This window comes from Podarcis raffonei, chromosome 7, assembly GCF_027172205.1.
Source record: "Podarcis raffonei isolate rPodRaf1 chromosome 7, rPodRaf1.pri, whole genome shotgun sequence".
Lineage (NCBI taxonomy): Eukaryota > Metazoa > Chordata > Lepidosauria > Squamata > Lacertidae > Podarcis > Podarcis raffonei.
In genome coordinates this window covers 24,765,959-24,899,554 of record NC_070608.1, presented here as the reverse complement: position 1 = coordinate 24,899,554, position 133,596 = coordinate 24,765,959, and the positions used below count along the sequence as shown (strand labels likewise).

Genomic DNA, 133,596 nt, shown 5'->3' with positions numbered 1-133,596 from the left:
ACTATTTCTAGGTTACCGGAGTCTGTAACCTGAAGCGTCTGTAACCTGAGGTACCACTGTATGTGGTTGTTCCCACCTACACCCACCTGTTTTGCACAACCCTGTTAGGTAGGTTAGGCCGAGAGATAATGATGTCTAACTAGTCTAAATCAAACCTCTCCATTCTTAAGGAAATCAGCCCTGAGTGCTCACTGGAAGGACAGATCACGAAGCTGAGGCTCCAATACTTTGGCCACCTCATGAGAAGAGAAGACTCCCTGGAAAAGACCCTGATGTTGGGAAAGATGGAGGGCGAAAGGAGAAGGGGACGACAGAGGACGAGATGGTTGGACAATGTTCTCGAAGCTACCAGCATGAGTTTGACCAAACTGCGGGAGGCAGTGGAAGACAGGAGTGCCTGGCGTGCTCTGGTCCATGGGGTCACAAAGAGTCGGACACGGCTAAACGACTAAACAACAACAACAAGTCCAAGGCCACCTAGTGAGCGGTTGAACCTGTCCAATCTTGGGTTTAGTCCATCACTCTCTTGTTACAACCACATCTACAGTGCACTGAGTGGCCCTCAGACTATGAGTTTATTTATATGCTGCTTTTCCACAGTGGGCTGTGCCCAAAGCACCTTATGACATCCCCTTCTCATCCAATGCAAAATACTGTTCCCTGCGAAGAGGGATTCCTTGTTAAACTTCTCTGGGAATTGCAGCTCCGAGAGGGGAATAAAGGTATCCTAGCAACTCTTGGCATCCCTGAACAAACTACAGCTCCCAGAATTGGGGGGGGGGGGAGAGGAGAGCCTCAGCTCTTTGAAGTGGCATCATAGTGCTTTAAATTTATGGTATAAAGGTAAAGGTACAGGGACCCCTGACCATTAGGTCCAGTCGTGGCCGACTCTGGGGTTGCAGCGCTCATCTCGCTTTATTGGCCGAGGGAGCCAGCGTACAGCTTCTGGGTCATGTGGCCAGCATGACTAAGCCGCTTCTGGAGAACCAGAGCAGCGCACGGAAACGCCGTTTACCTTCCAGCCGGAGCAGTACCTATTTATCTACTTGCACTTTGACATGCTTTCGAACTGCTAGGTTGGCAGGAGCAGGGACAGGGCAACGGGAGCTCACCTCGTCGCGGGGATTCAAACCTCCGACTTTCTGATTGGCAAGTCCTAGGCTCTGTGGTTTAATCCACAGCGCCACCCGCGTCCCATAAATTTATGGTATGGATGCGGCCTAATAACAGCTGTAGGGCAATGCTGAGGAGGGCAATGGGGATGAACCCTCTTCTGCAGCCAGAAGCTTCCAGAATTCCCGTCTGCTAGTTCACAGGTCTTCTGAGCTCCATGCTTGCCTGTGAATGGACAGCAGGAGGGGTGTACTGTGTGAATTACAGGTGCACCTGTGAGCATATTCCTGCAGTAGCAAAACTGTTCAGTGGCGCTAGTTGGTGTTAGGGCTGCAGGCCACACAATAACTTCCCCATCTGGCACGAACACTGTGGCCTGTGCTTGAACTGTCCTTAAGTTCGTCAATGCTCCCTTTGTACTATCTATGTTATGATTTGGGTGTTTTCTTTCTGCTGCATGTGCTGTAAAAGCAGGCGTCGTCAGAAGGTGCAGAAACTGTGCCAGGGAAGGAAACATTGTAGGTTCATAATTCATACTTGCACATCGGAGTTTGTTTTGCCACATCTGGAATGTGCTGGGACCAGCGCATTCCCTTAGACCGCGTGTGCAATAATCCCCACTCCCACCCCTCTCTAAAGTATCGGGAAAAGGAAGGGAGCGACGGGAAAAGGGATGGAAATATTGTGAAAGTGTCCAAAGTGTCCAGGTAACTTTGTGGTTTAGAGCAGACACTGCTGCAGTCTATGGCTGCATATCTACCAAGAATCCTGGGAGCTGTAGTTTTAAGGGCACTGGGAACTGTAGCTTTGTAAAATGTAAATATCTTTGCAGGCGCAACAACAAAACCTTCCTGTCTCCTGTGTCTTTGAAATAAGGTCCTTTTTGCATCTCCAGCAAATTTCAGCCACCCTGAAATGTCCTGCATTTCATCAGCACACCAGACACTGGAATGAAGGGAAAAGGAGCCTTGCTTTCCAGTTAGAATCTCATGGGTTTTCTGGACAGTCCCATTGTGCTATAATGAAATAACATTTTAAAGCACACTTCACTGGGCACTTTCACTGAAGGATCTTAAAGCACTTCTGCAAACGATGAATTACGTTGCGTAGACTGGCACCATTTGGCAAGCCAGCTTTGGAGGTCTGCCTTGAAAACGAACATGCATTAGGTTTGGGATGAGCGCAAAGCCATGCAGAGCATAAAAACAGAATCCAAAGGTAAACGCTAATGTGATTTGTTTTCCCTGCTGCAGCTGCACCAATCTCCTCCGTCTTGCCCTGCTGACATGAAAGAAGACTCAGCTGGACTAATAGACCGGCCTTGGCTCCCCCAGAGCTAAAATTCCCAGCACTCTTCACAAACTACAACCCCCAGGATTCTTTGTGTGTGGAGGGGGTGCTTTTAAATGCAGGGTTTGCACACAGTCCCTGTGTCCACTTCCCAATAGAGAATCCACAGCTTAAATCCTGGAGAACTACTGCTGGTTAGTGTTAGACAAACCTCCTGCAACCTGGCACCCTCCAGATGTTTTGAACTACAGTTCCCATTAGCCCCAGCCAACACAGGAACTGGAGCTAATACTAAGGTGAACCAGCAAGGCCTAAGCCTGACAGCAAATAGGCTGTGTAGGTTCTGAGAGCTGGCATTTGTCCATGGCCAATTGGAAGTGGCCATTTACAATACTGGGGCGGTTTAAGGGTAGCATGACCCTTGCAGTCGCACTGGGTGCCAAGCAGCAGAGGGTGCCAAAACAATGCTTTAGAACGGAGTGTGAGAGACAGGAGGGTGCAGAATATCAGCGTCACACAGGGCGCAGCTGAAATTTGAGAACCCAAAGTCTGCCACTGGGTTGCATGCTTATCATGGTGGTGGTAGCTGATTTGGTTTCCTGAGGTCCCCACTTCTCTTTCCCTTCCTTTTCTTTTTTCTTTTAATATATTTTTATTAAAGATTTCTTGGTTTACAAAAGTATGTGCAGTGTCCCTTTATTCAAGTTACATTTTCTCTGTGTTTTTTTTTCTTTCAAAAAAAATGTTTAGGGGTACCTTGTTTTGCAGCTGGGATCCGTTCTGGAGCCCTGACCGCTAGCCGAAAAGGATGCAGGGCAAAGCGCCACGTCTGTGCACGTGCGCAGAGTGGTTTGCACTTCTGCGCATGAGCGAAGCGCGATTTAGCACTTCTGCACATGTGCAAGCAGAAAACCCGGAAGTAACCTTTTCTGTTACTTCTGGGTTTGCTGTGGACGTTCGCTGGAATGGATGCTAGACAAGGTGGACATTCGCGGAGGTATTACTGTACTCTCATTTTCCTACTCATATTGAAATACTGCCCCTCAATGAGGCCAAACTTAGATTCACAAAATGTTTAGGGGTATGCGTACCCCTGCGTCTCCCCCAGAAAAAAGCACTGCATTTTCTACAGATCAGTTTCATTTCTTGTGAGACATTAGGGTTACACTAGAAAGAAAAGGGGGAAAGAGGTGGAGGGGGAATGGTGAGTGGGGTGGGGTCGGGTGGCAATGCTTCTTTTCTACTTAGTGTATGTGTGGGGTTTTGTGTCAGTGTCACTTGTGTGGGTTCTCTTTACTATTCCCTTGTATTCATTTGGTGGTGAGAGAGGTTGTGGGCCTAGGGTGTGGTTGATTGTCTTTGATTGGCTGTAGTGAACTTTCCTTTTCTTTTTGAGCAACAAGACTGTGGCTGCGTGTTGTGAAGTGTTTCCTGTCATCACACAAAATCTGTGTACATACATTTAAAGCACAATTACCTTTGCCCCGCCAAGAAATCCTAGGAACTTCAGTTTGTTAAGAGTGCTGGGAACTAGAGTTCTGCAATGGGTCAAGTACAGTTTCTAGGATTCTCTGTGTGTGCACTTTAAATGTACGGTACATGTGCTGCCTGGCTCTTTGAAATGACTCTAGCATTGGGAGGTAAGGCAAGAAGGGAACAGCTCCCATCTTGGCAGAGAGCAACCCAGTACTCCCTGCCTTTAGGCTGGAAAAGTTTCCTTAGCCTGAAGTAGAATAGAATTATGCCACTTTTGGATTATAACAGAGCTCCTGGGTATTCTTTCTCAGCTCCGTAGCTTCCAAGCTGAGCTGATTCCCATTTTTGCAAAGAATGCAAGATCTCAGATTATTTTTACCCTCTCAATGAAAAGAAAATGAGCACAGGAGGAGAGAAGGAAGAAGAAGAAGCCCATCCGATTGAGTACCAGAAACAATCAGCTGTATTGTCAAGTTGCGTCAGCTTTCTTTCCCTCACTAGCTACAGCATACGGAGGATGAGCTGCTGGTTAGAATTAATAAATATTTTTCTTGAAGTTCATTGCCAGCTTGAATTCCGAAGCAGGGAGCGAGGTATTGGGCTCTGTAGGAAAAGGGTGGGGAACATCCAGCTAGGGCCTGAATGTGGCCCTCGAGGCTTCTTTACTTGGCCCTTGGGACTCTGCACAGGTCACACACCCTCATTGGCTCTGCTGTATGCCCTCTTCAAGTGCATTTCCTGGATTGGAATGTGCTACTGAACTTGATGGTGCTTCTTGCTTGGCTGAATGGCTTGTATGCAGTTGGACTGTACAAATGCAGGAGTCACACCTGTTGCCCCGCCCTCTTTTTCCTCTGTCCCCGCCCCTTTTGCTTCTGGTCCCACCCAGCACTCCCATGCAGCCCCTTGAATTTGCCCACGGGATGCAGCCCTTGCCTTGACCTAGGAGAGCAGGGGGGCAGGGAACTGTTGCATCTTCAGTCTAGCTGCCTGCAAGAAGAGGGTGAGGGCAACACTCTGATAGAGTAGGTGTTGCCCATGGGACTTTATGCAAAATTCAGCCCATGTCCCACCCCAGCACGGACCTTCCATGTGCTGCGTTTCTGCAAATGCAACTCTCACCTACCTGCACGAGCCAATCATTGTTGCAGAAGCAGAGAAACCCGCATTCAGCCCATGCATGAGAACACACACAATGCTTCTTCAGCCACCAAACGGATGATTGGCGGCATGTATTCTTCTAATAATGTTCTTTTGTGTGATTACATTATTTAGAACATGAAGCATGAAAGAATTTTAGAGATTTCTGACTTTGTGATTAGAAACCTTTGTGATGCAAATGGTCCTTTGCACAGCTTCTCATTTGGAATGTGATAAGAGCCTCTTTCCTGCTCTGAGCGCCAGTATTTCAGCTGACAGTTCTGGTAGGTCACAGTCATGTGGAGACCACAATTCAAGAATGTGCTGGCCTGTGGCCACTGTACTTTAGCAGCAGCATGAATTATTCCCTTTCTGCAACTAACTTAATACTGTTGCACATAAGTGGCTCTCTCGCAAACTGAATTATCGCTGCTCCTTACAAGCACAGGGCACATTTCCTCTTGGCATCTGCTTACGGTAAACTTTTGCATCTGTCTGCAATTTGCCTGTTGTCCTGCCTTGCCATAGATACAAATAATTCAAGCTCCTCTTGTTTCTGTGTTTTTTTTTAATGTTGGCCAAGCGCTCCTTATGCACACCAGATGATTTCCTCCGGTGTCCTTCTGTTTGAACTGAATTTGCAAGTAAACAAGAACCAAGTGACTTTTCTCCAAGGTCAAAATGTTTACTGGAATGCAGAACAAGAAATTACTTTTTCTTGCAGTGAGGGAACCGCCGGAAGGTCCTCAGAGCTGGACCTCAGTGTCTGGGCGGAGCAATGGGGGTGGAGATGCTCCTTCAGGTATACTGGGCCAAGGCCGTCCTATGCATGTCTACTCAGCAGCAAGACCGACTAAGTTCCTGAGGCTTACTCCCAGGTCAATGTGCACAGAATTGCAGTCTGACAGTACATTCCTATACATGTCTGCTGACAAGTAAGCCATATTGAGTTTAGCAAATTTGCTGCCAGTAATTTTTAGGATAGCAGCCTGAGTCTAGACCTTCCAAGCGCCCCTGTTTTACAGGAGCCATTCCTGTTTCTGATATTATCCCGTAATGTCTTGCTTTTTCTCAGGACATCCCTATTTTCATCAGAGAAATGCTGGAGGGTATGACCAAGTCTGTCAAAAGTTTGAGGTTTGTGCACAGAATGTTATTGGTTTATTGAACCCATGATATCAGCTTTCTGGTTGTAAATGCTACAAGCTGAGTTTCTGCCAAGGACAGTTTAGTAGTGCTGTGTATTTCACCTGTATCTGTTTTGAGAGTTAATTTCCAGCAAAACCAGCAAATAAATGCATATGCTCACTTATTTTCTGAAACCGAAAAGGGGGAAATAATTTGTCTTCATTGGGCTCTTGACAATTTCAGACGAAGAAAAGTGTTAAACCTTCTTGCTCGAAAGCAAAGAACTTTATCACTGCCGAACAGGATTAACGGTAGTATAATCCCTTTACAACAGCTACTAATCTTCTAACTTCAGTGCACATAAATTTTAAAAAAAGAAAGAGAGGAAGGGATCAATGTTTTTTCTTCTAATTCTAGAGCAGCCACATTAACTCATTAAAACGCTCATCTTAAAAGATGCATAGAACAAAGACAAGCGGAAGATGTATAATTAACCAATGTTAACTACATCACCATGCTTATATTTGTTAGTTTCCCCAGAGTGGCTTTCCTAATGCCCTTTGTTTGTTTTTTTTAAATGTTGTTACTGCATAGATAAACCTATGAAAGGAAGCTGAAAGCGAATATTTTGTATATTTCTCCCCATTTATGAATCGCTTCCCATGAAGCATCTCAGAGGAACCAAACAATAAAAACATAAAAAAATCATGTATTAAAAGAATTTAATTTTCAAGACAGTTACAGACTGGGATAAAAATTTCCACAGAAGATGCTTGTTGGACATGAAGGTCTTCAATGAGCACTGAAAATAGACCTATGGTGGCATGAGCCGTCGCCATCTTGAAAATGGCAGAGGGAGAAGACCAAAGCACGTGTCTCTCTCTCTAAAACAGACAACTACAGGATCATAAATATGACCAACAAATAGGAAAGGATCTCATCCAATATGAAAGGAGAACAAAGGTACCGGGAACCAGGAAACCCCGTTTCAAATCTTGCTGAAGCAATGAACTTGCTAGGCTGTCTTTGAGATGCCATTCATCTGGGGTTTGGGGATAATAATACTGGTCTGCCTTACAGGGTTATTTTAAAGACTATAGAGAAAAGCTTATGGAAAGCAGTCCTCTCATAGTCTAGATAAACTATGAGATGATGGTAGTGATTTTGTTGTGTTTCTTTATTTAAAATATTTATATCCCATCTTTCTGCTTCCAAGATGGCTGACAACACATGACAATTAATACACAATAGGCAGTGGTGGGTTGTGATGGCTCTGAGGGGAAACAATGATGGAAAAGCTTTATTCCTCAGGCTTCAGATAGATATGGGGAATCTGTGACCTTCCACTGGCCACAGCCTGCAATGCCCACTGATCCAGGATGATGGGAGTTATATTCCACTAACAACTGGAGGGGCATGGGTCCCTGGTCCCTCAGGGACAACAAGTTCCATTATCCTTGGCTATTGGCCATGCTGGCTGAGACTGGTGGGAGTTGTAGTTCAGCAACAACTAGAGGGTCACAGTTGCCCCATCCCTGGTTTATTCTGGCAGGTAGTAGCTCTGCAAAGTCTCAGACAGAGACCTGGCTAAGCTATAACATCTCTTTCCGATGCTGTATCCACTGAAATCAGGACGGGTGGGTGGAGATTATTAATAATAGACATGGTCAGATGTCTGTCTGTCTTAATCATACAGAACTGTATGTTGTTTCCCATCCAACATCACACCGCCCCCCTTTGAAGGAGTTCTTGAAGGCTGCTGTTAACAAGCTGTTTTGCTGTGTATTTGCTTCTCTCACAGCCAGTAGCTCTGGAAAACCTTTCTTGAGCCTCCTGATCAAACACTACAGCAGAACAAAACAGGCAGGAGTCACGGGGCCGGGTGGGCTCTTTGATTTGTGCCATTTAATAAATAAAATAGTTCCTTATCCGAGAAGGAGCTAACCCAATTGCAGTAGTATAAATAATGATCTGCATTTTTTGGGGAGACCACAACATCCTCAATCAAGTTGTAGTTGCGTGTGCAAGCAGGCTCATGTAGCAGGTAGTCTCTCAAGATGAAGATTGTAAATGATAAACCATAAAATAAATAAATGTTACCAGTGGTCAGTGTTTCGCTCTCCTCTAGCATTGCATAGCAGAGTGACCAAGAGGTGTGAATGCGCTATTGGATAGTAGCAGAAGCCACTGTGATGTAGTAGCAGAGCCAGTCCTTTCATTAGGTAGTTTGAGGTATTCCCCTCTACTAGATGCCTGTTCTGAACCCCTTAAACTAGCCTGCTGTCCTCCAGTTTAGTTCCCACAAGAACTGTGTGAGGTAGGTTAGCCTGAGAGATACTTAATGGTCCCAAACCAAGTGAGGATCTGAACCCGAGTCTTCATCTGACACTAACCACTACATCCCCTCTTTCGTTTCCTCAGAAGGGTGGCTATTTTTTTTCAGAGTGTGCTTTTTTCAGTGTGTGTTTCTTCAGAGTGGTGGTCTTACCGCAGTTTCATTTTTCCCTCCAAAACTAAATGCCTGGCCCATCATAAAGGCAGTGAATGCTCCATTGCCTCTGTCATAGATTTAGCTCAATCTGATCCAGATGCTTATTTCAGCTCGCTTCTTACATACCTTTGAGGTCTTTCTATTTAACTTTCCAAAAACAAATGAATTTGCTTATTGGCTGATATTCCTTCAAGGGGAAGAAATTGCCTCTCTGATCGATAGGGTTTCCTTGCCACAACAAGTTCTATGACCATATTGCCATTCTTTTAAAACTATATTGCTGGACTTCGAAGCTGAGCCAGTTGTTCAAAGAGTTTACCTTGGCTCTTGGCTTAGCACATACATATTAAATTTATCGTGATTATTGGATTTGCAATATGCATGGCTTTTCTCATGACCTTTTGCTTAAACTATAGCTGAATGTTAGTATTATTGAAATGTCAGTATTATTTCTAGTTTTCATCCTCTCATGGGTGATGCATTGAAGGTGGGATAGGATGCATTTGTGGGGAACTGTCTAGTCTAGAGGTGACAAATTGCTGGCCTGAAGGCCTGATCCAGACCTCAAAGCCCTTTTTGTTTTGCCAATGGCAGCAGCAGAAAAAGAACTAATGGCTATAACAGCTTGCTAGTATCAGTGGCAGAGCCAATCCAATGCAGTGGGATCTGGTGGGGATCATGTAGGTGGCAAAGGATTAAAACCCACTTTCCCCGATATCACAATTTTGACCCAGCTTGCTCCTTAAATATCTCGCACACCAGGGCTAAAGAGGTCAAGAACAAAAACATGTTTCGTTTGGCCTAAAGTTGATGCAACTTGGGTTTAATTGCTCACCAGATGACCCAAACTTATCATATTCCCTCAGCCACCCTACCTGATATTGTTCTGAGGTTAAAACAAGGGGTACCTACGCAGCATCTTGAATAAAAGATGGGATAAAAATGTAAAAATAACGATGAATTACAGATGTAGCCTGATGGAAGCAATTTTAATCAACAAGTTGTATGAGCCTTGATGGACTAACTAATCGATTGATTAAATCTGCATATAGTTAAGGGAAACACAATAGTTTGGAAGCAAAAAAACAACATATACATTTTTGTGTTTAGGCAATGTTGTGACGTGGGGTTTGTGATTTCAGCTCTCTTGACATAATATGCTGGAGACAGTTCTGTAGTAACACTTCTTTATTAAAGCAAACAAGACTGAGAACTGAGGAGGGGAGAGCTACATTTTATAGGGACAGGGAACTAGCTAGAAAGGATACATTTTGGAGGAAACCAATAAGACAGAGGATCCAAATACAGCAGCTTAAATGAACCAATAGTAGCTGTACCCTCTGGAACCAAAAGGCAGTTACTTTACCCTAATGCAAATACAGACAATAATAATACAGATATAAAATCCTTTGACTCAATACACAACAGGCAATCCACATGTGTATTCTGGAGGAGACATTTCTTTGTGTCAGGGATTAGGGAGTATGCCTCTTGCAAGAAGTTACTTTCATCTGTAGATTTTAGACTTGTTTGCATTAAAACAATTCCTTTCTTTAAAAAAATACAGTGGTACCTCAGGTTACATACACTTCAGGATGCATACGCTTCAGGTTACAGACTCTGCTAACCCAGAAATAGTACCTCAGGTTAAGAACTTTGCTTCAGGATGAGAACAGAAATCGTGCTCTGACGGCGTGGCAGCAGCAGGAGGCCCCATTAGCTAAAGTGGTGCTTCAGGTTAAGAACAGTTTCAGGTTAAGTACGGACCTCCGGAAGGAATTAAGTACTTAACCTGAGGTACCACTGTTACCTGGGGACACCTTCTCAGGCAACAGGCAAATCAATCTAAGGAGAGGGTGGGAGAGGAAGAATTGAAAGCAGACAACCTGCCTAAGTTTATTCTGTGAACCGCCCTGAGATTTTATGATGAAGGGTTGTATATGAATCTAATTAATCATCATCATCTAAAGTCCTGGTGAGCTTGTTCTAGCAGGATGGACATTTGGGAAGGCACATTATTCCTTTTTTTAACCATCAGTTCTGTATTGCAATTTCCCCTCCCATTGATCCCAAGGGTTATCCAGCAGATCAAAAGCCTTCCCCAATCTTTCTCCGACCCACACCAAAATGCTTCCTCTCTGCCCTTTCCAACGGAGCACTGGCAGTGGAGGATCAATGGCCACAGACGTGCAGCTGGCAAGAGGATGCCTCCATGGGTAGATTTCCTGCTTTCCCATGGATCTCTTTCTCCACCCACAAGAGGGAGAGCCATCATATCCTGTTGCCCCTGGAATGCCCTATCGGGAACCACTTGGCCATGATGCTCTGCAGGTAACCTTGGGGCCAGTAACTGGGTTGTTGTGGGGATTAAATGAGGAGGGGGGAGAATCATCTACACTGCCTTGCGCTCCTTGGAGAAAAGTGTGGATATGAATGAAATAAATAAAATAATTAAAAACTGATGCTGAAATGTGGATAATTGAACTTCAGTCTGGAAAGTAATAAATTAACAGATCCGTCTGTTTCTACTCCACTCAGTGAATAAAATTGGGATTGTAACTTGGCTGGGCTGTTTTCATTCTATATCTCTTTCGCTGGACTGCATTGTTTCCCAATTGTGTAATCAAATTTTCAGAACCTAAGAACTAAGAAAGAGCCTATTAATGTCCTATTAATCCCTTGCCGTCTACCCACACACATCCGTTTCTCAAGACCCGTTTTGTAACTTTCATTTGGTCTTGTTTTCTGAATGGTTCAGAGTGTGGCTTGACTTTTATTTCACTGGGAAGCATGACAAACGAATGGAGTGACCAAAGCCACTTTAATCACAAAATGACCTCACCATACTAGGAAATGTGAGAACAGTACATGACCACTCAGACCCAAACAGTTTGCCTTCGTAAGATAGCATGCTTGCCAATGTGGCAAAGGTAATGTTGTCCTTAGGATCTTTCAGGGCTCGAGTACTTAATGTACTTAATGCAACCGCAGCCCCAGATCATTGGACTAAGCGGAATGCAGCAAACACCTCTAGCAGCAAAGTGATTTTGTTTGTGACTCCAGCAGCGCATGTATAATGTGTTAGCGTTTCAGAAAAGAACAGCAATTTTTCTCAGCCAGCCTGGGCTCTTTCCAACATCTTGCTCAGTGGGGCAGACCAGCAAGAATCACAAGCCAGCAGTGGCATTGCTGCTGCATACAGAGAAGTGGAAGATTTAGGCAACACCACTTCTTGTGCCTGACAGAGATGCTGCTTGTGCCCAGCAGAGATCTTGCTGGGAGGTCCTTGTTCTGGCTCTGCCCACCAGGTGAGCCACTCCTGATTTTACTGTATTTTTCGCTCCATAAGATGCACCTGACCATAAGACGCACCTAGTTTTTAGAGGGGGAATGCAAGAGAAAAAAATTCTTTAAAGGGAGCGCTGAGCAGAGCCTGTATGCATCCCAGGCTCTGCTCAGAGCTCCCTTTCACAAGCCGCGTGGAGTGTGTGTGAGGCACTTGCAGGCTTTTCCCTGAGGAGGAAGAAGGCCAGCCCGTCACACATGCTCTGTGTGGCTCTTGGGGGCTTTTCCGGGAGGTGAGGGAAGGGACAGAGTGCAACTAAGCCAGAAGCTAGAACAGCGAGAGGGAGCGCAGCGATCCCTCTCGCTGTTCTGGCTTCTGGGATAGCTGCAAAGCCTCTTCAGGGCAGCAGGATGAAGGCTCCCCACTGCCCTGAAGAGGCTGCACCCGGCTAAGCCAGAAGCTAGAACAGCGAGAGGGAGCGCTGCACAACAATCCCTCTCGCTGTTCTGGCTTCTGGGATAGCTGCGCAGCCTGCATTCGCTCCATAAGACGCACACACATTTCCCCTTACTTTTTAGGAGGGAAAAGTGCGTCTTATATAGCGAAAAATACAGTACCTCTTGCATGCGCATGTTTTCCAAGAATCTGCTTCTCCCAATCCTTTTTTTAAAAAAATGATATTTATTAAAATTTTCCACCATAATACAATAAAAAAACCAAAAAGGAAGAAAAAAAAGAAACAACAACAACAACAACATTTAAAAAGACATACGGTTCACAATCCTTATTTTCTATGACATATTTCCCTGACTTCCCCACACCTCTCCCTCTTGTATTCCAGGTCAGATTGTTGGTTCAACAGGCTCTTATCCCTATTTTTAAACCTTTTTATATTTAGTTCCTTTTTCTAAAAAACCAATTTTGCCTTATAGACTTCATATTTATACATCATTGCTTATTCTTTAAACCTTTTTCTAAAGTCGGCCTAAATTCCCTTCCACGATTTCCCCAATTTTCATACAAATATCCAAACAAAATAAAAACAGAACAAGTTAGATTATACACCCTTTGGATTCCCAAACTCCACCCCCCCTTTCCCGGTTTCAATCCCCATCAAACATCCATCAGTCCATCTACTATCAGCCTGGAGACCTCACGTCCGAGGCTCTTAATTCTCTCTCCATTCCTCTCTGCCGGTTTTTTTGATAGTCCTTGGTATTAAACACCAAATCTCGGAGGAGCTCTAGTCCAATATGGTCCATGTTTCTTCCAGCCAGACCTCCATACTTAGAAGTGGAGCCTGAATCTTGTTTCTTAATCCTTTCAAGTCCAAATGTCCCCAAAGCTCCACCTTCCACCTTGATCAGATTTGTAATCCTTAGGTCTTCAGATCTCCACATAAGGAGATCCCTCCATTTTTCAGTTTCCGATTCAAACCAGATTTTCTTCATCAAGTTCTTATTTTCCTTTGTAGCTGTAGCCGTCATGTCAGGCCTTTGGTCTTCCTTTATCTTTAACAACATTACAGCTTCTCCTTCCTTTTCCTCAGGAACAGCATATACCTATTTCCCCTCACTCTCAAATCTCTCAAGTTTCTCTTCTTGGCCAGCTGCATAGGCTTCCTGGGTCAAATCCTTATCAAATTCAATGAATTTGTTTACTGTTAAGTCCAGAGTTTCAACATTTGTAGTCAAAACATCCACTTGGCCTTGTAGCTTTCCCAAGAGAACAAAAACTCTGTCCAACTTAGCTTGAATTTCCCTTCCTTCAGCCATTCTTGTAATGTCCCAAACCCCCTCTAGAGGGATTTTGGTTACTTAGTGTTCCTTACAGTTCAAATCCAAAAGTCAAATTAGTTTGTATCAGTTCTTCCTTATTTTCAACAAAGTATAATCAAATTGTTACAGATATAGCCAGCAGAAGCAGTAGAAACAAAGTTCCCTTTTTCCGTCTTGACAGCTAGTTTGACAGCTGTCAAATTCTTCAGTACCTTTCCAACAGGCTTTCTCGCGGATCACTCCCGGGTCTGAGGGGGGGTGGTACCTCAGCTCAAAATTAGCTCTTATCCTCCAGTACAATTACTTGTAGTGCCAAATCGTGAAATTAATGTCTTTTGCCCAATAAAAGAGAAAGAGTTCTCACGACCTTAGTTAGCAGGTCCTTGTTTTAGGTTGTTTACAGGACGGGGAGACGGGCTTCCTGTTTACGCCTTCCCCGATCGTGCCTAATTCAAAAGAAATTTTCTTTACAAATCCAAATTCCGTACTACTTACGGGTTGTTGTTTTTAGGTCCAAATCACAAGAAAAAGTCAGCGCTCTCCGGCCATGGCAGCGCGGCTTCACTCCGCAGGAGAAGCAATAGACTCTCAGCACCGCGCCACTCACCCCGTCCCCCGTTCCGTAGCCTTTAAAAAGGCTCCTTCGCGGGTCGGGGGGCGCTAATGGTGCCCGCCGAGTCACCAGGTTCACAGGCTTCACTGCCTGTGATTTCTGAGGGTCCCCGCGTCGCCGCCGCGGCAAGACCCAACTCCTACGGAGCCGATTGCCTCCGGAGCTCGGAGGGAATCCGCCATTAGCCGATGGCGCTAACCCGGAAGTCCCCAAATCTGCTTCTCCCAGTCCAAGAACTCTGCAGATGTATGAGGTGGAATGCCTCCATTACTGTGTTCTGTGGTGGAGCAGGGCCCCACTTGTTCATTTCTTGCCATTTTTGGCCACTCAACCCCGTAAGCGCAATTCAAAAGCAAAAGGAGCTTGTTTGAGGCATGATACAACTCAGGAACACGAGGAAACTATCCAGAGCACTGTTTGCCTTGTAGTTTGAGGTACGCACAGATCCAATGCACACTCCTAATAACTACCCAAGAGTGAGGCCCGTTGTGTATATGCCGACACCTGAGGGGACACAGCAGAGACTTTGCTAGCTTTTCACTCCTTATCAGAATGACTTAAGAAGCTGCAGGAGCTGCAAGGTAAATCTAAATCTCAGGATGTTTCTGTCTCCCCTACCGCAAGGCAATGTGAATGTATGGAGCTGCCTAATATTGAGCCAGCCCATCCCTCACTCACTATTATCTATTCTGACCGGCAGCAAATCTCCAGGGTGTTGGCCAGAGGTCTCCCCACAACATCTGCTACCTGAACCATTTAACTGGAGATGCTCTGCATGCAAAGTATATATCCTATATCATTGTACTGTGGTCCCTCCCCCTGTGTGTACACTACCTGCATTGTTTGGCTTGGACATGGAAAAAGCCAAGTTCAAGGCCCTGCTAAAATCTGAAGCCAAAGGGAGCCTTGAGTAGCTCCTGCCATTTGGACTAGAAGTGCTATCCTTTATCCACATGACTTTAGAAGACCATTAGACAAATTCATGGTGTAGTAGCAACGATGGCCATTGTCAGGGTCTGCCACAAGGAGCCTGTCATGGGGGTATCTGGTTGTGCCCTTTCAGATTCCTGTGCCCGGGGCAGCTGCCCCGGAGGGCCCCTCCCATGCTACACCACTGTGTTGTGCTCACGTCTAGCTTGCAGGCTTCCCAAAGGCATCTTGTTGGCCAAGTAAAGACCAGGATACGGCCTGGGTGGGACAGCCTGATTCAGCAGGCTTGTCTTATGTACTTAGTTCTGCTTCTGGTGTAACACAGCCTTTGTGACAAATTGTCCCCTCCTAATTCCCCTTTATGAGTCAATTCCTTTCCCTCTGGTGGTGGGCTTTAATTATTCACTTCCTCTTTTTCTTTTTCATGTCTTGTAATATGGTGCTATAAAAATGGGAGGAAACAAGCAATTCAACCCACCCAGAGGGGAACAGAAACTGACTAATTCATTACTAGTGCCACGCCACACTGAACGGGAAGCAATTAGAGGCAGAAGATGCAATGATGATGCTGTTAATTAAATGCGATAGCAACCTATGCGGAACCAGACCTGCTTCTGAGTAAACATTATAAAAGCATCTAGGTCCTAGGAGCAGGCATGCCTACATTAAGTGCAACATGAAACCAGGATTTTAATTCTGTTTAAGCTGATTCTGTTAAAGAAAAGCCTCAGTGACACAACAGAGCCATCATGTGAAGAAAGCAACTTCTCAAGGTGTTGAGTCTAAAGTGTGACTCTAAAGTCCCCAAAGAATCCTAGGAGATATAGGAGAGTTGTTAGAAGGCCACTTAACAAACTATCTATATCTATCGATATCGATATATTTATCAATCTCAATATCGATATCGATATCTACTGTATGTATATTTGGAGGGAGAGCCATAACCGTTAAAGTGACATGAGTACTTCAAATGTATGCTGTGGGTATAAATTAAGTTAGCTATTACAATGTTGCAATTGCAACCTCCTACAAAATGTTCCCTGTTCTAGATGCCTGTCACTGGATTCCATAACAACAACAATAACAACAATTTATTGTTTGTACCCTGCCCATCTGGCTGGGTTTCTCCAGCCACTCTGGGTGGCTTCCAACAAAGATTAAAAATACATTAAAATGTCACACATTAAAAACTTCCCTGAACAGGGCTGCCTTCAGATGCTTTCTAAATGTCAGGTAGTTGTTTATCTCTTTGACATCTGATGGGAGGGCTTTCCACCACTACCGAGAAGGCCCTCTGCCTGGTTCCCTGTAGCTTTGCTTCTTGCAACGAGGGAACCGCCAGAATGCCCTTGGCGCTGGGCCTCAGCATCTGGGCAGAACAATGGAGGTGGAGACGCTCCTTCAGGTATACTGGGCCGAGGCCGTTTAGGGCTTTAAAGGTCAACATTCCATTGCCCCTCTCCTCCAGTTTTCCATTTCTTCCAAGTCACTCAGCGTTTTGTGGCTACTGAGTGCACACTTAAGTCTTCACTGGGCTGTTTTTAAGAGTGTTCCCCCCACTGGGGTAGGATTGCTGATTAAAACATATTTTTTTGGTACTTCTGCAAACCTTGCGGTTCCCTTACACCTCTTAAAACCTCTCCGTTGTGTATGCGTGCTGCCATTTTGGATGCAAAAGGACTGGCACACACAGCCTGAACACTGGAAATAGAAGGAATGACCACTAGCTGTAGCATTCTGCCCCCACCCCAAAAACCCTTTATGCACAAGCAGATAAGTCTTTAGTCCCAACTGATTTAAACTGAAAATTAGCTCAAACTTTCTCCTATTAATATATATATCTTTTGAATGTAGTCTAGGGAGAGAATTGTGCCGCACCCCCGGTAGAATGGTGACAGTTTTGCAGTAGGAATGATTTATGCTAACCACTGAATGCTCTCATCTGTGTCATGCGGAGCACTTGGAATAATAAGTGGCAGACATTAGTATGAAGCTTGATTGCTTCGGAATGTTCAAGTGATTGAAAAGTTGTTTTTGTTGTCTCTGTATGTGTGCTTTTATTCCTGTTACTGATGGCAATGAATTAGAGGTACATTACAAGCCCAGAGTGCAGGTATCTTGTTTGGGGGGGGGGAGAAGTCTGGGAGACCACAGGAGATTGCTTGGTCTAAAATAAATGGAGCTATTATCAAAATCTAAAATCTTCTAAGATGAATTACCTGCTTTCAGAGTGTTTTTCCCTTTCTTCTTCCCACTGCCCTTTTCAAAGAGGGGCTGACGTTCTTTGCCAAGCCTCTAATAACCAAGCCCAGAGGGCTTTGATGGAGCCTATGGACTTTGATAAAAGTTGTGTTGACTTTCTGGAGATCTGCTGCCAAACTGAAGTGGCTGTCCCACACAGCCACCCCCCACCTTTCTAATGCAAAAATGATGGATGTTTTCACGAGTGACACTTAAATAGCTTTTCCTCGTTTAGTTTCTTCCTTTGTCTTTTCTGCTTCTGTAACAGACATCTTCTAGACTGTGTACAGTCAGCCTGAAAAGGAATTTCCCCCACCTTAATTACGGTACACAACACAAGTAGTGCAATAGAAGCTCAGTATTGCATTCCATGGTGTGGATGAAGCTACCCTTTAACATGGCTTACAGCTACTGATTGGATAGTCTTGGATGCATTTGCTTTCTGTTGAGCCAGGCCATTGGTCCATCTAACCCATTACAGTGGAACCTCGGCTTTCAAACGCCAAAAACCCGGAAGGAACTGCTTTGATTTTCGAACGATTTTCAGAAGCCAGACATGCTACATGGCTTCCGTTTTGACTTTCTCTGTTGTATTGAGGCTTCCATATTGAGTTTTCAGTTTTCAAACATTTCGGAAGTCTAACGGTCTTCTGGAACGGATTACGTTCAAAAACCGAGGTTCCACTGTATTTGAAAGCAGTGAATTGACCTAAAACTATCACTTTGCTCCTATATTCCCCCCAGCCGGAACTCAGTTCTGACACCTCTCAGGTGGGCACCATTGCCAAGCGAAGCGTTTGTGGTTAGTTCCGGCACCTCTTTTTCTAGAAAAATAGCATTGAGCACCATAAACACTAACAAATATATTACGGCATAAACATTTGTGCCAGTGCGTTTTCTTGCATCGCTTGCAACTGATGAAGCTTTGCCAAAATAAATTTGTTTCTGTTTCATAAACCACATAGATTCTTTGTTGTTTTTGCTCTGGAAGTTGTTAATTGACCTAATAAACGAAAGCATCAAGGGACTAATTGTCTGGCATTCGTTATTAACAGGTTTCCTACTTTTGAGATCCAGGCACCAGAAAAAATAATCCAACAAAGGGAGACAGTGAATTGCATGATCATTGGGGGTGGGGGGAGAACAGCCCCTAAAGACAACATTGGAGAACAAATTCCTTGGAGACAAAGATAAGAACCTTCTAAGCCTCTCAATTGCTATTTTAAAACCTCTTTTAAAGGAAAAGATTACGCTGCTTTGGAAACAGTACGCTCCATTAAAATGTAAAATGGCTGGGAAGATATGCCATAATATGTTAATTTTTTTTTTGTTTTAAGGCTACAGAGCACCTGCTTTTTCAAAACGAGTGTCAGTTTTTGCTTTCAAAGTGTGAGTTATTCAAATCAGCTAAACAAAAAGGAATCAAAGGCTAATGTGTGATAATTACATTTAATGCTTTCCCACTCTGGTACCTAACAAACATTTACAGCTCTTGGATAGTGTGTGTTTGTGTGTGTTGGGAGATTAGGCATTTAAACTGGCAGATCTCCTTTGTCCATGGCCACAAGAAATCAGATTTCATTCCCAAGTGCCTGGGTTTATCATGCTATGTCTCATGTGTAATATTGAGCTAGTAGTGAGCAGGCTTGCTTGAAACTTCCTGCACTCTTAATGCTAGCCTTGATGCACTCTTGATGTTAGGACGTGGGTGACATTGTGGTCTAAACCACTGAGCCTCTTGGGCTTGCCGATCAGAAGGTCAGCGGTTCAGGTAGCAGAAGGGGTGAGCTCCCGTTGCATTGTCCGAGTTCCTGCCAACCTAGCAGTTTGAAAGCATGCCTGGGCAAGTAGATAAATAGGTACCACTGTGGCGGAAAGGTAAACGATGTTTCCATGCAGTCTGGTTTCCGTCACAGTGTCTCGTTGTGCCAGAAGCGGTTTAGTCATGCCAGTCACATGACCCAGAAAGCTGTCTGCGGACAAACACCAGCTCCCTTGGCCTGAAAGCGAGATGAACGCTGCAACCCCAGCCCTTTGACTGGACTTTACCTTTTACCTTTTATTCAGATGTTCAGGAGGGAGTGTGCTGAAGTTCTCCACTCTGCTCGATTGAGTTTGCACACATATTGGGGAGGGTGCCACACTTTTTTGCATGTGTATTCGATTCCTTGAAAATAGGGATGGAGAACCTCATGTCTTGGGGACTAAATACAGCCCTCCAGACCTACATACCTGGCCCTTTGAAGCCTACACAGGCCACCTCTCACACTGGCCCAACTTTGCACCCCAAAAATTTTTTCCTGGCTGCAGTGTCCCCTTGAACTCTGATCATGCTTCTTGCTCATCAGAATGGAAGGGGTGTGAGAGTCTGCAGAAACCAGCCTACCATATTTTCCTGGGGTTGCCACTGTTCAGGAGGAATTTTAAAACATTCCAGTTTAGCCAGGCATTTGATGGCTGAAAGATGGCTGGCAACCCTGAAATCATTGGCTGAGAGGATGTTTTTAACTGTTTCTTGAATACTTTTAAGATAATAATAATAATAAAAATAAATTATTTTATTTATATCCTGCCCTCCCCAGCCGAAGCCAGGCTCAGGACTGCTAACAACAATAAAATAATACAACATTCTAAAATCATTTCATTATAAAATTAATTCAAATCAAATTGATGGCAACCATTGGGCTAGAGTTCTGTGAAGATTGCCAAAGGAGGGAGTCAGGCTGTGCCCTGGCCAAAGGCCTGGTGGAACAGCTCTGTCTTGCAGGCCCTGCGGAAAGATGTCAAGTCCCGCAGGGCCCTAGTCTCTTGTGACAGAGCGTTACACACACACACACACACACACACACACACACACACACACACACTTGATGTGTTTGCTCCTTTGGGAGGAAGAGCAGGATATAAATTGAATGCATGCATGACTAGAACCTGGTGCCCTCCAGACGTTTGGGAAAAGCCTGGCCATGCCGTCCGGGGCTGCTGGGAGTTGTACTTTGCTGAAGGCTGTTCCAAAGGGAGCTATTTAAAAACTGGGACAAAGAATTCTATGTGCTTTATCAGAAGACAGTTTTAAAAGACCACATCGCTTCGTCTACACATGTAACAATAATCTGATGCGGTGGAAGAAAGTGCTCTTCAGGCAGTTGTTTTTATTTTTGAAAACAAAGGAGAGGGGAGTTGCCAAATGTGTGCTCTCCCAAGCCGGAGAACTTTCAATATGGATATATTTTGGTCATCTTATTCCCATTGTCTCAAAAGGGGAGGACTGTCAGTTTTTGCTCCTTGCATATACAGAGGTTGTGTCAGGAGGAAGTTTGGTAAACAAGTGGGTGGACTTTTTTTTTTTAATTCTTTGTCACATGAAAGATCGGTTTCTCTCTGGGATTCAATAATACTCTCTCAAGTTCTGGAAAAATATATTCTTCCTGGATATCTTGATTAAGTCCCCCGAGTCGGCATCAGCTGTTGTCCAGATGTTGCAACCCTTCCTAAACTGCCCTCTCTCGCTGCAGATGAGATGAGATCGGATTGGGAATAAGGAATGTTACCCTGCCAGCCAGAGAGCTCTGAGTTCCCGGGAACTGTTTGTTTTTGTAGCTTAAATGCATGAATTTCATTAAAAGTAAAACTGGGACAGATGCATTGAAAACCTCTTTTGTGCACAGGGCTGCTTTCATTAGCTCTCCTGACGCTTGAGAGCTGCCAGCACACCCATTATGCAGCTACATGTTTTCAGAGTTTTGCATTTTGGGTATGAAACAGCATATTGGGCCCAAACTTCAGCCTGCACCAAGCGAGGTCGGCAGTGCCCTCAAATAACCTTTCTTGAATAAGGCAGGACTGAGCAAAAGCACTCCAAACCAGTCCTTAATATTACTTAATATTTGCACTGTGTGTTCAGACTGCTTCAGGCGCATTATCTACAATAACCCTGTAAGGTAGGCCAGTGTTATTATTCCCACCCATATTGTTGTGTTATTATTTTACTGATGGGTGAAGAGATGCTGAGAGATGCTGGAGATCATTTCATCTGAGTTCTTGGGAGAGATTCTGAGCAGAGGCTTCCTGGTTCATATCTCTCTTAGTCATCACACTGCACCAGCTCCCTGTCAGTTCATGAGAGAAGCCTTTGATCTGGTCTGGAATGTGGGCAGATTCACAAAAGCTCATATCACCTTCTGGTTCAAGGTGGGATGATTCATCTTTCTTGGAACGAACTGCAGTTTTGATATTGCTGTAGCCAGCACTGATGATGAGCTGCGGTGGTTAGCAATAGGCATACGGTAGCTAGGGATGGGCAAATTTTGATTTCCCCCACCCCAGTTTCTCATGTTTTAGTTCCGGCACCACTCAGATGGGCACCATTGCCATTCTAAGAGAACAAGGAAGGCGTGAGTTCCACCACCTCTTTTTCTAGAAAAATAGCATTGATCACACCAGTTCCTGCCACTGGGTTGTATCCAAAGCTGTGCCAGCAGACTTCTGCTGACACAACAGGACTCCCTCTGTGTATTTCCAAAATCTGCTCCAGAATATCCCCCAACCCTGAGGAACAGATTTTGAGGTTGGAGGGGTCAGGAAAGGAAGTCTGGGACACCAGTGGAGCTTCAGCGTTCAATACATCTGTATGTATGTATGTATGTATGTATGTATGTATGATATTCTTCTAATGAAGCAAGAATGAATGTTGCCTGAAGGAAAATTAATGTTCAGTAGAATATGCAGAACCAGGAGAGACACTTATTTAATTAATATATTTAGATGCAGCTTTTCTCTCAAATTCTACTACATGACAGATATTTGAAGACCACTAGCATGTCCTGTTCCCCCCACCCCACCCCCCACATCTTCTCTTCTCCAGGTTAAAGATATCCACCTCCTTCCTCACAAGACTTGCACTGCATCTGCACCTTACATTTAAAGCACTCTTATACAACTATAGACAGCCATGGCTTCCCCTCAAAGAATCCTGGGAGCTGTAGTTTGTTAAGGGTGCTGAGAGTTGTTAGGAGGCCCCCAATCCCCTCACACAGCTACAACTCCCAGAGTTCCCTGGGAAGAGGCATTGACTGTTAAACCATTCTGTGAGGGAAATCGAGGGTTTTTAACAACTCTCAGTGCCCTTATCAATCTTCAGTTCATAGGATGGAAGCCATGATGGTTAAAAGGGGGCATAATAACACTTTCAATCTTTGGTGCAAATGCGGCCTTGGTTTCTGCCTTCACCATCTTTGTTGTCCCCCTTTGAATATCCTCCAATTTGTCGGTGGTGCCCTGAAGTGGGCACCTGATGTGTATCCTTATCTGGTGCCCTTTTGAGCTTTATTTGTAGTGTCAAAACCAGGTGAGGTTGCTTTTGCCACCCCTCACTTTCAAGCTGTGTCTAGCTAGGGCGAGACCCAGCTCTACCCTGGCAGCAGCTCTCTGTGTCTGCTTGTTACCCTGAAGAATGACCTCTGAGGAGAAATTTTTGCCTTGGAATCCACAGCTATTAGACCTGCAACTTGTACGAAGGGTTGCATGTGTGCTATATTATGGCATCTGCGTTCTATTATAGCTGGAGGGGAACTCCCTTGTGCTTTTTGGCTGGCTTATTAAAGCCTCCTCAGTGTAATTCATTACACTGGTTGGGCATTCCTCCCTTTAGCTGTAAAATTGTTTTTCAAATCAGCATGACGGTTTTATGAAGCGTTTGGTTTTCATACAGAGATGGATTATTTTTATGAGCCAGAGGCCAACTTGGTTAGGTGGCTTATTTTTATTTTATTTTTTGCTTCATGCCAGGCTGGGGGTAAGAGAGGGTTTCGTTCAATGCTTGCTTTGATTTGGGGGAGAACCGTTGCCTCCACACCAAAGCCAGGTGGTATGATAAATCTGTGCTAAGATGGTTTGGGGGCCTCAGGGGGTGTGCTCAGAGAAAAGGATGCGCACCAGATGAAAACAGGCAAGGCTGGATTTAGGGGCAGGTTGAAGGATGCCCAGCTCAGAATCTGTCTTGGACTCATGATGAGACTATCCCTGAAACAAAAAGCACAAATAGTTCAAATGGCAGAAAGAAGGAACACATATTTTCAGATCCAAGCTTGGGAAATGTTTCCCTGGCTTACAGGGTAGAAATCCAGAATACATGCAAATTGAGGGTGGAAATCATGGAAAGGGCTACGAAAGCAATTTTAAAAAGGTATTTATTATTTGTTCATCTGGGAAATGGAATTCCTGCTGCCTATAAAGGAGGTGTATATGGGTGGTAGGCTCGCCTAACAGTTTCAGGGCATATATCTCAGAAGACGTCTAAAGAGACACCACTATATCTGAGCTCACAAAGGTTACCTAGTGCTTGAAGATGGAGTCCTTGAGTCAATAGTGCTCAAAGCTACCCACGATATCTGCTTGTACCATTTGTTTGGGCTCTTGGACCAGGGATCTGAAGAATACGTTCAATACCTGAAATTTAGAGGAAGAAGCCCAGGCCATTCAACAACATATTTCATATCTCTATCTCTTCCTCTTTCACGGGGGACCACCCCCCCAAGAAACAAACAAACAAACAAACAAACAAACAAATAATCTGCAGCCCTGTTTCTCCATACAAGATTGTCAGTCAGCATTTGTAAAAATTGGATCCCTAACTGATTTGTTCGTTGCCTCGTTCACCATATTGGAAACAACAGAGATCTGGCTTGATAAAGGATTGGTCCACACTTCTGCCCATCCTGTGCTCAGAAAGCACGGGTCCTGGGGGTTTCCCCACTTGTCCCATGCTTTCTAGGCATGGGCCCCACCACTTTCCCCAGGAAAACTTGCTCTTTAGCGCTGAATCAGAACAAACATCAATCGGTGGAAAGCCCAGTTAACATTAGCTCCCATTTAGCAGTAAACATTGGGTTTTCCTGGGGGAAAGTAGCAGAACAAACAGAAGTCTGGAGGAGCCCTTAGTCTCTAAAGGCTGTAAAGCCACTGCCCAGTCAGTGGGAAGAGCTCTCCAAATGTTCTCTATATAGTCATGTGATTTCTAGCCACAAAAATTTCAGACATTTGTTTCACACTTTTTTCAGGGCGATGGCTGCCCTTCGCCATGTCAGTGTCAGAGGCCTTTTCTGAAAGCAGTGGCAGACCTGGGGAGCTCAAAGTTCAATGGCAACCTACACAACACCCAAATTCAGTGCCCTTTCACCTCCCATTCTACACCATAGTTACAGCACCCCCAAGGCTCCAGGCCCACTGAGACCAAACTGGTCAAACTCCCCTAAATCTGCCCCTGCTGTCAGCTCTGAATAATCTCCTTCAAGTTTAACCCATAATTCGTATTTGTCAAGCTTGCTTTTTAGGTCACATGATCTCCACAGCATGACCTTTCAGGAGGCAGTCCTTGTAAGAAACACATTCAGAATTTTAACATTCAGTGGGTTTCATTCAGTGTTTGCCAGACTCAGAGCAGACCCACTGAAATCAATGGGCATGACTAATTTAGGTCTGTGAATTTCAACCATTCCACTCTAGGAGAACATAGTTGGATACTTTAGGGTTGCCATATTTCAAAAAGTGAACAAACAAACAAACAAGCAAACACAAAAGTTGTTGAGATCTTTTTTTTGGGGGGGACACACCAAGTTGTTGAGATCTTTTTAGACTTCTGACATGGGTTGTGCTATATGTCCGGATTTTCCTGGACATTTCAGCGTTTTCCACCCGGACACTGCTGGTGATTGCAACCCAATAGGTGCATTCAGTAAATGTTGGCAACATTTCTGAGATCCAGTTGCCATTTTCAAATAAATACACCAAATACAGATATCCAAATACAAGCAAACACTTCCCATGCGCAAACCACACTAACAGCAGTGACAATCTTTGCTTGTTTTAACTGCTTACTGGTAGTAAATCCTAGATAGGACCTCGATACCTTTTGGTGCCAGAAAATCCAAATGGCACCCTTTCAATGCACCAAACAAGGGCATCAAGAATCACAAAGTTCCTGTTCATTTCAGTGGAGCTCACTCAGGAGAACCTCTCAGTCTTTTTTGCCCCAAGAGTTAGCTTAGTCTATCTCTAACCTTATAATCCACGCCAGCGCCATAAATCGGTTGCCCAACAAGGCAGCCATCTCATCTTGGTTCACAGTAAGGCTGTTTCTGGGGGCTGTCATCAGTGACACTACCGTGTAATAAATCCAGTTATTTGGAAATGTTGGCCAAATACTCACAGCCCCTACCAGATCTTTAATTTTTGGAACAGGATTTCGTAATTCCCTTTCTCAATTTGCAGCCCAGTTTAGGCTCTCCTTTCAATCAACAGCTGAAATGCACCAAATCAAATAACAACAATGGCTATCCAGGGCTTTCTATCATAAAACTGCTGCTGTGATGCAGATTAGAGGCATCTACGCCACTAAGAGCTCTCCAGCTGTACCATAACTTCTCATCACTTACACTGGATCCCTCGGGTAGCGTCACACACAAACCATGATAGTAGTTGTTGACGTTAATGCTTAACACAGGTCAAAACAATCTAACCCGACTTTTTTTTTTTGGCCAAAACAGGCTTAATAATTATTAACTGCACTCTGAGTTATGAAGGAACGAACATTAACTAATAACCTTGAGCTACTTTAGCAAACATTTATTTAATATCTCTTTTGTAAATGTCTGTTATGAGTGCTGTTTTATTTGCTTAGGAATCCATCACGGATTCCCAGTTGAGTTGTGCCTACATAGGATAGCAGAAGGGCACAATGGTAAGCTGTATCTAGAGTCTTTCTCCACAACCCCATGGCTTTTGGCTATTTTTGTGCTATATATAGAAATGGACATGCTCTGAGTCATAGAGCAAAGTCTGTATCATGGAGGTCATTCTGTTCCCTAGATGGAGGGGAGGTATGTCTGTGTGGCTATCTAGGTATTGTTGGACTCCAAATCCCATCAGCTCCAGCTAGCATGACCAATGGTCAGGTATGATGGGAGTTGTAGGCCACATTCACACCATATGTCACCACTTTGAGCAGTCACAGCTTTTCCCAAATAATTCTGGGAGCTGTAGTTTGTTAAGGGTGCTGAGACTTGTTAGGAAACCCCCATTCCCCTCACAGAGCTACAATTCCCAGAGTTCCCTGGGAAGAGGGATTGACTGTTGAACCGCTTTTGAGAATAGTTTGACACAATGCCCTCCAGAAGTTGTGGACTGCAGCTCCCATTATCCCTGATCATTGGCCATGCCAGCTGGAGTCCACGGCAGTTGTAGTCCACAATTTCTCAAAGGCACCATGTTGACTATCCCTGAATTTAAAAAAGCCTGCCCAAGGAAAGACATCTTAAGAACTCATTTAAATGTGAGCAAAGAAGGGGCCAGATGGACTTCCCTTGGGAGTTCCGCTACTCATGTCCTCATCAACAGCACCTGGCTGGAAAACAACAAGAAGGACCTCAAGAACAGAGCGAAGATCTCATATAGGTTCATATGGGAGGAGGTGATAGGCTGGCCATGTGTCCAACCTGGCAGAGGACCATCCTCTATTGTAAGGGCTGTCCAGTCCAAGCCCTGTTTATAGATGCAGAACCATCAGATGGGAAAGTAGGAGGAGCCCTGAAGTTGTACCTGTAGCTGCTGGACAGCAGGCTGGGGAAACACCTGGTCACAGTCTTCCCTGCTATGGAATTGCATTTCTCTTCAAATTATACTTATGATTTCTAAAGTTTCATTGATAATATTTGCATATGCAATTTTTATGCAAACCTGCCTCCTCTTTCTTCATCTTTTTGGGGGGTTGGGGAGGTTAATGCATTTGTTACCCTTTTTTTGAGCTATTTGTAAGTGGCCACCCTAGGATGGGGGTGATTTTTCTCAGATGCCCTCAGGAATTTGTTTGCATGCTTTTGCTCTGTTGGTTTTGGTGTTTCCGTTTGGAATCCACGTCAGGGGCTATGCCAAGAAGTGAGACAATACAATAAAACCTGCTGCTCTGAGCTCCTTGGAAGAATGGTGGGCGATACAAATGTGATAGACAGATTACCAAAAGCATGGGCAGTGGCCATCTGGCTGCATCCTTTGCCTTCAAATCTGAAGCATAATGTAAATTACAGCCGTTTCTTCTTGGCACAGAAGATGCGGTTTACAGTTCTAAGTTATGTTTTGTCTGTCTCTAACCAAAGCCAGGCCGTGGAGTGTTCAAAATAAGCAGCAATTACATCAGTGTTCAGGAACAACATGACTTTTGAACAAAGCAAGCATTTGAAATAATATCTTTTAGCCCTTGTAGTTTGTTCTTTATTTGCGTTTGATCCATCTGTTGCTTAAAATAGGTCTGCTGTGAGATGTAAGGAGTTATGAATAGCAAAAATTAAAGAGAGAGCAAGAAGACCCTTTGCTTCTGAGTGCCAGAGTCAACCAAGAACATGAGCTATTCTCCTTTCAAAGGAGAATTCATTTTGCTGATAGTTACTTGTGCAGCCTGGGAACTTCAGGAGTCTTGAGTTAGATAGCTGCCTCAGGGGGCAGATGCTAGAGGGTATTTGGCTCTCTGATGAACATCTATCATACTGCAAAGGAACAATCAATTTGCAGGGGAGAAGCAGCAATGCAGGAACTGCTTCTGAACTGCCATTTTCCCAGGAGCTTTGCTTCCAGCTGTCTTCTTCTTCTTCTTTGGTGATCCCTCATAGCCGAGTAAGATTGTCTTCCATAAACACAGTTTTAACAGTGGGTCTGTAAGTGACTGTGGAGGCCAGTTCTGGATCCACACGTCTTTCCACAGTGAGGACATAGGTTTCTGGGAGGGAGTTGATAATGGTGAGGGTTTGCCAAGCGTGTCTTCCTCTTAGCACATTTCTCCCTTTTGTCCTGAGTTTGAGCATCTTCAAAGCCCATGGCACCTTTGGTAGAGGCTGTTCTCCAACTGGAGCACTCACTGGCCAGTGTTTCCTGGTTGTCGGTGTTTATACTCCATTTTTAAGATTTGGCTTGAGAGAGTCTTTGACCCTCTTTTGTTGACCACCAGCCTTACGGGTACCATTTTTAAGTTTAGAATAGAGTAGTTGCTTTGGAAGGTGATAATCAGGCATCCACACAACATGACCAGTCCAACAAAGTTGATGTTGAAGAATCATTGCCTCGACACTGGTGATCTTTACTTCTTCCAGTACGCTGGCATTAGTTCACCTGACTTCCCAGGTGATGTGTAAATTTTTTCAGAGACACCATTGATGGGATCTTTCGAGGAGTTGGAGATGGCGTTGGAGATGGTCCATGTTTCACAAGTAAGGTTGGTAGCACAATAGCTTTGTAAACAAGCATTTTGGTTTCCCTGCGAATGTCCCAGTCCTCAAATAGTCTGCAATTCAATCAAACAGCTAGGTGCCCTAGCTAGGGAAACTGGGGTGCAGGGAAGAAATGATGGGGATTTAAGGTTGAGGCACTCCATCTACTTCAGCCATCATTTCTCCACTAATTTGATGTTTGAGGGAACCATTTTGACTGTACCCTGCAAAGAAAAAATAAGTCTTGAGCTTTTGGAACTGTCTGGAAAAAGCAAGCTGTTGTTGCTTTGAGGGAACACACAAGTTATAGAAGAAGAAGAAGAAGAAGAAGAAGAAGAAGAAGAAGAAGAAGAAGAAGAAGGAGAAGGAGAATAAGAAGAAGCGTAGGCTGGATGTTTCTTTAGGCTGAGGCTCAACTTGTGCAATAAAAATGTATGACATAAACACCACAAGCTTCCAGTACTTTTTTCCTCACAGGGAAATGGATAATGTAACAGGCTACCTTGGACCTTTTACCACTTAAGAAATCTGGGAACATCAACTGGTAGTTGCCTCATTCTGCTCAAATAGGGCTGTCTAATATTGACCAAGTTCTGCCTATTTAAACAGTGGTGAAGCTGTGAGCCAAAACAGCCATCGCTGGAAATGAAAGTATTACATGTTGTTCCCAGTCTCTAGGCCAAATGACCACAACTACTGTTCCTTCATCACTGAACTCGTGGGCATTGTAGTGCCAAGTGTGTTGTAATTTCCAGCTCCAATGTGAGAGGCAATTGGTCCATGAGTTTGTGGAAAGGGAACTTGGAATAAGGGGACATGATGCTTTCTTCAATTCATCTGTGTGTCACTGTTCAACAGGTGAACCAACTCCACTGAAAAGCATTGCATTGGAGGTGACTTTGGATGATACAAAATCTCTGTCTCTGGTTAAATTTGTGATAGCTTTTTCACACATTCAAGTTAATGCTTGATGTTGCTGTCTTCAAGTGATGACTGTGCTTAGCTGAGTCAGCCCGGTGTCTCTATTAAAAACTGTGCTACATTTAAACAAAGCCAACTTCTCCACCAACAACTATAGCCCCGATCAGTTGCACAAAATTCATTGCTCAAATTGAATTGAAATCAATGAGGTTTAAGTTAGTCACAATCACCTTGCCCCTTGATTTCTGAATGGGACTCAAACGTTACAAACATTCCCAGATCAGGGACATTTTTGTCTTATATTCTTAAGGGAATTTTCACAAGCAGTGCTAAGAGCGTCTTTCGACTTTGGTTTGGCACTCTTGGCAATAGTGCCGAAGAATTGATGCTTTTGAATTCTGGTGCTGGAGGAGACTCTTGAGAGTCCCATGGACTGCAAGAAGATCAAACCTCTCCATTCTTAAGGAAATCAGCCCTGAGTGCTCACTGGAAGGACAGATCCTGAAGCTGAGGCTCTAATACTTTGGCCACCTCATGAGAAGAGAAGACTCCCTAGAAAAGACCCTGAGGGAAAGATTGTTGGGAAAGATTGAGGGCACAAGGAGAAGGGGACAACAGAGGACGAGATGGTTGGACAATGTTCTTGAAGCTACCAACATGAGTTTGACCAAACTGCAGGAGGCAGTGGAAGACAGGAGTGCCTGGTGTGCTCTAGTCCATGGAGTCACGAAGAGTCGGACACGACTAAACAACAACAAGAAATAAGAAAAGAGCCATTTAAAAACCAAATATGCATTCCAGTGGATCTTCATGTTAATGGTGTTTTCATTGCTACAGACTTGTAATAATTTCTATCAAAATTCTGGAATGTGTTATTGATGCCTCTGGCCCCCTTTCCGTCTCAATATTTCTAACCTGCTTTCTGTGGTGATTTTGTTCATGCTTGATTTCGCATTTAATAGCAAAAGAAATGTATTCTAGTCAAGGCAGGTTTCCCCACTTTGCAGATCTGTTAATACTGCAAACATGGTTTAGCAGTCACATGTGAAAATGGAGCTGACCAGATTTCCACTTGCCTTTCCGCATCACCCTCCCACTCTCCAAATGCTCTTTCTTTTCTTAAGTTTTGCTTTCACAAGAGTTCAGTTAAGAGAGGTGAGCAGCTTATTATTCTATTTATTTCCTTGTGCCATTTAGTAGCTGCTTCAAAATTGGTCCTACCCCAACAGAGCTATTTGCAGAAAAGAGCAACATGGACACGCTTCAAGTGTTGACTTCGCGAGGTCAAGTCGTCCTGGACAAGCTCCCATTAGGCAGCAATACCTTTTTCTAGATCTGGACACTTGCTGAGGAAAGGATTCACAGTTCAGAAGTTTCCATGAGGTCTGGCAAAAAAAGAGAGAAGTTGGCACTGTAATCTTAGATAGAATCCCTTAAATCAGGACTCAAGAATCCATTGACCTCCAGATATTGTTGGACTACAGATCCCATCACCCCTGACCATTAGCGATTCTGCTTGGGGCTGATGGGAGTTGGAGTTCAGCAAGTTACATGTGCCCAGTTAGATGCATGTTAGGAGCACCTGATGAGACAATCAAGGCCTGAACTAAACAGGAGTCAAATGTCCAGCTCCTTTATTGAGTTGCTTCATTTCTGAAGCCACAGTTCTCTTCAAGCTACAGATTCCAGCTTAGAGCCATTCCTGAACTGGGGAAGCTGACCCCTAGTTGGCAAAGACCATATGCTCTTGAAATTACAGACATGCAAACAGAGAACCTTTCCAAGCAAACAATTCATCCTGCAGAAAAACTGTTCTTGGCATGTAGCACTTTCAACTACAGGCAGCAACCATTTCATGTGGGGGTTCCACCCTGGCCCCCATGCATGTTGGTAGAGCACGTATAAGTGCACCCCACCCCATTCTGCCCCATTCTGCCTTGCACCCCCATTCTGCCTTCTTCCGGGTCCTAAAGGACCCACACATCAGTGATCATGTGTCAATTGGCCATGTGTAAAATGTCCATCGCTTGTATGTTATCGTGTGTTCCCCCAGGGATGGTGCCAGGGAGAAGAGGGAGAAACATAGAAAAGCAGCAAAGCTAGTCTAGCCCAGAACTCTTTCCCCTTTACACCTGGCTTCCAAAGTGCTGAGAGTATCAGCAGCAGCAGCACCACTGCCACTGGGAGAGTATTACATCCTGAGTTTAAGTGCTGGGAGGACAGTGGAAATGTTGCCTTTTAAGGAGCAGGCAAGGTTTATCTGCAATCTTAGTGTTATGATCACATATAAAAGATCCTCCAGTCTGTGATTTAGACAAATTCAGTTGCAAAACACAATGAATAGAATACTGCATATGGATCAATCTTCAGGTTGGGACAGCCTTGTGCTGCGAAACTATTATGGTACATTAGAAGAAACACCAGACATATTTCTAATTGGGAAGAATTGAGGAGTGTCATGGGTTTAATTCAGACAACAAGTATGTTTCATTTTGGCACCGCACATTCCTATAATCAAATTGTCTGAGGACTGCTGTTCACGGCAGACATATAATGTGAATAAATATTCTTTGTTTCCTTTCAGGGGGATTATGTTGACGGTAATATTCTGCTTTAAACCTGATCATACATTCTCCCTCTTATTATGCAAGCTCTCAAGGGCATCCTAGAGTCATGAATTAAAGCGAGAGGCCTAATTAGATCCTATTGTGGCAACTAAATATTATTTGATCTGCAGCAACAACACAGAGAATGCAACTCTCCAGCTTGTTCTCTCTGGCTCTATTAAATCTTCTTTTTTCCAGAAATAGGCATAGTTTACGCTTAACGTTTTTGAGTTAGCACCTGAATAAAGTAAAAGAAACCAATCTATACTTTCTGGTAGCAAAACTGAAAGGAAAGAACACAGCATAATTACACTATCTCTGTACAGTTAATATTTTCTTCCTTCCGTGTGTAAATCTATCACACATGTCTGCCCGCGATCACATCCAGCTGGTTAAATAGTAAACAAAGGCTATATTTTTTAATAAAAGTACAGAGTTCCATTTGCTGTGAGTGAAGGTTTTGCAAGTGTTTGAACAACTGCATATGACTTGTGGCAGTGTGGGTTTTTATCTGAAGTACATTTCAATTGTTTCTGTAGCAGATGTGAATTTACTGGTTGATAGTGTCTCTGGGCAATTTTCGACTTTAAAATGTTTGTCATCTAATCGGGGGATGACATTATTTAGATAACAGATCCTCTGTGATGCATCCACACAGCCGGCAGCAAAACATAGCTGAGAAAGGAATGTTAGCTGAACATGTCCCATGTGATGGGAAATTATCCACATCTTCCAAGACAGGGCTCACCGTGTTTTAGGAACACAGGAAGCTGCCATATGCCAAGTCAGATTGTTGGTTCTTATAGGCCATTATTGTGTACAATGGCTGGCAGCTGCTTGTCAGGGATGTGCCTGAATTGAACGCCTGGGAAGAGGCTGACTCTGGAGATGAAGGAATGCAAGTACAGAGGGAGCCAGAGTCTGACTCTGGAGATGAGGGATTGCAGCCACAAACAGAGCAGGAGTAGGTTAGTTCGCCCCACCCCCTTCATCAAGAGTTCCCAGACTCAGATAGAGCAGCAGACTCGGGAAGCTCACAGGCAGATGGAGGGGAGGAGATAGATGACATTGAGGGGGTCGCTATGCAACCAGGAGGGAGTCAGTGTTTGGAAGGATCTTTGTTTGATAGCTGGGGGGGAGGGAGTTCACCCACCTTATCTCCAAACCAGAAGAGCTTAAAATGCAATGGAAGTACAAGAGAGGAAGGACTGGACTTTGGCGTCCTTCATTCTGCGAAAGGGGTGCAGACTCAGAGTGACCAACTCGTAGCAAAGTGCGGCAGGCTCAGAGCCACGCGATGGATGTTTATTGTAAATAAACGTACCACAAAAGTGCCAAAGACTCATTCATTCTTATTGGGGCTTGCTTGCCTGCCTGAGATAATTAAACTGCTCCACAGAGTTTCAGACGGGAGTCCTTCCCATTCGTACCTGGAGATGCTGGGAGCTGCACCTGGGCCCTTTTGCATGCTAAGTATGTGCACTGAATTATGCCCTTTCCTCTTTTGACCCTGGAACCTGCTTTTATTACCAGGGGACTCAGCACCAAGCCCATGAATGTAAAAACAGTTTTATGCAGGCCCAAAGTCCAGGTCACCTCTGTTGATATATCCTCAATACGGCTGTAGCAAATGTCTGCTGCATCAACAGAAGTATAGTGTCCTGATCAAGGGAAATAATAGCCCTGTTCTATTCTGCCTTGGTCAGACCACACCTGGAGTCTTGGACCCAGCTCTTGGCACCACGATTTAAGAAGGATATTGGCAAGCTGGAATGTGTGCAGAGGAGGGCAACCAAGACTGTCAAGGGCCTGAAAAGCAAGACTTGTGAGGAACGATTGAAGGAGCTGGGTATGTTTAGAAAAGAGAAGACTGAGAGCAGATATGATGGCCATCTTCAAATAGCTTAAAGGCTGTCACATGGAAGATGGAGCAAGCTTGTTTTCTCCTGCTCTGGAGGCTAGTCCCCAAACCAATGGATTCAAGTTACAATAAAGGCGATCTCAATCCAACACCAGGAAGAACTTTCTGAGAGTAAGAGCTGTTTGACAGGGGAACAGACTCCCACAAGAGGTGGTAGATTCTTCTCCCCTGGAGATTTTAAAGTAGAGGTTGGATGGCCATCTGTCGTGGATGCTTTAGTTGAGATTCCTGCATCGCAGGGGGTTGAGCTGGATGACCCTTGGGTCCCTTCCAACTCCATGATTCTATTAATTAATTTTTTTATTATTTTAAAATCCTGCCTTTTTTCTGGTGCAGGACCCAAGCTGGCTCAAAATTTTAAGCTGATACAAATAAAAATGCACAATAATAGAAATGTTTTTTTAAAACAGATAAATAAGTCACCCCATTAAAAATAGCACTTAAAACACTTGCAAATATTTAAAAGCACACGAAAAAGATGGTGTGGAGAACAACACCCACTCTTAGAAGATTCTGCCGCAACGGCCAGTCGAACTAAAAAGGGCCCACCCCTCCTGACAGCACATAAACTATCCAAAACCAGACAAATGGCAATTTTTCAAGAAACCTATAAATCTATATTGGCCATACTTAGCCCATTCAGATGGAATCTTTGCCATTCTCTCTCATTTCAGGATGCTGTTCTAAGATAATGTCACTGTCGGTAAGCTGTTGGAAGTAATGTTCTTCCTAATTTTAGGCCACAGAGGTAATAATGAATGAATTACTGGATTATTAATATTTGGAGGCCTTGCCTCCTCCTTTAGCTGCATAAGTGAATTCAAGCATAGCCCAATTCCATTTAGTTCCAAAGTATCTCATCCGCCTTTGTTTTCCAGTAACAATGATGATTTATTGGCGCCATGCTCTAGAGCTTTCAAAGCGCAGGTCGCTAACCAAATTTGCCCACTTTGGGCTGATCCAGTCTTCGGTCAGTTTGGCTCACTGGGGGCAGAGTGGTTGGGTGGCACTTTATATGCTACTGGAGTAAGGTGAGTAGCAATCAACACAGGGCCTTTTGAGTAGTGGCACCCCAGTTACGGAATAAATATGTGCAGATAGGGGCTCATTTCATTCAGTTAACTGAATAGGCTGACATCAGAAGTGTGGACAGAGGGGCACACTGAGTTTTGGGGTGTGGACAGCTAGTGCAGCCTTGCTCCCCTTTCATGCATGCAGTGAACACACAAGAAGTGGGGTTGGATTCTGAACAGGGCTTTCTCCTCCTTCAGCTTTTCTGACACTTTGCTTCCTAGAGTGACTGCTCTAAGTAGGAGTTCACTGTATCAGGGGTATCAAGGATCTAAGAACAGAGAAGGTGTCTTGGAAAACAGCATGGGTGTGAATTGTATTGTCCTAGGGGAACTTAAAATATATGTCTAAACATAATACGCTGTTGCACACCACCTCAATCTCTGAGCAGTGTGAAATTCCTGGACTTCTAGGCCCTGGGTCTGTGTTTCCTTTTGGAAATGAGGCACAGGGGAGAGTGTGGCGTCTTTATGATATATGGTTTATTTATGCATATCTACAACCTGAGCCTACAATGGAGGAACTCTCAGCATCAGCACCCCCAAAGGATCTTGTTTCTCCCATAGCTGTAGTCTGAGGTGCCAGCTTCTCAAGTTTATTGAGGGGCCCCGGCTCAACGTTGACAACGTCCTCTGAACATTGAGGGGGCCCGGCCCCCTCAAAAGAAATGTTCAGGGGGTTGGAAGTGTCTCAGGAGTTGGTGCCTATGGCCATCGCCTTGGATTCAAACAGAAACATTGCTCTCTCCAGCTTGCTGCTTTATGTCTAGGTCACATTACTCCCACTTTCAGCTCTAAACTCAGGCTTTGTCCTCCTAACTACCTCTGAGCTGAGGGAGAGCCCCCACCCATTTTTCATCTCACACAGAGCCTCCTTTCCTTTGTTCCCCTTAATGGCCCATCACCCAGGCTATTACCTCCAGACAGGAAGCTAGCGCGGCTTATATTTTAACACTTGCTGGATCCAGGGGTTGGAAGGATCTCACATACAGCCTTCTTCCTCCCCCTCTGCCCCCCCACCCCAACTCATAATAATACATTCCACCTTAGCAAATGAAGGGAGGGTGGGAATGCTACTTTCTCTTGCAAACTCAGCTAAAATAATTTTTCCTAACACTGTTTGAACAAGTGTGATTTTTATAATCTCAATGTTTGCTTTGTACTGCCGTTGTGGTGGTGGTGGGAATGGGGTGAGGGGTTGCGGTTCACATGTATTTTGAATAGCAAAACAGAAGCGAGTTATTTGCTTTTCTGATTAGGTTAACAGCTTTTCGAGGAAAGTGCTTACCAAACCTAAAACTAGTTAACATGAGTGCAGTGCACAGATGGCCAATCATTTGGGGTTCTTGGAAGAGAAGGAGGAGAAGCCGGTGGGTGAACATCCTGTTTTGTTTTTGCCATGAAAGGGGAGAGGGAGGAAATGACAGGCATATAAGGCGTTCAGATATCAAAGATTCTCCTCATCAAATAAATAAATAAACCCACAGAGCAGCCTGCAAGAAACCTTGCGTTTGTACACGCAATGTTTCAAAGTAAGTTGTATATGTTGCTAGGCATGAGGAACTGTTGCAGCAGAGCGCACAGCAAACTGGGAAGAGCAGTACAGTGGTACCTCAGGTTACAGATGCTTCAGTTACAGATGCTTCAGGTTACAGACTCCGTTAACCCAGAAATAGTATCTCGGGTTAAGAATTTTACCTCAGGATGAGAACAGAAATTGTGTGGTAGTGGCGCGTTGGCAACGGGAGGCCCCATTAGCTAAAGTGGTACCTCAGGTTAAGAACAGTTTCAGGTTAAGAACGGACTTCCAGAACAAATTAAGTTATTAACCCGAGGTACCACTGTAGTTGGGGAAGAGGCATGGGCCACACTCAAAGCACTATAATGTCACTTTAGAAGAAGAAGAAGAGTTTGGATTTGATATCCCGCTTTATCACTACCCTAAGGAGTCTCAAGGCGGCTAACAATCTATTTTCCCTTCCTCCCCCACAACAAACACTCTGTGAAGTGAGTGAGGCTGAGAGACTTGTTCAGCCTTGGTTCAACCATTCTAAGAATCATAGCGCTGTGAGGGGAATAATTGTAATAATTTTGGTATATGCAGTTTGATACAACTTCGTTAATATATTCAGAATGGTTTATCTGAACTTTTACTGTTGTTTTATTTTAATTTGATTTTAATTTTTTGTAGCATTAGAGCATGCCCTACGTTAAACATTTGAAAGTATGAAGATGAGTAAGAACTATGTTACATGCCCCCCGCCCAAAAAAAGGTATAAATACGTTCAGGTGTACTGTCTCTCCATGGCATGTTTTATTCTTCAAAGGAAAATTCTTGAGTTGAAATATATAGAACATTTGAAGTATAGTATATTAAATAGTCTGTAGCAGATTCCATCAGGGGAATCATATCATTAAGCATTTTCTTCTTTTTACCATCTCCTTCATCTGGGAAAGTAATCTGTATTTTCATTTTTCTTTCTTTTTTTAAAAAAAATATGGTAATTAAAGTTTGTACTCCCACAGGAGATCCTTTTTAAGCAATAGGACAATGGATTTGAGACATGTAAAGCACCCCATTATAAAAGACCCTGAAATCAACTGGCCTGAAGACAGGTTTTTAAAGCTTCTTTTCCATGTTATTCCCATGCAAAAGGACAACCAGAATTGGGGAGGGGGGACACATGTACATTGCCAAAGAGGAACAAAAGAGGGCACCAACCTGCATAAAAATTGTATATGCTAACTGATATGTGTAGATGTAACTCTGAAAATTATAATTGTGATTTTAATAGAAATAAGCAGCAGCATTCGGGGGGGAGGGATGGAGCAGCACTCGTAATGTTGGCATCACTGCATCGCTGTTTACCTGGATGGCACTAGGGTAGGGTGGAGCAGTGGTGAGGTTGGGGGCTGTATGGATACAGTGGTGGTGCATCAATAGAGTCTCCATCTTCCCTCTACTTTGCTCCATCCAGGTAAACTGCCATGGTACCACTGTTAGAAGGGCTTTTCTGCAGCTCCACCTCACTACAGCAGCCATTACTAGAGACACAGTACATCTCACCATATCAGGGAAGTCTGCAGCCAGGTGACCTGTGTGTCTGCTCTTAACTATTATTTCCGTTTGGGGGAGCTGTGGCTCATCTTCAAAGTGCTAAACCATGGTTTAGTGTTACATGTGAATGCAGCTGTTGTACAGCAGCAGAAAAAGAGAAGAAGCTGACATGAACACTAAGGATATTCTATGAGTCCTAACTTAACTTAACTTTGTGGGTTAAACCACAGAGCCTAGGACTTGCTGATCAGAAGGTCAGCGGTTTGAATCCCCGCGACGGGGTGAGCTCCCGTTGCTCAGTCCCTGCTCCTGCCAACCTAGCAGTTCGAAAGCACGTCAAAGTGCAAGTAGATAAATAGGTACTGCTCCGGCGGGAAGGTAAACGGTGTTTCCGTGCGCTGCTCTGCTTTGCCAGAAGCGGCTTAGTCATGCTGGCCACATGACCCGGAAGCTGTACGCCGGCTCCCTTGGCCAATAAAGTGAGATGAGCACCACAACCCCAGAGTCGGCCATGACAGGACCTAATGGTCAGGGGTCCCTTACCTTTAACTTAAATGTATGAATTAATACAGCCAGTCCGCAACAAGCCCAAATTTGGTATCTAAATGAGATCAACAGCAAGGGCTGACTTTAGTCTGTCAAATTTCAGTAGTGAGTCCAAAATTCGGCACGCACACCCACTTCTTGACTTCTGTTCTGCTCAGTTAACTGCATCATAGTTGTGACGTCCAACAGAGCCTCCTAGACTCGGCACCCAGTACGGCACAACTGGTTGCACTGCCCTAAATCTGCCGCTGTCAACAACTAAAAGCCATGTGTTCAGATGTAGAAAGGACAGTGATTGCCCCCAGACATCATAAGGATGTCACAAAAAAGGGGACAGAATGAGGTGGAGTGGGAACAGAGGGGAACGGGCTTACGCGCACTCTTCATGCGCATGCAGGTGTCCGGGTCGTAAACCCCGCTCACAACTAGGATGGCCTTTATGTGAACAGTGCCCAGTGTGTTTTGATTATAAACATTCCTAAGGAGGATAATGGATCTTCATGTTTCTTCATGTGCATCACTTGAAAGTGTTGTTTTCAGCAGGACGCATGAAGACCCTTCAGGTCTGATGAGGGAATTCTTGTCAAGATTGCAGCACTGGGCAATCTTCATATCACAAACGACTACCTCCAGGCACCAGCTTCAGGCCTGCCTCTTCCTTCGCTCATCCATTGTCTGCTAGGCAACTCATCAGAGAATAAGCTTGTGTGTTTTTCTGCTCAATGCCTTCCTTGCTTCCTTTGTTGACAATCAGCCTGATGCTGTTGTGGCTGTCTGCCAAACCTAACAGTATATACCTATCTCCATGCTGGTTTTATTTCCTAGGCAGGTAAACAGATAGGTCATCACTAGGGAAGGTGTCCTCCTTGACTGCCTTCAACCACCTATATCTTTTGATTGGGCTATGAGACGGTGCTAGGGAGCCTTGGGTACCTAGCCCAAGGTTACCCAGTGAGATTCATGGCCAAGTGTGGATTTGAATCCTTGTCTCCCAGGTCCTAGTCCAACACTCCAACCACTACACCACACTGTCTCACTGTCAGGCCATTGGTTCTTTCGCTGTTCACTTTCCTCCCTTGCTAACGTTGGGAGAGAAAGGGGGATTAGCTGTGCTTTGAAACAGCTCCACAATGGAGTTTGCGCAAATGGCTGGGGTGTTAAGACATGACGTAAGTGCAAAATGGTGCTATTAATGCCCGTACTGCATTTCATTGTCGCTGGGGTAGGAACCTTGGAATGTAGGAAATGCAATTAAATCCCTCACAAACACTAGTTCAGATTTCATTAAAAGATAACAGTTTGCAATGTTATTTTGTAAAGAAGAATAAGAGCCAAGGGAATTTAGCCCAGCCCAACCAGCTCCAATTCTCCAGATCCCCACTTAAGGGGGTGTAAATATCCATATAAAAAGCTATTTATGGGGCAGGTCCGCTGAGAATAACCACAGATGTGGTGCTTTGAGCTAGTTCTGTTCCCAGTACTAGTTTACTGTTTTTTAGAGGTGATAGAATCCTGCAGAGGGCTCTTTGCTGGCTTGCCTTATTTAGAGCTTTATTATTTATGAGGACTTGTAGAAAAAATTACACTTTCTTTGAAGTTATTGCTCCGAAACTGTTTCCCCTTTACTTTTTGAAAAACGTTTCCATTGTTGCCCCAAACACAAGAGATTAGGATTTGAGGAGGTGCAGAAGAGGGCAACCCAAAATTATTTCTTATGGAGGAAAGGCTAAAAAGCTTTGGACTTTGTGTAGGAAAAAAAGAACTCACTGGGCATGGCAGAGATTTATAAAATCATACATTGTGTGGAGCACCTTTGCCTGACCTGATGGCTTCCAGATGTTACGAACGACGTCCCATCAGACCCAGCCAGCTGAAAGGCCATAGCTGAGTTACCACTGAGCAACCACCTTGCATGCAGAAGGTCACAGGTTCAATTCCCAGAATCTCCCCATAACAGAGAGAGGGACCTTGTCTGAAGAGCTGCTGCTGGAGAGCTGTAGACAATGATGAGCCAAATCGAACAATTGTTTGGCACAGTATAACACAGCTTTCCCTGTTTTGAATCTCTTTTCTGTATGTATATGTGTGAATTTTGGTTGTCCCATTCCATGAGATCCATGCACATAAGCAGGTCTTCTGCATGATACGTTGCTGATGTGGAAGTATGTCTGGGTACACATTCCCCATCTGCACTGTGATGCACAATGCGCCAGCATTATCCTCTTTTAAAAATGAAAATAGTGTCGCTGGCTTGTTCCTGTAATCATGGCTGCTCGGAACTGTGCAACGTCACTAGGGCATACACACAAACTGTGAGGTGCACACACAATATCATCATGCCCCCTGGTGTGCGTGTGTGACATCATCACACCCCTCAGTGTGCCAATGTCAGTTGCGCATGTGGCATGGCTACGTCATAATGACATTGTGTGCATGCTCCCCGTGGCATCCATGTGCAGCCACCATGTTGTGGGAGCCATGGCACCCAGGGCCCCTGGGACCTGGTCCCGATGGGAGCGCGCATTTGTACCCAGGTCCACTGATTGTGACTTGTGACTAAATGACCACAGATCGACCTGCATCTTATTTATTTTTTGGTTAAAGGTGGGAAGTAAGAGACTGAAAACCGACTGGAGAGAGAAAAACAACTACCAGACTTTTAGAAGACATCTGAAGGCAGCCCTGTTTAGGGAAGCTTTTAATGTTTAATAGGTTATTGTATTTTAATATTCTGCTGGGAGCTGCCCAGAGTGGCTGGGGAAACCAAGCAGATGGGGAGTATAAATTATGATGATCATGATGATGATGATGATGATGATGATGATGAAAAGCAACACTGACTGATTAAGCAATGCCTTGCCTTTGTAGGCCTAATAAAAGACAGATACACTCAAAATACATACCCTTCAACATTCCTCAGATGAAAATAGGGATATTTCTCACTCCCCTCAACTGATCCTTCTCAACACCCCTCCCCCATTTTTGTGACCCTCCTCCAGCAGAGCATTTCCTATCAGAACAAGGGTGGGTGCCACAGAGCACAAACACCTGTGCTGCCCAGGGCGGGCTGCTCCTGAGGGGGGCGGGATGTGGAGGGGGCCCTCACATGTGCCACATTTCAGGGTAGGAGGGGGCGGGGGACCTGCTGATCACTCTCTTCCTGCTCTCCACAGGCGGGTCAGACATGACCCGGCAACAGAGCTGCTACGGCCGAGTGCGCCTCGCCACTGTGAGGAGGATTGCTCTCTGCCCCCAGGTCAGAAGAGCTGCTGCTGCTGCCGGGCACGAGGTGTGCCATCCACTCACCTGCCATTTTGTCACCCCCCTCAGTCATGACACCCAGGGCGGGCCACACCCACTGCACCCCCCTTCCTACGCCTCTGCCACCACTGTCCCGAGAAAACCCCTTTATCCTGATTTGATTTTATTCTTTATATTTACAAGAAGAAAAATGCACACCAACATATATGTATATGTATATATACAGTGGTACCTTGGGTTAAGAACTTAATTCGTACCGGAGGTCCGTTCTTAACCTGAAACTGTTCTTAACCTGAGGTACCACTTTAGCTAATGGGGCCTCCTTCTGCTGCCGCGTGATTTCTGTTACCGTCTGTAACCTGATGTACCACTGTATATTTAAAGGAGCAAGATTAGACATGGACACGCGTAGCATTTTTGTTTTTAAAAATGAAGGCTCCTTGTATTCCGCTCTGTTCCACCTTTCTTCTCACCCATAGCGACCCTGCCCTCGGCATGCACTTCAGAGCTGGTGCGTCATGGGGCCTTGGTAGCAGGAGTCTCTTCTCCTCCTCACCCACTCTCCAGCAGCTGCCGCAAGCTGCCCAAAGGAGGAGCTGGCAGCGGCAGCCATGGAAAGTTCATGGAGAGGCAACGGGATGCTCCCTCTCAGCTGCCGCTGCCATCGCTGCTCAAAAAAGTGCCAGTTCCTCCTCCCCCCCAAGCTTAGTGCCAGCAGGGGAAATGGGGACTTTCCAGGATCAAATCAGAAGCTGGTGTGGCTTTTGTAATTCCGGGACTGTCCCTGGAACATCGGGACACTTGGAGGGTATGAAAATACCTGTTTTCACCCCATACATTTAAAGCACATAGTTTCCCCTAAGAGCCCTGGGAATTGTAGTTTAACCCTCACGGAGCTATTCCCAACACCCTTAATAAACTACATTTGCAAGAATTCTTTGAGGGAAGCTATGTGCTTTAAATGCGTGGTGCAGTTGTGACCATAGTAATCTTTTTGCTTTTGTAGGTTGCCTTAGAGAAGCCTGTGTTGTTGCCATATTTCCATTTAAAAGCATGGAAGCATGTACACCCCCCCCCAAATATGCAGTGGCGTAGCGTGGGTTGTCAGCACCCGGGGCAAGGCAAGTAATTTGTGCCCCCTAACCCGTGGATTTGCGCCCCCTAACCCTAACCCCCAGATGTTGCGCCCGGTGCGCCCGGCCCCCCCTGCACCCCCCACGCTACGCCACTGTCAATATGCAATGTTTAGATGGATAAGCACTGAGTATCTTAAACCCTAATCCCTTAGAGTGTTAACACTTAATGGAAAACTATTCACAAATTAGCCCAGGGGTGCTCTAACCTAGATAGATAATCACTGGTAAAATTATGTTTTCCTGTACTGAGACAAATGAAATGTACATGGTGGCTCCTTGGAACAAGTAAAAACAAAACAGCAAGATCAAGTCTTGGCATACATTTTTTTTGCTCTTCAAGAAAAGAGATTCTGGAGATAGTAACAATTGGAGATTTGTTCTGCAGGGGAGGATGGGTTGAGGAAAGAGTAGCATCTCTGTTTAGAAAGTGAGAGACTGAGCTGTGACAGATGGTGTTATTCTGGAAAAGAAATTCAGTTTTAATTAAGGTTTTAATAGTGTGAACCAGATGTTCATCCTGTACTTTATCTTTGAAAAGAGTTGGGAGAATGCCAGGAAGATACATGTGTGCATCACAGATCTAGCATCACAGGTTTCGCCTCAACTAGGAACCTCTCCTGTCCTTTGTCATTTATGTGAATGAAAATAAACTCTCCAGCAATGTAAAAGATCAAGTTAGCTGGGCACCTGGATTTTCCGCTGTCAGAAAGTAGACTGGCTTTGTGAGTTAAGATTCTTCTGCAGAGTTTGATGATAAAGCCAAGTCCGCTGGATCCCTCTTAGGGGTGGCAGGTGAATTTCAGGTAGAGACATTAAGAAGGTTTATGATCAGCTAAATTTGACCATTAAGAAACACAGGAAGCTGCCCTATGCTGAATAGCACCTCAGTACTGTCAATACTTGATGGAATTGGCTTTCCAGGATTTCAGAGATCCTGGGACATTCTGCATGCAAGGCAGAAGCTGCACCAAGCAGCTAAGGCATAAAGTGTGAACACTGGTATCAGAGGCACTCTCAAATTGCCATACAGTACTGGAACTCAATGGGTAACTTTGACCCAATCACCTTCTCTTAACCTAGCCCACCTTACAGAGTTATTATGATGCTGAAGTAGAGAAAGGGGAAAAAACATATACTGAGCTCCTTGTAGGGCACTATAAGCAAATAATGAACAGTGTTTGAAACACAGAGCATGGAGCATATGATTTGGATACATATAAGCACACACTAGGGACTGCTGCCCCTACTTGCGCCACTTCTCAACCCCATCTACCCAACAACCCTTTGCCAATCCTCCTTCCCTCACACCTGGCCAACCCCTCTTCTTCTCTTCTCCTGCTCCTCTGCTCCACCTCTCTTCACAACGTGACCCAACACCCTGCTCCACTGCTTGGTTGCTTGCTGGAGGCCATGTGAACTACAGCATGACTGCAGCCTTACAATTTTATTATATAGCAAGATATATTCATACAGCACATTGTTGCCCTATGGAATTTGCTACTGTAAGACGTGGTGATGGCCACCAACATGAATGGCTCTAAATGGGGATTAAACAGCTTTGTAGACGATAAGGCTATCCATTGCTCCCAGATTTTTTTCGATGAGCTTAACTTCAATTCTGTCCACTTTGAACATACTTCTAGGGGGTGGGGGCTTCCATGGTGAGTGAATAACTTAACACACAAGTCCTTTGAACTGTTATTTGTTCCTTCTAGTGTACTGCTATGTTCTGTGAGATAGGCTTGAGGTGAAAAGGACAAGGACCTTGATTTTGGGGAAACCACATCTTTATCTCTGCAATTCCTGAATCATAAATTTACCTTAAAAGAGACTTTCATTGCCTGTGTGAAGTCTGGTTCCCACTTACAGGAAGGTGATAATTAAGTATTTCTGGTAAATATAAAGATTAGCATGCTAATCTTTTCTGCAACTATTAGAATCAGGATGTTAATTATTCTTTCTAGGACATGTCTGAGACAAGAACTTGTGCCATGGTCTCAGGTAGTTCACGAGGGGCATCTTTTATAGTAAATTAAACTTGTGCCAGCTGTGCTGATGCCATGATCCATTGAAATAAATCATGTAAATACCCCAGACACGTAAAAACCATGTAAAAAACCCAGACCATGTAAAAATGCATCATTATGCCCTCTCCTCCTGCATGTGACATAACGTTTGCCATTTTAAAGAGGTTTTTAAAAAGGTGCTTAGTATGTCAACTGCTTATCTGTTCTGCTAGGAATATATCGAAAGCACCGTAAATGAAAATTGTGGCTGCAAGGCTGCTCCCTCTCCTACAACAATTCTCTCCCAATTGAGAACATTGTGTCTGCTTAAAGAGCTCTACTATAAAACAAACAAACAAGCAGTATATATTTTGAGGAAGGGATTCAAGCGCATACTGGGAATTTAGGTTTGCACAGTTCCTCCTCCAGCGTGGTGTAGTGGTTAAGAGCGGTGGACTCGTAATCTGGTGAACTGGGTTCACTTCCCCGCTCCTCCACCTGAAGCTGCTGGGTGACCTTAGGCTAGTCACAGTTGTCTGAAGTCTCTCAGCCTCACTCACCTTACAGAGTGTTTGTTGTGGGGGAGGAAGGGAAAGGAGATTGTTAACCGCTTTGAGACTCCTTAAGGCAGCCTTTCTCAACCTGTGGGTCCCCAGACGTTGTTGAACTACAACTCCCATCAGCCCATCTAGCATGGCCAGAGCTCAGGGATGATGGGAGTTGTAGTCCAACAACATCTGGGGACCCACAAGTTGAGAACCGCTGCCTTAAGGGGAGTGAAAGGCGGGATATCAAATCCAAACGCTGCTGCTGCTGCTGCTGCTGCTGCTGCTGCTTCTTCTTCTTCTTCTTCTTCTTCTTCTTCTTCTTCTTCTTCTTCTTCTTCTTCCTCCTCTTCTTCCTCTTCCTCTTCCTCTTCCTCTTCCTCTTCCTCTTCCTCTCCCTCTCCCTCTCCTCCTCCTCCTTCTCCTCCTCCTCTTTCATAACCTGGTCCTGAGCTGTAGAGGGACTTATATGTTAGTACCAACATCTTGAACTTGGCTCAGATCTACCCGTAAATCCCCATGCAATGTTAACAAAATGCAGGCTCTATTCTCATGTGTATCTCATGCATGGGGTTCTAATGGATGGAGGACAGAGTGGGGTGCACCTTCTGGCCCCTGCCCTCAACATCCTGTGCCCCATGCACAGGTGCTCCAAGCGATTGTGTCCCCCAATTGCACAGGGAGGGGGTTGCCAACCAAGGCTGAGCCTGACCTTTCCCAAAGGGAGTTTAGGAAGAGAACAGGTAGTTGGTCTTCATCTGCTGCTGTAATCAAATTTGTCGTCATTGTTTCCAAAACGCAGGTAGTCTTTTGCTTTATTGTGTATAATTCTGCAAGTGTCTTGGTGTTTATGTGGACAGAAAAGCTGCTGAGAGGGGGAATAAAAAAGTCAAACTAAGAAATGTTTGAGAATGGCTGAAGGGAAAGCTTAGCAAGGAGCTCCATTCTCTCCTATTGAATCTGATTATGTGTTTCCACCACCCCTGCATTTTTAAAGCACATGGTTTCCCCCAAAGATTGCTGGGGAACCATAGTCTAAGGGTGCTGGGAATGGTAGCTCGGGGGGGGGGGAGCTACAGTTTCCAGGATTCTTTAGGGAAAGCCAGGTGCAACAAATAGTATGGATGCGATCTTTGTTAAATGAAGGAAATGAAGCAGCGTTTACCCTACTGAAAAGGAGTCTTATTCGGAGACTTTAGAACTGTTTTGGTTCTATCTTTCAGGGATTCAGTGGAACAAATGATTTGCTTTAAAAACAGCAGAAACAACAAACACAGACACAAGCAATCCTTTCTCACCACTTTGCAGAAACTGTTTTCGGAGGTAGCAGGGGGCAGGGGGAACTGACCAGGAAAGCACAGGAGCCAATGCTCCATGAGTCATCCTGAAGCTTCTGTCCTCCTGCTCCGTTTTCCTTCTGCCAGCCAAAATCAATATATTTAACATTTGCATTTCATTACACGAGGCTGGAAAGGTCAGTGTTTCAGGGTTGAAGGTTTCTTCTATCTTAGAAAAGATCGTGGCTAGTTTGGAATCTGACTTATGGTCCAGGAGAGGGTTCATTGCACTCTCCTTACCTGGGGAGAAATTAGAGAAGGTGGGAGCAAAAGCTTCTTCTCTGCTTCCCACTATCCAATGCAAACAACACACCAGCAGATGATAAGATTCCTGTTCTTTTGTAGCATAGTGACAAGGCACCAGAGATGTACAGTAACATGCAAAATGTTTATGCAGATCCAGCCAAGAAAATCTTAACAAAAGCTTTTAAACAGTATTGTGAGTCCAGGAAAAAGCCAGTGTTTGAACACTATCAGTTTTGGCAACTTCAGTTGGATGAAACCGAAGAAATGGATCGTTTTGTTATGCAATTAAGGTGCAGAGCTCATGAGTGTGAGTTTGGAACATCAGAGGATGTAATGATAAGGTATAAAATTGTTTTCAGTGTCCCTGATTACAAGTCAAAAGAGAATCGTGGAATCGTAGAGTTGGAAGTGATTCACAGAGCAATCTTATCCAACCCCCTACAATGCAGGAATCACAACTAAAGGTTCCCTGACAGATGACCAGCTAAACTCTGTTTAAAAATCTCAGGTGAAGTAGAGGCCACCACCTTCCAAAACTTTAGTACCCTGATATAACACGTGCTCAACCAATAGACATTTGCAGACTTCAGCTCATGCATACCCTGCCCCTTGCAATGGCTCAAGAGTCTCAGTATCTGTCCATAGTCAGCCAAAGGAGCATATGAATTCATCCATTGCATCAGCCAACAAAGTCATCTGCAATGTTAGCAGTTTGGCACCAGTATTAATGGATTAATAGGAGAACCTTTGTTATTGAGAAGACTCAGCGATGACAGTGGGAGGGACTAGTCTGCTAGTGAGGTACAAAAATCCCTGCAGGGCTGTGTCCTGAAAAACAAATGGCATGTGCATGGCAGTTGATTGGTGGTTTTCTAATATGTCTACCACTAGAGAGCTCTTTCTCTGTAGACTTCACTGCAGAGGACCTGCTGTGTTCTGGAGAGATTCTGAGGACATGTGTTAGGGTGCTGGTCCGCTCACACAGGATGTTAGGCAGGGCTTTTGAGCCTCATCATTGTACTGCATGAACTGAGAGCGCACCAGAGGAATACTTCCAAGAACAAAGAAACAGAGGAAGCCTCCATTGGAAGACCATTGGACACCTAGCTCAGTGTTGTCTGCAAAAATCGGGCAGAGACTTCCCAGGGTTTAAGAAAAGGGACCTTTCCAACTCCACCGGGAGATTGAACATTGAACCTTCTGCTCTCCCACTGAGCTATGCTCCCCCCTCCCAAATAGTAGTAAGTGTGGAGGACAAAGTAGGGGAGGTCAGTTGTGCTGGGGAAACTGTCTTGCAGGTAAGCTTGTCCACCAGGGTGAAACTTTTCATTGAGGCACCCTGGACTTCCCCAGAACACAGTGTGAGAACGCCTGGCTTAGACAAAGCTTACGATCAAAAAGAAAGGGAAAAGAGAAGCGTGTCCAGCCCCTCTTTCATGTCTCAGGAGATCTTCCTCACTTCATCCTCAGAGACTGTCATCTTATTTCCCCACCCCCAGAACTGGTGCTTCTTCTTTTATCGTTATCCTCCCATTTCCTTCCGCAATTACAAAGCTCTGCAAAGATCAAAGTCCTTGTGACCCTGAGTTTGCACAGTCTTTCTCTTTTGTCACTGGATGGTGGCCAGCTGGAGCATGTTAAAAAAACCACACATCACTGGAATATGCTCCAAATTCAGACTTTTAATAAAATGCTGGAATAGATGCTGATGCTGATTGGCTGATACCCAGTGATGGAACCCTGCAAAAGGGAAGTCATCCCTTTGATGTTAGCAGCTGCATCGTTTTTGTACATAATCATTCTTTTCTCCCATCTCCCCTGCCCTGTGGTCCATTTATCGAGGATGCAGCATCTAGCCCTGTGCTGAGGGACCTTTGAGAGTTGTCTCCCTCAATTTATTAGCATGTTTGTTGAAACTTGCAGATGTGGGGCCCCCACCCAGCCCAGCATCCTATTCTCACAGTGGCTAACCAAATGCACAATTAATTTCATTTGAAGATCACAGGGTGGTTTACAGCACAAAACTACAAAATGAAAACATGATTGCAGGAATGGGCCAGTGGGCCACTAGTAAGTTTCTTTAGGATTAGAAACTCAAAGGCCAGGTTGCATGCCATCCTTGGATAGGGATAGTCCCATGACAAAATCAACCTTCCAATTTATTGAACATTTTCTTCCCCAGTGAAACAGGCTTCTGTTTTTCCGCCACATTTGCAGAGCACTTTGGAATTTATTTGGAATTCCTTCATTGTTCCAGGAGATGTGGGGTTCAGTTTACTTTATCCTAGGAAACAGCTGAGGGTGGCGTATATGGGTTTTTCTTCCCATTTCTCCAGTGATCTGTAGTTTCTATTCCCTGTGCTTCCTGAGCTGAAAGAAACCAAAACAACCTGTGGAAGAAGTAACCTCATGACATCTTTCCCTCAGTTGCAGGAAGGCTGGCTGCTGAGCGGCTGAGCTTGGTTGTGTTTTTAAAGGAAAACCTTCCTTTTACCTTTAAAAGAGAAGAATAGAAAATCTTCCCACACTGATTTATTTAATAGTTTGGGAGGGAAATGACTGCCACATATCAGCGCAACGGAGCTGGGGGTGGAGACAGAAGATAGAACTTGGGTTATGCTTTGGCACATACCATCACGACATCCAGGTGAGAAGAAACAAAAGAATTTGACAGCTAGCATCATTCATCACAGGTGCCTCTGCTTGGAGACAAAGTTAACGACAAGTGGACTCAGGAAAATAATTGTTACTTGAAAGACTGATTTGTGTTTGTGGGTGTCATGCACTTGAGGGGGGCAGGAGTGCAGACTTTTGCCCCTTACGGGCAAAATTTCTAGATCTGGCACTGCTGTTTTCATCCAAGACTCATGGCTACACAGGACATTATAATAGGCTTCTTTTATCTGTATGCCTTTCATTTCCCCCCAGCTTCACAGAAAAGCCTCACTTTCTTTTCCCGAGATACCCCACTGTTGATAAATATCATCGGCTATTTATCTCTCCTTTGCTGTTTGATTCATTGCATTCGCAAATTTGGAGCTAATTCCTTGTATGACAAGGCAGCTAATGAGTTTGTCTCCAAGACTTGGAATAGAATTTTAAATCCTTTCCATGGACTCTTAAATCCTTTACAGCCATTAATGTCTTATCAGTGAGAGTCTCTTGAACAAAAGGTATAATTCTTAGCTCATGCTGTGTTAACACCAACTGAATTCAGCTCAGTTGCTTCTGCTACACAAAACGCAGGAGAGGGAGCCTGTTCTGCAGGTCATCACTGCTGAATATTACACTTTGAAGTATTTTTTCTTCATTCAATTAAGAACATTGGCTTATAGGGAAATCTGAATCTCAAAAGTCAGCTATCCCTACTGCCTTTTCATCATCAGACTGGATTTAACAGTCATTCATTCTTTGAGGACCCAGGTTGGAATTCAATGTACTGCTAAGTTAAAGTCCCTTGGCAATGTCCTAGTTGCGCTAGTAAAATGGGTTTTGCAAGAGGAGGCACAGGAAGCCAGCATAGTTTTCATGGCTGCTTGTGCAACAGATTTTTGTAGCGCTGATACTTCCTGTTGCACAACCACTAATGCAGCTGTTGCACAGGGCTTCATATTGCACAGCCATTATTCTCACCCTTATGCTTGTGCAACAGTCCTTACCCTGACAATGCAAGCTAAACTATTGCAGATATTAATATTATGCAGCATGAAGCAGTTGGATGCATAAAATCTGACTCCTTTGGAAAAAACCCTGTCCAGACCCATGATTATGATTCAAACCTTTACTAACCAGAACTTCTTCAAAACAGGTATAAAAACATTATTGATACACCCAAATAATTCCATAAAGGATATGCTTATTCAAGCATAGGTTTTTCTTAAATATATAACGTAATTACGATCAGGCTATGCAGCTCCTAGAGAGGCTTCATTATCACACCCTTCTCTCACTGTATCTGGGAACATAAGACAAAGGCAACTCACCTTCAAAATGGCGAATTTGCAATTGAATACCTTAATCATGTGCTATAAGGTTAAACACTCACATATAAGCTAGCAGAGAACACCAACAGTTAATTATCAACTCAGTTAAAAGCTTAGAGAGAGCTTCAGTATAGCCTGGGTTACAATTCTTAAATTATCTTACTGTTGCTCTGTATGCAGCAGCCATTTCTCATTTTGCCACCTGAGGCGAAACAGGATTGTGCCGTGTCACTGCAGCCTCCACTGCAGCATCTGTTGCCCAAGATAGCTGCCTCTTCCTACCTCATGAACAGGCCTAGCCCGGCAGTAGCTGGCAACCACCTCAAGCATTCTGTGCATCTAGGTCAGGGCTCTGTTCCTCCCTGAAATCTATTGAAAGTGTCACAGCTCTTGTGCTTTTGAAGCCTCAGTTTCATTGACTGCTCACTGATACTTTAGAGGTGTCACTCCTAACTCCCTTCCTTGTGTGACAGCTTCACCCTGTGACCGTTGGCAAAACTACTGCCTAATGCCAGAGAGAAAATGAACTTAACAAGGACAGCGAATATTGCAATTCTTTAAAGCAGCGCAGGCAGACAATCTCATCTCAGAGCTTTGAGTCATACTTCAAACTTTTTGATTACTCGCAGGATGCACAATCGGAGGGTAATAAAAATGCATACGGCTATATCGCTGACATATTTATTTATACACATGTGCACACAGAGGAGGCAGATGCAATGCAAATGGATACAGATACAAAAACAACACAAAAAGCTGGAAACCTTGAAAGAGACTAGTGGTCCCTCGATAATGGAAAGCGTGTCTGAGTGGAAGAATCCTGCTAAAGAATATATTTAACTCAAGCAGGGAGAAAATACTCCACCTACACAGTATATACAAAAAAGTTATGAAATGCAAATGCGGTTTATATAGAACATAGCAACCTACATTTTTTCACTTGTAAAAGGAGTACACCAAAGGACACCAGCAGGCCTGCAGGAACAGTCTTTGCAAAAGAAAGTTTTGTCGACTCTGACCACTAACGTTCTAGGAATAGGGGCATGGGCTCTGGCTGCCAATTTGCTACTGGGCCAAGTTAAAGGCATTTCTGTTAGTATATAAACACCTGAACAACTTGGGACCTGGTTATTTGATAAACCACCTTCTCCCATATTGCCCTATTTGGTCACTGAAGTCACTGGAAGAGGCTTTCAAGGTTTGGTACGGGGGATAGAGTGATGATTAATCAAACAAACACTGTCTGATGCTTTTGCTGCTTTCTGCAGGGAACCTTTGGGCTGTGAACCAAATTAAACCCAACAAGGGTCCCAGTTGGACCTGAAAGGCCATTTCCCCCAAACTATGTCTGCCTGTCCCACACCTCCATAGTTCCAGTTACAGATAGGTAGCCGTGTTGGTCTGCCATAGTCAAAACAAAAAAAATTTTTCCCTTCCAGTAGCACCTTAAAGACCAACTAAGTTAGTTCTTGGTATGAGCTTTCGTGTTAGTTCTAGGTATCTGAAGAAGTGTGCATGCACACGAAAGCTCATACCAAGAACTAACTTAGTTGGTCTTTAAGGTGCTACTGGAAGGAAAAAAAAATTTTTGTTTTGTCCCACACCTGACATCATATATGACCTCAGGTGTTGGACAGGTGGAGATGTTACAGGATCAGCTGCATGACCAAGTTCCCTGTGGGGAACTTGATTTCCACAAGCAGAAGATACCAGTCATCAGCTGACGGTTGATGATTCCAAGCCCATTGGATCAGTTGTGTGACCAATTCCCTTTGAGGAACAGAGCTCAACCTCCATGTCCTGCTCTGATGTTTGCTCTCTCTTCCCCCATCATCCCACCCTGGCTTTATGGCATTATGATGAGCTCAGAAGCATTACTTTTGCTTTCAGCAGATGCGTGTCTGCCTCATTTTTTGGGTGCATTGATAATCAAGGTGTCATCAAGTACCTTGTGCCATCTTGTAGAGATCCCAGCTTTCCTCTGACAAGCCCCATGCTTTGCCTTGGGATTTGGAATTCATCCAGATCTGATGCATACCCCTAAAAACTACTCTCTGCAGAGAGTCCCGGGCTTTGGCACCAGCCCGTTTTGCTTTGGGCAGAATCTGCTTCACTCCAAAGTAGGCTGCTCTGTACCAAAAAGCAAGCAAAGCAACTCCGAAACAATGAGCAAACTCTGCAGCAAATCATCTGCTATATAGATAGTGGGTTGTTTTTTTTAAGGCATGTTTAAACTTTCAGTTTTCCAGGATCACCTCTAGCTAATCCTACCTGACTCCAAATTGCCTACAAGAAAATAAATGGAGGAAGCTACTATTTAGAACAATCCCACGAGCAATTTTGTCTTCTCCAGTTAATCCTTTCTTTCCACACCTGCTAATTCAATTTCAAACGCTCACATTTTTGTTCTTTTTAAAGCCCAGAGAACATTGCTGTTCTGGAATATTTTTAGAGTTAAATGTTTGCATGGAACAGACAGGCGGCAGTTGAAATGTTGCAATACAGACGTCTGTTCTAATAATTTTGGGACATTCTAACCTGTTTTCTAATACAGTGTTCCAGTTTCGTCTTGCTGCAGAACTCTCAAAAACCAGTGCATTAATGATAATAATAATAATAATAATAATAATAATAATAATAATAATAATAATTTTTATTATTTATACCTCACCCATCTGGCTGGGTTTCCCAGTAATGCATTTCAGATAATTAATTACCCCATCAGCTAAAAAATTAACCCAGCACTTTGTTCTGTTCCTCTTATTCTTTGCAAAAGTTATGAAAGGAAACTGACAACCTCTTAATTTCTTTTAATGTGGTTCCAACTCCAGCTCTTTTCCATTCCCAGCGGAAGGAAAACCACTGGTGGTTTATACAACAAATGTTGACTAGTGCCAAATACATTTGCACTGCCTCTTTTATTGCTGTTGCAAGGCACTTAGATCTGCTCTTTACACATCTCCAGATGCTGCTTGCCAAGAAATCTCAAGGCTTGTTCATGGATTGAAATAGAAATTTCCTCAGTTGACCGTTTGTTTCCTGTCCTGGCTTAGGGCTTATCCACACTTACCTTTCCTTTGTGCTTTCCAGTCTGCGCTTTAAAGCTCAGCATCCTAGCGCCCCCCACTTTTTTTTGCTCAGGAGCTTTCACTGTGAAAACCCGCTCTTTACAGCTGAATTGGAGCAATCGGCTATTCAGGTTTTCAGCCGATTACTGTTTGCTCCAATTCAACTTTTAAAGAGCAGGTTTTTGCCAGGAAAACTCTGGAGCAAAAAGAAGGGGTGATTGGACATGGAGCTTTAAAGTGTGGGCTTGTGTTTGAGTGAGGCAATAGGTAAGTGTAGGTAAGTCCTTAGATTAGGGTTTCTCAAACTTGGGTATTCTGCTGTTTTTGGACCACAACTCCCATCATCCCTAGCTAGCAGGACCAGTGGTCAGGGATGATGGGAATTATGGTTCAGATACACCTAAATACCCAAGTTTGAGAAAACCTGCCTTAGATATTCCACCTTTCCTTTCCTTTTATATCCCATGCTCCCTTAGAATGTAAATCCTGCAGAGTTGAATGGGGTTTACCCCCAAGTAAATAGGTAGTTATTTACAGTGGACCCATTGCAGTTACAAAGATAGGCCGAGCATCAGTCTGAAGCACCCTCATCCAGAGGCCAGGGCCTCAATATCCCGGGACGGCCCATAGACATACCTTTTAAATTTTATTTTTATTTTTGATGGGTCTGGAAGCTACCATGAACCCTGTGCAGACGTTGTGGAGAGGGTGGTTAGAGGATGATGTGGAATGGAAGAGCATGAGTCCAACCTTGGGAGGTCCTATTGAGTTGGGGTATGGGGATCCAGAACCCTGAGAAGTGCCAGACTCTGGGGAGGATCCCAGCGGCTTAAGAGTGGCAACCTTGGGTCCAGGAGAAAGGGCTGATCAGGTTGTCATTGGAACTTCCATGTCACCAAATAGAAGTGCAATGTCCCCACTTGCCAAGGTGGTGCAGGCAAGGGAAAGCCAGTGTGGTGTAGCGGTTAGAGTGTCAGACTAAGATCTGGGAGACCTAGTGTGGCGTTTGCCCTCCTATGTGTGTGACATCATACTGGGTTCATAGGGAAAGGGTTAACTAATTGTAAAATGACTAACCAACGGGAACCCAGGGGGCAGAGTTAATCATAGAATCATAGAATCATAGAATCATAGAGTTGGAAGAGACCACAAGGGCCATCGAGTCCAACCCCCTGCCAAGCAGGAAACACCATCAGAGCACTCCTGACATATGGTTGTCAAGCCTCTGCTTAAAGACCTCCAAAGAAGGAGACTCCACCACACTCCTTGGCAGCAAATTCCACTGTCGAACAGCTCTTACTGTCAGGAAGTTCTTCCTAATGTTTAGGTGGAATCTTCTTTCTTGTAGCTTGGATCCATTGCTCCGTGTCCGCTTCTCTGGAGCAGCAGAAAACAACCTTTCTCCCTCCTCTATGTGACATCCTTTTATATATTTGAACATGGCTATCATATCACCCCTTAACCTCCTCTTCTCCAGGCTAAACATGCCCAGCTCCCTTAGCCGTTCCTCATAAGGCATCGTTTCCAGGCCTTTGACCATTTTGGTTGCCCTCCTCTGGACACGTTCCAGTTTGTCAATGTCCTTCTTGAACTGTGGTGCCCAGAACTGGACACAGTACTCCAGGTGAGGTCTGACCAGAGCAGAATACAGTGGCACTATTACTTCCCTTGATCTAGATGCTATACTCCTATTGATGCAGCCCAGAATTGCATTGGCTTTTTTAGCTGCCGCGTCACACTGTTGGCTCATGTCAAGTTTGTGGTCAACCAAGACTCCTAGATCCTTTTCACATGTAGTGCTCTCAAGCCAGGTGTCACCCATCTTGTATTTGTGCCTCTCATTTTTTTTGCCCAAGTGCAATACTTTACATTTCTCCCTGTTAAAATTCATCTTGTTTGTTTTGGCCCAGTTCTCTAATCTGTCAAGGTCGTTTTGAAGTGTGATCCTGTCCTCTGGGGTGTTAGCCACCCCTCCCAGTTTGGTGTCATCTGCAAATTTGATCAGGATGCCCTTGAGTCCATCATCCAAGTCGTTGATAAAGATGTTGAATAAGACCGGGCCCAAGACAGAACCCTGTGGCACCCCACTAGTCACTCTTCTCCAGGATGAAGAGGAACCATTGATGAGCACCCTTTGGGTTCGGTCAGTCAGCCAGTTACAAATCCACTGAGTGGTAGCATAGTCAAGACCGCATTTTACCAGCTTCTTTACAAGAATATCATGGGGCACCTTGTCAAATGCCTTGCTGAAATCAAGGTAGGCTACATCCACTGCATTCCCTTCATCTACCAGGCTTGTAATTCTGTCAAAAAACGAGATCAGGTTAGTCTGACATGACTTATTTTTCAGAAATCCATGCTGACTATTGGTGATCACAGCATTCCTTTCTAGGTGCTCACAGACTGTTTGCTTAATGATCTGCTCCAGAATCTTCCCTGGTATTGATGTCAGGCTGACTGGGCGGTAATTATTTGGGTCCTCTCTTTTCCCCTTTTTGAAAATAGGGACAACATTTGCCCTCCTCCAGTCTGCCGGGACTTCGCCTGTTCTCCAGGAGTTCTCAAAGATGACTGCCAGTGGTTCTGAGATCACATCTGCCAGTTCTTTTAATACTCTTGGATGCAGTTCATCTGGCCCTGGAGACTTGAATACATCTAGACTAGCCAAGTATTCTTGTACTATCTCCTTAGTTATTCTGGGCTGTGTTTCCTCTGCTGAATCATTTGCTCCAAATTCTTCAGGTCAGGCATTGTTTTCTTTATCGGAGAAGACTGAGGCAAAGAAGGCATTGAGGAGTTCAGCCCTTTCTGTGTCCCCTGTTTGCATTTCACCATCTTCTCCTCTGAGTGACCCCACTGTTTCTTTGTTCTTCCTTTTGCTACGAACATACCCATAAAAGCCTTTTTTGTTGCTTTTAACCTCTCTAGCAAGCCTGAGTTCATTCTGTGCTTTAGCTTTTCTGACTTTGTGTCTACACGTGCTGGCTATTTGTTTGAATTCCTCTTTGGTGGTTTCCCCCCTTTTCCATTTTTTGTACACATCCTTTTTTAATCTTAACTCAGTTAAAAGTTCTTTAGATAGCCACCCTGGCTTCTTTAGGCACCTTCCATGTTTCCGTCTCATTGGTATTGCCTGAAGTTGTGCTTTTACTATCTCCCTCTTAACAAACTCCCAGCCATCATGAACTCCCTTTCCTTTTAGTATTACTGTCCATGGGATCTCACCAAGCACTTCCCTAAGTTTTATGAAGTCGGCTTTCTTAAAGTCGAGAAATTGAGTCCTAGTATGCTTGGTTGCTCCTTTCCGCTGTATAGTAAACTTCAGAAGAGCATGATCACTCGCGCCTAATGATCCTTCCACTTCTACCCCACTAACCAGGTCATCAACATTGGTTAGGACCAGATCTAAAATGGCTGTTCCTCTTGTTGCTTCTCCCACTTTCTGGACAATGAAGTTGTCTGCAAGGCCAGTGAGGAATCTGTTTGACCTTATGCTCTTGGCTGAGTTTGACATCCAACAAATATCCGGGTAATTGAAGTCCCCCATTACTACTATCTCCCTTCCTTTTGCATGCTTGGCCATCTGTTCCAGGAAGGCATCATCTATGTCCTCCGTTTGGCTTGGGGATCTATAGTAAACTCCCACAATGAGGTCACTGTTATTCTTCTCTCCCTTAATTTTGACCCAAATGCTCTCACTTTGGCTTTGAGGTTCTAAATCTTGGATCTCTTCACAGGTATACACATCCCTGACATATAACGCCACTCCTCCTCCTTTCTTGTCTGGTCTGTTTCTCTGAAATAGATTGTATCCCTCCATTATTACATTCCAATCGTGGGACTTATCCCACCAGGTTTCAGTGATTCCTATTATGTCATATTTAGTTTGCTGTACCAAGAGCTCAAGCTCATCTTGTTTATTTCCCATACTTTGCGCATTAGTGTACAGACATTGAAGTCCATTAATCATTCCCCCGTGTCTCTTATTTAAGGATTTTTTCCTCCCACCACTAGGTCTGCGTGCTGTTTGCTCCATTCGGTCTATGACATTTGGATGATCATCTTCATCAATTGATAGACTCCTACCTTCAGGAGCACTGTCTCCCTCCCCCACATTAGTCAGTTTAAAGCCCTCCTGATGAGGTTTCTGAGATTTTTTGCAAAAACATTCCTCCCAACCGTTGTGAGGTGCAGCCCATCGCTTGCCAGAAGTCCATCTTCAAGAAACTGCATTCCGTGATCTAAGAATCCAAACCGTTCCTGTTTACACCATTTGCGAAGCCAGTTGTTCACTTCCACTATTTTTCCCTCTCTCCCTGGGCCACGTCGTTCAACTGGGAGGACAGATGAGATGACAATTTGTGCATTTAATTGCTTCAATTTCCTGCCCAGAGCCTCGTAATCTCTTTTGATCTTCTGGAGGCTATTGCTTGCAGTGTCATTGGTTCCCACATGAACCAAGAGGAAGGGGTATTTGTCAGTGGGTTTTATGATTCCTTGCAGTCGTTCAGTTACATCTTGGATCTTAGCCCCGGGGAGACAGCACACTTCCCGAGACATCTTGTCAGGCCCACAGATCACTGCTTCTGTTCCCCTCAGTAGGGAATCCCCTATCACCACTACACGCCTCCTCTTAGGTCTGGTCGGGGTTCTTCCGTGAGCTCTCCGTTCCAAGGTCGCCTGCACATTCCCTGAGGACTGCCTTTGCTGCTCGTCTTCATATACCTGATCGACTGTAATGAGGGAGAGATCCTCAAATGGAGTCTGCTCTTCGTCTTCCATACTAGGGGAAAGGACCTCAAAGCGATTGCGTATTTCTAAACAATCAGAGCGAACCCTGGGCCTCCTACTTCTTTGAGTCACGTTTCTCCATATATCTGGCTCCTGTGTTGGTGAACTAGCCTCCTCAGGGGAGTCCCCTGTCTCCTCCTTGGTGGAGACGGTGTGCTCTGTTGCTTCCAAGAAGAGCTCCAGCTCTCTAATTCTTTGGAGCGTAGCTACACGTTCCTCCAGTTGCTGGACTTTGTCTTTTAAGAGGGCAATCAACATGCAATTGCTGCAGGTAAAGCTGCCTGCAACCTTTGGCAAGATGGCAAACATTGCGCAGGAACCACAGGCTAAGGTTAAGGGTGTATAAGTTTGAGCACAGAGTTAAGGGTGTATAAGTTTGAGCACAGAGGTTTTTAGTGAGTTAGAGTTGTTGAGGAGACAGTCTGGAGTTAGGAGAGACAGAGAAGATAAGTCTGTGGGTTGGGCTAGTCTGGTGTGAGAGAGTGAGAGAATTTGTTAAGAGGAGTCAGTCAAACAGTTGAGATAATCAGTCAGAAGGTATTAGGAAGGTATAGGCCGGTAAAGAAACTAAAGTTAAGTTACTGACAGGAATATTATCGGAGAAACCATAAACTTGTTAATGTTTGTAAAATAAACTTGGTTTTTTTGGTTCACTTTTAACAACTGACAGGACTCAGTGTTTTACCAGAGAGTAACTGGTTGGTGGCAGTGGGGAAGCGAGCACAGTGGTGGCACAGGGATCAATAGACCGTTAAACGTCCGGAGACCCTGTTTGATCGCCACACCTAGGTTCAAATCCCTAGGTTGTGGGAATTAATTGGGGGGGGGGGGAGAGAACCATGTGTACCACCTTGAGCTCCTCGGGAGGAAAAGGTGTGGTAGAAATATGATACAATGCAATAACGACCAAGTGCTGCAAATTTTCACACTTGAATGGGTTTGTGCACATAGTAATGTCAAGGCGGGAGTTGTGCGCAGGTTGGCAATAGCTCACAAGATGCCAGTGCAGTTAACTCTTTATTCAAAGAAACAGAACAGTGCAGCCCTAGTGAGCACAGCACCTCTTCCTAGTAGGCCTTGCCCCAATGAAGCAGTTGCAATGACTGAAGGTCTTTCTCACAACTCTCTATTTCCCCCCACCCCTGATCCTTCCCAAACATCCTGGGACTTCTTTGCCTTGTCTGTCTTTGCTTTGCTTTCTTCATACTTCTGTGGGTTCTGGAAGACCAGGGAGAGGGGAGCTGGTTGCAGCAGGAGGGGAAAACTCCCTGGCTTCTTCAGCAGCCTGCCTGATCTCTGCCTCTTGGCCCCGCTCTTCTACAGCCTCTGCTTCTGGACTGCTCTCTGCCACAGCTTCTTCCTGCTCACCAAACCCTGTTGCCTCTTCAGCTTCCAACACTTCCTCAGCACAGTCTGCTCCCTCTGACCACACATCGCCATCCCACCACCACTCCCCTGGCTCTAAGCCTTCTTCCCTTGGGGGTTCCTCAGCTGGTTCCTCCCACCTCTTCTCTATATCCAGCCAGTCCATGACAAGTAAGCACATTTAAACATGACTGGCTGCATGTGTGTAAGGACTTTCACAGGCCCTGTCATGTTTAAATCCATTCTTTGTCTATGCAAAAAAGAAAAAGAAAAGCGAGGACCACAGACTTTGCTCTTTGTGGTGCTTCTAGCTGTGCTTCCTTCCCTGATCCTGCCAGTCTTTTCCCTGGCTTTCTGCCCCTGCCAGTTCTGCTTCCTGCTCCTCTCTGCAAACCCGTCTTTCACCTCTCCAAGCTGCCTCCTGGGAGCTGACCTCGGCCTGCCTCTCTGACCAATGAGTTTGCCTTGCAGTTCAGATTCATGTCTTGCCTGGACCTGCAGGGTAAAAGGGCACAGGATGCCTCTGGTGCATGACAGCAGTTGCCCTGCTGAATTCTCAGCATACACAATATGCTTTAATACAAGAAGCTGCCTTTTGTCTAATTAAATCAGACCACTCTAATCATCCAAACCTGTGATTGCCAAACACTGCAGGGCTGATAAGAGAGACAGAAAGAGATAACAGAGTGAGGAATGAAGGAGTGTTTTTATTTTTAATAAAGACAAGAGCAACACAGTGATTAATGGCTGAGCGTCTGGATCACGAACACCCTAGGCAGACCTCCTGCTTTGTCTTGGCAACACGGCTGTGTCACCAGCCTCTGATTAACCAGCCACTGTTGCTCTTGTTGCACATTTTTGTTTACTCCTTTGTGCTGCATCTTCCCCAGGCCTCCATCCTATAAAACGAAGGCAATGGCAGGAACAAGTGGCGGCAGTTGAGAGCCACCATTTTGATATCCCATAAACTCCAGCCAACATGGCTAATTGTCAGGACTGATGGAAGCTGGAGTCCAGCAACTTCTGAAGGACACAGGTTCACCATCTCTGATGCAGGTTGTCAGTTACAGTTTACACATCTTTACTTGGGACATAAACATTGTTCTACAGTACTCAGCACACATTAAAGACACAAGGGGTTTTTAAAAATTATTTCCTCTACTGTGCACATAGCTCCATTTTCAGTTGGTGTCCTCTTCCCCAAAATCTCTCTCTTTATCTCTTTTACACCAGATTTTGGTGTGACTAAGAAGAACCTAGATGGGGCAGGTTTAGGTTTTAATGTTTGCCAGGGAAGAGATTTAGCCTCAAGTGCACTTCCATAAGAATGAATGGTTGCCACATTCCTATGAAGAAAGCAAAACTGCTGTATTTTGGAGGCTATCTCTTGGGCCGGTTGGTGGGAGAGGTCATAGTGTCTCACTGGCCAGCTTCAGTAGGTGCTTGGAGCTCTGAGTTTCACTCAACAAGTGGACCGATCTACTGCACCAGGCAAAAAAGAAAAGAAATAAACCTTCTTGCATCTAGCAAGCCGGAACATCAGGACCATGTGTCCTGGCTTGTCCACCAAACTGCTAGTCAACGGCTCATGGAATACGACCACTGCTTTTCTTCTGGGGAGACGCAGGGGTATGCATACCCCTAAACATTTTGTGAATCTAAGTTTGGTCTCATTAAGAGGCAGTATTTCAATATGAGTAGGAAAATGAGAGTACCCCTAAACATTTTTTTAAAGGGGAAAAAAAGCACTGAATACGACCATCATTGACCGTGAACTGAAAATGCTGAAAATGGACGTTGCCACTCTACAGGAGACAGGCTCGCTTTGAATGGAAGCTTCCAAGAAAAGAACTACACCTTTTTCTGGCGAGGAGAGCATCCAGAAGGACCACATATTCAAGGCATAGGCTTCGCAGTGAGGAACTCCTGTCTGTGATAGAACTGCTGACTGAGAGCTCAGAACGCTTGCTTTCCCTCTGCATCTCAACCACCTCCAATCTGGTTGACATCTTGAGGGCCTCCAGTCTGGTTAACATCTTGATGATCCCACAAACCAATGACTAGTTCCCCATATCTGCTGTAGACAAACTACAAACCAATCTCCTATGCTTATTTCTACCCCAATCCCTTCCTTGGTTCAGAATTTTAACTGTGGGGCCCATTAGAAAACAAAAATATATTATTTTCTTGATTTTTCTTTGTTGCACTTCCACCAAAGGTAGGAATGATCCAATTTCCAGCAAAGATTGTCTGTAACAAAAACCAGTGTACAATGCCATTAGTGCAGCAATATAATGGATTTTTTTTCATAGATTTAAATACACTGAAAAAGAGGCTTCAGGTATTAAAAATAAAACTCCATTCATCTTATTGTGAATTCCAATGCCTTTACATCTTTCAAATCCTACAAAATTTAATAATACTTTGTAAGTAATCCTTTAATTCTAATAATTTGCCAGTCATTTTTCATCAGAGATTAATGTCCATCATTTGTTGAAGTAAGCTTTATCTTAAATGGAAATATTGGGGGGAAAGGGAGCGAACTTTCCCATTTAAAATGCACACTTCTGATCTGAATAAATAAGAGTTGTTGAAATTCAGAAAAAACTGCAGCAGTGCTCTGCTGGGATTGTACCACTTTAGAATGCAAATGGGTTATCACACGATTCAATGAATGTGCACACACACAGCCTTAAAAAGCCCTATGCATGAGAAAGGAAAGTGGTATGTCAAGGAGAAGTCTAGGAGGAAATAACCATTCCACCTGAGATAGGGATGTGGGTAGCGCTGTGGTCTAAACCACTGATCCTCTAATACTTGCCGATTAGAAGGGTGAGCTCCTGTTGCTCTGTTTCTGCTCCTGCCAACCTAGCTGTTCAAAAGCACACCAGTGCAAGCAGATAAATAGGTACCACTGCAAGGTAAACAGCGTTTCTGTGCACTCTGGCACTCATCACAGTGTCCTGTTGTGCCAGTAACGGTTTAGTCATGCTGGCCACATGACCCGGAAAGCTGTCTGTGGACAAACGCCGGCTCCCTCAGCCTGAAAGCGAGATGAGCGCCACACCCCATAGCTGTCTTTGAGTGGACTTAACCATCCAGGGGTCCTTTACCTTTACCTACCTTTCTACCTGAGAGGTTCTCACAGTGGCAACCAGATGCCTATGGGAAACCAGCAAGCAGGACCTGAGCACAAGACCACAAGTGCTCACCACTGCCTCCTGTGGGAGCAAGTTCCATAGAACAGTGCACAGCGTGAAAAAGGTACTTGGCATCTTTCTGGGGACAGCACGACTCCAAAACAGCCTATCCTGCTCATCGCCTGTTGAAGGTGAGGCTCTCAGAGGAGGACCTTATTAAATGATTATAATCATTGAGCAGGTTTAGCTGGACAGTCCTTCAGGCTGGAACCCTTAGGTAGGAGGAAGCTTCATCCTTTGGGGAAGTCAACTAGGTGTTGCAGCCAGTGGTGGGTGGAGCCAGAACCCTAAGTGGGAGGAGTTTGAAGCAAAGCATGGATCTCCCTCTCACTCCATTAACACAAGTCTGAACTGATCGCTCACGGAGGGCCACATGCAATGGGGCTAAGGGCCAAATGCAGCTGGGAATAAGAACCATTAGACTCAACGGATATACAGTGGTACCTCGGGTTAAGAACTTAATTTGTTCTGGAGGTCCGTTCTTAACCTAAAACTGTTCTTAACCTGAGGTACCACTTTAGCTAATGGGGACTCCCACTGCCGCCATGCCGCCGCTGCTCAATTTCTGTTCTCATCCTGAAGCAAAGTTCTTAACCCAAGGTACTATTTCTGGGTTGTTGTTTAGTCGTTTAGTCATGACCGACTCTTCGTGACCCCATGGACCAGAGCACGCCAGGCACTTCTGTCTTCCACTGCCTCCCGCAGTTTAGTCTGGGTTAGCGGAGTCTTTAACCTAAAGCGTCTGTAACCCGAGGTACCACTGTACATGCAATGGAATGTGCTTTTATACACCCAGTTCCCAACCCCTGTAAGGCCATATAATTATGAATATGCAGTTTGCTTGATTTCTGGTAGATAAATACTGTAGCAACGTGCAAGACACCTTACTGCTTTGCCTCAGGTGGTGAAATGGGCTGGGCTGGTGCTACAGTAAGCTGAGGCTTCCAGGTTCCAGCTATCTTGCAAGATCTCGCCAGAGCCTGGGAGCCACCACCGCCATTTCTCTGGCAGCGAGGTGCGCCCCTCAGATTCTGCCGCCCGAGTCAGCTGCCTCAATCTGCTACATGATAGGCCAGCCCTGTGTAGCCCAAGCAAGTTTCCTGAGACCAGTACTTAAAAGCTGTACAAAATCCCAGGGCCAAGGTAAAAGGTAAAGGGACCCCTGACCATTAGGTCCAGTCATGACCGACTCTGGGGATGCGGCACTCATCTCGCTTTACTGGCCGAGGGAGCCGGCGTACAGCTTCCGGGTCATGTGGCCAGCATGACTAAGCCGCTTCTGGCGAACCAGAGCAGCGCACAGAAATGCCGTTTACCTTCCCACCGGAGCGGTACCTATTTATCTACTTGCACTTTGACGTGCTTTCGAACTGCTAGGTTGGCAGGAAGGGCCAAGGTACCTGTTCATAAATTTCAGGAGTAAGTGGCAACCTGAGGATTTGCACTGCACTGCTTCCTTCTTTCTCTCCAGGGGTGCCAACTTGAATAAAATATTTTTTTGCGGGAGGGGGGCAACCAGGTAAGCCCCATCCAGCATAATCGATCACATGACGTGGCGCGCGCACACTATTTTGAATGGCAATGCCCATCAAATATTTTATTGCTGGGGAGTGGGCTTCTCGCGCGCGCGCGCCTGAGCTCGTTTCTCCCGTCTGCACGACGCTACTCAGCAAAGGAAGACAGGAATCCGAGGCGGGTTGGACGAGGGGAGCTGGAGAGTGTGTGTGCGCGCGCGTGTGTGGAGAGAGCGGTACGTGGTCAGGGGGCGGCGGCTCTGAGGGGGGATTAGCTTGGCTTTGCGAGGGACCAAGCAGCGCCGGGGTTGCCGCCGCGCGTCCCGCGCGCCTCCCCTCCCCTCCTTCCCACTGGTTGCGCGACCTGCCAATCCGCGCCGTAATCCTGCAGGAATTTCCCTCAGGCTTCAACTAGGAGTCGCGCTCGCACAGCCCTGGGAAAGGAAAGCCGAGCGGAAAAACGGCGAGTTAAGAGCGCGGCTTGCGACGACGACCGCCGAGGCTCCGCTCCCTTCTCCCCGCGGACAACTCCGGCGCCTCGGCCAAACTTTGTGGCGTTGCCCTGCGCGCCTCTCTTGGCCGGACCCGGCGCGAGGGAGAGAAAGAGGGACGGGCTTGAGTCCGACGAAGCGGCGAGGAGGCGAAGGCGAGCGAGCGGCGGCGGCAGTCCGGAGCAGCCCACCAGCCCAGCCCCTTCCCCTTCTGCTCCCCACAAGCCAGCCAACTCCTCCCTGAAGCGAGCGAGGAGGAGCGGCGTCTGCAGGAGCAGAGACCAGGGAAGAGGGGGAGCCCGCGAGCCCGTCGCTTCTGCCGGCGAGGAGGGGGGAGGAGGAGGAGGATTACTCGCAGGACCTGCTTGGGAATCTCTCCTCTCCAGCGCGCGCTCTCCTTTTTTTGTGGAGGGGGGGACGGGTCCTTCGAAGCCACCGCTTGCAACCCCGGGAATAATGTGGAACGTGTGGATACTGCTTGCTTTCGCCTCGGCGGCCTGCGTCTCGGCAGAGACGGTACGTCCCTTCTTCTTCTTGCAAAAAGATTTGTTTTTGAGGAGTGGGCGGGAGGGAGAAGCGGAGCAACCGTGGGACGAATCGATACTGGCAGCTTCCTTTCTCTCCCCCCCCCTCGCTTTCAGTCGCATTCCATGCAGCCGGCCACCCCGCAAGCCTTGCAGCCAACCCCGATGCCCCCTAACTGCTGCATTTTGGTCAACTGGTGCGGATAAACAACCCCCCTCCCGCTTCGTGCAGGCAGCGCAGCGCAGCCCCGCTGGCTATTTCAGCGCCTGCAGAAACTTCGCTTTACTTTCCCCGCTGCGCTCGAGGATTCTTTTTCCTGCCCTCCCCGCTCCGCTAGTTAGTGCTGGCAGCCAACAGCACGGAATGTCACGCTGGCCCCATCTGAGATGGGGGGGGGGTGTCTATTTTGGAAAAAGCCCCCACCCTTCTCGATTCTAGAAGCCCAGGGGTCGGCCCCGATTTGGGGAGGGAAAGGGTGGGGGCGACGGCTCAATCGGGAGGAAGGATGAGACGCCCCCGCTGTTCCCACATCTGCTGCGCAGAAGTTTTGCTGAGGTCATTCGCAAAAGATCAAAACTTTTCGAGCAGAAAAGGGGCACTTTGGTCTTTCGGCTCCTCGGTGGTGATATGCGAGACTGGGGTTGGCGGGTGGGAGGAAAGGAGAGAGGGCAGCCCATTGTATGTCACCAAGCAGTGATTTTCCTGGAATTGGGGCCAGGCTGTTGCATTGAAGGATGTTCGTCCTGAAGAGGCATTTGACAAAACCTTGTGCTGCATTTCTGATGCTCTGTTTGGGTGGTGGTGCCTCCTTTGTTTTTTTAATAAAGTACCAAAAAAATTGTCCGAATATAATGGTTTAAACCGAAGTGCAGATATGGGAAAGCTTTATAAATGCACCATAAAAAGGCATCCCTTTTTTTAAAAAGTGGGTGCATAAGACAGGAGTGTGACTGCTTTTTTAGCACTGTAGAAAAAAAGTTTGTAATTGATTCAGACCTCCGATGCTGTGGCTTCAGTTTGTTCACTTTGCCTGGAAGACTCAGGAGAACATGATATGATGGTGATTCAAATTGTGATCATTGTTTTGGGGGGGGGGCAGGGGTGAGAATCCCAGAGACAATCTTTAAGTTCAGCTTGATGGATCGGAACTGAAATGTGGATTTGGTCAGAAGCTCGCTATATGATAGCTTCTCCCCACCCAACAACAACAACAACAAAATTATATGCAGACTTATGAGTTAAATCCATCCCCAGCAAAGCTTTCTGGTTGGACCTGTGGGATTGATACGTTGCATAGATCGTTAGAATGGAATTGGGGAAATGTTTTCCCTCTTGGGGTTTGTTTTGCAGTTGACTAACAGGCTCTCTTTAAGTTTAGAAACCAGTCAGGGATTCCTCTGGGCTTTAGCTATGGTGCTTACCCAGGGTGCTTGGAAAAGGCTGGTTGTGTCCCTTCCTGCCTTCTGCCTCTGACATATAGTGGAGTTTAATTGTTGACGATAATACATTTAAGAATCGAATGCCTTTCTGGCCCTTGTGCAATCAAAAACCCTTCTTTCCACCCCCTTGCATGGAAAAGTGAGGGGAAATCTTTTACACTTTGCAAAATAGCTCAAATCCCTACAGGATTCTCTTGCTGAAAGTGCTTGTATCCCTCGAGAACTGGGAGGTTCAGCTGCAGATCTTGAACAATATATGTTGTGGTCTCTTCCCTCATCACGTCAGCATATCTGAAACTCCTCATGTAAAAAGATCTTGTGCTCTTTTCTGGCTGTATTACATCCTCTTCCCCGCTCCTCTCTTTCTGGTGTTCAAGGTTAGAAGTACTTCAGCATACCTTGAATTTATGGAATTTGCAGTTAGCACAGAGTTTCTCTCTGGAGTAGCTTGTTTGCATTTCCTATTCCCCTTATGCATAATACAGGCTTCAAAACTACTGAATAATAATGGGGAAGCCAAGCTGAAATCTGATAATAATATGAGATTTCCCCCTCGCCTAAGGATTTTGATGTGGCTTTAGTATCTTGCTCTCTGCTCATACAGGGTCTCTGTGTGTGTGTGTGTGTGTGTGTGTGTGTGTGCGCGCGCGCTTGCTTGCTTGCTAGGGTACTGTCAATGGGGGGGGGGGGGGTCCTGTCTCTGCTTGGCTTAGTATCATTGAGAAGCATTCCAGGCAATCCTGTATCCTTTCAGAAGTTGCAGTGAGGATAAAATAAGCACTTCTCTGTGGTTAGAAAGTGTATATAGGAACTAATTGTGGAGTTTGCTGATTTCTCCCTCCTTCCTCTTTAAAATGTTTTGGATGTCTTTGAGCTGCTCGACTTTGCTGTCAGGAGTTTCCAAAACCACTGGCCTGATAATGAATATTCATGTAAGTTTTCTGGAGTTAAATAGGACTTACAGTCAACTCCAAATTAAATGTGCATGGGATTGCAGCCCTAGGAATACTTCCACCAATACATATGACACAGCCTGGACCAACCACATGATGGAGTGAGTGTGCATAGGATTGCAATTGGACAGCATGCCTACTTTGTGGGTTAGCCCAGTAAATTTGGTGGAATTTACATTAAGGAAACTCACTTAAGAGCCGACTAAATGTGTTTATTACTGCATTGCGCCCGTCTCCTGGCCTGAATGCAATGATCTGATCATCTTAATTGGCGACGTCTTTCAGTGTTTGTTTTCTTCATAAAATGGGCATGGTATTAATTGGTAGTAGTTGCTCCTCCCCCCCCCCATTTGATCAATGGCAGTACAGTGGTACCTCAGGTTACATACGCTTCAGGTTACATACGCTTCAGGTTACAGACTCCGCTAACCCAGAAATAGTACCTCCAGTTAAGAACTTTGCTTCAGGAAGAGAACAGAAATCGTGTTCTGGCAGCGTGGCGGCAGCAGGAGGCCCCATTAGCTAAAGTGGTGCTTCAGGTTAAGAACAGTTTCAGGTTAAGAACGGACCTCCGGAACGAATTAAGTACTTAACCCGAGGTACCACTGTATAAGAACAATTGTTTAAATGTTTGAACATTAGGATTTCTTCACCACACTGTTCATATAAAATCTAAACCTTCATAAAACCTTCATTTTCCAGTTAATGCACCTGCTAATGGTGTCATTATCTTGGGTTTCTCTGACAAAAGGTATTCATGAAAGAGCCACTGCAATTGGCAGTACTTTCATATTTTATTTTATTTTTTGCATTAAGTTCTAAGTGGCTGAGCTGGTAGTCGTGCTGCTTTTGTCTGGATGCAGTAAGACTGATAGAGAAGGATGGTGTTGAACCCCATCGTATTGAAAATCTGTGAAGACTATAAAGAAAGGAGGTCCAACCCCACCATTGATAAAGAGGCATAGGCATGCATATATCCACAAAGTGCCTTCATTACATTAATTAGGAAGGATAGCGCAGCAGCACAGCTCAAATCTAGTCTTGGACTTACTGAACTGTGAATGTTAAGGAAGAGTTTGCATTGCCCCTGTCAGTCATCTTGGGGAGTCCTTGGCTAGCTGGTTCTACTTTTCTTGATGAACTAAAGGCTGCACACATTAAGCATATTTACATAGAAGTCTCGTTGAGATGAATGATGCTTCTTCAGAGTAAATGGATGTAGAATTGATGGTGCAAGTGAACAACCCACTCTGCATGGTCTTCTTCTACCCAGCACAAGCACTTTACGATTTTCTCTGGAGCTTTTTAGACTGAAAACAGCACCATGTGGATTTTCTGCAGAGACTACATCTGAGCTGACTGTACACATGCAGCGTTGATTCAGCGATGCTATAGCTGCAGTGTTAGTTCTTGTTTCCAAATGTGTAAATAGATCATACTGTTTCAGTACCATTTCCAGTCAGATGTGTGTTTCCAAATCCATCTGATGCAATGTAATGGCTAGAGTGTTAGACTAGACCAGGGAGACGAGGGTGAAAATTCTCAGCTGGCCATGAATCTTGCTGGTTCCATCACAGTCTCTCAGCCTAACCTACCCTCTCAAAGGGTTGTTGGGGTGATAAATGGAGGTGTGAGGGGATGGACCCATGAGCCATGTATGCCGTCTTGAGCTCCTTGCAGCAATGGAAGGATATAAACGTGATAACAATTCAACAAGTCATAGAATTGTTGAGTTGGGAGCAATCTTGTACATCTCGTACAACCCCCAGCAATGCAGGAAACACAGCTAAGGAATCCCCAGCAGATGGCCACCCAACCTCTGCTTAAAAGTCCCCAATGAAGGAGAGCCCACAGCCTCCTGTGGAAGTCCGTCCCACTGTTGAACAGCTCTTACCACCAGAAAATTATAACTCATGTTTAGTCCTTTCTTGTAACTTGAATCCATTGATTCAGGTCCTACCCTCCAGAGCAGAAGAAAACAAGCTTGCTCCATCTTCCATGTGACATCCCTTTATATATTTCTCTCTCCCCTTTAATTGTTTCTTTTTGGAGAGGTAAGTTCTCATCAACAGTTTCCCGGAAAGAAAAAAAAGGTGGTAGAAGTGGAGATGTTTTATTTTATTTTTGCTGCCCCCCCCCCAAAAAAGAGATGAGGAATTATAGACACTGTGGTATGTTAAATGAAGGGGGCACGTTTCACAAGGAAAATGGCATAAGGTTTTCAGTAAACAACAAAGCCATCAATTGTGGTGACCCAGTTGTGGCTCCTGGCATCCTACCCTTAAACTATGTTTGGATGTCTTGAAAACATTCCACGTTGCCACCACAGATCATTTGCTCTAGTTGCACAGTAGTTCCAGCAGGTAATAAGGTGATTTTGTCAGCCACAAATATATAGTGCAGCGATGATGTAGCTGTTCTACTGATGGATGAAGATTCTTAGAACTTATTCTTAGAACTCTCACCTGGGTAGCAGAGATTATTTTATGTCTCCTCTTTATGGTCAGCGCAGCTGGAATTATGAAGGGCTTAGACTTCCCCCAAATATTCCAGAAGAAGGGCAATAAACAAACATGGAATTACTATTCAGCAAGATCTCATGGATGTTCTTACCTGCAGGACCTTCTTTTTATCTAGTTCTAATAGAGCTTCAGGGATGCGGGTGGCGCTGTGGGTTAAACCACAGAGCCTAGGAGTTGCCAATCAGAAGGTCGGTAGTTCGAATCCCCATGACGGGGTGAGCTCCTGTTGCTCGGTCCCTGCTCCTGCCAACTTAGCAGTTCGAAAGCACGTCAAAGTGCAAGTAGATAAATAGGTACCGCTCCGGTGGGAAGGTAAACGGCATTTCTGTGTGCTGCTCTGGTTCGCCAGAAGCGGCTTAGTCATGCTGGCCACATGACCTGGAAGCTGTACGCTGGCTCCCTCAGCCAATAAAGCGAGATGAGCGCCGCAACCCCCGAGTCGGTCACGACTGGACCTAATGGTCAGGGGTCCCTTTACCTTACCTTTAATAGAGGTTCAGTGCAGATCAGCTATGCGCAAGATTCAGGCTGAAGACAATTGCATCATAGATTCTGACCAAACTAAGCCTCCTGATGTATCTTTTGCTCTAGGAGGCTTAGTTTGGTCAGAATCAAGTATGCACTTTCAGAGTTAACGCTGAATACAGTATTTCTGGTAAGTGAGCCACCATAGCTGCTAGCGGGCTGTGAAAATTTGTGTCCCAGACCTTTTAGATGAGGGACACATTGGTTGCAAAATGTGATTTTGATTTTTCCAGCTCTCCTACCCCATTACAGGAAAATGGGAAGAAGGAATGGACTGGAGTAGCCTAGAAGATGGTACGACTAGCTGCAACCCTGAATAGGAGCACTCTAGGCTGCAACATTTTGTTGCAGGTCCCACTTGAACCAAATGGAGATGCCCTAGCTCTAGATTTCCTTTAACCAATAGGGGTTTGGACTAGGTAGGCAAATAGACCCATCCAACTCTGACTCCTTTTCCTAGCTAAGAGGAGAGGCCTTGTTGGTCTTTAGAAACAGTGATGTGATCTAGTCGTCAGTAAAAATTGTGGTTATTATCTTGGATTGTATATGTAACGTGTGCACTAGCAGCAAAGCACGGAGAAAGACTAGTATTTATGCGGTTCCCATGGTGGTGTATCAGTTGCCTTGAATGTGGTATAATGAAGAATATAAACATTTTAAATAAACAAAGTAAATAGTCTCTAATAGCATTTCTTGCACTTTCTCCCTTTCTTTCTGTGAGAGTTTGCAAAGAACAACCATCACGCTATGCTTATTTTATTTAAGGTTAACTTCACTGCAGCACGTCTATAATGAGTTATTAATTAAATTATTATAATTAAACGGCTATTTAATTACCCTGGAAAATGAGTTAACTTTTCCTGGTCACCAGTTCAAATGTTTTCCTTATGGCGAATAATTATGTTGTTGTGATCCGGAGACTGAATAAAAGAGCACTTGTGTAGCTGCTGAAAAGCACTCTGTCGTCTTATTAGATGTGACTGTTTCTTTTAAACAGGGTTGTGTTGTTCTTTGAAGATGGAGAGGTTGTTTTAAGTCCCCTGTAAGGCACTGCTTGCATGGAAGTCATAAAGAACCCCCTTTTTAAATGTTTGCGTCTCATCTTCAGCCACAGCAAATAATGAGTGAGCAATTTGGGTTTGGTTCAAGACACATTGCTAAAGTGGTATAACATGGTTTCCTGTTGTAGCTAGTATGGGAGAATTACTTCAGGCTGTTCTGCAGACAAAACCTTGCCTAGTTGTGTCCTTAGTTCACAAGGCAAGCCAGGAGTTTGTGTCTGTAGCGCTGGTAATTTATTCCTAGACCTACATTGCACAACATAGTCTTCCTTGTTCACAGTGAAACACATTTTGCACCCCTTTTGAGCAAAGAGAGATTAATCCTTGATGATGTAATGATAGTTACGGTTGTTTTCTGAATTCTATAGTCCTGAGGAACAATAACATAATACAGCAATACTCAAAATGACACAGGTTCTCCGAAGCAACCCTGGGGAGAATGACGGTGCAGAGAGTTAAACCTTAAGGGATCTGCTTCCAACAAGCAGCGTGAATTATTTTTGTCTGGTTCTGAGTTTGCTTGGGGTGAAATAAGATGATGAGCAATATATGCATAATATTGCACAAGCAATCTGTAAGGAACAAATTGCACATCAAATAAATAAAAATAAAAATATGGTTTTCTTAAAACACTCGTAAGCACATTAACCCAATTGTTTCCAACCAAAAGCGAATTAATTTTGGATGGCATTATTAACATTGTGTTGGACTTCCTTGTTGAACACAAATACACAACACTGCATTCTTTTCTTCCTTCCTGCTCAAAACAATTCTGTGGTGTCTTGGAAGATCTGTAATACTGAAGGTGGCTATAAAATGAAAGATTTATTAACATTGCACAGGATGGTTAATATCTTTTCATTTACATCAGGGATGGGGAAACTTGTTCTGAGGGCCGCATAATGTTTTGGGGGCCACATTGCAGTGGTGGGTGGGGCCAGCGGCAAAAGTGGGTGGAGCAACCAAACAAGCGTCATTATCAGAGTTCAGGGACACATCCCAACCAGGCAGAAACTCTCAAGGAGGGTGAGAAGCAACGCTGGTGAGGGGGGTCACCAAGAAATAGTCCCAAGGGCCATATTTCGAGACCCAGAAGGGCAGCATTTGAACCCTGGAGTTGTGTTGCCCCCAATTTACATGAACCTTCACCATGGATCCCTATGGCAGATACTCAAAATATAGAATACTACTTTGCAAAATAAACAGCAGTGTTTAATGATCTAACTGACTTGTGTTCACAGATTCTCATCGGTATGCTTTCTCCTCACACCATCTCACAAACATGTAGGTGCCTAGTTGTCACTGACACCTTTAAAAAACACAATTGGTCCTGGCACTTGGGTTGCTGAAAAGGACAGGAAGCATGTTCTTCATCCTGGGTATGTTGCAGTCTGTGTGTGGGCTTGGCTACCTCTTCCGGCGAAGCATGATACTCAGTCATGTGATTCTCTGGAGAGCTTTTTTTTAAAAAGAAAAAGAAAAAGCCACATGGGTGGCCATATTGGAGAGGGGAGGGTGCTCTTTCTATCAGCTCAAAAACCTTCCTTTCCCACCCTGCCCACAGCAGGTTAAAGTACACGGTTCCCAGTGATCATTATCTGTATGTAGCTGAGTCCTTCCTTTCTCAGTTCTTAATCTCAGCACTGGAGGTAAGGCATCCAAATTGGAGGCAATGATATCAGAGTACAGTGGTACCTTGGTTTAAGAACAGCTTAGTTCAGGCTTCCTCAACCTCTGCCCTCCAAATGTTTTTGGCCTACAACTCCCATGATCCCTAGCTAGCAGGACCAGTGGTCAGGCATGATGGGAATTTTAGTCTGAAAACATCTGGAGGGGCGAGGTTGAGGAAGCCTGGCTTAGTTTATGAACAACTTGGATTAAGAACTCTGCAAACTGGGAAGTAGGTGTTTTGGTTTGTGAACTTTGCATTGGAATAAGAACATGCTTCGCTTCCTGTTGAGTGTGTTCCATTTGTAACTTGAGTTGCTATGGGAAAGCACGCCTTGGTTTAAGAACGGACTTCTGGAACGGATTAAGTTCGCAAACCAAGGTACCACTGTAGTTTGCAGTGCTAGGACTTCACGGTGTTGAGTGTGTGGGCCAGAGGGGTGGGACGAACGAAGAAGCTATTAGCCATCCCTTCCAACTGGTGGATCCTGCTCTCCACCTTCCTAAGTTCTACAGAATCGGAATCAATAACAATATTCTATCTTTACCTGTAATGACTCTTTTTTAATTTCGGTATTCATCATGAAAAGATTGTGTGTCTCACTCTCTGTGTTAATAAGATTCAAAGGCATAATTTCTGAATGGATCTGACATTTAGGGCCATGATGTCCCTGCTGCTATTGGAACCTTTGCTTCTTGAGGCAAACTTTACACAGTACGTTTCTCATACACATATTTTTTGTAAAACGCTTAGAGGTTTTTTCTACAATCAAGCAGTATATAAATTTTAGAAAATACTGTAAATAGGTTTTGGTCATCTCCAGGTATGTGCTCTTCTGATCAGATGTAGGTAGAGTTTATACAAACATAAAAGCAAGAGCCACTCTACTCTGCTGTTGAACACTGTGTTGACTTTTTCATTGGGCTCTACACAGTGAAATTAAGATTTCCTTCTGGTCAATCACTATCAGCTCAGACACCATCCATGTATATGCATAGTTAGGTATTTCAGTCCCAATGTACCGTATTTTACATTTACATTGAACAGCATTTGCCAATTAGTGTCAATTCTTCTGGAGCTCTTTGCAAACCCTTGCATTTTTATTACCCTGAATAAATTGCTTTCCTATACTAACGTTAATAAGTTACCTTATTGCTGATCCTTAACTTTGGATAATTTACATATCTTTTAGAGATAGCAGCGGGGAGAAATTCAGTTTGTTTTGCCCAAATTCACATTTCCCACAACAGTACACAAATTGAAATGCATATTAGGGAAACGTGTACATAAAGTATTGGTGAAAATAATATACAAAATGCTTTGTATCAGGTGAAATTGCATGCAAAAATTTGTATGCTAGGAGAAATGCACACAGTTTAACAAGAATTGTTTTCTTAAAAAAGCAATTGTGACACAGAAAAGTGCTGAACTGAATTTAAGGTTAGAAAAATGAGGAACTAAGAGAAACCAGATTAGACAGATCAGTCCTTTTGGGGATATCCCACTGTTTACATTCTTCCCCTAAATTGTGAGAGTTATCCATTTATTCCTACTCTCTGCTTCCTGTTCTCTAAGCACTTACATAGGGCAGGCCACACAACTTCTAAGTTTGCCTAGAAACCTTTGGTGAGGGACTTTGTCAAATGTCCAAGAACACAACACTTAACGGATCAACTTTATCCACATGCTTGTTGTTGTTGTTGTTGATAATAATAATAATATTTTTATCTATATGCATTTACACACACACTTTACCCCCCAATGTGCATTTATGTACACATTATTTGGCTGGAACACTGCATTACAAAACCCAGAGAAGTGAGGATTTTGAAACATGGCAGCTCTTCAGATTGCGTATTGTTTCCGAAAGTGTGAATTGGTTAGATTTGCCTCTAAATGCAAACTGAATCTTAATTTCTCCCCCACCCCAGTGCGCACACATCACAACTTATTTCTTTGGCTACAGCAGAACACTTACTTCCATCCTATTTTCAGCTGGGGTGGGGACCCTGACGGTGCCAGGGAAGGCCTGCGGGTACCATGTTGGCAACTCCTACTCCATGGTTCCCAGAGCATGCTTATTAGGTTTCTTATTTGGACGTAAAAGTGGAACGGAGCTGTTTTGAAAGCAAAATGTAGCACTGGGTGTTCACCATTTTGGAGAGAAGCACGTTCATGGGCTACAGGACTCTTGCTGTGTATCCTGGATTAGGATTTGGAAACATTTTGTTACTGAGTCCTGATGACAGAACGATGGCTGTGACGGAAACATCTTAATGTCTGTGACAGCATTTTTATCCTGCGTGCTCTTTAAACACTTCTGCGTTGTGAATTCGTGAGGAGAGAATAGAATCACCACCCCGAGGCAGAAAGTTTGAAGTAACATTGCTGCTGCTTTTATTAGCTCAATGAAAATTTCATATGCATCCCCCTGCACTCAAATACTGTACACAGCTTCCAGTCTTTGATGGCTTTGTTTATAATTTCTCCGGCGTAGACTCTTTGATTATTTCTTAGCTGTGAGGCTTGGCATTTCAACTGTAATGTGCCGCTTTTAGAGAAAGGAATCGCGCGAAACATGCTGGAGACTGAATGTCTGTGGAGCCCTTATTTGGCCGAGCATATTACGTTTGCTGAGCTTGGCATTAGCTTTATGTTTACACTCTGGCTTTCATTTCAGGCAGCCTGTGAATCCACAATCCAGTGAAGCTGAGGGATGGGGATTTGAACTGATTGACAATCTGGTCCTGCGCATGTTTCCTTTTGGTGCCCAAGCCCAAAAGTAGAGGACCCTTCTCTGTTGTGGCACCTTGGTGGTGGAACTCTCATTGCTCCCTAGATGGGATTCATTCAGGAGTTTTGCCCATTATGGCATAAGTGTCACGGAATCACAAAATATTATTATATTTCCCAATTCTGGAAACTTGGCCAACCTGGTCCAACATTCCTTAAGGCTCATTAACATTCCTTAAGGCACATCTCACTCTTCTGTGAAAGGGGGTACAGTTTAGGGGTAGCCAATTTAGCAGCCTCCATCAGCCCCAGTCAACATGACCAGTGGTCATGGATGATGGAAGCTGTAGTCTTAACAATATTTGGTTACAGGTCCTCTCTACCCTTCTGTTACGTTCTTACCTGGATTACAGTGCAAACATCTTGTTCCTTGTCACAAAATATTCCACAACACAAATCCTTCCCTCAGTGGTAGTCCAGGTCTAGAAAAAGTGTCCTTGTCTACTGAGCCCTTGTCCAGGACAACTTGACAATCTTCAAATTGAGGAAAGTGTAGGTGAAGCACGAATTTCATCTGGCTTTTGAAAACTTGGTTATGTTTTTGTTGTTGTCCGCTGGTTTTGTGTGTTGGTTTCTTTAGAGACTTTGATTGGGTCAGTAGGCCCAAATGTCTGTATCTAATCCATGGCAGTGAGTTATACAGTGGTACCTCCAGTTGGTGACGGGATCCATTCCAGAGTTCTGGTTGGCTCCTGAAGTTTCGGGACCGGAGGGACTGCTTCTGTGCATGCGCGCAGTGCGGTAGAGTGCTTCTGCGCATGTGCGCGTGGTGAAACACTTCCAGGTTTGCCGTTTTTGCAACCCGAAGTTTACGTTACCCGAGGGTAACATAAGCCGGGGTGCTACTGTATTCAGATTTGTTTTGTCCCAAGGGAGGCTTGGAACGGTAGGGATGAATTGTAGTCGCTTGCTTCTAGTTAGCAATACCTTTTAAAGAGCTAAACTATACTTGGACTATTTAAGTCATACATCTAAATTGAAAGGCAACATTCTCAAGCAAATGTTTGTTTTGTGAGAGTTTAGGCCACAATGCAAAAGTGAGTTCTTAAGGATATTGAAACCTATTACAGCATAAGGCCTTCTCTTTTGGATTTGGGCTGCTTTGCACAATGCATTTTTGCTCAACAAGTGCACTTTTTATAGGCGGGAAATAGTGTTGCGGAGCAGAAAATTCAGCACAATTGAAACTCTGGTGCTTTTCTGCAGCAGGAGCAGCAAAACCATATGCTGGAGTAGTATTTGCCAGTGTTGTAAGCTTGTGAAGTAGGGGGACAAATTTGGTTTGGTGCATGATTGCTTGGGTAGGGTACACTCAGACAGTGACAGGCCCATGATCACCCAGTGAATTGCATGGCTGTTGACAGATGTGAATCCAGGCCTCCAAAAGGCTCACGATTCTGTGACTGCTGAAGTGGTTGGGGGCACTGCTTTACCTGACCTCCCATCACTGCAGAGGTGAGATCAGCATGATACAAAAGCAACAGTAGAGTAGCCTGGCGTTCCTGCTGGTGTGTTTGCACCACACAAACTTCTCTGCTGCTTTGCCCTCTGGGTATGCTACGGTGGTGGCAGGGGGTCAGTTAAGTAGCCCTACCAACTGTGCAATTGTCAGGATGTCCTAATATAATGCTGCTTTTTCAATATTGCAGACTGTGCTATGTACTATAGGTGGTGTTGCATGGAGATTATTTCACCTGTTCAAGCATTTCTGCTTGACTGATGGAATGATTTTGCTTTCATTGTAGAACAATGCATCCCTTATAAGTGGGGAAGGAATGAAAATAGTGGGCATATGCAAAATGGGATGTTCTTATTTGGCTTATTGTAATAGATTTGAGAACATGGACCGTGTATGACTGGTGCAATTATTGTGAAACTTAAGTTATAGGGGTTTTTCCACTGTATCATTAAAATATCAATTTTAAAGTGCTTGCTTTGCCAGAATCTTCTTTGAGGGAAAAATAATAATCAGAAAATTCATGAACAAATACCACAATGATCTGATGCAGGGGTGGGCTAAAATTAGATCAGGATGTGCTGGTACCGGTAAATCTCTGGGTTATTTGCAGTAGGTTAGCAAGGGTTTCTGAGCCCAAAACATTTTAATAAACCAGCATACATGGCTTTTCCACCTAAACCAAGCTGCTAAAATGAAGAAAGGTAACCAGCAGTCAACTTGGATGCGAAGGAACAGTGAGTTCAGTTCAGTTCTGTACTGCAAAGAAATTCCTGGACTCAGAATGTGTTCAGAGACACCCTGTTCAATTCAAATTGGTTGTCGTTTGCACCTGACTCTGGTTGATAGATCAAAGAAGCCCTGACAAGCCCAAAGACTGCTCACGCCTAATCTAAAGAATACAAAGCTGGACTCATTTAAAAGCATATTCTATACCTTTCCTGAGCAAGCCTTCATGGAATGGGTGGAAGTTTGCAAAAACAATGCAGAACTCCCATTCATTTTTCTGGGCCTTGCTTATGAGGTGTGCCTGGAGGCAGTGTTAGAAGCTCAGATATTTAAGCCAGGGGCCAAATGGCTCCTTAAACCAAGGTTTCAGTCATCAAAACAGAATGCCTAGTTGCCATTTTGGGGCAAGATGGCTCTAAAGTCTTAATTTTCAAATGATACACTGACTGACTGATACTCAGTTAAAGATCTGGCTAGTTCAGAGGACAACCTTGAGCTAGGTTAAAAACTTACGAGAGCTTGAAGAAAAGTGACTAGATCCAGGGACAGTCCATATATCTATTGGCCCTATTCCTACCTCTTTTTCTTAATGGTGGCATGCACCATTCATAAAATTAAGAATATTATTCAGGGCAGTGGGGTGCGGTAAATGTGGACAAGCTACAACAGTTAACTATAGCGTTGTTCACTGCTCCTGCTCAGTCTGCACAGAAAAAGCATTTTGGTTCTTGAATTTCATTCTGATTATGCAGATAAAATATAACTGATAGAATTCTACAGGATGGGGTATTAGTGTGTGAAAACAGTCAAGATCCGCAGACATGCACCTCTAGATGGTGGAGATGTCAGGTGCTATCCTGGCCCCCAAGCATCTTCACTTGGTGGCAAGTGGCTGATAGCCGGGTGCAAAATGCTCCTGGCTAATTTCAAACACTGCCTAAAGGGTTATGCCCAATTAGTACAAAAACATTTTTCTGTTTGTATTTTTTGAAAGAAAGAAAGAAAGAATTAGCACTTAAATGAAAGAATGCTTACCATCAGCTGTGTTCACATGGCAGTTTATTCCGTTTTCGTGGCTTTCCCCTAACAATTCATGTTGTGCAAGTCTAGGGCTCATTTCTGTGTTCGCTTCCTTGCTTTGCATTTGTAAGAAATCAATATTTTATTGTGGTGGCACTCACACTGTGGAACTCGCTGCTTGTTTACATAAGGAAGCTGTGTTTGCTGTATTCTTGTGTGTGTGTCTGCTTACAACATTTTTGCTTAGGCAAGCCCATCCAGACATGTAGAATGATGACAAGTGTTTTAACCTGGTTTTTAGTTTATAGTTGATTTTAATTATAATTTTTTTAATGATTTCAGTAGGGGTTTTTTATTTTAAAAACTTTTTAAAAAAACAGATATTATTGTTTTTCTTGTAAATCGCTTCAATGTTTCGTTACCGTCAAGTAGTGTATAAATCTTGCAAAATAAATAAATAGGGTGGAAGCAACATCAAGCTTCCAGCCTCTTACTTTGAGGGATGGAGAGGTTCTGCGTGCCATTTAAGAAGCAAAGCACAATCTCTTGTTCTGGTGATAATTAGTACTATATGAATTTACCTCTTAATGCTGTTGCTTCTAATCCAATGAAAGGCATTTGATCTGCATTCTGGGCACAGCCTTCCAATGGAGCCATTCAGGGAAGTCCTGACCTACTTTCTCTGAGGAAAGTGGGCAAGTCGGCCTTGCCCTTCTAATTTGTCGGGGAAGGTTTTGAGGTAAATTCTTCCCGGCTTAAACGCTCACGCACAGAAAAACTTTGCTGTAGAGCATCATTCACAGGCGGCAGCCCCTTGCTAGGCTAAGCGTTAAATATAGCATGAAGCTTAACAGAACTTACCTGCAATTAAGTAGTGGCAGTCTCTCATTTGGCGCTCCACAGTTGTCAATTAGCCTTTATTACGAGAGATTTGTTTGCTAGAGGCTTTTGTGAATGGAGGCTGTGCCCTAACTGTGGTTCTTGCTCACAACCTGATCTTTTTTTAAGGATGTAAATTTGTGTGTGCCATTGCAGGGGTGCTTATTTTAAAGTTGCACTCTTTCTTTCTTTTTCTTTTTCAAAAAAAGACCCCCCCCCCCACATCCCTGCAAGACAGTGACTAGATTCTAAATTCCTCTCCCCTGTATTAGTAAAGTGGATGTCCCTCATTCAGATCATAGAATCATAGAGTTGTAAGGGAACCGCCGCCTGCAATGCAGGAATCTCAGCTAAAGCATCCATGACAGATGGCCAACTTCTGCAATCCAACCAGATGTGCTGGTCTAAGTAGGCAGAAGAAGAGAGAGGGAATGAGTCCCATGTGGTGGTTGGATCTAGGGGCAGTGGTGCCTGGTTCATAGAGGTAAATGGGGTACTGCTTCACCACCAACCCCATTCTGCCTCCAGCCAGTCCCCACCCATCTACCTTCTTCCTTACATCCAGGCCAGGGACTGTCACTGGCTATTAGCTTTCTTCTGCTAATAGTCTCAGTGCTGCCCCATGTAGAACTTAGCAGGGAGGAGGGAGAAGTAGAGTTGGTTGACTCCACTTGTTGTGGCTCCCCCTATCACTGTCTCTAGCTCCACCTCCTTTTGGCATCCCTGTCTTCTGCCCCACTAGTCTCAGTAGACGCTGGTCATCATTGCCTGGGGGCACTGAAAATTTTGGAAAGGAAAAAGCCCTGCATCACTTTAAAAAACCAAGAATAGAAGACATTGTGGAATTGTAGGCTTTGGAGAATGAGCTGCAGCAGTTGAGGGCAGAACACTTCACAGATAAGGATGGGTACACACACTAAGTGGAATGGGAGTGAAGTGAGCTACATGTCTCACCACATGTCAGAGAAGGATAAGCTTGTATTGCTCCTCAGACAAACCCTGCCTCTTTTTGTCTTGTCCTTCAGTCTTGGCTTGTCCTTCGGTTTTGACTTCTGGGTTGTTCCATGGCTTCTGATTCCCAGCTCCTGGTTCAGTTCAACCTGCTGCCCATGGCCCAGCTCTGGAAGGCAATGACTCTTCAAGGATGGGGAGCTTGTGGCCCTCCAGATCTTATTGGACTCTCAACTCCCATCAGCTCCAGTTAGCATGGGCAGTGGTGATTGGGATGATGAGTATTATAGTTGAACAATATCTGAAGGGCCACAGATTCTCTATCCCTGCTACCCGAGATGCCATGGATTGGACCTGGGACCTCATCTCTCTTATACAGCCTGCTACAGTGTATGTTTATGCCCTCTGAGCACTGAGATGTGTCACCTGCATATGGTTTAGATATGCACCTTTCATTTTCAAGTTTGGAAAAGCTGCATATTGGCTAGCATGGGATTGAAGTGGAAAACATATGCTTCTACTTGTTTAAATATTGGTATGGATTTTGGGCAACTTGAGTCTGCTTGATGAGTAATAGCAATAAAGAGTACTTAAAATAACAAGCTTAAAGTCATCATCTGGAAGCCGTATGCAGCAGATGACCCCAAACCTTTTGAACTCAACTGGTAATCATCATCATCACCACCACATTGTTATTCACATTCTTGAGTGTGACTCAGCCATATGTTTCTCTGTGTTACTGATTGAACATATTCATATTGTATTTATGTGGATTGGTATTGTCCATTACTCAGATATTTTTAGGATTGAGTTGTACATAAGTTTCTAAGTAAATTAATAAATATGGTGGACTCAAGCTGTATAGGGATTTATAAGTTAAAACAAGCGTTTTGATTTGTGATGCTTAGTCATGCAGAATAGATTGCTGCTTCCATGTCTCCAACTGAAAAGCAAATTGCATCATTCTAGACCAGGTGGAAATTCCAGAAGTCTTCAAAAGCAGTTCTACATTGAGGACAGGTGGGCAGTGCACTCAAAGTTACAAAGGCACCCATTGATTTCAGCTGTTTTGTTAGTTAACCTCTCTCCTTAAGACAAAACAACTTGCCAAGTGGTCAGATTTTCCTGCATCTTTCCCATGTTTTTATTAAGAAACAACAAAGACCCTAACCTATCCAAGCATTCTATTCAAAAATGCTGGTGTATAAGCTGGGTATAAAAGTAAGGTGGCAATATTGAGAAATCAAAAGTTGTGCATTCATCCTGAAGACCAGATTAGAAGGAAGCTCTGTTGGGACCAAACTACATGTTTCACATTACTGAAATGTGGGTTCCTATTTGCTTGCTGCGGTGGCACTGGGATTCCAGTTAGGAAAGTGGCATGGCAGAGAAGAAGTTCATTGTGAATGAAGCACTTTCATTCACAAATGCAATGAAAATAAATGCCGGTTCCACCTGCTTGCTTTATCCTCTTGTCAGATGTTTGACTTTTTAATATCTCAATCAAGGTACATTGGGTTGTCCTAATAGCACTGTGGTATCTGCCATTCAACACTGAAAGGTATAAAAGAATGCTGTGTGTGTGTGTGTGTGTGTGTGTGTGTGTGTGGCGCACGCTATATGCAGTAGAACAAACCACCCAAATCCTGGCTTCTGCTGAGTCAGTTGCACACCAGTCACAGGCACGTAATGTGTCTGGAACATACGGTCCAACCAACTCGGGCCTCCTGCCAAGCTGTCTCGCTAGGCAAGGGAGAAGAGAGTCTCCGTGGCACAACTCTTGACGGATTATCTCCAGATCAGCAGCTGCTGTCTGAGAGCTTGCTTATGCACACCCTGCATCATGAACAACTTATTAACCCTCTGGACCCACTGAAGGCATTGACACTTACCTATAAATAGTCTTCCTTGCTTTTCCCCCTTGCCTTTCAGTAGACGAATTAGAGCAAATAAAAAGGTTGCAATTCAAGGATTTCTCCAAGGCAGGATTGACCTACATATTCAGTGCTCCTGATTTTCTTTTCCTTAAAGAAGTTTATATGTTTGCAAGGTCCACAAGTAAGTTTGAATAAATATGTCAACTTACTGTGAGTCAGACTTCACTTTATAGGCATGAGCTACACAGAGTTGTGCAAAACTGTCAGTTGAGTGAAAGAGAACTGAACATATAGTCCGTTGAATCAGGAACCGCAAAGGAAAATTGGATGCACACCTGAGTGTTAATGCCATCTATCTGCACTGAGTTGCTTTTCAGTAGGCTGTACAGTCAAAGCTGTTGCTCATCTATGTTCTGGTGCAACTAGAAATGTATAAATAGTGCCTTTTTAAAAAGATATGACTGCATCCAAGTCAGGGTGTTTTGAGTTCTAACACCAAAGTCCTTGTTGAGTTTGCTGATTTTGTTGCTATAATTTTAATCTGTCATGGTTGTTATTTTGCGGTCCATATATTATTGATATTGCTGTTCATTTCGATATAGTTGATGTAAGGCAGTCTTGTGTAATACTTGCTTATTCAGAAGGTATGATGTAAATTTCATATCTCATTCTTTTAATGCTGCAAAAAATCGAGTGCCTAGGATGCTGGCTGAGGCTGCTGAGAGTTGAAGTTTAGCAACATATGCAGTGGCAGAGATTTTCCATCCCTGGGTTAAGATCAAAGTTCAGTTTTGGGGGTTTTCCCTCTCCTCCAGCAACCCTGTCCCACATTATTCAGTAGCGCTGCTGACCCTTCCAGAGAAGCTTTTCAGCAGATGCATTTGGCTTCACGAGCAAGGACAGAACAGGAAACACTCCTTCCGTGAACCTCTTCCAGTTAACTTGTCTTGGGATCCAAACCAAAGTGTACTGTATCTCTAGTTTTGGTCCAGCATTGCTGGCCTCCTTCTTAGTACTTTTGTTTGGATTTCTTTTCAAGGCTGTCCAGAGGACTTGGGATGGGTTTACACAGGGGATGCTATCAACTGTACAGACATCTGTGTTACATAGGTTAAATGTCATAGCTTCCCAGAAGAGCCCTGAGAACGGGAGTTCGGAATTTTCTAGCAGTGATCCAGAACACTCCCGTGAGAGCTACAGTTTTTCCTGTTTCCTGAACTGAGGAATGGGAGTCAAGCCAGTTTAAGACTGGCTCATATTACGTGGTGTGCCCTTCTGTTTCACAACAACGCTCTTAGGATGAGTGATAGCAAAACATCCTAGGACTAGGCTATGAAATTTGTTGCTGGAAAGCCACTTCAGATGGTACCTTTTTCTTTATGAAATGTATTTTCCCTTGAAATATAGGACAGGGATGGGTAATCTGTGGCCTTTTAGAAATTTTGGGCCCATCCAACAATGATGTGAGTTTGAATCCAATAACTTCTGGAAGGCTCCGTTCCCAATACAGCACAAAACTATTTGCTTTATTGTAAATTGCCCAGAAACATAGCATCTTCCTTTTCTTACGCTTACTGAGTCTTGGGAAGGCTGTGTCTCCATTTTGCCTGTGTTGTTTAAAAATGCATTGTAACTGCTGAGACAATATTTTCTATGTTGCTTCATTTACTTAAAAAACATAGGCTGGTCCCATTCTCCCCCAGTTTGCACAACTAGACCCTAGTCAAAGATCCATCATGGTTGGGAAAACAACGTTGTCGTGAATCAACTTGCATTCGTAGTTATGTGAATAGTGTGAAATAGTCGTTTTTTGAGGAAACTGTGCAACTTCGTTCATCAAGGGCAGGAGGAATAGCCACCAGTGCTAATTAATAAACAGAAGAAAAACAGCCAAGTTTTCCAACACAGGATTCAAATTAACACATAGCAAGTCCATGTACGAAGTGAAGATCAGCCAGGTCCTGGCTCTTAGCCACAAGACCAACAGCCGCCTCCACCCCGGCAGAGAATGCCTTAACGCAGCCTTTCTCAACCTGTGGGTCCCCAGATGTTGTTGAACTACAACTCCCGTCACCCCTAGCTAGCAAGGCCAGAGCTCAGGGATGATGGGAGTTGTAGTCCAACAACATCTGGGGACCCACAGGTTGAGAACCGCGGCCCTAACGGAATGGCCTGTCACTACCCTGTAATGACAGAAGTGAAGGAAAGAGCAATCTCTGTCTCAGAGGAGCAAAGGCTTCAGCTAGGATGATTCAGTCGGTAGAGCATGGGGCTTTTAACCTCAGGGCCGTGAGTTTGAGCCCCACGTTGGGCAAAAAGATTCCTGCATTGCAGGGGGTTGGACTTGATGACCTTTGGGGGAACCTTACAATTCTGTGGTTCTATGGAAGTTGCTGTACTCCCACCCAGCGATAAAATTTGAAACTGCTTACTGAGTCTCTGCTGTAGTGCCCAGCCTATTTAGAGGATCCCTATGGAATATATTAAGTTTTTTAAAAACAACACAAAAAACACTGCCCTTATCTTTTAACGATAAAATTATAACTATCTGTATAAACCGCTGAGCATCTCAGAGAGAGATACCTAATATATAACATACCTTTCATATATTATTTATTAAATCTTTTTATATTGCCTTTGCAAGTAGAGCATATATGTAGGGAAAGTGGAAGAGCCGAACTGGAGCTTGCTGAAAAAACTGAACTGGAACTTGCCATTTCAAAGGATCTCGCTTTTCGAACTGAAGATGGAAAGACACAAACAGGTCAACACGTTGCACCTTTTGTCTGGATGCACCGCTTCTCCCGTTCCATATAGGACCCTCGTTCTGTTTATTTATGGAGTATTTGGACTGCCAGGGCACCCAACCTGAAGACTGTGAAAGCGGTGCAAGGCCTGCAAAGTGGTTCTCGCGAGCCCTTGTGGCTGGCAGGGAGAGGAGGGAGGCGTGCGTAATCCCTGTTAATGCTGTTACTGTGCAGTAGGTCACTGCTTTAGGGAGCTTTGCTCAGCCTGCTTACTTGGGAGTCTTGGCTTCTCTTGGGAGATGTTAACCTCCTCCTTAGAGAAAAGGAAGAAAGAACAAAGAGATCAAAGAGGAGAACAGTCGAAATTGATTTTTTTAAATAAAAAACTTCTTTTGAGGGGGGGAAACGTGCTCGGGAAGTCGCAGTGGTAAAAGCATTCTGCATGTTGGCAGATCAGAAGGTGCTTTTCATAATACATCAACTAAAGAGGAACAGGCGTCCTTGGAGAGCTGTGTTGCATTCTTGGTCAAACATTTAACATAACGTGTATAAATATTTTTCTCCCCAGATAGACAGCAGAGCGTTGGTTTCTCATTTCCCTTTTCCCCCTGCCAATGCCTGCTTTCAAGTAGGATGCGTGTTACTCCCTTTCCCACATACAGAGAGAGAGAGAGAGAGAGAGCTTTAGGGGATGATCATTCAAAGAAACTATGTGGTAGCAAAATCTGAAGCATGTTATTGTTACCCTTATTATGCTTATAATATGTGAAGTTTGGAAGAGAGCACTCTTGCATGGTACTTGCACACCATACATTTAAAGCACATTTAAATGCACCTCCCACCAAATCCTGGGGACTATAGGGTGTAGCGACTTGTGAAGGGTAAACCGCAGGTCCCAGGATTCTTTGAGGGAGAAAAATGTGATTTAAATGCATGATATGTAAGCAGCCTATGTCAAAGTGAACAAGGTTTTTGTGGGGTGGCTAGGGAAGGCTAGCAGTCATGGTGGTGGTGGGCAGGTTGCTGTTTCTCCTGAGAGCATAATTTACCAGGCAGATATAGATAGATAGATAGATAGATAGATAGATAGATAGATAGATAGATAGATAGATGATAGATAGATAGATAGATGATAGATAGATAGATAGATAGATAGATAGATGATAGATAGATAGATAGATAGATAGATAGATGATAGATAGATAGATAGATAGATAGATAGATAGATGATATAAGAATTGTTGAATCTTTTGAGATCACTTGTAGCTGCATCCTCCTCTAGCCCAGTAGGGAATGCTGCTTCAGCATCCTTGATAGTTGGCCCATCAGGCTCTGTTATCAAAGGGGCATCCACGACTGGGCAAGGCAGTCTGTTCCACTTTCAAAGACAGCTTCTACTCCCAAGAGATTGTTGCTGATATTTCTGGAAATTTGAACAAGCAATTTTGGGGCTTACCCCCTGGAACCACAGGAAAAAAATGCTCCATTGGTGGCCACCATTACTTGACTGGCTGGACTGTTTGTGAGGAGCCAGAATACCATGGTTATTGAATCAACCATTGAATCCTTGGAAGTGGCTGGGTATACTGCTTTAAATGTCTACTGCAGATGGTTCCTAGGTCTGGGTTCTCCAATGTGTATACATGGGTATATATTAGCCAGTGTGTGTTTTTCTGTGAGAGGTGCTGATGTTTTCTGCAGTAAGCACTGAGTGCCTTGAGCTGCCTTTAAATTGCAGGCCTGTCGATACAACATAGATTTTATGAAGGAAAGCAGTGTATGGACTTCCTACTTTTTATAGCTTCTGTGTTGAGTCTAAATATGTGCTAGTAGATTTCATCTAATTGTTTACATTTCCTTGGTTTTTAATTTGTTTTGAAGAACATGACATTAGTTTTATAGTAAAAGAACACCGATCAGTTCCAGAAAAACTTGTAGAGTGTTACACACTTACATCAATGACATCTGAGGGGAAAAAAATTGAGCAGGGACACTGTCAATTAACTGAATCATTGAATAGACACCACCAAGGCTTCAGCTGTGAAATAACCTCTCCATAACTGAGCATGATCAGTGGGAGTATTACATTATAAAGCCATTTATATTTGCATAGTTGATATATGGCAAGAGCGTCCAGCAGGTAGATTGTGATCTACCTGTAGATCAGTGGACATTCTGTGGTAGATCACTGGTAGATCAGTGGCTCCCCCCAAAGAAGCTCAACAACTTTGACCTGAAACCCCCAAAACAGGCATTTCCCTCCTAAAAAAAGTTCAGTAACTTTCCTCCTCCCTTAAAAAGGGCTCAACAACTTTGACCTGAACCCCCCACTGGGGGGCAGATCACCGCCAGTTTTTAACTCTGTTAGTAGGTCACAGTCTCTTGGGAGTTGGCAACTCCCGATATATGGGAACTATATCTTATCAAAATGATCATGCTTAGTTTAGCATCTTAACAACGTCCATGTTACATTAGATGTTTGGAAAGAGCCAGATCCCAAACTTTCCCTTGCCAGTCCCTGAATGTGCTGTGGTAAAACAGCATTGCGGTTATATCCTTACATATTAGGGGAGGGTCTAGAATAGTGTGTGGTGACAGAAAGGCCAGAGCTGGGTTATTATTGGAAACAACATAAAAAAATGCTTTACTCCAAACCCAAGGTTTTAAACAGGAAAGAGTGCATCTATGTGCCCTTTTCTGTGTAAATGTACAATACACACTATTTGTGTTACTTAGCCTGAGATTGGAGTGTTCTTTGTTGTTTTTGACATGCCCGTAGCCAACAAGTGCTCCGTCGGTCAAGGACAAGTCTTTCAGTATGTGAATTCAGTGGCTTTTCAGTGGAGATTGAAAAGGTTCATTCCCTGAGACAATAAAATAGTTTTTCTTAGACTGGGATCTTGTGTTACCTTGGTGGTATGAGAACCACAGCCGCACTGATCTTACCTTCGCTAACAATGTAATGCAAGTCATTATGGGCAATGCTGACAAGTTAACATAATAATGCAGTGTCTTAGTCTTCTTATGTAAGTCTTCTTTTATTTCTGCATTAATGCTAGGATGGCTTAGTAGTATTTTACCTTAAAAAAAAAAGTTTCAGGTTTGGTTTAGGTGGTTGTTGAAAGAAAGAAAAGACCAAAGAGCAGGAAAAAAACGGTGAACTAGCATACTCTGATAGCAAAGCATTCTGCAAATAATAAACCATGCATTTAAATCACACGACTTCCCCCCAAATAATCTTGCAAGCTGTATTTTAATGGCATTGTACCTCTGTGAGGTTTAAACTACAGTTCCCAGGATAATTTGAGAAAGACCATGGGCTTTAAATGTAGGGAGTGTGTGCAGCCCAAACTGGGCCAGAAACACCATTAATACTGCAAATCTCAGTTGCAGAGTGATTTTTAAAAATGGAATAGGATTCCAGATGTGGTGATCAACTTCTTCTGTATATTTCATCTCAACCTTCATCTCAAAAGAACATTTGAGCCTGGTGGGAATATGTTCCTGATCTCATTAGCCATGTTTAGACACTTAAGAGCAAACAATTCATTTAGTCTACAGGTGGAGGCACTGAGGGTCACCAGCTTACAAAGTCATGTCAGGGACCCCAGCTTAGTCCACGAGGCCATTTCTCCCAAGCCCCACACCTGAGATTATATGATGTCGGACATGAGACAGCTATATTCCTGGCTGCAAAAGGACAGTCAGGGGTGTGACAGTGTGCTTCTGATTGTTCCTCATTAACTATGGCTTGTATTCAGCACCTTTTCAGTTTGGGCACCAAATACAAGCCTTGTTGGGATTGGTTTGTTCGAGAGCTGTTGAGTTCAGCCAGCTTGCTTTTGGCACTCAGTTCTGGATCCGGTCAGCAGACCTTTGCACCTTTTAATGTGCTCCTTCCCCTTTCCACTTCCATGGTTTGCTCCAATCATAACATGGGTTTTATTTGTAACTGGGATTTAAATTGAGTTTCCAGACTCTGGTGACAAGGGTAACCTAGGTTCTTGACATCAACCATAGTTGTTTATAGCAGCTGCTGTTACTTCTATCCCACTGTTCTTCCAACCTAGGTTCTTGACATCAACCATAGTTGTTTATAGCAGCTGCTGTTACTTCTATCCCACCAGCCTGCCCTCTCCTTTCGTTTTGCCCCCCTCCCAACAACCCTGTTATGTAGTTTAGACTATGAGAGAGTGACAGGCCCAAGATCACCCAGTGAGTTCCATGGCTGGGTAGGCACTTGGATCTCCCTAACCCTAGTGGAGTGCTCTAACTGCTACACCACGCTGACTTAGTTTTAGCAGCAATGCAGAATGCAAGGCAGCACTGTGGTAAAAGGAAATAATGGAAAGTGAGTGAAAGGGGTCTCAAAGGAGAGGGGAGAAAGGTGTGGTGGAAGGATCATCAACCATTGCTAGGACATGGTGCACTTACTCAGTTGTTACTTGAGTTTGACTTAGACTAATCACTTTCCCTGTCATTATCTGTAATAAGTGGTGTGTTGTTTCCCCCCCAAATTTTTTTATAGGTTTTCCACATTTATGACAAAAAAGACATTACAAAACACACAACAAATAAAAACACTTTACAATACAATAAACTAAACACAAAAAAATTATTTCTTCAGATATCTTATTCTCATAGCATTAATAACTGACTTCCTCGCATCCCCTCTAACTGAATTTCATTATATCACCTGTATGACAGTTCTCCAAATTCATATTTCTAATAAAACTGACTCCTAACATTTACTAAGTCCTTCTCCTTTATTAATATGTAAGAAGTGGTGTGTTGGGTTAAAAATACATTTTTAGATTTCTTTGAATTCTGCCGTTCAAATGATAGAATGGAATAGCTTGCAAGACGAGAGGGGACTGCTTTCAATAAGCAGTTACTTTTGTGCTCTTTCTCCTCGTTCACAATTTTTTTGGTGTGTGTGTGGAATGTGCAGTCACATAGCAAAGAAAAACATAACCTGGAGGTATGCTCCCTCCTACCCCTTCTCTGAATATAGGACTCTGTTTCGAACATGAGAGGAGACATTTTAATAGTTCTGTTGGGTTGCTATGTGTGGAATGTAATAGTTCATGCATCAAAGACTCTGAAATGGATCCAGGTGCATGACTGGCCGTTGCTTTTTCTAAAACGAAGTACTGTGAGCAAGAAGTTGGGAGTGACAGAAAAGCATAAAAAATGAGCAACTGGAAATTTAAACAGCCCATGCTTTAATCTTAAAAACTTCCTGACTTCTGTCAGCCTGTGTACCTGTCAGCCTTAAGCTTTTGTAGTACAAAGCTGTCTTGTGGTTGCATGGGGGCTAATTTGACCTTTTGTTCATTGTCGTCTTTAGCTTTCATTTAGAATTTTGTCTTTGCTCTTTATCCTGGCTAAAAAAGAAATACCTTTTTTTTAAAAATGCACCCAGATCCTTCCCAGAGTACAAGGACTGAAAATGTGCTGGTTTAGCCTCAGACACCAAAAGCCAGCCCATGCAAAAAGAGCTTGCTTTTGGACAGTCTTCTCTGCACCCAATTGGTGCCCTCCAAATGTTGTGGGACTTCCAGCTCCCAGCATGATGAGGCAGTGGCACTCACCTGACTTTCTTACATCACTACTGCTTACTATGAGGCAGAGGAGGAGACGCTGTCGAGGTCAGCACGGTGCGAACACACCATCAGAGACCTGGGTTGGCTCCCACCATTCCTTTGCATCCAACCAGTCCCTGACACATGGCCACTTCTGACCATGGGTACCCTGCACATTTCTGATCCTATTTAAATGAAGTATTAAATGTCTTATTTATTGGGGAAATATTCTAGATGGCTATATAAGCAGGGTGCTTTACTTCAGAGTAAAAAGTAGGTTCTGGTGCTGAGATTTGTGTTTCAACTTGCTTAAAATATACCAGCTACCTATGTTGTCTGTGTCCTTGAAAACATGACTTTTCAAAAAAAAAATTGGAGAGAAGTTTATTTAGAAATACTGCTAGTTTCTTGGTCTTTTGTCTTGGAATGGCAGTCTGTGTGCGTTTACAAACTTGAAAAGAAAATCTGCATAATTGGCCAATAAAATCATCCCATGTGATAATTAAAAACAATCCAATAAACACTTAAACAGAAGCAGTATGCAAGAGGCTGGATGTAGCAATGGACTGGACGAGGGCCAATAAACTGAGACTCAGTGCAGACAACTGCTGGCGTGTAGTACTCTTGGTGGATGTTTCAATGTCCCAGCCAAATGTCATTCTGTCAGTTCCGGAGGGAACTGTTCACACCATAAAGCAGTGTTGGCCACCTCCCAAGAGACTGTGATCTACTCACAGAGTTAAAACTGGCAGTGATCTACCCCATTTTGGGGGGTTCAGGTCAAAGTTGTTGAGCAATTTTTTAGGGAGGAGGAAGGCCCATTTTTTAGGGGTTCAGGTCAAAGTTATTGAACATTTTTTAGGAGGGAAAGCCCTGTTTTGCGGGGTTCAGATCAAGGTTGTTGAGCTTCTTTGAGGGGAGCCACTGATCTATCACAGAACGTCCACTGATCTACTGGTAGATCACGATCTACCCGTTGGACATGACTGCCATAAAGGACCAGCGTCACAGTTTTGGGATACTCATTGACCCAAAGTATTTTGTCTGCTTGCTAATGTGTCTTGCTTTGGACTTGTTTGCATGTTGTTTTGTGAGGGCATAACTCTTAAGGCAACTGAAAATTAATTCAGTAAATGAACTGATAACATACCGTATTTTTTGCACCATAACACTCACTTTTTTCCTCCTGAAAAGTAAGGGGAAATGTCTGTGCGTGTTATGGAGGGAATGCCCACGGGTGGCATGCCTATGGATTTTCCTCCTCTAAAAACTAGGTGCGTGTTATGGTCGGGTGCGTGTTATAGAGCGAAAAATACGGTAGTCCATGGAGCAAGACCTCATCTAATGATCTAATGGTGCTAGGGTGTTAACTGAGATTTCCAGAATCTTTGGGCCTGATATAGCTTGATTCTGTAGCTTTGCAGAGGAGGGCACATACCCCCAGAGCCAACTCTGCAATGTGGCACAGAGCGAAGCAACCTAGCTCTAGTGGCACCTGGAGCTAGAGAGATAGATGAAGGCAAGAACTGTTTTCGAAGTGCAAAAATATCCCTCCTGCATCAACCCAAAGGCTCATCTACTCCAACTGTCAGGGAACTGCCATCTGAGACTAAGGAGGTGAAAGGGCTCATGGAGGGTGAGAGAGACCATTCAGCGGAGGAGGGGACCAGCAGGGGGAGAAGTGGAGTTCCAAGGGAAAGTGAGTCGGAGGGAGGGCTCAGAGACACTTCAAGCGGGAGCAGCGGGGAGATTTCAGGACCTCCTGTAGGGACACCCACTCCTCGGCGGAAACTGTCACGCCGAGAGTCCAGAAGACGCGTTTCCGTTAAGGAGCTTTTATGCTGGAAGAAGTTCCGTAAACGCCCACTGTCCGATTCAACGAGCGATTGATGGAGTCATGTTTAAGGAGCTCCATCACAGACAGAGGTTTGGGGACTTAGCCAAACTCTGAGGGATTAGGATTTTACGCACAAGCAGCTCATCATCCCATCACAGCAATCGGACAGTCCCTGAAAGCAGCTTGTGCAGAGAGGCATCATGAGTAACCCAGCCGGAGCCGGAGGAGCAGCAGGAGCTGGAGAGGGTCCAAGCCTGGAAGAAAGGTACAGAGTGTTGGAACTCCAGCTAGCAATGCAAACGGCGAGGCTAGAAGAAAGGAGGGCGCAGGATGCAGAAAAGGCGAAAGGCGCTACACTAGCAAGAAAGATGCCAGGAATGGTGCAGAAGTTTGGGGGGGACCCCAGGAACTACCAAGCCTTTAGGACAGAGATGCAGTATGCTCTTGAACTGCAGTTTAATGACTTTCCCGACGAGGCATCGAGAGTGGCGTTTGTGATTGGCCATCTCGAAGGAGGGGCGAGAGATTGGGTCAGACCCCTGATGGCAGGGAATAGTGACATGCTGAAGGACGCGAGGAAGTTTTTTCGCGCCATGGATTTGATGTTTTCCAGCGAGATCGAACAGGGGCTGGTGCGCAGACAATTGATGGCGTGCAAACAGGGGAGCCGATCGGTTCGTGAGTACGGGACTGAGTTTACAATGTTGATACATAGATTGGGGTGGGACCTTTCGGCGGAACCCATTCAAATGCTCTTTGAAGAGGGGCTTTCTTCGGCGGTGAAAGATGAACTTTCCCGGGCGCCCAGGGCGGAGTCTATGGACCAGCTGACCAAATCAGCGCTGACCATTGGAGCACGCCAGGAGGCAAGAGCCTTGGAGAAGCGGGAGGGGAAAGGAGAGCTGTTGGGGGGAAGGAGGAGGAAGTCCAGGAGCCAGTAAAAGCCAACGCCTGTCTGCCTCTGTCAGGGCACTGCAGACAGGCCAAGGAGCAGTAAAAGTGCCCACTCCGGAACCTCCAAGACCAGCCCTAGTAATAGAGGTGTTGCTAGAGCTGGCAAACGGATACCCACTAAAGACTAAGGCGCTGCTGGACTCAGGCAGCTCCTGTAATTTTATGAGCAAGGAGTTTGCAGCTGAACACCAGATACAGACACTCCCTTTAAGCAACCCCCTGCAGGTCACCACGATCGATGGGAGGGAGCTGCTGGGAGGAGAAGTCAGCCTACAAACCGTCCCAATGGTTATGAGGGTGGCCAGGCACACTGAGAGGATAGCGTTCAATGTAGCCACCCTGGGAGGGGCTCCAGTCATTTTGGGAATGAGCTGGCTAGCGTTGCATGACCCGCTAGTGGGCTGGCATCAGAGAGTGGTCTCCTTTGGGTCAGCACATTGCCTGGAACACTGCAGAGAGGGAAAGGTGCCAGAAGGGGCAAAAGCCTCTCTAGCAGGGACGGAAGTGGCGGACAAAGGGAAGGTGCCCAAACAATACGCTGACCTGAGCAAGGTCTTCAGTGAAAGGGAAGCAGATAAATTACCACCGCACAGAGACTTTGACTGCCAAATTAATCTGGTCCCTGGGGCCCAGCTCCCCGTGGGCAAGCTGTACGCCATGTCAGACAGGGAAATGCAGGAGTTAAGGGAGTTTATTGATAAAAACCTGAAGAGGGGCTTCATCAGAGAGTCCAGAGCGGTGGGGGGGAGCCCAGTGTTTTTTGTGGACAAAAAACACACGGATAAACCGAGATTGGTCGTGGACTACCGGGCCCTAAATGCCGTGTCAGAACCAGTGACTTTCCCCATGCCCAGGATTGATGACATTTTGACCAGGGTGAGGAAGGGAAAGATATTCACGAAACTGGACCTGAGAGGAGCATACAACCTGATACGAATAAAGAAGGGGGATGAATGGGAAAACCACCATGTTCACCCCTTTGGGGGCGTTTGAATATCTCGTTATGCCATTCGGATTACAATCAGGCTCCGCCTGTTTTCAATCGCTCATGAACCACGTACTGGGACCTTTGCTCTACAAGAATTGCGTGGCCTTCCTCGATGACGTGCTGATATATTCAGAGAATGAGGAGCAGCATGTAAAGGATGTCAGGGAAGTGCTGAGCCAGCTGCAAGCAAACCAGTTGTGGGTGAAATTGGAGAAGTGTCAGTTCCACACCAAGGAGGTGGAATTCCTGGGGTACCGCTTATCAGACAAGGGATTAGCCATGGATCCAGGGAAGGTCCAGGCGGTGCTGGAATGGAAGACACCGAAAACGAAAAAAGATGTGCAAAGGTTCTTAGGGTTTGGGAACTTTTACCGTAAATTCATCAAGAACTTTGCCCACTTAACGGCTCCCATCACGGACTGTCTAAGCAGCAAGAAGAAATTCGTTTGGACGGCGGAGGCGGAGCATGCTTTTGAGGAATTGAAAAGGGCATTCGCTTCGGAAGAACAGCTCCTGCATGTGGATTTACAAAAACCCATGAGAGTGGAAACTGATGCCTCAGACCGGGCGGTGGGGGCGGTGCTGCTTCAGCCAGGGAGCAATAAGTCGGAATGGAGACCGTGTGCCTTCTTTTCGCGTAAGCTGAACAAATCCGAGAGGAACTACACGGTATATGACCGAGAACTACTCGCCATTCACGAAGCGTTTCGGAGATGGAGACACTTACTAATTGGCGCACAACATAAAGTGCAAGTGTGTACGGACCACAAGAATTTGGAGTATTGGAGAACGGCACGGGTGCTCAACCAACGACAAGTGAGATGGGCCCAGGAGTTCTCCAAATTCCATTTTGAAATTTGCTATGTGCCAGGTCCAGAAAACATCAGAGCGGACGCTCTCTCTCGCAAACCTGAATATTTGGAGGGGGAGGGAGCGCCGGAAGAGAGACATATTATCCCAGAGGACCACTGGGTGTGTGGTGCGGCCTGGGTGGGGCAAAGAGAACTGGTAGAGGGAACGGTAAATGATGAGTACGCCCAGGACAAGCTCAGAGGTCTAAGGAGAGAGGGAGAAGACCCCGGGGGTTTTGAAGAAAGAAACGGGGCATTGTATTACAGAGGGGCGCTATATATACCCGAAGGGGAATTGAGGGGGAGAGTACTCAAACAGCTGCACGACAATCCCACAGCGGGGCATTTTGGGCAACACAAGACCATGTGGTTGGTGACCAGGGAGTTTTGGTGGCCCAAGGTGAGGGAGGATGTACGGGAGTATGTGAGAAGGTGTGACCAATGCCAGAGAGCCAAAGGAGAAAGGCGGGCACCAGCGGGGTTATTAGAACCGTTACCCACACCAGAACGACCGTGGGAGGCGGTGTCGATAGATTTTATGACTGATCTGCCCAAATCCCAGGGGAAAACCGCCATACTAGTCGTAGTAGACCTGTTAACTAAGATGGGTCACTTTGTAGCTTGCTCACATGCAGTCACGGCGGAAGAAACAGCGAAATTGTTTGTAGAACATATTTTCAGACTGCATGGCGCCCCCTTGAGGGTGGTTTCCGACAGAGGGAAACAGTTCACGTCCAGATTCTGGAGGAAACTTATGAGCTTATTGCACGTAGAGGTCAACTTTTCGACTGCCAGGCACCCTGAGACCAATGGGCAGGCGGAGAGAGCAAACGGTATTCTCCAACAATACCTGAGGTGTTATGTCAATGACAGAGAGAACGATTGGGTCGAAAAGTTGGCACTAGCGGAATTTGCTTACAATAATGCTGAGAATGTGTCCACCGGGATGAGCCCCTTTTTGGCTAATTATGGGTGCCACCCCAGGGCGTTTCCAGGGGAAGGAGGGGAAAGATGGAGTGTTCCGGCCGCGGAACTTTTTGTAGAAGAAATGGAAGCGATCCATCGTCAACTCCAACTCAACTTAGAAAGGGCCAAGGAAGAATATAAGAGGCAGGCAGACAAGAGCAGAAGGGAAGGTGAAACAATTAGGGTGGGGAGTCGGGTCTGGCTATCAACCCAAGGGTTGCCGTTCAAGGGGGGTTGCAAGAAATTGAGACCCAAAAGATTGGGACCATTTGAGGTCATCCAACAGGTCAACCCAGTGGCGTTCAGACTCCGGTTACCGAACCACATGAAACTGCACCCAGTATTCCACAGGTCATTACTGTCACCATACAGGGGGGAAGGTGAAGGGGTATCCACACGGGGGCCAGCCATAGAAGAAAGGGAAAGCCGCAACCATGTGGCGGAAATCATCGACTCCAGGTGGAAGGGTAATCAGGTGGAGTATTTGGTCGCGTGGGAAGGGGAACCGGAGTCGGAAAACACCTGGGTGAAGGCAGAGGAGGTCCGTGACGAGATCTTGATCGAAGCGTTCCACCAAAGGTTCCCCAGGAAACCTCAGCCAGTAGCGAGGTTTCGGAGGGAGTACTTTAGCACCACCGACGATGAGGAGGAACTGGAGGGATTCAGGGAATCGGAGTTGGAAGGAGGAACAGACTCCGATGAGGAGGAGTACTTGGAAACCGGATACAGCAAAAGGCGGAGGGAAGTGTTCGAAACTTCGGAAGATGAGGGAGGTTCCTTCAGGGGTTTCGCTCCCTCGCCTCCCGCAGAGGAGGGGAGGGAAGGGGGTGAAGGGGGCCCTGGAGGGGAGGTGGATGTCAGGGAACTGCCATCTGAGACTAAGGAGGTGAAAGGGCTCATGGAGGGTGAGAGAGACCATTCAGCGGAGGAGGGGACCAGCAGGGGGAGAAGTGGAGTTCCAAGGGAAAGTGAGTCGGAGGGAGGGCTCAGAGACACTTCAAGCGGGAGCAGCGGGGAGATTTCAGGACCTCCTGTAGGGACACCCACTCCTCGGCGGAAACTGTCACGCCGAGAGTCCAGAAGACGCGTTTCCGTTAAGGAGCTTTTATGCTGGAAGAAGTTCCGTAAACGCCCACTGTCCGATTCAACGAGCGATTGATGGAGTCATGTTTAAGGAGCTCCATCACAGACAGAGGTTTGGGGACTTAGCCAAACTCTGAGGGATTAGGATTTTACGCACAAGCAGCTCATCATCCCATCACACCAACATATTGTTCTCTTGATGGCCAGCCAGATGCAAGCAGGACCTGAATCCAGCAGCACTCTCCCCGTCTTCGATTCCCAACATTGGTCGCCATTGAATGCCTCACCTTCCTGCATGAATTTGACTAATCCTCTTTTAAAGTCATCCAAGTTAGCGGACATCTTCTGGACTGTAGTGGGATGTGGTGAATGGCGCAGCAAGGTTTTTTATGAAATGTTGGGCCTGGGAGTGGATGGGCACCTTTTCAGTTCTTCTTCAGTCAGCAAAATGTCTTAGGCCACAACTTGCATGCGCCAGGCACCTTCCACTGGAGCCCTTCAAGGGACCTTCTGTAGCAAGATGGACCCTTTGGAACAAAGGACTGAAATCAGAAAGCAAAACACACACACATCTTTATTCATGCTCAGTAAACAGATTTACTCTCACACACAACTCTACAGATCCTGACCACAAGTTTTACACGGTTCCCCTCCTCAGCACGTGGCCTTGCAGAATGTGCAAGTACTTTCGTGTTGCAAAACTGCAGTCCTGCCTTGGCAACACCATTATTGCACCTAAACTATGTATGCCCTAACTCCAGTTCTTCCTGCCTGAGAAAAACAACAACTAATATTAGCCACAATCAAAATTTGCCAGGGAAGTAAGTAAAGGTTTTGAACATCAACAGGAGAGAAGATTTGTCTTACCACTTTTTATGGGGTTAAAAAGCATTTCCTGACAACCCAGACAGTATATATATATTTTTAATCTCAAAAGGTTTAGTAAACTTTTAGAAGATATCTGAAGGCAGCCTTGTATTGGGAGGTTTCTAATGCTTGATGATTGTATTATATTTTTTAGATATACTGTAAGCCGCACAGAGTGGCTATATAGGTGGGGTGTAAATAATAAAATTCTTCTTCTTCATATTATTATTATTATGGGGTGGTATATTTTGTGTAAGAGTTAGTTGTGATGTTACAATGCAGTCTTTCATCATGTGGGTACTGATATGTGTGCAGTGCAATGCAGTGTAATTATAAAAAATATTTTACTAGTTTACTTTTATAAAAATCTTGTTAAGCTTTTGAGTGGAATTCATTGTGCTCTGTGAAGCCACTTGGTCACTGTTCTAGAAGGATTATTGGGGATGGGAGGAATTGCCTTAGGCAATAGATGGTGTATTGGAGGAAATAGATGCTGTATTTCCTCCAGGTAATATTAGATTGTAAACCTTTTTGTTTGTGTCTGCATGCCTCTGGGCATTGTATGGTAAGCTCGTCTGTCTCCTGTTTTGTTCCCTGATCTAATGCACCCTGCCTATTATCCCCCGCTTTTTTGACCTGTGTACAGTCTGAATGATGCTAATCATAAGTGCTTCTATTGCAGCCTGATTCTCAACAAGACAAAAGTCCAACTGACTTTAAGTAGGACTTGTTTCCTAGCAGTTGTGTTTAGAATTGCAGTCAAAATACTGAGCTGATATTGGGAGAAAATGCCATTGAACACAGAGGGACTTATTAAGTAACCCTCTAAAGCAGGGTTCCCCAAACTTGGGTCTTCGTCTGTTTTTTGTCTAGAATTCCCATCATCTCTGACCACCGGTCCTGCTAGCTAGGGATGATGGGAGTTGTAGTCCAAAAACAGCTGGAGACCCATGTTTGGGAAACCCTGCTCTATAGCATCTGGATGCAAGGCTCAGTCCCACTAAACTTGGTGGGGCTTGCTTCTTAGTAAACATTCTCAGGATTGGGCTACATGTTGTACAATTGGGGCAAAATAGGGGGCGGGAATTATGAGTAGTAAGAAATGATGGGTCTTCTGCAGGTGAGGCCAAACTTAAAAGTGGTGTGAAAGAAATGTGTGCATTTAGTCCTTCTGCACATTGCCAGAATCAGAAATGCATTGTGTTGCCATTCTCTCCATATAGCATTAGTACACCAAGAATCCAGAGACAGGGTGTATGGCAAGCTGGTATTCCAATGCTGCAGATGTAATGTGATGTTGGTTACATATTACTCCCCCCCCCCCCCGAGCATGTTTTGTGTGTCCAACATAACCTTTCCTGGGGGGGGGAAAGGAACTTGAGAAATGTTGTTCCTGGGCCAACATATAGTTCTGCTACAGAAACCTTAATAGGGCTTAATAGATGTTTTTCATCACAGTATGTGAGCTGAGTCTAGCTTCAGATGTCTGTGGTTATGGAGACTGAACTCCCTGTAACATTAGAGAATCCAGTCCACGTGTTGTGTATTCCAGTTCTCTAGAATCTGGAGCAGTACCACCAGTCCAGGTTTACACAAAGCTCAGAAACTGTAGAGATCAGGGCCCCAAGGAAGCTGCAAAAGAATCTATTTCTGGTGGACTTTTCTCATGGTGCAATATGTGTTTGAATCTGTTCTGTTTTGGTCACCAGGCTTTGCACAGAGTATGTCGTAGGTACCCCTCCCAATTTGGATCAGTGAGGTATCACTTTTACTGTAGCCCTGTGCGGGTGTTCTTGTTTGATTTGAGTTGATTCAATATGTGTATTCCTGTTTTCCAACAGCAAATGTTGAGCTGAAAGCAGCTCACAATAGCATGGAAAACAATACCAAACTCAATAGCATATAAAGCAAACAACAGATTCATCAAAACAATTACTACAATTCAATATTAAGTCATAGCAACTGATGGTATTGTCAGGATACTACATAATCCCATGGAACCTTATTCCAGTTGTGGGTTATCAAATGTGTTCTTCACCATGAGGTTGTAGTTGTGAGAGGGGAAGAATGGGGATACATTTGCCAGCCCCACCTATTCTGAAGCTGTTTCCATGTTTTGGAGAGCTTCTACAAGCACAGCACTTTCTCTGCCGCAGCACCTCTGACTGTGTGACGACAATGTGGTTGTTCTGGCTCACATATCCTCTGCTCCTCCCCCCCCCCAAGCTTGCATGATGAAAAAGATGCCTAAAGAGGGACTTGGTGTGATGTTAATTGCACTGAATTGTGCAGAACTTTCAGGCAGAAATGATTGTGAGTTATGAACAAAAGGAGAGCACTACACATTTCAAACCCACAAGTTATGTTTGCTAATAAGTCATGGTGAAGATGCTGTAAGGCTGTTAATGGGTGCTTATGCATGTCTGTGTATCTGTGGTTTTTATCTGAACCACATCCATGAGTTAAGTGTTTGAACACTTGTGGGCACAGCAGGATGGGGCAGTAAATAATGACTGCGAAATCATTATTTTAAGTGCAGAGTATGATCTGCATGAACATTTTAAATTAAGGATGAACGATTCAATCTGTTTTTGCATATATCTGACAATACTTTTTTTTTAATTCCCATGAACATTTGCATTTAAATGGACAGTTGAATACTTCTAAAGCATTTTTTTTCTTTTTAAAAAAGTATTTTAAAAATGCATTTTGATGCACGTTTAAATCCAATAACAGTTTTTGAACATGTGGGAGGTGAGAGTATCCATTGATAGTGCAAATGCCAACCCACACAAATGCATTTAAATGCAAAACTACCCAATTCACACTGTCCAAAACAAAATGAGAACTGAAACACAGGATCCTTCAAAATTTGCACTTCCCTGATTTTTGCAATGTAGTTCCCCAGCCAGCAGTGTGTACAAAATTCATATACTAGGGTATGTGGATAAAAATGTATATTTAGTGAAAATAACATTAAAATGCATTGTATTTAGGGAAATCACTTTGCAACAATGGGTTTATTAGGCAAGATTGTATAGCAACATGTGCATATCAGGATATATTTGCTGATGGATTTTCATGAGGACTTTTTTCTTTAAAATAACAATCACAAACTGATTTGGAAATGTGGAGAACTGAATTTAGGAATGCAGGAGTTGGGTCAATAAGAAATTGAGAGGAAGCAAAATGGACAGATTCACCCATCCCTATCTTTGGCCATGCTGGGTGGGACAGAGGCCATAATCTCTGGGAGACATCAGGTTGGGCTATGTTGATATGGACAATACTGAACTAGATGAGCTACTGATAGGACTCTGTGCAAGGCAGCCTCCCTTATGGGTTAACTGAGTCTTGCCATCTGGATCTGTAGAGGTTGTGCCCTGGGAAATTATTATATTACTTTAAGTGCACATTCGAGGAAATGAGGGAAATGTTTCAGCCTAGTATTGAAGAATGACTGATTGCCTTCTTACTTCTAATCATGGAGTATTTTTCAGCTTGCACAAAACATTGCTGATGATGATTAATATGACTTAGATGTTAAGAGTCCATGCCTCTCTGCAGCTGAACCCTTAAATTCTCAAGCCCTATGTAGGTCTTGCAGTCTGCCATGGTCTCAAAACAGTAGTTAGAAGGACATTTTGCTGGCTTTTGAGAAGAACTGGTAGCAGCAAGTTGTTAAACCAAATTAGTTCCAAGAAGAAATGGGATTTGGCCTTCCTGCAAATTTCCTTAGAAACTTTTGTGTTTTCTAAAGTGTTTTTAGGACACTGGAACAATAAACCAAAGTTGAATCATGTGCTGGATTTCATTGTTGGCAGCTGAAGGGTTTGGTTGCTTTTGAATGCTTCTGGTTGGGGGTACTGCAGAATGAAAGGCTTTATGATAAAGAACTAGGCATGTCCTATAATAAATAGATGGCTAATTCTAAAATACGTTAGGCTCCAAGTTGGCTTTTATTAATTATTCTGAAAGACAAGGCAATGCAAAATATTTTGTATGAGTTATCTGTTTCATTATACATTTGTTGCCATGCAGACACCTATGACTCTGCTTTTGGGGGATGTTTAGAGGGGGGGCTGCTGTTATAGTGGGGGGGACATTGGGGTTGCTGGCTTTGCCTTGGACTGTATAGCTCTACACTGCCACAGAGTGGTGATTTGTCAAAGGCCCCATTGCAATGGAACCACGGAATGGGTTGGGCATGGGGGGAAGGGGTAAAACTGGTGGCCCAAGGAGAGCAAAGAGACATTTGATTGTTTACAATTGATATGGAAGAACACTCTTCACTCTTGGGAAATCTTGCTTCACTGCTTGGTGTTGAATTATTACTATTATTTCATTTACTAATCGCTCACTGTGAGGCATCCAGAAGCGATACACACTATAATACTATGGAAAGCAGTTACAGATATGAAAACAGTTAAAACAGTATCAAAAACAACAACAGCATAAAGTCAGTTCAAATCCAGTGCGGATACCAACTGAGATATAGGTCTCTGTTTAGAAGGCTTGTTGAAAGAAGAATGCCTGTATGGTTTACAGTGGGAGGGAGTTCTGAAGGATAAGTGTTTACACACTAAAGGCCCAATTATGGTGTTGTGCAGAATGGACCTCTTGATATGATATCAAATGGAGGATTCCCTCTTCCGCAGAATGCAGTGATCAGTTGGGTTTTTTTTTTTTTTAGGTATCCTAATCCCAAGCTGTACAAGGCTTGAACCTAGCCCCAGGTTGTTTCAAACCTAAAATGCAGGTGACAATGCATGTCTTGTTGAATGATGCAGTTTCGTTGATCCAGTTTTCAGTGATGTTGGAAAGTTTTGAGAAAATAGTGGAATCTAGTGTTTTGTTTTGTTAAACAATTTTAAATAATGGTGGTTTAGATAATTGGGTGTTTTTTATTATTTTGAATTTTCATGATGATTGTGTGAGATTGTATGCTGCTTTTATGACATGTTTCAGTTAAGTTTTGATCCATTCCTGCTTAGGCAGTATATAATTTCCCACTGTGATGAATGATAAGCAATTTAAAGCTTTATTTGTTTGTTTAATGCCTTTGTACTCCACCTTTTGGGGCACATTGCCCTTGCAAGACGGCTTACTATTTATTATTATTAAATCATATAAAACATCACAACACAGCAATACTTTTAAGTACCGTTTCGAAGTTAAACCTTAGCAGCTGTGAACAATTTTCCAGCCCAGCAAATTAATTAGCTACAGATCAGAACAAAAATATAATTCAAAATTAAAAGCCCGTAGCCGTTTTTTCTCCCCAGCACAGCAAATTAATTAAATGTGGAGTCACAATATTTTCAAAGTTCTTTTAAAAACCAGCAATGCTAAAGCCATATGTGCCTCCCTGGGGAGGGAGTTCCATGTGACAGAAATAGTCATAGCATTTAATTTGATTTTGGGTAGTTTTAGCCAACCCTTAAATACATGCCCATGTCCATTTTTGACTCTCATAAGTGGCATTATGCTTTGACTATATGTCTGCGCTGTACATTCTCTGTCGACTTTGAGGATTTCTCCAGGCAAGGCTTTGAGTTCCAAGATGGAGGCCAAGTTTCATCAAAACCAATTGCATCTTACTCAATGACTACAAATGCCGATAGCCATGCTCTACCTCCACTGCTTCGGAATTCCAGTTGCTGGAAACCACAGGAGGGGGAAGTGCTGCTGAGCTCACGTCCTGCATGTGGGGTTTCCAGAGGCACCTGGTTGGCCATTGTAAGAAAAGGATGCTGGACTAGATGGGCCCAACTCTTAGGAAGTTCCTAATGCCCATCTCTAACAAAATTTTACTGTGCAGTTCCATTTCTGCAAAACTGGACAAATCTATGCAGTAAACATAACGTTGTTGTTGTTGTTGTTGTTTAGTCGTTTAGTCGTGTCCGACTCTTCATGACCCCATGGACCAGAGCACACCAGGCACTCCTGTCTTCCACTGCCTCCCGCAGTTTGGTCAATCTCATGCTGGTAGCTTCGAGAACACTGTCCAACCATCTCGTCCTCTGTCGTCCCCTTCTCCTTGTGCCCTCCCATCTTTCCCAACATCAGGATCTTTTCCAGGGAGTCTTCTCTTCTCATGAGAAGAGCCTCAGCTTCAGGATCTGTCCTTCCAGTGAGCACTCAGGGCTGATTTCCTTCAGAATGGATAGGTTTGATCTTCTTGCAGTCCATGGGACTCTCAAGAGTCTCCTCCAGCACCATAATTCAAAAGCATCAATTCTTCGGTGATCAGCCTTCTTTATGGTCCAGCTCTCACTTCCATAAAAAACATAACGTTACTAAGAACAAATAGTTGCGACTTTCTCCTGCCTCACCAATGGAATTCTGCGGTTTGAATTTCTAGCACATGATCTATTCAGGGATTCATCTTACACTGAATGAGGTTTGTTTTTTTAAAAAAACTAACTTGTTCAACAAACTAGAACATATATTGAACAAGACTCACATGGGTTTGAGGTTACCTCAAATTCGCTTTGTGGTTATGCTGCATCTACCCTAGTTCAAATGACATACATATTAATAAGAAACTGCTCAAAGGAAACTTTTGCGCCATTTATGATCAGTCACCCTATAATAAATTTGTGGCAGTGGGACAATGATGTGATGGACAAAAATGACCAGTTGTCCATCTTGTTGCCGGCTTGTGCTGAGATCATGGATGTGGTTTGTCTGGTGATCATGGAATTTACTTGGCATATTACAGTCTGTGCAGCTTTCTCCATTATGAATGTTGGGGAGCAGATATGGCTAGGTGTGGACCCCAGGGATAACAGACAATCCTAATAATTGCACATTGCATTAAACTGCTGCATCCTGTTGCTGAGCAGACTTCAGCATGCGAAAGTGCCCTTACAAGCAATGTAAACCTTGGAACTGTCCTAAATCCTAAATATAAACAGCAAATATTTTAGGAACTGACACATGGAATGATGTTGGAGACAGAGAAGATTGTGTTGTACAGAAGGCAGCTGTTGTGTTGGTTCTTATCTGCAGCTGAACAGGGGTCTCTAAGGTGCTTGATTTCATGTCTGCAAACTCGACCAGTTTTTTCTTTTTCTTTGAAAAGGGATACAAGGGAAGTAATGAAAATGATACCATAAATCAGACAATTGCCATTGAGTCATTGTTGACTCAAAGACATCTTGCTTTGGGACCCATTTGGATCCCTCGAAAATCCTTACTCAAGTGTGATTTCTTCATTGTGTTTTGACTTTTTATTATGGAGATACAGCTGTTTTGTTCCCTGCCTAGAAACAATGACCCCAAAAAAGAAAAAAGGATTGCTTCGTAGATCAACCAGTGAATATGAACCCAGCTCTGCACAAGTTACTTCTTTGGGTTGTTGCCCATCTTTGCCAAACAGCGCTACAGACACACTGAAAACATTTGCAGGCATTTGGTGTGATCCAGACGGACTCCCATCTAATTAATCTTGTTTTCCATGGTGGCCAGCCAGAAGCCTCCATGGAAAACCCACAGGCACAAAATTCGGGGAATGCTTATTTATTTTAAAAATATTTATAGTCCCCTTTTCTGCTTGAAAACAGGCCTCCAACATGGTTGGCCGTAAGTGAAAATGAATACAGTATGATCGCATCTTACACACATTTAACTTGTGAGGTTTCAACTATGCATGGATGAAGTCTGGCTGGTTAAAATTCTGCAAGTTAAATGCAAGTAAGGCGGGCAGCTTAAATGTTATCTTCAGTGGGATTTTGCAGCGCAGAAAGAGCTTTCAGGCTCTCTGTCTTGCTTTGGGGCCAAGTCCCGCTGAGTGCGTGGGCTGTGAAATACTCCTGTGAGATCTCACAGGGCCATCCAAGTTCCCATGAGCATCCCATGACTTCTAGAGCCAGTGAGTTGAGTGGGGCTTGCCTGGTAAGCAAGGCAAGAAGAAGAAGAGTTTGGATTTGATATCCCGCTTTATCACTACCCGAAGGAGTCTCAAAGTGGCTAACATTCTCCTTTCCCTTCCTCCCCCACAACAAACACTCTGTGAGGTGAGTGGGGCTGAGAGACTTCAGAGAAGCGTGACTAGCCCAAGGTCACCCAGCAGCTGCATGTGGAGACGCGAACCCGGTTCCCCAGATTACGGATCTACTGCTCTTAACCACTACACCACACTGACGTAAAAGCTCTCTGCCCTGCTTGGGGGGCAGAAGACTAGAGATGTTTGTATGTGGCCAGTTCCATGGGGGCAGGTTGAGTATGCATATTTTCAGGTGTACACAGATCCCTTGGAACTGAACGCCTGTGTAAGACATGGTTTGTACTGCATATTGCACATAAAATTCAGTGTTGACTTACAAAATCTCTGCAGGGGCAATGAAGGAAATTGTACTCTCTCCTGGAAGTTGCTACTGTTTTGACTTTTTCAGTTGCTGGTCTTCAAAAGTTCCATGGAGACAATAGGAGAGTGTCACCCCCCCAAAAAATGTGTTCTACTTAGGAAAACGGTGTTGCACCAAGTGCTTTAGTCCCTGGGTGACAATCTTCCCTTTGCTTCTCAGGAATTGGTATTCAGAAGCATGCAACATCTGAAGCTGGAGATAGCATATGACTAGTGAGTCACTGCTACCCTATTTCTCCATGAATTTATCCAACAATATTTTAAAGCTAAAGCTGTCTTCAAGATTCACAGGTCCTTGAGATGGCCCTGTTCAACCTTCCCTTGATAGAGTGCCTTCCTTCCCTTGATAGAGTGCCTTCCTTCCTTCCTCCCTCCCTCCCTCCCTCCTTCCTTCTATCCTCCCTCCCTCCCTTCTTTTCAAAAAGTTGATAAGCATATGGCAGTGGTCATCAACCTATTCAGATATGGGATTCTACCAGCAGCTGAAAAGGCAGCACACCAGAGGTTCCCCAATGCTATTTTACAGGGTCAAGTTTTTGTGATGAGAACACTAAAGACCATTTGCTGCCTTCTGCAATGAACAGTTCATTAGAAATGAACAGGTTGAGTCCATCAGGAGGAAGCAAGCAATGCGGGTGGTAGCAACACCAGTCCTATTCCTCAATATATTTCTGAGCTGAAGCTACTTCTGGCAGCCAGTAACCACTCAGCAACTTCTTCCAGCAAGCTTCAAACTCAAGCCTGTGTTCCTTTATTTTCTTTTTTTCCTGGCCAAGCTCAGGACTGTAAGAAATTGTTCCTTCTGCCCCCAGGCAAGTAAGGTGTGACATAAATTCTAATGCCTTCGTTATCACAGGATATCAGAAGCTATTAATCAGGACCACATTGTGCTCCATAACCTGCCAAGCTCTACAAACACTTAACAGAGGAAAGCAGGGCTGTTTTGCATAGCCAAATAATATGCTTTCAGCAATACATTAAACTTTCTAGGGATTAAATTACAGCTTGGAGTTAGACCCAATTTCTTCTCTTGTGCTGCCTGGTGGGCTGTTTATCTCCCCACCCACCCACCCACCTGCACCTGAATTGCAAAGCTAACAAAGATTTCACATATCTCTTTTTTTCTAGTTGCAGTCCACAACAATAGCAAATGCGCTTCATTCGAATGCATGTGCAATCCCCTTCCCTCCCTTTCTAACCAGCAGAAATTAGCCCTGGCTGTTTACACATCAAGCCCTTAGGAGGTTAATGTACCACATAAATACTGCATTTATCACAATTTTGCCTCCTGTCTGGTAATAAGTGTGAAATATCTTCCTTCAGGAGTTGCAGTCATTCCCCATCCCCCGTTGTGTACACAGCCAGATGCCACCTCTCTATCCAATTTTACTTCTGTAAAATATTTCAAGGTGGGCTTTTTGGGCGAGGAGTGGTGAGTCTTGATAGTTCAGCCCATCCATTTCCTTCATTTATAAAGAATTGCTCCCACGCTTTAAGTTTTGTGATGTGTATTCAGAGTTCGCAATAAGCTAAAGAAGATAGGACTCTCACAGAGAAGGTATGGAACTTATTCCTCTAGCTAATGGCCATCTTGATTATTTGAAAGTGCCAGCTGGCGGCCTGCTTTTTCTTGTTACTCCTTGCCCATTATTTTGTCTTGGACTAATCTAGTTTTGACACCAGATTCTTTGAGCCCTCCTCCTTGTTTCCGATACTTTAATCAGGAAGCATGCTGTGATTCCTTCTCTGTCCTGAGCAAAGTAATCTGGTGTCTGTAACTTCATCTGGTGGGCCTTTAACTCTTTTTAATCTTTCATCTGTTGGATTGAATTTGTTGGAATTTGGGGCTAAACTGGCTTCTCCATAGTCACATTCTCATGTAACAATAAAACAAAGCTTTTGGATTATTGTGGTTTACCATGCCTGAGTAGGGTGCTAGTGCAACTTCCCAATTGCTTGGCTTCTCTGTTGTATCCGAATCGGTCATTGTTGATTTGCTGTTTTCTAACAAACTATCATTTCTAGCCAACATTAGGCAAGGATTTGTTGTTGGTTTATGGGCCATGGCTTGTTTGCAAGAAAACAACAACAATCCTTGGCTCAGACATAATGGGTAGCCAAGGTTTCCTTGTTTGTTAGTTCTGCTAGTGGCAGGGGAGGAGTGAAGCGGAGGTGATCAACCTCCATACAGCTCATTCATGGTCGACCATGACAGTGAGCCAGAATCATGCAAATGTGGCCTGTATGTTAACCTGCTTTTTGTAAATTGTATAACAGAGCTCAGTGAAAGCCCTGGAGCTTTGACTGCCTAGTTTCACAGTCCTACGTCATTTCACTGGACCTATGATTGTTCTGTGCACTGCCAATCCCCTCCCAATAACAGCAACCTTTATGTTAACATCATTAAAAAACAAAACAATTTAGTGCTGATGACTTTGAGGTTGAATCTGAATTCGTATCTTCTGCCACTTGTTTGACATCATCCAAGAGGTGGTGTCAGGTTTAGAAATAGCATCACATCCTTTAATAGACAATTCATATTGTGGTTTTCTTCAATTTCCAGTTTCCACTGGTAGGAATTAATGTGATGGCATTTTGCAAAACCAAAAATGAAGGAAGTGTTCCTATTTTCACTTTCCTCTGTGCTTTTTACTTATCAGCTTGTTGCTTTGCTTAGGAATGTGGGACGCTAACTTATAGAAAGTCAGATAATTGGTCCGTTTATCTTAGTATCGTCTATATGATTTCCCCTACCTGGCACTTTCTAGGTATTTTGGGTCCATTCACCTACCGTATCAGCCCCAGCCAGTGTGTCCAACGGTCAGGGATGATGGCAATGCACCAGGACGTGCACTGACTGGCCAGCTCTCCAAGTGTGTTTCCTAGCTCTTTCTGGAGTCAGAACTTTGGTCCTGCTGGCTCAGTATTGTCTACATTGATTAGCAGCTCTTTGGGGCATTCAGTCTTTCCCAACCCTACCTGGAGATGCTGGGGATTGAACCTGCGACCTTCTGCATGGAAAGCAGATGCCTTTCCACTGAGCTCCACCTTTAGGTAAAGGTAAAGGGACCCCTGACCATTAGGTCCAGTCGTAGCCGACTCTGGGGTTGCGGCGCTCATCTCGCTTTATTGGCCGAGGAAGCCAGCGTACAGCTTCCAGGTCATGTGGCCAGCATGACTAAGCCACTTCTGGCGAACCAGAACAACAAACAGAAAACCATTTACCTTCCCGCCAGAGTGGTACCTATTTATCTACTTGCACTTTGACGTGCTTTCAAACTTCTAGGTGGGCAGGAGCTCGGACCGAGCAACGGGAGCTCACTCCGTCGCAGGGATTCAAACCGCCGACCTTCTGATCGGCAAGTCCTAGGCTCTGTGGTTTAACCCACAGCGCCACCCGCGTCTCCTGAGCTCCACCTTTACTCACAGATAAATGCAGTTAGGATTGCAGCCTAAGACTTGACAATCAGCTTAATTTTCAAATAATGCTAGAGTTTGTGTTTAATGAAAACTGTTCCAAAAATGATTTTTCTCTTATAAGCCTAACTTGGACATCAAGCTTTAAATATATGCACAGATCGAATGTTGCCAGCCTGCTTCTGTTTAAGCAGCTGAGTTTCCACCTGCAGAACTGCATTCACATCTTTGTGAAAATAGTTTGCATAGACTTTTCTCGGCAACAAAGCAGCATTCCCCACCCAAAGCTCATGCTTTATACTACATGACCCTTTTCACTATTCAGCCTTGACACTTTCACTATTAATGAAACTTCCTAAGGATTGGTTACTTTATCAACTCCATTTTTCATATTTGCTGCTTTATTGAACTTTATATTCCCCCCATAATGGTCTTCCACTGTTGTGAGATGCTGAATGAACATTCCTCCTGTTTCTTGAAGCATCTTGTCTTTGTTAAAGGATAGTGTTTCTTCATTTCATTAAGCTTATAAGAGTTTCTTAGTACTGAATGAAAAGAATTGTAGGTATTTCAGGAATCTAGGAATAGCTATTTCATAATAAAGGACTTAAAAGGAAGGGTTTTCTCTCTCTTTATACTCTGATCGCCCGCTTTCAAAAAACAGAGAAAAACTCCCCCCTTCTAAGATACAGCACGGAGCTCTTACTATTCCGTGCTAACATTTGATATTCTGGTTTTACAAGCTCTAAAGCTTATTGTCTTCACTGAGAGGTTGAAATGGTAGAAATGCATTTTTTTTGGTCTGCCATAACCCTTTGCAGACTTCAGATTAACTTTGGAGAAGTTCAGTTTAACATGAAGTGGTTGCCTTTTTTTGTACTGTTGCAAAGTACTGGAATTCTAATTGAAGGTGCATGTTGTGCTATATAGATAAGATGTAACATGGGGGTGACACTTGCAGCTTTATCTAAAACCATAGATAAACCATATAAAATGTTCCTTTAAACAGACTAGTAAGATTAATGTCTTGCCTTCTTCAAAGTGCGCCAGATAAGAAATTATACAAATAATTGCATCAAAATGTGACTGATTTCGCAGAAATCTCTTATGCTGATGTATTGAACCAGAGAGCAGAAATTATTATTGGTATTAGTATTAGTATAAGTATTATTTGTAAACCACCCTATACCCGTAGGTCTCAGGGTGGTTCACAACACAAAATTACAGTATACAAAGCACAAAATGCAGAATAAAAATAATCAAAACATAAAGACAGTAAAACATGGCTTTTCACTTGGCGAGCTAACGCCTTCTCCCACTCCTATTCCGAGTCATCCTCCAGAGAACTCCATATGTCTTTTCACTGCTGACTCCAGCACCGTCCATATCTTCTGTGACCATCAATTGCCCATTCAGCGAAAGGATCTCATCTCTTAAGTGACCCTTTCCACATTTCCATACTAGTCTGTTTTTCTTCTCCTCACCCTGGCAGAGGAAGTGCGCTGAGTTGGTACTTCCAGGAGGCCAGAAAAGACATTTACTATCCCTGTCCTCCCCGGCATTTGCCTTTTGCTCCTTTCAGCCTCCTCTGGAAAAGGTTCCCCATCCCTGACTTACAGATACTACAGGGTTATTTCTGTTTGTAGGTACAGAAGTCTCTCTGCTTTAATAATTTTTTTTTAAAAAAAAGCCCATAGGTGTGTATTGGTTCATATGCAGTGGCAAACTATGGCTTGCATTAGGTGCTGGACTGCCATACAAACTATAGTTAGTGCATTCCCTCTTTGCCCCTCACCTTCCCCAAGAATTTCCAGGTGCTGTCCCAACAGTGGCCTCTGAGTGCAGAAGAACATCCTACTCTGTGCTTTTAGAGGTGGGATGGAAGTCCAAACCACAATTGGCCAAACTTTACAGTTTACAAACAGTTTACAGTTACAGTTTACAAACTATCTTCAAACATTATTGGTTTCAGATCCTGGTTTGGTAACCTCTCAGAAACCACAGATTTTTCAGTTTATCAAATGGTGTAAGTTCAGACAGTGTGGTTTGGCATTAGATCAACGTCGTGAGTAAAAAAGCTACTGATGTTATACAAATCGTTCCCGGCAGTGGCAGAGCACAACTTGTAAACATGGCAAGACGCTCAATAAGCAGCGAGTGCTGTTCAAAAGTTGAGGTTTTTTGTTTTTTGCAAGTATCTTCATTTGTACTTTTCCAAACTTGTTTTGTCAGTCTTGCAACAACAACAACAAAATCAACAAAAGTTCCTAACCTATAAGATTCCCATTGGCTTGGAGGAAGGGAGTGGGGCAGTGATTGTCACTGATCTCCCTGCAGGCGCCTAAAAATCTGCACTGCAGGGTTGGTGGATTCTTATGAGCAACATGAGAGTAGCGCTAAGAGTTGCAGGGAGAGGGAGGAATCAGCCACAAAATAATCACTTCTCCTGGAGCTTGGTTCACTTTGGTTCTCTCACAAACAGTAATGAAACCAGTTTTATTGAAAACTTAAAACATAAATACTGAATTAAAAAGGGAGGAAATCCCAGAAATCACAACAAATTTCAACACAACTTGAAATGTGATCAAATTGACCCTTTCTTTTCCCATTACGTTCCTATCAAAGCAGTCTTGTAAAATAAATAAATTGTTCCATAGGACAAAGGAGACAGAATACACTGAAGGAGGAATAATCTTCCAATTCAGGGAACAAAGCATTCAAAGAAAGGAAAATAGGAACTGCTCTTAGTAGTACATCGTTAATAGCTCAGTAGTGCAATTTGCTCTTTTATTTTTTAGAAAGGAACTGCAGTGAGAATCTTGTTTCCTGTAAATAGCTGCTTTGGTCCTTCTGTGAGATTGTTATTTGTTTTGGGCAGCCTCCTTGCTTAAAGAACTTTTTGAAAATAACTTGAATGAACAACCCTGGAGCTCTTGCTACACTAATGCTTTATTTGATTGGAATATTGTCCCTGAGTAGGACATTCATAGCAACAGTCAACAGAGAATACACAAAAAAGTGGTGGGTTGAGAAATGATTCCAGATGTGGGTGATGAGATCCTTTTTTCCATGCTTTGATCCAACGCTAATTGTTAACTAAGTTGGACATCTCTGTGTCTGTCTGTCTGTCTGTCTGTTTCTCTCTCTCTCTCTGTATGTATGTATGTACTTTCACTGCAGCTCTGTTGAGTGTCAGTGTGCTACACAATTGAATTAGTCACAGCTATTCTGCGTCCGGTCAAACAGCCAGCAATATTATTCCTCTTAGAAGTTCTATTGTTGCATCTAATGGTGCCTTCTCCCCCTCGGCAACATAGGAGCCCATTCCACTTTGTTGGTGAACCACATAATCCGGCACTACTTAACTATAGCATTACATATGAAACAGATTTGTAATTGATGGTTACATGATAGCTAAAATATAATTCTACATTCTGATGGGTTTGTATTTTTAGGTACTACTTGTGTCAGCACTGGCTACAGAGAGTTCTCTCTTTCCACACACACCCCAGCCTTATACATTGATCACCAAGGGTGTTACTATGTACTTAAAATACTCAGGACACAGGTCTCTGTCACAAATTTGTTATACATATGGATATAGATTTAGGTCCCGCATCAAATTACGATTGTCAGTGGCTAATGTCCTAATGGCACTCCACACATTTTGCAGCATACCTTGCCGTCCTGTAAGCAAAATTCTGTTTTAAAACATTTTAAAAGGAAGGGGGGAAGCAGAAGATGTGGTGCCCAATGCAGAAAAACCTAGAAGACATATGTCTGTGTTGGTCTTCAATTTTCAGCTTTGGGGTGGGGGCTGGGGTGAGAGGACTGCTCCCGGCTTCTCACCTTTTGTGTTTTAAATTCTAACAAATATAAATTACCTGGCAGTGTCACGAACGAGATGTTAAGGGGAAGAAGAGGGCATAAACAGCTTAGATGCTTTAAATTATAGAAGCACAGCAAGATGAATGTTGTTTTCTCCTCAGAGCCAGTGATATGATTAGAAAATTAGAATGTTTGTTTGCTAACTGCCAACTCTTGCATGCCTTGTGCGATAAGCATTGCACCTCAGAGTAGCAAGGCTTAAATGTTTAAGCATTTCGCTTTTGAAGTGTAGTGAGTTAGTGTTCTACTTAGAAACTGCCCTGTTTTGCTTTGGTGGCACAGGATAGATTCTTGGTACTCTTTCAGTTGCTTACATTGCATGAAGACCAGGCCTGTGAAGGAGTTCAACATAGGCAAGTTTCCTATCACTAAGTATTTGGTAAAACTGGAAAGCTGGATTTGCTGACTATATGGTGATTCAGTAACCAAGCATGTTAGAACCCAGTTTTGCGTATATAGTCAAGCATCACTATCACATGTGACTTTCTCCTGGCCTTAGTAAGAATGAGCCTACCATGTAGGTCAGGGATGGGGAACATGGAGTCCTCCAGATATTGACAGACTACATAATCCATTGACCACCCGGGCTGTGATTTATGGAAGTTGAAGTCCAACAGTATCTGGACTGCCACAGAGGTTCCTTATCCCCAAGGCATCTCTTTCAGTGTCCAATCCAACTTGAAAAACTTAACAAAACAGAACTCTGTGTCATCTCAGACTAGAACAACGGATCTCTTAATGCCATTAGCTCTGTTTGTAATATATGCAACTGTGGTTATAGAAATAAAGGTGAATTTCTATAGCTGTTTTCTGTGGCATTTTAGAAACATTCACAGAAACATCAGGTGTAGATACTGAATTCAGTGTGATAGATGATAACCCCCCCCCCCAATATGGGGATGTAGGTGGCGCTGTGGTCTAAACCACTGAGCCTTGGGCTTGCCGATCAAAGGGTTGGCAGTTCAAATGCCCGCGGTGGGGTGAGCTCCCATTGCTCGGTCCCAGCTCCTGCCAACCTAGCAGTTTGAAAGCACGCCAAAAAGTGCAAGTAGATTAATAGGTACCGCTCCAGCAGGAAGGTAAACAGTGTTTCCATACGCTGCTCTGGTGTTGGTGTTCTGTTGTGCCAGAAGTGGCTTAGTCATGCTGGCCACATGACCCGGAAAAACTGTCTGCGAAGCGGATAAATGCCAGCTCCCTCGGCCTGTAAAGTGAGATGAGCGCAGCAATCCCAGAGTCGTTCGCGACTGGACGTAACTGTCAGGGGTCCCTTTACCTTTAACCCCCATACATGAAGACAGATTTAAACAGACCTTTTGCACAGAACTGTATGGCTGGTTCATTCTACTGCCTGTTGAGCCAGCAGGTTATGTGTAGGCCTGAGTTTTCACAATTGGGTGCTAGGTCATTTGTTTGAGCTCAACCAAGTTTGGCCCAAGTGTAAATCTCTCCTTGCTCCATCCTACCCCTGCCACGCCATGACCATTCCCAGGGGGCAAACCTCGAATGCAGTTGACTAAGATTTGGACTTGTGTGAGGATTCAGAGACAGTGAGATGAAGGAAACAAGGAGGATAAAGCAAGGAAGGGAGGAGCGAGGCACTTATTAATTTCCTGCCCCAAAGTAGGGAGAGTAAAGAGAAGCACCACGACTCATGAATGTATGGTGTTTGAGTCTGAATCTGGGTTTACTAGCTGTGGCTAAGCATGAATTCTATGATAAACCCTCTTGCATGCCATTGACAGTGAGCATAAAAATGAAAAATATAAACACATTACAGTATTTCTCCCCTGTTTTGTTCTGTAGATATTGTTTACTGAACCTTTGAAACCTGGTTAACCCGTTCTTGATTTCCTGGAAACTCTCGTTGCCTGGATGCAAAGCCTGAAATCAGTTCATTTCACATACTTGAAGGAAGATTTGACTTAATGGCTGCACATGATGGGCCCACTTTTTAATTTTTTTAAGAGGTTGTTGTTGTTGTTGTTTAGTCGTTTAGTCATGTCCGACTCTTTGTGACCCCATGGACCAGAGCACGCCAGGCACTCCTGTCTTCTTTAAGAGGTTAAGCATCTGCTAATGGATCATAGGTTGGATGGAAATTGAAGGCTATGAGAACCTTCACGTAGAATTGGAGGGGAAATGCTTTGACATTTTTATAAGCTTAATAGAAGTTGTGTTGTTTTGTGACATCTGTAATAGCCACTGATTAAGATGGTGTTTTTAAAAAGTAATTCAATTCATTAGCTATGTAATTGCCTGCTTTTCTTCAGAATATATAACTGCTAAACATGCTGCATCTCTTACACTTGTTTCTCCATGTATTTTTCCATCAGCTGGAAAGTTTTGACAGTGGTGGATTTGTTTTTATATATGTATGTATGTATTTTTGCAGAACCTTCCCCACTCCATCTCCAGTGCCTATTGATTAGCAGCTGCTTGCATAAGTGCCCGGGGTTGTTTGAGAAAAGAACAAACGGTGTGCTTTAAAAAACAACATTCTTTGGTGTGAGCTTCTGCAAGTTTCCAGGGGGGCTGCTTTGCAATTTGACCACTTGGAGAGATTGCAATTAATTGCTGCTAGGCTGGGGCAGTGAGGCAAGAGGGAAGGTTGTGATGTGAAGAGTTATCGGCATGCATGCCAGCAAGGTTACCCTGACAGCTTTAATCATTCAATTGCATTCTCTGGAGCTGGAAACGAAGGTCCTCTGGAAGGTAGAAAATGGATCTGAGAGACAAAAGACAGAGAAATGCTTCCATAGCCTTTAATAGCAATTAATTACAGGGAAATGCATTCATAAGAGGTTTGTTTGTTTGTTTGTTTGTTTGTTTGTTTATTTATTTATTTATTTATTTATTTATTTATTTATTTATGAGGAAAGGCTATCGTCCTCAATGGTACCAGCATCTCACTGCCTGAAAAGGATTAAGTTTGGCACCTGGGTCTTCATTAACAGATCGTTCTCTGAATTTACCTTTATGTGTAAAACACAGGCTGATGTTACAGTGGCTGGAAAATGCACACCCACATTTTGAACTATAATGGAGAATTAGCCGTGCATGCTTCCTTCTATTTGGGACTGAGACTGATGACTGCGCTTTTCTTTTTTTTCTTTTTTCTTTGTAAAACATGCAGAATTGCTATGCTAATTGAGGTAAATCCATCTGTAGTTTGGCTGGCTGGCTGGCTGGCTGCCTTACTGCTGCTACAGTTAGAAGAACAGCTTATCTATTTAAAAACTTAAACGTGGAGTGGCACTTCAGGGTTTGAACTGGAGATAGCTTCTCGGAAGCAGCTATTCTGACGTCTTCAGAGCTGAGTGCTCCCACTCCATCCACGTTGGAGGCTGAGCTGAGAGCATAATAAATATGGTGGCAGCAAAAGACCCCAGTCTTCATATCCAGGATTAGGGTGTTGCTTTTCACAGTGAAGCTGAATTCCCCCCCATCTTTTTTGAATTCTGATGTTGGTTATATTGTGCAGATGGGAGTCTTTGTTTAGATTTCCAGAAATGCATGCTGTGCCTCAAATGCCTAGGCATGCACCAGATATAGTAGACACCTCAAAGGATGAAGGGTGTTTGATTATTATTTTGTTTGGTGGTGGGATTTAAGCAATTAAAATTGTGCTACTTAACAAGGTAAAACACACAACAAGAAATGGTTTAGGAATGGAATTTAGCTGCCTCAATTAAAAAAAATAAATCAGTGCCTATATTTATTTTTATATTTATTAAATTTCTATACCACCCTTCCTCCAAGGATCACAGGAAAAGGAATGTTTTTAATAAAACTGTTACTTCTACATGACAGGAGGTGGCTTCCAGAGATGGTACTGCTTGGATACCTACCGTATTTTTCGCTCCATAAGACGCACTTTCCCCCTCTTAAAATCTAAGGGGAAATGTCTGTGTGTATTATGGAGCAAATGTGTGGTCTCTGGGGCTGGGGGGGAGGAACCCGGGCTTCCCCAGCCAGCCCGCCAAGCTCGGGGAGCAGCGGGAAGGCTGCGCGCCTTGGCGCTGCTCCCTGACATGCGCTTTGGGGCTGGCGGTAGGGGAAAGCCTAGCTTCCCCCACCGCCAGCCCCACAAGCTCGGGGAGCAGCGGGAAGGCTGCTCCTTTTGCCTCTCCTTTCGCTGAAGCCAGGAGAGTCCTGCTCTCCTGGCTTCAGCGAAAGGAACCTGAAGCCTCCGGAGCGCAGCGGAACTCCTGCCGCTCTCCGGAGGCTTCGGGTTGCCTTCACTGAAGGCGAAGGCAGTGTGGGAGAGGGAGAGCTGCACAGCGCCCCTTCAGTGAGGCGGGAGGAGAAATGGAAGGGGCTCCATTTCTCCCGCCGTTTCGCTGAAGGGGCGCTGCGCAGAGAGGGGAAGAATTTTTTTTGTTCTCCCCGTCTAAAACAAGGTGTGTCTTATGGTCGGATGCATCCTATAGAGCGAAAAATACGGTAATTGCTGGTGGAGCCTTTAGCAGGGGATTAGACAAATTAATGGAGTGCTAATGACCATTAGTCATGAGGGCAATATGGAACTGAAGAATACCAGTTGCTGGAATGATTAGTTCTTTTGGAAATTGCTTGTGGGTATCCCAGAGGCATCTGGCTCTCCACTGTGGGGAACTGGATAGTGGACTAGATTGTTTGATCAAGCAGTGTTCTTTTGTTCTCCTGGGTAAATCTGCTTGTGTGCTTGAGATTCCTCTGCTTCAAACTGTAATCAAGAACTTTCTCTATGTTGTTTGCATGTGCACATTTAAAACAGGGATGGCGGAAACTGTGGCCTTTCCTGATGTTATTGGACTCCAGATCCTCTTAGCCCCACCTATCATAACCTAGGATGGTGGGTGTTTTCCAAGAACATCTGGAGTACCCCACCTCTGGTTTAAAGAATAAGAAAGAAATACTAGGTTTACGATTGCACTGTAATCCAAATGCTAGAGCATGAGACTCTTAATCTCATGGTCGTGGGTTCGATCCCCACATTGGGCAAAAGATTCCTACGTTTTGCAGGGTTTTGGACCAGATGAATTCTACAGTTCTGTTATTCAAATTGTATATGGCTAAACCGGTTAATATGTCTCAGTAGGAACCTATTCCTGTTTAAGAATCTTTCTCTTTTGTGTGCAACAGAGACAATTTCCTGTAATTTCAGTTATCTGGGTCTTTCCGTACTCTCAGTGGCTGAAGACAGTCAAGCCAGTTCTTTCCTTTCTTTCTTTTAATCGGCAATGAAAGTTCAGAGCCTCCAGCTATGTTTCTTTTTTATTATTTTATTATATATACACACAGAGAGTTGAGAAGAAATTCTTCATTAGATACAAAGAGCGTGAATAATCTTTCTGGCATCTACTCTGCATGTTATAGTAACTGCACTGGTAAGCCAAGCAAGGCTGCAGTCCAGAGTACGGTTTTCTTCTCCAAGGCTGCGCTCTCATTGCCACAGGCGGATGCCAGAGTTTGGAATCAACTGCAGATGCACATTACAAATGCTGACTTAGTATTGTTTCGTGCTTACATAAGGAAGATCTGCAAATGTCCTTCAATACTATAAAGCATTTTTATATAAGCCGTGTGTCATTTTAAATTACAGTAAACCCTCCTATCTAAGAGGGTGGGGGGAGGACTAAAACAAGGTGTCCTGTTCAGTTCAGCACAGCAGTGCACTGCAAAACCCCACATCCGTTGGCATTGCAGCTAGAGTTATTCAAACAGAACTTCATAGGCCATATTGCCCCTTTGCAGTGTTGGCAGAGAGATCGACTGAGTTACGAGGCTCTGCGCAGGCAGGCAGACCACAGAAAGAGGCCTTCCAAAATCTTCCCCTCTGGGTGTTGTTAAACTCCAGCTCCCATCTGCCCCAGACTCCATGGTCAATAGCCAGGGATGATGGGATTTGTAGTCCCAAACATCTGGAGAACACTGGATTGTACTAAGATTTCTGATGCTACTGGCTTTATCCGCCATTCCACATGTTCTGGACCTAGCCTAAAGCTTTATATGTGTGGGCATGCACTTGTACATAATAACAGAGCAGGATAGCTCTCTGTGTTAAAACGTCTTCTGCTCCTTGAGTTGCAGCCCTACAAGCGAACTTGGCCACTTTTTTTTTTTAATGGGATGTGTGTTTCTTTGAAAGTATCCACAGAGAAGCTCTCTTGTTTCCTCTGGGTCAATAAAACTTCCTCCTTGTTGCTTTCTGCCGTAGCTTTGCTGAAATAAGATATCAGTATGGAGTCCTGCGAAATAAGTTTGTATCTATTCCATTGCCTTGTCAAGAGAGAAAATGTCTTTGAGCACCATGAGATTCACTAAGCCCGTTTAGCCAAAGGGCATCACTCATCCTCCATTAGAGCAGAGAAGTTTTTTTAGTAAGGGCAAGAGCTCTGTTGTGTCAGGCACCATCTAAAACACATTAACAGATGCAACTCATGTCTTAAAGACCTCTGCAATCTCCCTCCCTCTCTCTCTCTCCCCTAGGTTCATTTGGGTACCAGGAAAAGCATGGGAGCGGAAGCAATGAATTTTTAACTTGCTTTCTGAGGACCATTCAGCACCCTCAGAGGAGCGTTTTTTTTTCAGGCAGATGTTCTGTGTTGTTCTCTTCCCCTCCTGTCTCACTTATTGGAAAGAGTGCTAGGCAGATCACGCAGAATCTGGAGCCAAATTCTTAGTAGGAAACCATCCATTGTGGAAGGTTACTCCCCTGGCTTTGGAGAGGCCAAGACACATGCTAACTAACAGAAGGATGTTGAGGCTCATTGTTTAGAGATGTACATACTTCAGCGCTGTCTTCTAAACATTGGTGGCTGGTGCCTTTTGGGATTACTGGGGTGGAAGGCAGGGAGGCCAACAGTAGGTTGAGCCAGAGCCAAAGACTGGCAGAAGCCACTAATTCTAGTTTTGTCCCCATCCTCCTCCTTGGTAAGCTCTGTAATGGTAACACTGACATTATGGAGAAGGAAGCAAGTAGACAGAGCTACTTCCTGGTCTGGTCGTGAGTAAAAAGACAGGTGAGGACCGGCTGAAGTTGGTTGAGCAGTTCCCCATTTGCTTTAATGGACCAGCCTCCACTAGATCCTGCGAGAAACCAGGTTTTATCAGCATTCATTCATTGAATTTTATATAATATTTCATACATATGTGTGTATGGAACGCTAAACCCCCAAATTATCCTTAAAAATACATGTTGTGGCATACAGTTGCTGTTTAGGTAGCAGGAATTGACTTTGAGAATCATGATGGACTGGTGAGAAAGCAAATTGGATTGGATTTGGTAGGCACAGTTTTAATCTATTATTATTATTATTATTATTATTATTATTATTATTATTATTATTAGAGGGCCCCTTCCTTTGGTGAATTTATATTGTACTTGATAAGACTTTACCTCACTCTGAATTGACTCTGTTTGACCTTAATGACTTAATTACATAGCAAAATCAGGCTGGCTATGTAATGGTATGATGTTATCCTGTTCAATACCCTCAACTGACTGGGGATCACCCATGTCACCGATTCAGGAAGGAATTGCATCACCGTGTAGCCAATTTAGACAGGATATGCAGTGTTGCGGCATCATGACAGTCACCACATGCTCCCTGATTGGGTGGCACTGCCAATGTGACTAACTGGGGGGTGGGGGGTGGGAAATAGGATTTTGTAAGTTAAAATTAAAAAGCCGCATAAGCAGCAGATAAGAGGAAACAATGGCGGAGAACAATGGCAGAGTTATTTTTTAAAAATAACTTATTGACTTTATACCAATTTTAAACAGTGGTGACTTTTTGACACAGACTCCTGAGCATTCCAATCCTAATAAGGATTGTGTGAATTTCTCTAGCCTCTTTCACGGAACTAGGCTCCCTAGCAAAACAAAACAGCTATGTGTCTCTGAAACACAATATATACCTTTACAGGGTTGTCCTCAGTATGTTGACCCACCGTGGGGTTTATTCTCCGGTCGGTACACACAACGGGGTTTTTTGGTTAAAAATAAATAAATTGAGGTGCTCATATCATATGTTGATAAAAGTGCCTTTGGTGACAGTAAAATAATGCTTCCCGTGGGCAGCAAAAGAAGAGGTGGCAGCACTCTGAGGGCACACATACGATGCCAGCTTTAAACTCTCTATATAAGGCTGCCTGCTGAAGAAATAAGATTTGAAAGGCGCATGAGTGCTAGGCCACTGATTATGTAGCCCTAAAGGAATCAGTGGTTCTGCAGTATAAGTGGTATAAGTGCTTCCTACATTTGCTTATCATAGTCTTTCCCCAGCTGTTATGAAATGGTGATTGGGATGCTTTTATTTAGATACGTGTGCAAGATGAACCGGTCCAGGGGCATAGGGTGGGTGGGTGGCACTCTGATACACCTATTCCCTTCTCCCTTTATATCTGTGATCAGAGAAGATGCCTTTACCTTGACTGTGGGTCTAGGGTGACACCATTTCTGTAAAACTACTTTTATTTTTTAATTTTGTTGATGACTTGTAAACAGCTAACAACTCCCAGATGTGCAATCTAAACTCAGCACATATTTGAGAGGGGAAGCAACCTGTATTTAGTGCTTAGTGGGCATTAATCTGCTTTGCATCCCCTAGATTTAGATTTATTCCTGTTTATTCAGTAACCAGACTGGGCTCCAATGATCATTGGCTTGTAATATGTGAAGAATTTAGGTCAGAGGATTTTCCAGCATTATACTCTTAAGAATATCAATGTAAGTGGGATAATAATTGATGGATGGGAATGCAATCCCTGTCTGAGTGTACTGAACAGAGTTTCTGTGGCTCTTGCATAGGGCCTGTGCTCACTGCCCTACGCTAAAATCATACACAGTAAGCCTGCAACTTACACGAGGGTTACGTTCCGGAGACCGCACCTCAAGCAAAAATAGCATATAGACGCAATGGTGGGTGGGATTGCTGAAGTCTCTCTCTCCCCCCCCCCCCCCGGAATCCTACATCCTTTAAAGTATTTTGCCATGCACGTTCAGCTGAATGCACACAAATTAAATACATGTCGGTTGCTATCTAACAGTACACATTTAGGTGGGAGTAAGTTCCTCTGATCCCAGTGCAGTGGGAACTTATTTATAGTAGGCATGCATAGAATATTGCTCATAAATTCTTGTCTGGATCTTTGATGTTTAATAAACTTAGTCCATCATGTTGTTTTACGTGTTAAAATATGAAAGCCCTTTTCCAGTGATCAAGCGCTGTTTCTTATTCTGACTTGACCAGGGAGCACTAGCCAGCATTTCTCTGCTTTTGTCCCTTTTCTCATTTTTTAAAAACCATTTTTTCTTGCACAAGTGCATGTTCAAGTTGCTCATATGAGATTCCACCTAAACTGCCTGTCAACCTCCTGTTTCAGGTTGTAATATATGAAGGGGCCTGCTGGTTTTTAAATGATTCAAAGTTAATAACTGGGAGCTTTGTCAGTTCATTTTGAGGGAGTAAGTATAATACCTCTGCCTATCAGAAAGTATGTGTTTGACTGCTGATCTTGTCATTGGTTGTGTTTATGCTATTTTTAGTGAGGTGGTGTTGGGTGTGAATTTGTTGGCTCCCTTGGAATGAGATCTGAAAAATGAGTGATAGGCTCTCTACCCTTGGTCCTCAGTAACTGGAAGCGGCAAACATAAATATTTCCCGAAAACAGTTGGGGAATAACTCACTTTATACTGAGCTCTGTTATAACTGCAATTAGATCCTGTGGTACCCCTTATAATATTATCTGGATCACTATGGGGACAGATCATTCCCTCACTAACCCTGGAACATCCAAATCCCTATATCCTTGAGCCCCCAAATTTTCTCCACCAACTAACCCACCTTGGAGCTGCCAACACTCCTTTCTTGCAGCTGCTTACCTGGTTCTTGTTTGGATACTGGATTGAATGAGAGACATCTCTCTCCTGGAGTATTGTTGTAACAGCAGCCCAAAGGTTGGTAGCCCTGGGAAATGTTATTTTCCCATGGCTACTGATGTTCAGAAAAAACAGGGGAAGGAAGCAGTTTAGCTGAAAAGAGATTTTGGGAGTCATAATTCTTGCCTTTTATTTAATGCAAGCACAACAAGTCCTTGTGCTTCATATTTCAAGCCAAGAAAGTACAGACTTTGACAACATGTCTAATAAGATCAGTTTAAATTAATAAATCTTGGCTAATGGAAACAGGAGGACATAGCCTCCATGTTGACCTCATCTTTCGTTAAACCCAGATCAACAATGGCCATGAAGGATATTCTTATGGCACTTGTTTTAACACTATTTCCCACTACTATTTATTGTGACGTTTGCTTCCTCAGTTCATTTAATGATATACTGGGATGAAATTAAATTAGAAGTTGTGCTTGTGCATAATGAAACAAAGAACTACCGTAACCATGTTTTCACCATCATTTCCAGAGAGCAGCACTGACCTCCGATAAAGACCTGTACCTTGACAACAGCTCCATTGAAGAAGCATCAGGAGTCTATCCAATTGACGACGATGATTATACTTCGGGTTCAGGCTCAGGTAAAGCAATGTCGCATAATGATAAATGTGTTAGGACTGGACATGGCCTTTGTCCTACAGTCCCATTGTACAGCATACACTTCAAAAGAAAAATGTGCCAGATTCAGTCCCTGGCTTCTTAAGAATGAAATAAAATCAGGTAGCAAGCAATGGGAAGCAGAGTAGTCATTACTGGGCTAGAAGAGTCTGACCATGTTCTCTTCCTGGGTCTCCACAAGTTGTGTTGATACACTCGGGTCAGCTGATATGTGTGAAGCAGGCCCTTGATCAACAAGAACATGAAAAAACCTAATCTGAAAAAACCTAATCTGTACAGAAAATTCAGTACAGTGGTACCTCTGGATACGAATGGGATCCGTTCCAGAGCCCCGTTCGCATCCAGAAGCAAACGTAACTAGCAACGGCATGTCTGCGCACATGCGCGTCACTTTTCGCCGCTTCTGCGCATGATGTCATTTTGAGCGTCTGCGCAAGCGGCGAAACCCGGAAGTAACGCGCTCCGTTACTTCCGGGTTGCTGCGGAGCGCAACTCGAACGCGCTCAACCCGAAGCACATTCAACCCGAGGTATGACTGTACAGGTAGCTCCCAATTTATGTGGATGTTACGTTCCAAGGCACCATGCATTTAAGTGAAACTGTGTATATTTGAAACACCCTTGAAAAAGCCTTCAGATACCCCCTTCCGCCCCTTTTGGTGACTTTTTGGGTCACTTCTGTATTTGGCGCAATGCACATGTGCGCAATCACACATATATTGGATGTGTCTAAAGCTGTCATTGCCTGTATGTTGACTACCTGCTGAATCTGTGATGCTGTTTATGATGAAGATTAGAATCCCCATGTTGTTATCAGTGTCTGTATCATTTAGTAGAATGACCTTGGTGACACACTGCATTTAAAGGCCACAGAGAATGTTTGGGCAACAAAGAAGTAATTGTGGCTCAGGTGACACCGCGTGATAAATTTTGCCACAAGCAAGAGCATTGCATCTTATTAGCATATATCAGTTAAAGAGTATTTTTTATGGAGAGCATAATGTTGTTGATGGGCGTGGGGGCGGGGCTACCTAGAGTGGCGGAGATATTGAGTGTGTGGCAGGGAACAAACAGAGCTTTCAGTAGCTACCCTTTCCATGCTCCCACCTGGATTGTGAAATTTCATGTACATTTCTATAGTTACACAGTAATCCTGAACTTTTCTGAAGCTTCCTGTTGGTTGAATTGTGCATTTATGTTTTCCGGAGTTGAGATATGCAGTTTTAAACGCTGATATCCTGTTGGATTTATTACATATAAATAAGGGATAAGACAAAAAAATGGGATTTTGTTTTAGATTAGACCCTGAGGAATTAAAAAAAAGTTGCACCAGGCTGCTTGATTAATATAATTCTTTCCCCCTGCCCCAGCTGAATGTACTGAAGTAATGGAAAATTAAACTAAGAAAGCCAAACACTACCGAGCAAATCTCGATGAATTAAATCAGTTAGGTAGATAAAAGAAAATGTCACGAGTGTTTGGATTTCAGTGCAAAGTAGTTGCTACATAATCGGTCAGATAACTATCCGGTCCTTTTTGCAGCTAAATAAATTACACAGTAAATGTTTAGAACCTTTTTGATTAGCCAGCTGCTGAATAAGTAAGGGCTGTTCCCCACAAACACCAGATTACATTCTCAAACTGTTCCTGGAAGGGGGGGTGTCACATGCTTGAATGCTTCCCTATGAAAGCAACCCCCCCCCTGCAGATCAGGGACATGGGGAAATGTGGTTGGACACCAGCTTGCATCAACCCCAGCCAGTATGGTCAATGGTCAAATCTGGAGGGCCATGGGTTCCCCTTCACTGCTGTAGATAGGAAACCAGCATGTTGTGAAGAGTTCAAGTCATCTTACAACAGGGTTGTTGTAAGGACAAAATGGTTGGGGTGAGGGGAGAACTATATGCTACCCTGGAGCTCCTTGGAGGAGAAGCGCCAACATTTATTTTACTGCGATGTTGATGGTTTTTTTAGAAAAGATTTTTTTAAAAAAATAAATAAATTGTAAACAGCCTTTAGGAAAGCACACAAATATCGGCAATAAACTGGAGCAGAGCAAGTATGTACAGATGCGTTTCCATTCATATTTTTCTTGTGCTTCAGGGGCTGAAGAAGAAGAAGAAGGTGATAACACGCCAATAGTGGTGCCATCAAGAACTCTTCCAAAGATGCCACCAACTAGCGATGCTCCCAGAACTGAGAAAACCACGCTGAAAATGCAGACCAAGGTACCTACGCAAACAAAGGTGTGTGCAGGGGAGGAGCCTCTTGCTGGTTTTTAAAGTTGCCGTGATAATAATTTAACCTTAAATGCCATCTGATGTATGCTTTAAGAGGATTTACTAGGTTTAGTGCAAAGCTGTGGATTAACCATAAAGACAACTCCCTTGGATATCATATCAGTCTGTTAAGAGAAATGCAGAGCTTTGGTCTTCTGTGCTGAAACGTGTGTATCCCTCCTCTGTATCTGAGAATATATTGGATGCTACTCTCTCGTAGAAGGCACCCACAGTTTGGCAGGGTTCTTCCCCAGTGCTACATTTTCCTCCTTGAGCATCCTCAGGCTGGTGACCTCCCCAATGTGTTAGTGCCTACAGCTAAAATGGGAAAGCTTGGTGACAAGCGTAGAATCCCCAGCCTTGCATTTTCTGCTGTTGTGCAAAGTAGCAATAGGCTATTGCAAGGAGAAAGGGAGTGGGCAGGAGACTCTGTGCTTAAGCCTTGCTCTGCCCACTGCTTCCCCTCTTTTAACCCTTAACCCTGTTCCAACCAGCTTTCCCCCGCCCTTTTTTTTAGTGGGGAAGGGAGACAGGTGTGTAAGGAAAGCAAAGGTTGGGGTAGAGTTAAGTACTGCAAAGTTATGATTCTGAGTTGCATCGTAAGAGATACTTCCAAAGGCCTGAAACTTGCAAAAAAACCATAGCGGAGAGTTTTCAGTAACTACCAAAGAGTAGGGCAAGCTGCTGTAGTTTCCTGCATCCAGGGCACCCAATAAGCATCACCGAGCAGTTAGCTATTCCTCTTATGGACTGTGAATCCTATCAGAATGTGCTTGTTGCTTCACTTACGAATTCTGACACTCAAAAGGGTTTTACACAGGGCAGCCAAAATACAAAATAGCAAAAGGAACTGATGGCCGCTAAGAGCTTTGTTGGAGGGCTGTTGGCACACTGGGCTAGTTCCCTCAAATTAACAGTGGAAATGTTTTTGGGCGTAGCTTAAATTGTGGGGAATAGGCTCCTTGTTTTCAGATTATAGGAACAAGAGCATGGGACGTTGCCTCTAAACCAAGTTAGATCATTGGTCCACCTAGTTACACTATGCTTTCTACACCAACCTTATTTTCAAACTTGGTGTCCTCCAGCTGGGGCTGATAGGAGTTGTAGTCTAAAACAGCTGGATCACACCAGGTTGGGGAAGACTGGGATACACTGACTGGCAATGGCTCCTCAGGTTTAAGAGAGGGGACTTTCCAACCTTACCTGGAGATGTTTGGGATTGAACCTGTGACCTTTTATATACAAAGAACATGCTCTTCCACTGAGCTACAGGCCATGTTATGTTACACAGTTAAAGAATGTTTAAACTGAATTAGACTACATTCGTTGCACCATGTAGCAACAAATCTATTTGATTTTACTCTTATTTCATAGGGGTAAGCACATCTATATAAGCACACATTGATTTGTAGGAGTTATTTTGAGAAAGGGGTCTGAGGCTTCCAGTTAGAAATTTAGGAGACAAATTCTGCTCCGTCCCCCATCCCCCTTTAAGGTTCTCAAGAGAGTTGAGCTAAAAGTGTCAAGTGAATAGGAACTGTATATATTACAGAATTTGAATGCATAAAGGGTAATGGTTTCTGTCACTGCTGCTGCGGGTTGTTGTTTCTCCCTCTAAACTGACTCTGTGCCATCGTTTCCCCACATCTTGTGCTACAGTCACCTGAAGAGATTGATAAAAAGAGGATTCTCAAGCCTGACTCTGAAAACAAAAACGCTAAGAACGAACCAGGTGAAGACACCGACGTATTCACCCAAAAACACTCAGAAAACCTTTTCCAGAGAACAGAAGTATTGGCAGGTGGGTGCCATATGTTCATAAGCTGCAGAATAAGGAGCTTCCTGCTCTATTTTGAAGCCAAGGTATTCACTGTCTCTGCAGCTACTCACATAGCTGTTAGGAGTATTGGAGGACTGTTGCTTTGAGCACTGTTCCTCCCCACCCTGCGGTATGATGCAGTCTCCCCACTTTTTTTCTCTTTTGCAACACAGGAACGGTTTCCATTTTATTACTCTTTTCCTCTCAATACTTTACTGCCCTTTCCTTAGCATCTCAATAATGTTTACACCAGGACATTCACCTCCTCCTCAAGGGATGAAAGAAAAAACAAATCTCTTTCACCTGAGGGATTCATTTGCAAAGGGGATGGGGCTGCTAGAAGCTTTTGAGCTTTGCGAATTCGGATACAAACGAACCCTAACCTGCACCTCACACAGACGAATGTGAGGATCTGAACACTGCCAGCCCTCTGGATTTCACACTTCCTCAAATTTTGCAATGCAGTTTTTGGTTCAAAGCATATAGAATTGTGTTTAATGCTGGCACGTGCTTTCAGATAGTGTTCAGAAATGGGCGTTTTGAGAGAACGTGTGTTGAAAATACATATTGAGCACCGTCCCTAGAACACCCCTTTCTTGGCCACTGGCGCACCAGCAGTGGAGGGGAAATAGCCGCAGTCCTTTCCACAAGTGGTGGATCTCCCTCCCAGAAGGTGGGCCTCTGGGCTACTCTCTCTGGGACCAGAGAGTTGCACCCTTCATGCCTTGCTTGTCTAGTTTGACTCCAGGGCTGCAATTCACACATGCTAGGAAGCAAATCCTTTTGCATTTTGCAGCCAAGTAAATATATTTGGGGCTGGGCTTGTCAAGCCTTCAGGAACATTTTAGAACGTCCCTTCCAGAACCTTAACAGTTATTCGGCTATAAAATAATCTGGGTGGCTCTTAAGAACCTGCTTGGGTTATAAACACGATTTACATGTTTAAACTAAACTGAATTAAAATGCTACAATGGCAGTGCTCCAAGGGGCCATAGTTGGCAGTGCCAGAAGCAAAAGTAGGGGGAACAACATTTTTGTTAACCCTTTGTACAGTAGAATGGTTTCTACGCACACTTGCATACTCCTCCCTATTCAGGCAAGCAAACTGCATTATTCAGGGATGCATTTCAGCCAGGCAAACCCCTCATGGAAACTGCAGAGCGGGACCAGTGAGGGTCATGGCTTGGGAAGAGGAGGTGTGGCAAGGGTAGGAAACCTCTCCACTTGGTTCCCAGGCTTGAGGCTTGTTGCTTTGAAATGCCATTTTGAAAGGTTGGGATACTCGGTAAACGATGGTGGTTGTTTTTTCTCTTGAGAGGGGACAACTTGGAGGCAATACACTGCTCCTGGTGAAACTTCTGTTCTTTTCCCTTCCATAGCTGTTATCGCCGGTGGAGTTATTGGTTTTCTCTTTGCAATCTTCCTTATCTTGCTTTTGGTATATCGCATGAGAAAGAAGGATGAAGGCAGCTACGACCTTGGAGAACGCAAACCATCCAGCGCTGCCTACCAGAAGGCACCTACTAAGGAGTTTTATGCATAAAACTCTTAACTTAAGTGTCTCTGTTTAAGAGATCACTGAACTTTTTAAATAAAGCTTTTTTTTTTTTGCATAGAATAATGAAGAAACCTTTTTTTTTTCATTAAAGAGCCTTTATGGCACCTTTATGATAAAAAAAATCCCATTGTATTTAAAACTTTTCATGTATTCCTTTTAAGAAAATGTAAAGTAAAATCTTAACATTTTGCAGTGTTCTGTGAATAACAGTGGCAAAACATTATTTTATACAGCCATTGATGTTCACTGAATCATTTAAAAACTTTATGCATAAATGAAAATGATTGTTTTTATCCTATGGTTCAATGAAAGTTGTTTAATTTTTGTCAGCATGTCTGATTGATCTTACAAGTTAGTTTTTATTTCATTAATTTATCTGTTTCCAAAAAAATAAATAAAAATAAAATGCCTTTTTGTAGTTGTCATGGTGCAATTTGTCTTCGGATAACTCAGATAATGGTAACTCTTAGTGTAAATGTATTTTTTCAGCTATGTAAACTTTAACCTCCACTTTGTATAAATTTTAGTGTCAGAAAATCCATTTTACACCTTGCTTTGTTTCTCAGTGTTCCTGTAGCTTCATTGAAACTTACAGCAGCAAATTAATGTGTAAAATTGGACTATTACTGCAAACGATGTAGTCGTACCCGTACAAAAACAAATCTTCTTTATGGGAGATTTTGCAGTAAGCTACTGACAAGCCTATACAAACCCAAAGACTCTTAACAGTATTCCAAGATGTTGCTGCAAATTTCTATGGCCACTGTTGGTTAATTTCTTGCAATTTGAAGGTACGAGTAGGAATTGAAAAAGAATCCTTTTTTTTAATTGTTCTTTAAAAAATGCATTTAAGTTGTAAACGTCTTTTAAAGCCTTTGAAGTGCCTATGATTCTATGTAACTTGTTGCAGACTGGTGTTAATGAGTATATAACAGTAAAGAGAGAGAGAGAAAAGAAAATGTTGGTATTTTATAAGCACAGACAATTCTAATGGTAACTTTTGTAGTCTTACATGGATAGACATAAATTGTAATTTGGGAACATAAACACTACTGAATAAATCATGTGGCCTAATACTGAAATATTTCATTGTGGACTTTATTTTGTTCTCTTTCGTATAATGGCGACTTCATGCGCCATGCTGCTAATTGCATCTGTTATATGATAAAAGGATATGTTGGAAACAAAGGTCCCCGAAGGTTGCTAACAAGAGTTTCATGGGAGAAATAGCTCTGTTTATAGCCTCATTAAAATGAAAATGTACCTGCAGTTGTTAATTCTTTTCACATTGGTGAAATGTTAAGTGCTAATCAATATGGGCTACTTCTTTAGTGCTCAAATTCACATGAATATAAAGTTTCAGTTCTCCATGTACTTGAATGATTCCTCCCACCCATGCCTTGCCCTTGAAATAAGCAATATGGATATGTTTGTGTGCCTTGAAAAGTAACAGAATTATTCCACATCATTATCTCTGTGGTGGGGGTTGAGAATAGCTGGCCAGAACTGTATGTTCAGCGGCCACCATTTCTCCAAAGAAAAGGATGCGAGGAGAGGGAAGAAACAGCAGGTGGGAAGGGGGATGTTTGCATCCTTCCTTTGCTACAAAGGTGAGTCAGGCAACTAGA

General features: G+C 44.0%; 1 protein-coding gene across 2 annotated transcripts; it reads left to right on the top strand.

Moving 5' to 3' along the window:
* Positions 1-65,620: 65,620 nt before the first annotated feature.
* SDC2 (syndecan 2) lies at positions 65,621-133,050 on the top strand. 2 transcript variants are annotated; one of them, XM_053395589.1, is made up of 5 exons: positions 65,621-66,319; positions 126,165-126,276; positions 128,416-128,540; positions 130,251-130,392; positions 131,790-133,050. In XM_053395589.1, exons 1-5 carry the CDS (start codon positions 66,260-66,262, stop codon positions 131,951-131,953), a joined length of 603 nt encoding a protein of 200 aa, XP_053251564.1. In that variant the 5' UTR covers positions 65,621-66,259; the 3' UTR covers positions 131,954-133,050. The 2 variants fall into 2 exon arrangements, with proteins under 2 accessions (XP_053251564.1, XP_053251563.1); XM_053395588.1 differs by having other exon boundaries at positions 65,629-66,319; positions 128,416-128,558.
* Positions 133,051-133,596: the final 546 nt, after the last annotated feature.

What these genes read in the sequence shown, in the direction of transcription:
- SDC2 (XM_053395588.1), top strand. Translation starts at nt 66,260, where the DNA reads ATGTGGAACGTGTGGATACTGCTTGCTTTCGCCTCGGCGGCCTGCGTC. An exon ending in CCTGCGTCTCGGCAGAGACG is followed by an intron (nt 66,320 to 126,164) that starts GTACGTCCCTTC and finishes CATCATTTCCAG; the next exon opens with AGAGCAGCACTGACCTCCGA. An exon ending in GAGAACAGAAGTATTGGCAG is followed by an intron (nt 130,393 to 131,789) that starts GTGGGTGCCATA and finishes TCCCTTCCATAG; the next exon opens with CTGTTATCGCCGGTGGAGTT.